The 126,695-nt window shown below is 42.2% G+C and overlaps 1 protein-coding gene across 11 annotated transcripts; it reads left to right on the top strand.

The window, feature by feature from the left end:
* Positions 1-23,104: 23,104 nt before the first annotated feature.
* On the top strand, positions 23,105-91,279 carry Emsy (EMSY transcriptional repressor, BRCA2 interacting). 11 transcript variants are annotated; one of them, XM_032892993.1, is made up of 22 exons: positions 23,105-23,203; positions 24,791-24,899; positions 31,181-31,280; positions 32,576-32,650; positions 33,845-33,886; positions 37,287-37,462; positions 38,721-38,873; positions 40,816-41,075; positions 47,946-48,222; positions 51,616-51,912; positions 56,882-57,031; positions 58,927-59,097; positions 65,595-65,731; positions 68,064-68,237; positions 70,201-70,399; positions 78,092-78,256; positions 80,020-80,175; positions 81,012-81,053; positions 83,535-83,686; positions 85,081-85,641; positions 86,582-87,061; positions 89,346-91,279. In XM_032892993.1, exons 2-22 carry the CDS (start codon positions 24,830-24,832, stop codon positions 89,538-89,540), a joined length of 4,032 nt encoding a protein of 1,343 aa, XP_032748884.1. In that variant the 5' UTR covers positions 23,105-23,203; positions 24,791-24,829; the 3' UTR covers positions 89,541-91,279. The 11 variants fall into 11 exon arrangements, with proteins under 11 accessions (XP_032748884.1, XP_032748894.1, XP_032748886.1 ...); XM_032893003.1 differs by lacking the exon at positions 86,582-87,061; XM_032892995.1 differs by lacking the exon at positions 33,845-33,886 and having other exon boundaries at positions 89,346-89,738.
* The last annotated feature ends 35,416 nt before the right edge of the window (positions 91,280-126,695 follow it).

Genomic DNA, 126,695 nt, shown 5'->3' with positions numbered 1-126,695 from the left:
CGGTCACCGTGTTGTTCTGTCAGAGGGCCAACTGTAATTGTAATTAAGTGTTATAATAAGAGAATGTGTGGTCCTCTGGGGACTCGCAGCAGAAACCCCTCACCCAGGGAGACAGGAAAGAGTGCATAATTGAAGAGTAGATGGAAACAATGTTTTCAGGCACTCCAGTTATCAAGGACCACTCTGAATGCTGAGAATACAGCACTTAGCAACACAAGGCAGCAAGCTGCCTGCTTTTTCCCAGCTTGCATTCTAGCGAGGGGAGAAGGAAAAGAAATATAGAAGATGATTTCCAATAGAAACAAAACGAGGAAAATCAACAGTGGTGTCGCCGGGAAGGGTGAGCAGGAAGTGCAGCGGGAGGCTATTTTAGGCATACTGGCAAGGTCAGGTCATGAAATGTCTTTCTGAGAAGAGAATGCTGAACATGTGATCTGGAACATGGAAGCAGCTAGCCCCGTGAAGAGAAAGGAACAAGGAGTGCAAGATCCTCTGGAGGCAGGGCACGGTGAAAAGGTAAGAACATCCAGGGCCAAGGTAAGTGGTAGTGGCTACCACTGAGGAGATGGACAGAAGCTCCAAGTTGCCTGTCCTACAGCGTCACGGATAAACCCCTCCGCTGTTGGCTATTTGCCCACTTATTGTAAGGTTCATTTCCCATCCTTCCCAGAGGAGCTACTGGCAATAATGATTGCTGGGGGTGGGTGGTGCAGAAGGGTCATTTCTCTAGTGGTGAAGCCGCTGGAAGTTTGCTTATGTTCACACAAGTAACCCTAGATGAACTCACGGGCCAGAGAGAGAGGGATGTAGGGAGAGGTTGGGAAGAAAAAGTTCATTGGAAGGGGGAGGGGAGTGTGAAAGGGTAATGGGGTGAATATGATAAAGATACACTGTATGCCTGAAGTTATCAAAGAATAAAAATACTGAAAACAAAAGAAAAGTTCCTTTCCACTCCCTTTATCCTTCTCTGTATCACAGGCAATGAGGAAAACTTGCAAATGATAATGTTCCTCCTCATCCTCTTGTAGACTATGCTTGGCAGGATACAAAAAGGTGTATGGACAGAGAGGCTCTTGTCTTGGCCTGTGTTTTGGTGGCATTTCTGGAAATAGCAGCAGCAGCAGCAGCCCTGGGTTTCTCCTAAGATAGTGTGTTAATAGTGGTGACCAGCGTTACTGGAGGCTGGCTGGAGAGATGGATGGGCAGGTGGGTGAATGATGGCTGCACCTGCCCCTTTCACTCTTTTCTAGCCCAGCTAAGCGCAACCCCCCTTTGGCTCCTCCTATACATCCAACATCTTTGCAAACTAGCTCCTGAACTAATTAATCTACAGCAGTGTTACCCAATAGAATGCTTTGTGGTGGTAGAAATAGCCTAACTGCTGACCAATACACTGCACCCTAGCCAGATGCAGACTGGGCTCTTGGGATACTGAGTTAGTATAAGGTACTAGCATTTTAGTTTCCTTTAGTAATTTCAAGGTGAGCAGCCACGATGGCTGCCATATTGGAAAACAGTCTACAGTGATTCGTTGAGACAGACACTGGGTAGATAAAGCACAGGTGATGATCTTACCCTCAGAGATAGGACTCTGAGAGCGTGCCTGGTTGGCCTGGTCTTCAGAGACGATCCCTGCCGCTGTAAGATGAAATGGTGTATTGGGGAGGAGTCTCCAGTCTGTGAAGACACCATGGGCCTCAGGACACTGACAGTTTGATGGAGAAACTCCTCTGCAGCACAGTAGCCAGCAGGGCCACAGCCCGGTGGAGCAGTTTCACTGCCTGAAAGTCTTAGGGGCCAAGTCAATGGCTGGGATGGCAGCTCCCCAGGCAGTGTGGGAGTGCTGAGGTGCCCGGGGCCAAGAGCTTAGAAGCTTTTATGATAAGCAATCAATTAGCCCGTTTCCTTCCTCTGTGGGAGTGAACTGTTGACATAGAAGCCATGCTATGGTGCCTTTGACCTGCCCCATTCCTTTATGACTAACTATAGAAGTGAGTCAGGCATAGCGAATGGCTAATTCCTACCCAGTTGGCATACCTGACAGGCCGCATACAGCAAACTTGGGACTCTTTTGGATGGCATCTCTCAACAGCTAATGCTCAAGCAACAGGAAAGACTTGCTTAACTACCTCTCCTGAGTACCTGGATGCTCACTGCAGACGAGCCTTTGGGAGACCAAGTGATGGCTGGAAGGGACTTTAAAGATGGGAATTGTAATTAATTATGGTGTATTGGGGGAGGAGTCTCCACTCTGTAAAGGATTTTAAGGTGGATTGACTTCTGACTGTTGAAGGTTTCACTAGGATAATATTAGAAGCTTATAGTTCTAAAATCCCACTTCTAGACACATTCTGAGAGCCAGAGTTTTATTAGTAGCTCTGAGCTCTTTCTCTTCTCTCTCTCTCTCTCTCTCTCTCTCTCTGTGTGTGTGTGTGTGTGTGTGTGTGTGTGTGTGTGTGAGAGAGAGAGAGAGAGAGAGAGAGAGAGAGAGAGAGAGAGAGAGAGAGACTGGGGTTGAACCCATGGCCCTTGTTCATAGTAGACAAGCTCTCTACCACTGAGCCACAAGCCTAACCCCAACCCAACTAGTAGTAGTATAATTAAACGCATACTAAACCTTGATCCTGTTGGCACAGAGTTATTAAGACCAGCAGAGCCACAGAGGCCTCAGGCTTCTCACGTGAAAGGACACGGGATGGAGAAGAATGGCACCCAACATTTTAAAAGGAAGGCATTTAGTTCAACTCAGCCAAACAAGCATCTGGAAAGTTTAAATCCTGGGGGGGGGGAGCATTTAATTCATTTTTGGGCTTTAGGAAGCATGAGAGTATGATCTTTTTTTTTTTTTTTTAAAGATTTATTTATGTATGTGAGTACACTGTAGCTGTATTCAAACACCAGAAGAGGGCATTGGATCCCCTTTACAGATGGTTGTGAGCCACCATGTGGCTGCTGGGAATTGAACTCAGGACCTACAGAAGAGCAGTCAGTGCTCTTAACTGCTGAGCCATCTCTCCAGCCCGAGGATGATCTTTTAAAAACATGTGGGCATACAGACATCCACAACGTGGGGTCTGCATGTATATAAAGAATGAATGCGAGTCCGAGAACGATGTCGGGTGTTGGTCCTCAGGTACCTTCTACCTTTTGTTTGAGACAATCTCTGGGATTTCACTGCAGTCACTATTTCCACCTATCTCTCCAGCTCCCGTCTCCCATGGCTAGGATTACAGGCACACACGACCATGCCAGGCTTTAGACATGGTTCTAGGGATGTAACAGGTCCTCAGACTTGCAAAGCAAGCCCTTTATCCACTGATCATCAAATGATGAATTCCTGCATATTGGGACGGGGCAGAGGTGGGGGATGGGGGCACGCGTACATTCTAGTAACTGCAACTCTAAAAGGTCCTTGGAATGCACAAACTCAGAATTCTTTCCAAGGAAAATGAATATAGGTGCCCTACTTCCTCCAAATCATTCTGGCACCGTGTCCTGTCCTGTCTGCTAACTGGTCCGGAGCAGGCAGGGCCATGTGGAAACAAAATTCCTGGTCATAAATCTCTGGCTTTGAATGTCTTTCGCTCAGCTTCTTGCCAAGTCGGATTCCATCCGTGCTCCTCCTGGGGCCCCACATTTCCCCTCCCATTTGTTCTACGCTTTTATTATTTGTTTATTGAAATGCTCCGTTTGCTGGGATGGTCTTTCCAGGAAGGAAGTCGTCATGCTATCTCGCTGTGGCTGGGATTCCAGGGATGACGCTTGGGGGCTCCACAAGCGTGCATGGCAACTTCACTAGCAATGCAGAGTCTCGATGTACTGAGACGATCTCACCGCAGCGACAGCACTTTGGTCACTCCTGACCCACCTGAGAGTGAAAAGGTGCCCATGTGTTGGAGGATGACCTTGTTCTCAGCTCAAGGTCTCACTATCTAGAGGTGAAGACAAGAGTTAGAAAGAGTCACAATCCTAGGAGACCATTGCGAAGTTAGAAACAAGTGCATGGTCTTTTAGGGTCCTTGTGCTGTAGAAAGGAGGTAACGGAAGAAGAGCTTAACCCAGGAGAGGATGGGGTGGGGTTGACACTGATCTTTCAAAAGGAGATGGACAGTTGTGCAGGAGTAACCTGTCATTCCAAGTCACCACAGGCTGGAGTATGAGAGAAAGCAAAGAAAGGTGAGGCTTCTTCCCATCTTGCAGGTATGGTAAAAGCTGTTTATAGACTAGTAAAATGCTTCGCCTAACGTCACCCAGATCATAAGCAGTGGAGATGGACCGGTCACAGGATCTTAACCCTGACATATTGGTGGCTGCTGCAGAGGAGCAAAGGAAACAAAAGATGCTTTCTGCCCTCCAAAAATGAGATCTCCTCCCAGGATGGTTGGAGTTACTGGCCTTGGGCTATCAGATGCTTCTGCAGGGGAAGAAAGATTGCTTTTCATGCTGTCTAGGGGCAAAGGCATCATGACACTGGAGCCCTATCACAAAGGGAAAACTATTGGGTATACAGGGTTGTGCTTACAGTATTACACACTGACAAATTAACATGCAGAATTGCAATTAGAGAATGCTAAGTATAGGGCTGGAGAGATGGCTCAGCCGTTAAAGGCTAGGCTCACAACCAAATATATAAGAGAATGCTAAGTATAAACTGTTTCTAGTGATCATTGAGTTTTGCAGACAGGGACCAACCCTAGGAACCTTTATAAGAGCCCTGTAGCTTAAGTATCCAGGCAATAATTAGATGCAACTATTAAGTAGGTCTTTATTAAGCACTGATGACTTTATATGTTATCTAATTTAATCTTTTTTATTTTATTTTTTATTTGTTTATTTGTTTTTTTTTTTCATGACAGGGTTCCTCTGTGTAGTCTTAGCTGTCTGGAACTTGCCCTATAAGCCAGGTTGACCTTGAATTCACAGAGACCCACCTACCTCTGCCTCCCTCATGCTGGGATTAAAGGCATGTGCTACCATCGTCCATCCCTGTTTTTTTTTTTTTTTTGAGGAAGGTCTCATGTAGTCCAGGCTGGCCTTTAACTTAATCTGTAGCTGGGGATAACCTTGAACTCCTGCCCCTCCTGTTTGCACGTTTTAAGTGCTGGGATTAAGGTGTGTTCCACTACTGCCAAACCAGATAATTACATCCCCATCTTTCAGGAGAAGAAACTGGGGCCTTGGATTTATCACCAATAAGTTCACGTAGTAAAAATGTATAATACATAGCAAAAATAATGTTTATCACACAACTACACATGTAACAGACACCGTTGGGTTCTTTCCCAATATCCACCCTACCCCTTCTCTGCTAAATGAATTCTGTTGTTCAGATATCTATCTCTTGGGCAATAAACTTGATCTCCACTATGATTAATCATGGAGATCCTAATCTCCCTTGTCAGCTGTTGGGTTAAAGCATGAGTTGTTACTCAGGTCTGGCCAAGGATGTGAGGGCAAGAATCAGCGAGGGGCTTCGAGGAAAGATTCTCTCACTCTCATAAATGAGACAGAGCGCGCTCTGTTCTGCTGCTGTGTAGTAGAGGTTGTGAATGTGATTCCTTGAACTGTGGGAATCCTGCCTAGCCAAGCTTCGTGCTGAGGATAGCAGAACATGGAAATAGCCTGGGTGCTTTAGGAACTCACCAATCCCAAAAACTCCTCTACTTCTGGACTTCTTGTTAGGTAAGCTTATAAAATTCCCACCATGGTGGTAGCCATTTTGGGTCCTTGTTTATCACTAGAAGCTGAAGACTCCCTACCCGATGCCTGTGCATTTTCTTATTTGTCATAAACCAGTGAGACCACTGGCATTCCTTCTTTTACATACTATAAAACGAAGCCTCAGAGAAGTTGGGTGTTTTAGCCAAAGTAACGAAGATAGGGAATTACAGAATGCCATTCAGAATCTGTTCTTAGCCAGACAATGGAAATTGCACTCCCCACCTGGCTGGCTCCAAAGACCATGAACTTTATTTACATTTCATCTTCTCCCCCTTTCTGGGGTAAAATGGCCAGATTCCTGGATCTTTATATGTGGTGCTTAGGATGCCCCTCCCTATGAGAATGAAAAGGGACAGACATAGGATGCAGTGTAGAATGGTGACAAGTGACACACAGTGTCTTGACCTTGGTCCCTTATTACCAGCAAGCTGAGCTTTTGTTACTTGGGCTTGAGAACACACTGGGCAGAAAGGAAAATCTGTGCCATAAAGAGAGAAGCTGTGAGCTGGAGAGATGGCTCAGTGGTTAAGAGCACTGACTATTCTTCCAGAGGTCCTGAGTTCAATTCCCAGCAGCCACATGGTGGCTCACAACCATCTGTAAAGAGATCTGATGCCCTCTTCTGGTATATCTGAAGACAGCTACAGTGTACTTATATATAATAAATGAATAAATCTTGAGAGAGAGAGAGAGAGAGAGAGAGAGAGAGAGAGAGAGAGAGAGAGAGAGAGAGAGAAGCTGTGGTGTCTTGGCATGGGAAATTCATCTCTTGGTATAGGCATTGACTTCAATCTGGATGAGCCTAGCTCTAGCCGCTTTCCCAGCTGTTCCTGTGGGAAATCACTTGGCATCATGTCCTCACCAGGGACACTCTAAAGAGATTCTTGTCATCAAACACAAGAATGGACAGAATGACACTTAAAAACCATTCCTATGCTGAAGAGTCTAAGATCGCAAGAGATACCAGGAAGATCTTTTTCTAAATCTACCAAATAATATGGCAGGATGGAGGGGACAATCATTCTTATAAGCATTTCTGAACATCTTTACCAGGCCTTGGTGTTTGTTATAGATGTTACTTGACTTCTGTGATCTAGTTTCTAAAGCACATGGCAAAATATTTAATAGATGATACCTAGGTATTATGTGTGTATATGTGTGTGTGTGTCTGCCTCTCCCTCTCGCTCTCCCTCTTCCTCCCCCCATCCCCCTCTGTATTGTTATATGTGCAAGTAGAAGCCATAGTTCAACATTAAGTATCTGTCTCTATCAATCTCTACATTATTTATTGGGGCAGAGTCTCTCACCAAACCTGGAGCCATGGATTCAGCTAGACTAGCTGGCCAGCTAGCCCAGAAATCCACCTGTCTCTTCCTCTCTAGCCCTGGAATTACAGACTCACAGGGTTATGCCTGGCAAGAGAGGAGAAAGGAGAGAGACAGGACAAGCTCCTTGTCTGAAAACCATAGCATGCACCATTCCAGATGGAGCATTTGTTGTTCATAGTGGTGGGAGTGGAGAAAGCCAATCAAAAGCATTTGGGGATTTTCTTGGGGAAGGTACCACAGGCTAACACAAATAGCTTGCTTTGAATTTTGTAGAAAAGGGGAAGCCACAGAAGGATTTTGAAACGTGACACACAGCATTGAGCTGTTATACATATTAATTCTGCAGGCATAAGCAGAATGGTTGTGGGAGACGATGTCGAGCAGGGATGTCAATCTGAAGGCTTAGGGGATCTCTTCTCCATGATCCCCCAGTGAAAGCACCATTTCTAAGACTAGTAGGTCCCAGGCGACTGGCTTTCTGCTGAAAGGCAGTCTGTGTGAGCTGGGAGGAAACTCACACTTCATTGAGGGTTGCCGCCCAGCTGGGGGCTCACACATGTCATAGTGTACACAGAAGAGGTGCTGACAGAACCAGAGGACTGGGATCAGTTACACAGGGAGAGGAGGCCAGACTGCCAGAGCTGCGCTGCGGAGAATCATCGCTGAAGACAGGAGTCCCCATGGGGCTGAGGCAGCCTCCTCTGCACAGCTGTTCAGAGCTCAAAAGCCGAATCTAAGACTCTAGGAGAACTGAAGGGTTCAGATACTTAGACGGGAAGGGCAGTGCTAGGATGTGAGGAGAGATGGCTAGCACATGAATGGCTGGATCTAGTGACCATCTTGCTGAACAGCTAGCTAGGCCAGCTTTCAAGCCCCTGCGTTTAAAGTGCACTTCAGTCTTTTGGCCCTAGATAGGGGTGTGGGCGGATCTGCTTTTACATCTCCCCTGTGACATTACTGGCTGCAGAGAACTCTGGCCATTAGCAGCCTTTGGGGTCCGGACAAACCCTTTCTCTGTGTCCTTTTGATTTCTTTCTATTTGATTCATTGCTTACTTGAGGCTCTTAGAGTCAGTGTTGGCCTCTCTTCCACCGGCCCTGGCCAGACATGTTTTCTACACCTTTAAAACTAGCCCACCCTGCACATTCCTTCCTGATGCCCTGTGAGCACTAAGAGATTTAATGAAAGTGAGGTGGCCCTATGAAGTCATCATGCTTTACACAGCAAACCCTGCGGATGACAAACAAGCAAAGGGAACAGGCTTAGGAGATGGTTTGACCTCTGTGTCAACCACAGTGAGACACTGATACTAGGAAATATATTTCTTTTTAACAACCTAGAACACGAGCACATGACAGAAGGGTGTGGTGAGTCTGTGGAGTCACAAAACACTTGTGCATAGCACGTAGGACAAACAGCCCTCAGTATAACCCGAATGAGAGCCTGAGGTGGCCAGGCCCGGATCTGAAACGTCAGCAAAACAAACCATTTAAAACCTGTTTGGGGGCAAGCAAAGAGCATACGCTGAAGTGAGGATAACCTACAGCCTCTGTCCTACTGGGTCAGTCTAAGCTCTTAGCTTGGAGCTGAAGGCTTTCACGTTCTGACTCTGACTGCTCGTATCTTTGCCCTCAGCATTGCTGGTCTCTGTAGTAGAGCCTGTCTGCCCAGGAACCTCCTGTACCATCTCATGGACCCAGGCCACACTCTTCCTTCTGGTACGTGCCCTGCCCTCTGCAAGGTTAGGTGCTCTTTATGCGTTCTCGGTTCATACAATACTCTGGATCTACTTCATCCAGACACCCTGGGCTCATCCTTAGCTTCTGTCACGAACCATTCACAATATTGAACCCATCTGGATGGTCCTGGCTCCAGGCCTGTCACTGGTAACTCATTAGCTGCCCTCACTCCTACTGCTTCAAATCCCCAAGCTCCATCTCTGCCTTATCGCCTGACTGTCTTGACCTGCCAGCTTCAGAAAAACGACATGGAGATCTTTTATTATTTATGAATGCTTAGGCCTTATAGTTCAGGCCAGTTCCCACTAGCTCCTATAACGTAATATCCTGCTTATACTAATTCATCTTAGCCATATGGCCTGTTACCTCTACTTCAGTCCCCATTCATCCGACTCTGACTTCCTCCATGTCTGGCTGGCAAATCCCCTGTGCTTGGTTCTTTCCCAGAGTTCCTATTTCTGCCTGGAAGTCCCGCCTTATCCTTTCCTGACTGGCTTTAGGCCATTGGCTCTTTGTTAAACCAAGCCAAGGTGTCTTAGGCAGGTGAGGAAGGACAGGGTCACACCTTCACACACTGTACGAGATTATTCCAACACTCTCTAGTCTGCATTCCCATTTTCCCCACTAATCACACTACTTTTACTTTGCTGGCATATTTCCTATCTATGTTTTCAGGACAGAGGCTATGAAAAGTCACTCCTCTCTGGGAGCCTCAGGTTGGTGAGTGAGAAGGAATTCACAAGTTTCAGATCTGTGAGAGAGGTGTGGCGCTTGCAGAAGGAAGGGCTTCTCCTGACCCACTGAGGCCCACAAATGACCCAAGTGATCACACATCTGGCTAAGAACAGAACCTGGGGTAGAACCTAGGCATTGCTCTGCTTAGGGGTGTCCCATCCCTGTAATCTTAGCTCTCAGGAGGCTGGGATGGATCGACCTGAGTCTGAGGCCGGCCTAGGCTACATAGTGAGACCCAGTCTTAACAAACAAAAAATAGCAGGGCTATATGGGGGCAGTCTTCTGATCATTAGTGGCTTTCAGACAGATGCCAGACATTTAGCTGTCAATCTACAGTGTTTTTTTTTTTAAGTCATCTCCACCAATTCGCCTATTGAGACCCCTTTTATGCAATGTGGGTACTCTTGAATTCCGCTGGTATGTCTGTCTGGGGGCTCCATTGATATGGGCTTCCCTCTACCTTTGGATCAGCATTTCCTTAGCTGTAACCACAACTGTGGATGTCTGGATTCTTTGTTGTTGCTAAAGTTTTACTCATTTTTAAAATGAATGTGTGTCTTTGTGTATAGGCTTGTTCATGTGAGAGCAGGTGCCTTGGAGGACGGAAGAGTGTCGGGTCCCCTAGAGTTGGAGTTATGGCAGTTGGGAGTCATCCAACTTGGGTGTTGGGGACAAAACTTGGGCCATCTATAAGAGCAGGACACATTCTTAACTGTTGAGCCTTCTCTTCTGAGCCTTCTCTCTAGCCCCAAAGTCCGAATTCTTTTTTTTTTTTTTTGGTTCTTTTTTTCGGAGCTGGGGATCGAACCCAGGGCCTTGCGCTTCCTAGGCAAGCGCTCTACCACTGAGCTAAATCCCCAACCCCAAAGTCCGAATTCTTAAAGTAATTCCATACATCTTAAGTCACAGTTGTTGTGTGTCCATAGCTGAACATTATGATTTTTCCCAATAACAGAGCTCAGAACGATAGACAAAAAGTCTGGTTTCACCAGTATCTCTGTAACCCCAGTGCCCTGAATTTGGATTTCAAAGAATGGTGGACGAATTGTATTGAGGTTTTAAATTACTTCCAATTCTGAACTGTTACAAAAGACACAGGCTATAGTGGCTTCTCAGATTTCCTTACATATATATATATATATATATATATATATATATATATATATATCAAGTGTGTGTGTGTGTGCTCATATGCACTTGAGTGTGTGTGTGTGTGTGTGTGTGTGTGTGTGTGTGTGTGTGTGTGTGTGTGTGTAAATCAGAGTGCATTCTCTGGTGCCAGTCCACCTTCCACCTTGTTTGAGGCAGAGTCTCCCTGTTGCTTGCCGTTGTGTATCTTTAGAAGATTCTCCTCTCTCTGCCTCTAATCTTGCCATAGGGTTGTTGGGATTACAGATGTGAGTGCAACTCTGTCCTGCTTTTATGTGGATTCTGGGAATTTGAACTCAGGTCCTCATGCTTGCACAGTAAATTTACCCACTGAGTCATCTATTTCCTTAGTCCTTTATCTATTTTCTTGGTTCTGTTTCTTTTCCAAAGATCAATTCAAGGATGTAGATAGTCTGTTATGGTGTAGGCTCTAAGGTTTTAAACCTAGGACATCTGTTATGTCGACTACATGTGTTCTTCATTGACTGCAGTACAACAGATTTTTTTCCTTCTGGCTTTGGTTTTTCTCACTTTCTAGAGCCTTCTATACTTGGGGGGGGCAGGGAAAAAGAGAGAAAAGAAAACTTCACTTGTGCATATTTTCCAAGGAAAGCATTTTACTCTGTAATCAGATCAGCAGAAAAAGATATATCAGGTTACACTTTGGGGAATAAGAATGTTCTCATGGGATTATATGAATGTTCTCTGGTCTGGCTAGGCTGGAAGTGGAACAAAGACATCTGGAATTAGAGGCTCTGAGCATTTGGGCTGGATGGACAGCGATCAACTGCGAACCACTTAATTGTAGGGAGGTTTATTCCTTGCTATTGCCATCATTCAGCACTATGCTGCAGGAAGATAAGACATGTTCGTCTGTCTCCTGGAAAGCAGGATTAAGTGTTATTTCAATTAGACAATCGATCAGGAGATGCCTTCCCTAAAACAATCCCTAGCTAGGCTTGTTTGAGATGATCCCTTGAGACATTTTCCTCTTACATAAGGGGATGAGTTAGAGGAGCAGTTGCCCTGGAGAAGTCTGAGGGGGTTCTGGATGACTCAGTGTTTGCTGCACAAACATGAGGACTCCAGTTCTGTCCCCAACATGCGCATTAAAAAGTGAATCATGGTGGCACATGTGTGTAATCCTGGAATGGGGGAGAGAGGCAGAGACAGGGGAATCTCTGGGGCTTGTGGACCAGTCAGTCTATCTGAATTGGTGGGCTCCAGGCTCAGTGAGAGTCAGTTTCAAATTAAGATGGGGAGTGGTACAGAAAGACAAGTGGTACCAACTCTGGCTTTCACCTGCCGGGGCACACACACGTCTAAAGACCTAGGGAAAAGGCACAAGGCTGTATGGAATTAAAGTAGCTAAAGCTATGGAATGAAGGAAAGAAATAAGAGAGACGAAGAATGGACAGGGAGGGAGATGGACACATACCAAACACTAAGCTGGATTTCATAGATCGGTGAATAAATCAACACTTCCCCACGAATAATCTACCTTGTACCAATTACTGAGGTAGGAACTTTACATGGTTTATCACGGGATATCGTTTTCTCCTTTTAAATCCCACATAGAGGTGTTATGCGACACCATTCCTGAGGAGACATGAACAAATGTTTACTTACCTCAGGTAAAGAGCTGATGGCAGACCAAAGTAAGGGTAACATCAAAGTCCAACGTCATGAACCATTAAGTTTTATTGGTTACTTACAAAAATCTTAGCTGAGGGTTAACTTACAGGGACAGAAGTGACGGTATCACCCATGCCCACCCATGCATGGGCAACAGTTTAAAAAGCTGGAGACCTGGAGTGTACTACACAACTACAGGCACTGTGAGCCTCTTCTAGATAGCTTGGTTGGATTTTGTTTCTTTTGTCAATTCTGTTGTTCTCTACTCTTTCAGGGTGTTAGTCCAGTCTCTGCTTCCTCTAGGTGGTTTGGACTTGGCTGAGAGTCCATTTGGAGCTTGGCCTATCTGAGAGTCCCTCTTAGCAGTCTTTACTGCTTATATACTCTTAGGGAAGGAGGGGCCTAGTGAATTTGGTCAGTTTCAGGGACTTCCTGAAGTTATTTTGAGTTGCTACATTTCATCTCTATAGGAAGGAATATTTTACCTCTTCTTAGAACATCCTGTTGTTTTACCTTCTTGGAAACATCTTGTCATAAAATATTTAACTTTCCTTTACATCCTATGTCAAGAAGTTGCCCTCTAAGATGGAATGTTTAAATTTCAGAAGAAACATCTACACATCAGGAGGGCAGGCACTGTGTAATTCAGTGGTCTAGTTTTAGCTTCAATGAATATAATCCCAGCACAGAAAATTTCATATAGAGGAAAGTAAGGCACAAGAGAGGTGATAGAACTTTAAAAAAGCCTTCAAAATGGAAGGATTTGGGTCCAAATTCAGATATCTCTTTTGATTTCCACAACCATTTCCTACTCCTCATTTGTGCTTAGAAAACTGTTCAGTGACTGGAGAGATGACTCAGTGTTTAAGAGTACTTGCTGTTCTTGCAGAGGACCTGAGTTTGGTTCTCAGTGCCCACACTGGGTGCCTCACAACCCTCTGGAATGCCAGTTTCAGGGGGATCTAATGTCCTCTTTTGACCTGTCGGTACTGCATGTACATGGTGCAAAAAGAATTTCAAAGTGAGCAGACCAGTGCATATCCAGGCTAGCAAGTACACTTGGACAGGAAGGTCACCCAGCTTTGAGTCTGATGCAGGTGATGACTCTGTCTTTTTCCCCACTGGCTGGGCTCTGACCTTGGAGTCTTTTGGTTCCTTTTAAAAGAACCAGTGCAAAGAAAATGAGGGAAGTGGGTAGGTCACTTACTTATTTCATATAAACGAAAGATTTATTGTGTGTGTGAGAAACATTTCCATGGAAGTCTTACAAGGTGGAAGAGATAAAATGATTTGAACACCTTGTCAGTACGTTTTACTCTGTAAGACGGGAAAGACTAATATGTGATGTTTCTTACACTTAGAAAGATAAGGACTTGGGAGGAGGGAAAGGACAAAGGTATTGCTGGTGGAGTAAGAACGAGCGGGAGGTGCAAGGCCTGCTGTAGAAAGCAGAGGCGGGTGCTGTGTCAAAATGCCCATGCTATGCTTTCTCAGATCCAACTTGCCCCTCATTAGTGCAACGATTCATTGTTCTGAACAGATTCCAAGCTCCCAAGGTCATAGGCTCCACTGTCAATCTCATTGTGATCTGCTGAATGAAAGAACTGCTTACCACTGATTGCCTCGTGATGTGTCAGGCCATGTGTGCACGCACATATGTGTGTGTTTGCACATACTCAATTGAACATTATGTGGTTCATTTCCTTCCCACAACCAAGTCTCAATACACATTCCCTGGGCTCACCATAAGCCTGTGTTCCTTTATTACCATAACCTTCAGTGAGGCATGGATTTGAACCACTGACCTTAAAGTGACAAGCTTAAAGCCCACGGTATCACAACAAAGCCCTTTCAACCCAAGTGGGGCCTGATCTGATCTTCACTAGTGCACTCAGGAAACAACGGTGTACTCTGGGATTTGCCAGGGAAAGACCTTAATTGGAACTGACAAGAAAAAGGACACCTTCTATATTTCTCTGCAGACTTCACAAGTTCTCAGCACTTCTTGAAAGAGAATATGCCTCAAGCCCTTCCTCCAGCTGGCTCCAGTGGAGTCTTTTTTTTTTTTTTTCATTTCATCTCTGGCAAGTCACAGCAGAACGCCATGAGCAGCTGGAAACTCTCTGAGGTGAAGACAAGCTGGATAGTATGTTTGGATTTATCGTCCCCTCCCCCATGGTAGCTGATTTCCACATCTGACAGGGTTATTATTTCCATCTTTAGGAACCACCTTGGACCTCGCCTTGGATAATTGCAGACTATCATCAGTCCCTCACCTGAGGCATTTTAGCACTTGTGAGAACCTCAAAAAATCCTTTTTCTTTTTTCCCCCTAAAATGAAGTAAGGTAAAAAAACTGAATGTGTGAGACTATGTCTTTGTTTCTATTTTCATTTGCAATCTTCCTAGGTTGTCGGATAATCGAGCCATTCATCAGTGTCAAGTCATGGTCTAGAGCACAGACAGTGCTTTGCCATGGCGTCCACTGTGGCTTAAATGGCAATGATTCGTGTTACTAAGTCTGGTACTCTGTCATGAGGTACAGTGGAGTCACAGACCTAGAAACTGTTAGGGCAGAGACAGCACCTTGGTGACCATCTAAGGCTTTCCTCCATGGTTGTTCATCTGCTTTCTGACATTCCAGAATGCTCTCATTGTTATTCTGACCAGCACTCCCAGCGAGGACTACTAAGATTTAGTGTCCCCAACTTTGCTTTTTGAGGTTGCTAATATTTATGTCCTTTTCCTCCAGACCTTGTGCATTTGGGGGCTGGTGTGTGGCTTAGTTAGTACAGTGCTTGCCTAGTATGCATGAAGTCCTGAGCTGGCTCTCCACTATCCCATAAAGCTGATGGCACTGTGGCACAAGTGTAATATCACTCAGGAAGTAGAAACAGGAAGACCAGTTCAAGGTCATCCTCACCTTTGTAGTAAGGCCAAAGCTAGATGGGCTAAATGAGACCCTATCTTAAAACTCAAACAAAATGAAACTGTATGACTGCAAGCCAAGGATGGTGGCCCAAGCCTGCAGTCAGTATTCAACAGGCAGGGCGACCAGGGGTTCAAGATTATTGATTATGTAGACCAGGCTGTCCTGGAACTCAGAGATCGATGTGCCTCAGCCTCCCGAGGATAAGGCGTAAACTCTTGTGCACAGCCTCAGCAGATTTTGTTTTTAATGGAGCTGTGGCCGCTCCATTATGTGGTTTGTTTTCATACTCGTCCCTTCTCCTTTAACTCTTCTGCACACCGATCACTGTGGGTTTTAAATTTAATACTCATCCATCTTGGACAACGGTATCATACTGATACAGTAAGAAAAGCATTTGTTTTAAGAGTTGGAACTGAGTTTAAATTTGGGTGTGATCATAACAATTTGTACTTTCCAACTATGGCTAATGTTCCTGCCAAGTCCTACTCACATTGCAGATTCATGAGTGAAAATAAATCTTACTGTTTTTAGCCAGAAGTTTTTGTGGTGATGTTATGTAGTAGTTGATCAGCAGGTCAAATTTTGGGATTCAGAGTAGGATGCTATACCAGAATTGTAAGTGTGTTTTGGGGACTGGTATTAGTGCTGATCTAACAGGCTTCAAAAGGGCTGTCAGCAGAAGCCTGAGGTTTCTACAGCAAGGCATCTGTGAGAGCATAAAGGAAATGAGGAAAATCTTACTGGAAGTGGGATGAATGTGAATCTTAAATACATAGCAGAAGAAATTTTAGTGGTTACCAGGGATGTCAGGGAAACTAAAAAGGTACCTCATATGTTCGCTAGTGTTTTCCAAGCAGCGTTACAAGCAAGACCTGGCTTTTTGAAAAAGTAAAGAACCACCCATCAAGACCAAGAGACCTGGACTAAGATAATTTTGAAAATAAAAAGGTTTTGTTTTTTCATCCCTAGTTTTTGCAGATGCCAAATAATGTTAAAATTAAACAGCTTGCAGATAGAGGTGAAACTTGGGCTCTATCAGGTAACAAAGTCTAAAGACAAAGTTAAAGGTGACTATAAAACCCTTTATAAAGAGCTCAGATTCACCATGGTGCTTCAACAGACAACAGTTCCTTTAAACATCCCAACAGTATACGTCAACATCTTTAAAAGCAATAGAAGCTCAGGGTGGTGGAGCATACCAGGAAATAGGGAGATGGAGCAGGCCGATCAGGAGTTCAAGGTCACGCTTGGCCACATCAACCAGCTGAAGGCTAGCCTGAATTAGATAGGACCCTTGTTCTCAATAAGTAAATATAAATCTGGGAGTATTAAGTTGATTATCCCACAGCAAACCTTTCTAACAGAAAGACTACAACAGGGAAGGGTTTCCTTGGATAAAGCTTGCTGATGTGGCTTTTAATTAATCAAACATATAAGGGAGAATACAATTCTTTAGAAACTTTTAAACATTTAAAAAAAATCACGGGGCTGGACAGATGTCTCTTAACCCAGGTTCAATTCCCAGCCCCCACATGATAGCTCACAACTGACTGTAACACCTGTTCCGGGGGATCTGACTTCCTCATACAGACAGACATGCAGTCAAAACACCAACACACACGAAATAGAAATAAATTAAGAATCATATATTACAAATTTAGATGAAAAGAAACAGAGGATGGTTAAAATGAAAATAGGCCTTTGGACTCCTGAGCTTTGATGAGTAGGAACCAAGTGAAAAATTATTTGGCTTGAAAATGACTTTGTTTTGTTTTAAACTAGAAAAGAATGGGCGGGAAAGCAGATTCAGAGTCCTGAGGGTGGGGTCAGGGGCTGTAGAGACTCACGCTAAGATCAAACACCCGAGCCTCGGTCAGAGAAATAATTGGAGGGCTGGTGCGTGGCAATCCTAATTTGGTTTTCCTCCGGTTGTATTATGGCTTGTGCCATTGGTCTTCATTTTTTCCCCAGTTTGGAATGGAAGTTTGTGGTTGCCATTCTACACCTGTTGCTGTCATTGACCATTAGACACACAGGGAGAACAATTTGCTACCTTGAGAGTAAATGTAGCTAGATCGGATTAGGATGACAAAATGTGGTCAAGAGTAAGGTTGGGCTGGCAAGATGGCTCAGAGGGTAACATGTTCTACATATGGCCAAGGAACTTTGTTTGACCCCCAGAACTCAGGGTGAAGAGTTACTCCCAAAAGTTGTGAGTATATCTCCACGTGCCAGTACATGTGTGTGAATATGGTGCTCATGTGTGCACACACAGGCAAACTCACACACACATACATGAAGTTCATTTATTTATTTAATTGAAAAGAGAGGGGGGGAGAAAAAAGGAACCAAACACAGAAACCTGTTTCTATAATGAAGCTGGAAATTTTGAGTGGAGGAATGGGGCGTGTGGGAGGGATGTGAGTTGTTTTGGCTGGTAACCAGGATGTAAATAGTTATGGACCATGGAAGTTGGTATTTTCAAAAATGGCCAGTGATCATCCAGCTGCCAGTTTTGTGCCTGTAATCAGGCCACTTGAGGCTGAAGTAGGAAGACTGCCAAAAGATCTAGGCCAGCCTGGCTGTGTAGTGGGTTCGAGGCAAGCCTACAGTATAAGAATGAGACCCTTTCTCAACCTTGCCCTTCCCCTCTCCCCCCAAAAATCACCCAGCTAAGTAACTTGTGACTCTTTACGAACTAAAAGTTGAATTAAAACAACATACTTATTGTTCAAGACTGGGCTTTGTGAGAATTCATTAAGCACTAATGGTTAACAAACTGGTGAAAGTATGTAAGGCTGTCTCTGGTGGACAGGACAGAGACAAATGGAAGCTGGCGAGAAGACTGAGCTTGAAATGAGTGATGTGTAGTTCAGGGTAGACAGTCAAAACAGGAGAAGGAAGCAGAATCAAACTGGAAGCCTGCAAATGTCACTGAAGTTGAACAGGTTTGGTGAGGGCGAAGGAATAAGAAACCCGAGAACGTGGAATAGCTTGGTCTCTGGTTTCAGTGAAATAGCTTGGAAGAATGAAGTGGAAGATATGGTCACAGAAGTGAGGACCTGGCCAGCAGCAATGACAAAAGGCTTTTACAATGGTGCAAGAGAAGAGGAGACAATGGGATGGATGAAGCCCATGACAGTAGACTGACCATCAAAGATCTTCCTCAGAGTGGCAGACTGGACAGGGCAGCTTTGCTTGACGGTTGAAGCTAGGGCCTGAGGAAGCTTCTGGACATGTGGATGAACGCTGGCTGTTACTTAGTTCCAGAGAAGGGAGAAGGACTTCAAGGGAGGCAGCACACTTGAGCTAAGGGCTGGACAGACATTAAGACAGGGCAAGAGGTGGCAGTGGTCTAGGAGATGTTAGAATTGTAACTTAGCTGGTCTGCTTGCAAGCAGTGGTAACTTCAACAAAATGTTGGCCACTCTAGATTGTTTGAAGATGTTGGATACTATTTGATCCCAGGAATGTTAATTATAATTATCAATTATCTTGTTTCCTTTCTTTTCAGTCCCCAAAGCCACTTACCTTGATCTATTATCCCATAGTTTACTTATTTTGTTTTGGTCTCAATAGTCCAGTTTTCAGTATATCTCTTGGCTGCATTAGAGTGGCAAACATCAAGGTAAGAATCTAAGGGCAGCGTTGCAGTGAAAAGTACAGTAAACAGAAGGCCCGGTCCTGGCATTACTTCTTTGGACTCTTTTCTCCTTAAATGCAGAAGTGAGCCATGTTGGGGTTGGAGAGATGGCTCAACATTTAAGTGTTTGCTCTTGAAGGGGACCAGAATTCAGTTTCCTTGCTCCTTGTCTGATAGTTTACAGCTACCTGTATCTCCAGCTCCAAGGGGCGCCGTGCCCTCTGCTGGTCCCCCCTCGTACCGCACTCATGTAAAAAACCCACAGAGACACACACACACACACACACACACACACACACACACACACACACACACACACACACACACACACACACACATAATTAAAAAGACAATCTCTCCCCATTTTAGATTAATTTATTTTGAGTTTGAGTGCTTTGCCTGCATGCATGTACATGAATCACGTGTGTCTGGTGCCTAGGGTCAGAAAAGGATATCAGATTTCCCAGATCTGGAGTTATAGATAGCTGTGAGCCACCACATGGGTACTGGGAATCAAACCGTGGTCCTCTACAAGAGTTGCAAGTGCTCTAAGCTTCTGAGCTCCATGTCTAGCCTCATGGTAGGCCTCTTACCTTGATGAAGTCAGCTTTGATACTTAGCTGCTTAGTTAAGCAAGGGATAGCGAAGGCAGATATTTTATCTACCCCTAGGCATTCTCCCAGACTAGGTCATTGTGATCACTAAGGTCTAGCAGGTCTTGTTTCTTCCTTGGAAGTTACTTCATCTGAAATCATAGCTTTGCTGCTTTACTAACCTGTTATCTTATGCATGGTATCGAACTTGTGCCTTGTTCTCTTCATCCACAAACATGGTTTCTTGATGGCTCTTCCTGGTTGTCAACTTCACTATGTCTGGAATTAACTAAAACCCAAGTGGCTCCGTACGCCTGTGAAGGATTTTTTTTCTTAACCAGATCACTGGAAGTGGGAAGAGTCACTTTTAATCTGGAGGTTAAATAATAGCTATATTAACTATATTAATACAATAGCTATATTTACTGAGGTGGGAAGTGCTACCTTTAACCTGGGCCACACCATCCGCTAGCAGCCATACAGAGGACAGAAAGAAGGAAGCTTGCTCCTTTCCCTGCTTGCTCTTCTAGCAAGTCTATTCCTTCACTGGCATTACAGCCTACTTCCTCAGGATTTTAAAGTATACTGAAGACATCCACATTTTAAAGTAGTCCAGCTGAGACATCCACACTGAACCATGACCGGATTCCTGGACCTTCTGTCGGAAGATAGCCATTGTTGGAGTAGTTGGACCACAAACTGTAAGCCACTCTCATAAATCCCATCTATATAAATATATACATTGATTTATTCATTCTATCAGTTCTGTTCCTCTAAAGAACAATGAGTAATAGTTACTACATACTATTGGTAATTGTATGGATTAAGGAAGCTGATACATGGAAAAGCAACTAGAATAGAAAAAGCCATGTGTATGTCTTAGCAATTATTTTTAATATAGCTATTATTTTGTGTACCAGACACACACAAAAAAATGAATATATCTGGTTGGCTCCTCTCCATAGAGAGCTTGTTTTCTAGTTTGGGAATTTTCAAATGACCGTAACTTGGGTTTTTTTTTTTTTTTTTTTGCTGTTTAACATGGTAAGTGTGGGAACAGACATGGGACTGGTAGGGCCAGGATTTCACGTGATATAGGGGAGAACTGTAGTTTGAGCTTGATCCTTAAGAGAGAGGTCATTAGGGACTTTGGTTCATACCTGTAATCCTCAGGAGGCTGAGGCAGTAGGATCTCAATTTTGAGGCTAGCCTAGGATACATGGTGAGACCTTGACTCCAAACAACAGCAACAAACAAAAACCCAACTAATGAAAATGGCAAGGAGAAAGGGGAAGTTGTAACATGGTATGTCATGCCAGCAGCAATGAGACTTGGGAGTTCCTTAGAAACAGGAACTGGTGCTATCCCTAAACTACAGAACCAAAAATTTGCATTCTACCAGGACCTCTCTCCATTTGTTCCTGCTAACATTAAAGCTTGTGAGGTACTGCTGGCTGAAGGTAGACTCTAGGACTGAGCTGCCCACATTTCTAGGAAGTAAAGAATTTCCTCATTGTGTGTGCATACAAGCTAGAGGTCAGAGGTCACTTTTGTGAAGCCAGTTCTCCCACTATCACTCCAGATTGAATTTAGGTCACAGGGCTTGCAAGACACCTGTCTTTACTTGCTGAACTCCAAGCTGCCAGAACTGAAATCCTTCTTTTATCATCTAGTTATGTGGGACCTTAGGGATGCTTTTTAACCTGTATCAGGGACTTATTTTTAACTAGGCTTATTCCTGACAGTTGTAAGGACTTACGTAAGAAATGGAGAATCAACTCCAACAATTTGTCACTTATTTTTGACTTACTGTAAAAGTCAAGTTTTTGTTGTCTTCTTTAAAAGATTTACTTTCTGTGTCTGGGTGTTTTGCCTGTGTGCATGTCTGTATACTACATATGTCCAGGGCTTAAGGTACTCCTGTAACTGAATTTATGGTTGTGAGCCACCATGTGGGTGCTGGGAATAGAACCCAGCTTTTCTGGAAGAGCAAGGCCAGTGCTCTTAACCACTGAGCCATTTCTTTTGAGACAGGGTTCTACTATGTGAACTCCTTTCACCAGTTCCTGAACAACTGTGCTTTTCCATCCCTAGAGTGGTAAAGCTTAGTTACACCTGTCTCATGGAGTTGCTGCAAGGGTCAAATCAAAGGCTGTCTGTTAAATTACAAAGTCTCCTATTGAGACTTAATTTACCAGTCAGGTGGTAGTGGTGCACACCTTTGATCCCTGTCTTGAGAAAACATAATTTACCACCTTATAAGGTATTCTTCAGAAACTGACCTTAAAATAGGGTGTCCAATAGGAGACATGTATAGGAAATGGTCTGTTTTATTTCTGACTAACCTACAGCTCCATTTAGGAGCACAAATAGACTCACAGTTATGCAGTGGTTCACAATTTATTAAATTTTTAAATTTTTATTTACTTATTTATTTTGTCACAGGGCCTCTTGCAGTCCAGTCTGACCTTGCATTCCTCATCTTCCTTTTTCCACTTCCCCACTGCTGGGATTATAAATGTAATTCATTGTGAACTAGGAAAAGAGCTTTCATCCACGCTATCAAAAAACAGGGTAGTTTTTTCGTGTGTCCATCCCACACTCCTTAGTGAATCAAATTCAGGGCTTCAGGTCTTGCCCGTATTGTACAAGCAATCTATCATTGAGCTAGATGTCCTTCCAGTGGTTACCCACGGGAATTTGCTAACAGCAGAATATATACTAACAATTCCTTTAGATTTGTACACTTTCATTGCATCTGATGCTACCAGAGTTCTTCATTTAGAGGGAGGACACCACAAAATTTGATGAGATTTACAATACTAGAAATTGGGTCCCTACCGATCTGTAAAATAGGGGCACAAGACCTCCACAACATTGTGTGGTTAAATAATAACAAAGGCCGAGCGTGAGCCTACCAAGTCGTAGTGCCTCAAGTAAATCCCTCTTCCCTTTGACAGATATAACACGAGACAGCACTACTTTCCTACTTCATACAGGCGTAACCCCAAGCCGAGGCCGCTCGGATTCCTTTCCTCGACTTGCAACTCCTAACACTGAGAAGGGTGTACCGGCCACTGTGAGGTCTTCTCTCTCCGTAGTGGAAAACCTCTCTTGAGTTGTCGTTTGGGTGGCTGAAGGACGTTGATGACTGCTTCCAAGCGTCTAAGGAACCAGATCTTAATCCTCAACCGGGCATCAGGTACCAAGCTGTGTTCTTTTCATCCCTTGATAAAGGTCGAAGCTCAGATCCTATTACTGACGCCATCTTGCCGGCTACGTGTGACGCTACACGTATAGCTGAAAGAGCAGCTGATTGGCTGAGAAAGGCCGGAGGATAGGCGCGCGAAGCTAGAGACTGGAGGGTAATGTAGAAGCCTAAAGGAACTACACTCCCAGACTTCTTTGCGCATGTGACCAGCAAGCAGTGAGAGAAAGAGGAGCGAGGTTGAACTAGGACTACAACTCCCAACAGGCCCCGCGCCATCCGCCCTTTCCTTTCAAAACGCGGAGCTGAAGAGACCGGACGAATGGAGGCTTTTGAGTGCTCGTTTCTCAAAAGGCGGGAAAGGCGAACTACACCTCCCGTCGAGCCGCGCGCGCTTGCGCCTGCGCTCTCGTATCTGTCGCCATCTTGCCCCTTCTGAGGCACCGCAAACAAACCTAATTCCTGGTGTCCCCTAGTCTTGGCGGAGGAGCCTTTTAGATGAGCCCCGAAAGGCCGGGCAGGTGGGTGTCTCTCAGGCAGGATCCTGGGAAAAGCTGGCAGGCTATCCAGGGTAGGGGAGCGCTTGGCCAGGCATGGGGAGCCTGGCTTGAGGCGGTCAGCCCCATCCTCCGTTGTTTCCTAACGGGATCGCCGGGCTCCCTCAAGTGGACTGAGGGGGACTCCGGCACGCCTGGTGATGGGACACCGGAGGTTGAGGTCTAGGAGCCCCGAGGCGACTCTGGACCGTCTGGCTATCTGTCCGCTCTCCTGTTTTTTCTCCGTTGTCCTCTCTGCTGAGGAGTGCGCGAGGCGCGGACGCTGGCCAGGGTTCCCGAGACCGGCTGCTGGCCGCGGGGGCGCGGGCTTGACATTGGAACCAGCTCTGAGCCGCGCGGGCGAGGAGCCGGGCGGGCTGCTCTTGTTGTGGTGCTGTGAGTGCGTGTTTAGAGAGGGGGCGGGGCGGGCTGCCTGCTGACACTTGAGCGGGGGACGTAGTCGGTGCGACCCCAGTTCCCGGAGCATGCTCCGGTTGCTGTCGCCCGGCTTTCCATTGCTGTGCGGCCCCGCCGTGGGCTTCCTTGGAGGGGATGCTTTGGGATGCCGTGACGTGGTGCCTGATTCGGGCAGTCGCCGGCCGCCTCCGAGATTCTACCGGGAGGCGGGGACTGGCTTGGGGAGCCAGCGGATTCCTTTGGCTCTGCCCCTTCCTCCTCTCCACCCCCTTTCTTTATGTCATCCTGCCAGCTGGGGCGCGCCGTCCTGTTCGGCTTGCTCAGGGTTGGTTCTGAGCTCAGAGGACGATGGGAAGTAGGGGGAAGGGGGCTCCACTTGAGGCCAAGAGTTGGAGTTAGCAACCCAGAGCCTGGAACTCAATAGAAGAGTTATGTCGGTTTAGTGTTTGACTCTTAGGCTGGCCCATTCATTCATTCATTCTACTCTCCTGCTGACCATCCATTTATCAGTTTAACAGATGTTAAGGAAAATCTACTGAGTTCTCAACCTGTAGTGTGAGAACTACAGGTTCTGTGTGACCAAGGAATTCACAGTGAGAAATTTCAGGCTTTTAGACTTTTGGTAACTGGTGGATATGCCAAAACTTGAGAAAAGAGTTATTGAGTTACTATTTATCCAAATAACATGCTCTACCCTTTGCTTATTTTATATTGTAACTTATTATTAAGGAAACTGTCAAGTCACTTGTCCAAGGTTGCATAGGTGGTAGAATCTGTTTGGCAAGTCATATGCCAGCCACTATGAAAGAACTTGGCATCCCCTGTTCTCGAGTACTTACAACAAACTGGGTGGGATTACTTTCTTTTTAAATAAAGGTATCAAATTGGGTTCAGACAGGCCAATTCACTAGGATGAAACAACTAAGTATGTTGAAAAGCTGGAACTGGAACCAAGAAGTGTTTGATTTTAAAACCCATTCTCCCCTGTTAATATGAGCTGGATCAGCGTGTTCTCAAGTTGTGGTTTGTTTCGTTTGTCAGGAGCTGGAGTGTGAAAATGCTAATGAGTTGTCTTTTCAATCCCTGTAGCCAAGCGAAGGATTTCCAGATCCTTGCATATATCATTGGCAATTCAATTTGTTTCTCTTCTCGCAGTGAGAACAAGCTCTTTGGGGCTACCAAACAGAAGCACCAATGCCTGTTGTGTGGCCAACCCTTTTGGATCTCAGCAGGGATGAATGCAAACGGATTCTTCGAAAATTGGGTATGGTTTTTGTTGCTTTTGTTCTGAGACAGGCTCTTACCATGTAGCCCAGGCTCTCCTTCCCTCAGCTTCCCAAGTGCTAGGACCACAGGTGTGTTTTGCCATGCCTGCCTGTTTTATTTTTGATGTTTTATATTTCTCTTTGACCCTTTTCTTCTGTGAGGGTCATGATTGTTGGTGGCATAGTCCTCATCTTTCCCACTGTGTCCCAGGACCTAGCACGATTTGTACATGACATGGAGGAATGATGACTCAAAGAGCCATGACGAATGAGAAGCCTTCTCTTATACTGCACACATGACATTCAGGCCCCAAAGCAATTGCTTTGCTTTGTTTTGCTTTGGTTTTGGTCCCCATTTTTCATATGAACTTTAAACCTAAGACAGTGCTCACAGTAAATCACATAGTCAGTATTTGACTTCTAGCATAGTGCTTCTCAACCTAATGCTGTGACCCTTAAATATAGCTCCTCACATTGTGGTGACCCCCCAACCATAAAATTATTTTGTTGCTGCTTCCTAACTAATTTTGCTTCTGTTATGAATCTTAATGTGAATATCTGTGTCTTAGGCAACCCCTGTAAAAGGTCATTTGACCTCTAAAGGGGTTGTGGTTACAGGTTGAAAACTGCTGCTCTACGCAATGTTGGGTTTGTTTTTGTTTTTTGTTTTTTGCATATGTTGGGATAGTACTAACTGGGTGTGTGTGAAACATGCCTTTTTTGGATTAAGTTAAGGCAAGCTACCTAGTTAGTTCTTATTGTAATTGGTAAGATACCCTTTATATTTAAGTTTGATTAATGATTCTTTTTCCACCCATAGCAGCTCTTGTCAACAAGCATTTAGAGAGAGAAGCAAGCCCTAATGCTAAGGCGTATTAGGAAGGAACTAATGTCTTCCCCATGTGTGTAGGGTGGTGTTAGCCACATCCATTCTTGGGAATATTGAGAAAAAGAGTTACTCTAATCATTTGAATCTTTGGTTTCAAATGAATATTCATGAATATGCGGTTTTAGACCATAAGGGTCCTGGCTTATTTATTACTGTAGCCTGAGGCTGCTGCACTAAATGAAAGAAGTGACAGATAATTTGGAAAGGATCATCAGTGTCTTGGTTATGAATATTAATTAAATAAAAAGCCTCTCGTTGTGGCTGATGTCTGATGATGCAGTGTTTAAAACAGTTTCTTCCAGACATATTTGTAGGCCACTAGTATTTTCCTTCAGAGGAAATCTTTGCAAATTCTTATATGTAGATCAGATAAAATTGTAGCTACTGTGGATCTGTTGCTAATAACCCATTGAGGATTTCAAACTATGTAAACTTGTCTTAGATATTTGAAGAGGGTTCTTTGAGGGGGATAATCTTTAAAGCTTACATGTAAACTTTTATCACTATTTTGAAGATGTCCACATGCACTAATGTAACTTGCTCTTGGTTATCAAGTTGAACTCCATTTCTCTCAGAGTTAAAAATATTAGATAAATAGATCACAAAAACAGTAGATTCGACTGAGGTTTCTGGGTTTTGGGAGCCTTGACTCAAGGGTTTATGTTTTAATATAAAGTTAGTAACTTTATCTCTAGCTTTTCCCATAAGTGATTTGAGGTGATGTATGAAAATGACTTGACCCTAAAATCCTATAAAATCACACACATCAAGAGGTTAAAGTTTTAGCGTTCAAGAATGAAAGCACATGAAACTGCCCAAGCCACCAAGGTTATATCTGAAGAGCTATCAGCTACCCAGAAGATGCCACTTTATAAAAGCAATGCGTGCCATTGTGTTGTTACCATGATGGGGCTAATATATTCTCAGGCCAAGCAGTGGGTCTGGTTGCAGCATCCATAGCTCAAAGAGTGCTAACATCATTTAAAATGTAGAGAGTAATTCTTAACCCTTGGATTTACATGCAGATTCTCAGTTACTGACTATATTCAGATAAACAGGTGAACTACCTAAGATGTGTTGGTGGACTTTCAGAACTCAGGGTCAGATTGACCTATATATTAGGGTTCCCCTTGCCCCAAACATGTGATTGACTCACTGAAGAGAATCAAATTGTTCTTAACTTAGAAGAGGAGGTTGCATAGAAAAAGATACCCTAGAAGAAACTGAAGAAATAAAGACTTAGGGTGTAGGGAAAAAAAGTAATAAATAACTAGCAATAAATGTGTCTGTAGTTTGAGGTAGACTGTGTGGGAGATGCTGGGTACTGCTTCTGTGCTAAAGAAAATAGCCACTGCCTGTGCCCTGCTTCTCCAGTAACACTTATGAAGGTGGACCTTGACAGCAATTTGACAAAAGATTTCTTTCACCCATTGGGTTACTATCATGACTTTGAGGTTCAAAGTCTAGAGAAGATGCCATCTTTAAGAATTGTTAGCTAGAACAGTGGTTCTCAACCTTCCTAATACTGTCACCCTTTAATACAGTTCTTCATGTTGTAGTGATCATTGTTACTTTATAGCTCTAAGTTTGCTACTGTTACAAATCATAATGTAAAATTGATGTTTAGGATATCTGATATTCTACCCCAAAGGGGTCTTGACCCACTAGCTTAAGGGCTCTCCAGAGCTCTGCAGTCAGGTCAGGCCAGTCACAACTACTTGTAACTCCAGTGCCAAGTATCTCATGCCTCTTCTGGCCTCTTTGGACATCTGCACTCACATGGCATTGGTACCTCATTCATATTCTCTCTCTCTCTCTCTCTCTCTCTCTCTCTCTCTCTCCCTCTCCTCCTCCCTCCTCCTCCTCCCTCTCCCCTCTCCTCTCTCCTTCTCCCCGCCCACATGCACATTCTTTTTAAAAAGTGTCATTAGCTTAAAACTTGGTTGCTCTAGAAACAGCTATAAATTGTTTCAATCTGAGATGTCAAACATTTCAATTATCAGGAAATTAGGGGACTAGAGAGATGGCCGCTCTTTTAGAGAACCCAGGTTCAGTTTCCAGCACCCACATGGCAGCTCTGGGGAATCCGTGCTCTCTTCTAGCACCAGGCACACACGTTGTGTATAAGGCATACATTCAAGCAAAATATTCACATATATTAAAAAAAAAAGAAATTGGTCTAGACAGTCTATAATATACTTATAGTACTAGTAGCAGGCAAGTGCTTGATACTTTTTGGCTGCCCCTTCCTTGCCTTATTTTTATGACTTTTGAGCTCTAACTTAACTGACTTGTGTGGGATTTATGGCTAAAGTATAATATGATTTGTTTAAATGGACCTGGTTTAGAGTTTTATAAAAGTAGTGTGATACATCTTTTGTTTTCTGTGGCATTCATGTGTATTTATCATTTTTTTATCCTTTTTTTAAAATTTTTTTTGTTTTTGAGACATAGTTTCTCTGTGTAGTCTTGGCTGTTTTGGAATTTGCACTAGCTTTTTAGTTTGGCTTCAAATAAAACTTGAAATGTCAGAAATATTTGTCATATTAAATTTTTTTACTGCATTTTAGCCAGGTGTGGTGATACCTGCCTTTAATCCCAGCATTCAAGAGGCAGGGGCAGGTGGTTCTCTTGAGTTCGAGGCCAGCCTTCTCTATGTAGGAAGTTCTAGGTCAGCCAGGGCTACATGGTAAGACCCTGTCTTAAAAAGAGAAAAAAAAGATGCGTTTTAAATAAATTTGTTTTATTTTATTTGCGTGTGTGCCTGTGCACGAAAGATCTTGCCCACATGCTCTGGGGCATGCGAGGAAGTCAGGCCACAGCTTTCAGGAGTCAAGTTTTCTCTTTCTTCTGCGTGGGTTCTTGGGATTGAGGCCAGACTACGGTGCTTGGTGGCAAGTTCCTTTACTTGCTGAGACTGCTTGTCCAGCTCTGTAATGTTTCCTCAGTTAATTATGTTTTCTTTGTAATTGTGTGTTTTTAAGTCAGGCATGGTAGCACATGTCATCTCAGCACTAAGGAGGTGGAGGCAAAAGGGTCAGGATTTAAACTAGTCTCAAAACAAGGTTCATGTCTCAGAAGCATACAGTAAAACTTGAAATGCAAATAGTGTCTTTTTCTCAAGCCACCCTTTCCCTCTGATCTTTTGTTTCTTTCTATGGCATTGGCATTCTCTTAAGCATTTTGCAGAATCTTTCTACAATCAATTACTGAGTTTTAGCAAATAACTCTTTAGGTTAGGGTTATGATTTCCTTAGTCTGACCCCAGACTGCTTCTGTCTCCCCTTTACTCAGTTCTCTTACATGTGTGAAGTAAAGCCTTCAGGATATAGCTGTCTACTCAATCATCTAGCTAACCTACACATATCCTTTGTAGACTTTGATTTTAATCATTTTGAGAATAGGGACTTTGTTTTATACCTACAAATATTTATATAGTTTCCTTGGTATTCTGTTAATTTGGTTTGAATTAGTGACTATTCAACTAAGGATAATTTTACTACCTTTAATATAAAACTCCTAAAAGTAGTTATTGTTACTGGAAGTTACTGAAGTACTGAGAGACGTTTTCAGTTCTCTTGCTCTCTATTCCTTTTGCAGGAGTTCATCCTCCACTGTCTATATAGACACTTCTTTTCCTGATTAAAGCTTGTTTTTCCAAACCAGATGATGTGTTTTTTCCTGTTCCTCTATCACTATATGCAAACCATCATAATTGCCTGAAGACATTTGCAGTTAAATACTTGAGGGCAGAACTTAACACTCTTCAGTGTATGTGTATTAGGATTCAACATTGATTTGTTGAATAGAATATTTCATAAATAGTTTATTGGGGCATAAGCATTTAATATACTGGATTCTTAGATGGATATTCCTAGTACCATTTTTGTAATCTTGGCTGATCATACTTGAAATGTATTTCTTGGAACTGAGTTTTTGCCTTTGGAGAATCAGAGCTTTGTCTTTTGAGATACTTTGCATGGTGTCCAGGGCATACACACTCGATACACAGGATGTTCACACTCAGGCTATTTCAGTGGAACTAGACATTTCTGCTTCATTTACTCAGCCTTCTGTATAAGGCTTCCTTAAAAAATAAGATCTCCTTATTTTTATTTTATATGTATGGATGTTTTGCCTGTGTGACATTTATGCACCATGTGTGCATGGTGGTCAGGGAAGCCAGAAGAGAATGTTGGTTTTCGGGAAACTGGAGTTACAGATACTTCTGGACCATTATGTATATATTGGTATTTAAGCCTAGGTCCTTTGGAAGAGCAGCAAGTACTCTTAACTGTTGAGCCATCTCTTTGTCGCCTAATGCCTCCCTTTAACAGGACACTATGAATCACATGGGACTACTGCTTATGTATTGGGTAGTTTGAAGTTTGCAGGCTTAACATCTCATTAGTTAGCCCACATTTACTGAGTTTCTGCTTGTATCTTTTTGCATTCATGTGTGTGTGTGTATTTGTACATTCCTTCACATGCATGCATAAAACAGAACAACGTCAAATGTTGTTCCTCTGGCATCATCTATTTAAAAAAAATCTGTTTTTTAGATAACTCTTTATTTGGGTAAGGTCTGTCACCTAGAGTTTATTCAGTTCAGTAGGCTGGGCTGGCTTAATGACTCGCAAGCCTAGGGGAGTCCTCTTGTCTGCCTCCTTCAACACTGGGGTGACAACTATATACTACCATATCTCTTTTTTTTCATCTTTTTTTCGTTTTTCAAGATAGGGCTTTACTGTATAGCCCTGGCTCTCCAGAACTTATTCTATAGACCAGGGTGACCTTGAACTCAAAAACCTGAGATTACTTCTGCTTCCTGAGTTCTGGGATTAATGAGTGTGCCACCACCTGCCAGCTTTCTCTTTTATTTTGTTAAGCAGATTTTGGGGATCAAACTCAGGTGCTGAGTCACCACTCCCACCTATGTTTCTTTGAGTCAGTTTCTTGCTCTGTGTCTCAGTCTGTCCTCGAACTCCCCATATTTCTGCTTCAGCCTTGTGTATGCTGGAATTATAGGCATGCACACTAGACTAATTAGTTATTTTGATGGCAGATTTTTGTGTTTTATTTGCTTGGGTGGTAGTTTTTGTAGATGTAAAGATCTACCATTCCTGGCTAGATTAAATGTTCTTCAGTAATATGTTAGAGATTTTCTTTCCTAAGCATTTTATACCCTTGACTTCCCAGAGACATTGTATAACGAAGCAATATAAATGATGAACTTGACACTTTAATCTTTTTAGTTGATAACATTTTTGAAAGGAATTTTAAATTTTGCATTTGGTTGATTTGGGATTTCTTACCCTAAAGCTTAATATTGCAGAGCCACATTATTCAAAATTAAAGGCTTATCTTGATAAAATAATTTTCTTTTTCTAGAATTGGAGGCATATGCTGGAGTTATCAGTGCACTTCGGGCACAAGGGGACCTCACCAAGGAAAAGAAAGATCTTCTTGGAGAACTCTCAAAAGTCCTTAGGTAATTTGTCATGAAAGTTTCGATGATGTGACTAGAAGTCTCAATTTGTGGGGTTTACTTCTTTTCACTCTCAAGTTGAAGACCAGTTTGTTGGGTACTAGAGGTTCTATTCCAGTTGTTCGATTGCTGCTGTAGGAAATGGGGAAACTTAGTCTCTGTCATACAAGCCAATCGAAGGGCTTGAGGCAGATGTTACCTGGTGGGAGGACCTTTGACATAGGAGAAAGAAAGAGGAGCGAGTGCAGCTGAAAAGCAGGATTTAGAGTGGCATTTAATGGAAGGAAAAGAGGAGTGGAGGCCAGATGCCTCAGCGTGCTAGAGGATGTAGTCACTGCCTGAAATCACTGACTCCTTTATCTGAGCGAGGGTGGAGCTTGAGTTCACCCAGCAACTCTAGAGAAAGGGGTTCCTCGGTGCTTTGTCTGGATCCATTTTTATATCTTGTGCTTTCTCAAAAAATGATCTGCTTAACTCAAGTTTGCTTTCTACATTTGAAGTAATTTTGTTTTATTTTTAGAAGTTAAAATAATGGAAGAGGCTCTTATTAATTAATATTAATATAGGAGTGTAACTAAGTAAATTCTCAGTCTTTTTTTTTTTTTTGTTATTTATGTTTCCTCATAAATTCTGCTTTTAGTTCGTAAATGTTGTGATCCATGCTATAAATTTAGCGTTAAGTACTAAAGAATGTAAGAAGAGTGGTTTTACTTTATTGGATATTTATAAATATAATGGATGTCTTTAAAATTGTTTCATTGATCAGTGTTTAAGATATGTACAGTTTTACCATTGGTAACCTAACGTAGAAGGCACGTAGCTAAGGTTGAGTCACGTTTCATTGCATGTACTCACAAGAAACATTATCTGGCCACTCTTACTGCTTTTATTATATTCATTGAACATAAAATTACTAGACTCTTCAGCCTTAGGAACAGACCTTAGAAGACTTTCTTCTAAGTGCTCATTCCTCCTGCTGCTGGCAGTCCTGAGATAAGGAGCTCCTTGAGCACCTGTTTCCATGCTAGTTAACAGGAAGTGTACAGTCTTACCTGTTCTTTCACAGACGGGAAAATCTGCATATCGGGCTGCGTTTGTCTTTCTGGGATTTGCAGATACATAATCCTCAGTTACACAGAATCAATATGAAATCTTTCCTATGAATTTGAAACATTTGAAGCTACACATTAGGCAAAGTAGTCCTCAGCCCCAAAAAGATGTTGACTTAAACATTAATAAAAGTGTAGAGAAGAGCTGCCTGCTTGGCAGAGTTCTATAATGGCTATTTTTTCTCATAGCATCTCAACAGAGCGCCACCGTGCTGAAGTTCGGAGAGCAGTAAACGATGAACGGTTAACAACAATTGCACATAAGTAAGCCATTAGTCTACCACCCCTGATTTTTTAAATGATGTAGTATAAAGTAGTTTTGAGACAGTCTTCCTTTTGTGTGGCAGGTCCCTGAGTCTTTTATCTTAATATCTCTACACTCAGAGACCCTGCCCATAGCAATTACTGTTTATTCTATTGATTACTTTTTGTTTTTGTTTTGCATTTTGTTAGGGAAGCTTAAAGTACTTAGGTCAAATCCTATTACAAGGTAATCTCTGTATAATCAAAGACTACAGGAAGCACAACTCAGTAATGAAGTTTACCTCTAAAATTGAAAGGTGCTTAGAGGTTTCTTGTAATGGTATTTGATATGGATATTGCTTTATAAATAGGCATTATAATTTTTATATGGCTCAGATATTTCAAGACTTAGAAAAATTATAAAATATGTTCTTTTAAAGAAATATAAATATAACTTAATGTACTTTAAAAAACAAACACAATAAAATATAAAGGCTTCTTATGAGATTGTTTTCAGATCATCGTAACTGGTAGATTGGGCACAGGGTGGTAGAGGACTTTGAGCAGAACGAGGCATTAGTTCTAGAGAGGGAGTGCCTGCCTCCTGAAGAACAGAAAGGACTAGGGAGGAATCCTTTCAGTGATAATAGAAATATTTCATGAAATGTTAAAGTATCCTCCATTTGTTTTAACTTTTACATTTTAATATGATATAAAACTAAAGGAAAAAGAACTTAGTGCATTACCATAATGTGATGGCATAAGGCATTTGACAGAATTTGAATTGATTACACAGTCTGTTGGCTTCTTGTACTTCACTGTTCCTCATTTTACTTAACACACAGAATGGGGTACTCACCTCTTTAACAGCGTAGTTTGAGATTCTTCAGTGGTAGACTTGTACGGTAGAAACCTAGACGTTCTCTATAGAGATGGCAAGTATTTCACTGTCAGTTAGCATAGATGAAACCTTCAAATTTAATTTGTCCCTTTTTGAATTTGCTTCAGACTTTTGAATCAGAATACTTTAAACTGGGTCCGCACTCTAACTTGGGGGCTGTCATAGGAAACTGCGATAGATGATAAAGTAGACAATGAATACCTTAGATGCATTCAAATTGTATTATGGGGCAATGAGTTGTAAGTTGATGCGTCAGTGTCATTCTTAAAGGATAACATTTATTTAGTCTCCTTTTCCTTTTTTCCCCTTTTAAGAATGAATTTATCCTTATATTTGGGTGAAAGACCAAGTTACAGGTATGCAAATAGGTTATTATTATTTCAGGCTTTTTCTTGTATTTATTTCCAAATTGACGCTCTCAATTATTCAGGGGCACATACTCCATTTATGAATTAACCATGCCCCTTGCTTCTTCTCTTCCCCCTCACCTTCCTAATACTGCCCAACCTTTAGCCATTTTTGCTGCTTGGGAGTATCTCTAGTCAGAGGGTGGGAAGGGAGAGGAGGTGAAAGTCCGTATAACTCATCTCACAACTTGTTAGTTGGCCTGAAAAAAAATGGGTACAAGAATTTACTAGTGTTTGCTAAAATATTTTTTGGATAATATGTGGATTTCTTTAATCTGTGTGACCTCTCCCTTTCCTTCCTCTCTCCATTAGCATGGATAATTGAGAGTTGGCTTCTATTCACCTATTTCTCTGCCCTCCCCTTTCTTTCTGATATCTTTAATATATTAATTGCCTTTTTTGAAAAGAATTTACTTCAGTATATAATTTTTAAAAAAGCTTCTTAGGTCTTTCTCTACTCCAATTTTAATATTTCATATTGTGGTTTTAGTTTGACTAGCTACTATATTTATTTGTTGAGCCAAAAGTCAGGGAATGGGGATTGGTGACACTTTCTTGCCCTAAGATATAGCAGTGGAGCCTAGACTTAAAGATGACCTATGGGGGGTTTAGTCTGTGAAAACAGCTAGAGGAATGCTTCTGAGTTGACTGCAGTCCCTCCTCCTGCCTCTCTCCCGCACTTGAGATTGCTTTGTGGCTTGGAAAGGGATATACCTGAAAGGTGGTGGGAAAGCTGAGAGGATGGAGCAGGAAAGAAGGGGAACAAGAGGAATAAGGGACTGGACCCAAGAGAACCATGCTAAAGGCCTTCCTCTCTAAGGCTTCATTGGGAGGGTGCTTGTCCTTTGTTACTCTAACCTGAGTTATTAGTTACATCAATATTAATGCTTCACATGCTTTGCTTAGCCCAGTCCTCATGTCTCCACAATTAGACTAAAATGGTGGTCTGGGATATCAGATCTTGGAACTTCTGCCAACTGTCAGGCATTCCCAGGATGCTGTGTTGCTGTGTGAGGATGCAACTTTTTCTTAACTGCTGCCTGTTGTAGCTCATTAGTATGTGGCTTTCTCAGAGCAGGGAGCAGAGTAGGGTCTGCACCTTCCATGTGGTCTTTGGATGACTAGAGAGCCAGGAAAGTGTGCAAACTGAGGGGACTTGTGAAACCGTCAGGTACAATACTTAATTTCTAAATTCACTTAGATGGCTTGTTCAGCTAACAGACATTTACAACCGTATCACTAAAGCAAAAGGAACTTTTGACCTAATTCTAACATGATACTTCATTTCTCATTCACTTAATATTTGAGCATGCTTGCATGAGTGGACATTTGGAAGACATAATTCTTCCTAAAAGTTGCAGTTGTATCTTTTTGCACTGCAAGCTTCATCTTTTCAGTAGCATATGTCCATGAGCTTCATATTTTTGATTTTATAATATCTGCCACCATTTAAACAGTACACCAGGTAAGTGTAGAAGTCACTTTAAGTGTGCGGTAAACTCATACCAAACAGGTTATCAGTGATAGTCCAATAAAATGATATCAGAATAGGGGTTTAACAAGAACATACTAGCTTTTGGGATGTTTTCATTTCAGTTAGTAATACTGCTTCTGTCTCTATCCTGTTTGTGCTGTTCCTTGTTTCTGAGCTAGTACTAAGATGGAGCTCATGTAACATTTGTGAGGTTACTGCTGCCTCAGGAAGGCCACCTTTCCTTCTCTTATGTAGGACTTGCTTTAAATTACAAAAGAATTTACAGATATTTTTATAGTAATCCAATTGGATTCTTCAACTTGAATCCTTTTTCTTCTTCCTTCTTTTATTTCTTTCTTTTTTGAGACAATATTTTGTTTCGACGTTTTGAGAAAGGGTTTCACTATGTAGCCTTAGCTGGCCTGGAATTAACTGTGTCATCCAGGCTGACCTTTAACTCACTGAGATTTACAAGATTGCTTGCTTTTGCCAAGGGGTGCTGGGATTAAAGGCTAAAGGCCTGTGCTATCATGCCTGTTTTAAATCCTTTTTAAAGTGTAATTGATTCTCTTCAGCAAAAATTGGCAGTAATTAGGCAATAATACTCAATTGCTATAAAGTAAACCTGCCCATAAAACCCACCAGGAAACTTTTATTCTTTCTGTTTATGTTATGACAGATAATTACAGAATCATGATGCATACTTGTTGAAGGAAACGTTTATTAAGCAAGTTACTTAACTTCTGTGTGATTCGGTTTCTCATTCTAGAAAATGGAGATGCTAATGCTATCAACTTCATAGGACTGTTGAGAGGACTGACTTAACACAGTGAGATGGGATCAGTGCCTAACGTTACCATGCCCACCGCAGTTGACTTTACTAGCACATCACTGTCAGCGTCAGAAGTACTTCACTGCCCTCTGAATCTGCACAGTCACAGGATACAGTCCTAAGCTCTAGGCTGGGCTATAGAATCTGTGGTTCCACAAAACTTGTATTTCCAATTTAGTGAAGAAAGTCAGTTGTTTTTAGATTAATTTTAAACCTTAACACGAAACATTAGGATATTTCATGAAGCCAAGTGAGAGATATGGCTGCTCTCTTTGGTATTTTAACCTCTGGTCTGATTTCTGAAACAAAATGTTCTCAAGAGGTTTAAGGAAGAGAGACTATTTAATAATGTCTTAGAGAGGGTTCAGTTGCCACAAGTGCCTTTTAGAGGGCAGGGTGAACCAGATAAATAAAGTGAAATAGTGGTAGATCTCTTTTAGCATCCTCAGATCTGCTCTTAGAAAACAAAAAACCCCAGGAAGGTAAGAATATAACACCACAGTGAATATTGTCAGTGACACCTGCTGCTGTATACAGCTGTTTTCCGTCTTACTAACTCCTCTCGTTTACTGCCTCAGTTTAACATGTTTGAAAGCCTTTAGAATCTCTGGCCATGCGGGCAGTTAGGAAAATTTCCAAAGATTCATTGAACTCCATCTTTTATTGTAAAGTGAAATCTGATTCTTAACATTCTTAATGCTTTTAGTTTCTTGAAATAATTACAAAATTAAGTTTTAATAGTAGAAATATTTGTTTCATTCATGAAACCCAACTTCATAAATCAATATCAGTTTTTATTTTTAAAGTAAGAAAAATTGTCTTCATTATAGGATTCAGGTTATGGAATAAAGTGTGTAAGCACTTTGGTGCTTTCAGTGTGTGGCATTCCTTGAATTTAAATGTTTCTAAGTTGATCTTGCTTGCTTAAAAGAGAAGCCTCTCCAGAATTCAGGATACTTCTGATCATTTAAAAAGCTGTGTTTGTTTGACTCATTTTTTTAGCAACTGTGAACCCTTGTAGCAGCATTTTTTCTTTTGTCTAGTATGTCTGGACCTAATAGTTCTTCAGAGTGGTCCATCGAAGGGCGTAGATTGGTACCACTGATGCCCAGGCTGGTTCCCCAGACTGCCTTCACTGTGACAGCGAACGCTGTGGCCAATGCAGCTGTGCAGCACAATGCATCTCTTCCCGTGCCTGCAGAGACAGCAAGCAAAGAAGGTGAGTAGGAGCACTGCTGTTAGAGGGGATTCCTCTCAGGGCTTTTCCTCTATGTAGAGTAAGTGCTTAAAATTATCAGATTGGTATGTTTTTGATTCTCAAACTAGAAACTGCCAGGCTTTCAGTAACCATCAAAATCAAATTTCTTTACTTAAAAGAGAAATTATTTTAATTACAGAATTGCAAAAAGCTTTGTCAGGCTGAATTTCTGACATTGGTATGTAACTTTTGTTTTATTTTGTTTTGTTACTTACTAGTAATTGACCTGTTTTAAAAGTCTTTGTGTTCTCTTACCAATGGTGATACTAAAGTGCTTTGTCTTGTCTAGTAGTGGGCTTGAGTAGAGTGAGACACTCTCCACGCTTGTCTAGGTTTGGCTTTATGCCTAAGGAACTACTTTTCAGGGGAGCAGTTATCTGTGCATACTTAGCCCCTACTGGATTCCTGCTTTCTTTGTTGTTAGCAGTTATATTTCTTTTCTCCCTGCTTTTACCTTTTCTTCTTGTTGGCTACTAGAATGGGAAGAAAGTCGGGTTTCTATTAGTGAAATCAGTGTTTGGATCTAAGTTTGTCATTTCCTACCCTTGTGACCTTTGCATGTCTTAGCATCTGTAATCTGTGGATTCCTTATCTTTAAAACAGGGTATAGTGTGAGCATTGGTGACAGTGGAAAAATTTAATGTAGTACCGGGTGTAACTAACTCTAGGCTATTCTTGGTGTTCCCAAGTTGTGTCCTTTCACTGAATGATAAGGAGGTTGGAATTTGATGTCATTTTTTTAGTTATTGTTGTACCACTTGGTTGGCAAATGACAGATGAATTAGTTTATTTAAACAGACTAGCTTGGTTCTCCTATATAAGCCCTTTGGAAATCACTGAAATTAAAAAGAGATTATATTCCCCCATGATTGTTGCTGCTGTTGTTATTAAAAATACTGCAGGTTTGTGCCTGGTGTCCAGTTCCTGCCATTATGAGAAATTATTTCCCTTTTTCTCAATAAAGTTTTAAACTTGAGTGCTTTGTACCTCCATTCTCCATTTGCCATTACCTCTTGAGAAGCCCGTAAATACTTGGGAAAGACAATTAAGTGATGATTTTCAAAATAGCCTTAACCTTTGAGTGTAGTACTTTGCATTAGCTTTTAGCTTCTGATCATATGAAAATGATAAAGTTGGCCTGCAATAAAAGTAATTTCTCTGTATGTCTGGACAGATGTGGTGAACGTTAACAGCAGACTTTTTTTTATCATTCCTTCAGTAGTGGTTTGCTATTCCTACACAAGTACCACGTCTACCCCAACCTCTACCCCTGTTCCAAGTGGCAGCATAGCAACGGTTAAGTCTCCAAGACCTGCCAGTCCTGCCTCCAGTGTAGTTGTCTTGCCAAGTGGAAGTACTGTATATGTCAAAAGTAAGTGATGTCTCAGTGTTACCAGGACCCTGTTGACCAAATGCTGCAGTCCGAGCTCTGAGTAGATCTGGTTTTCTGGAATAAATCATAGGGCCACAAGCTCTTTTCAGTGATTGGCTTTTGATGGTTCTGAAGACTTCTCATCTGTATATTTGACTAGGTACTTGCTTTTTCATCAGCTTTGGGATTTGAGAAATGCCATCATTTTTTGCTCTGTATGAGAAATCTGCCTTTGAACAGTGCTGTCCATTAGGCATTCACATCTTTGATTCCTGTGGAACACAGACATGAATAGGTACTGAAGGCATGTGCTTATTTGACATTTTCTCAGAATTCCAATCTTTGCAGTATTTTCTTGAATTACCCCACATATCCTCCAGCTCTTATGTATAGTGACTCGTTCTCGAGGCTACTTTTATATTTCTACTTGGTGATCTTCAAAAGTTTTTTATTTGCAGTTTTAAACTTCTGATTCTATTCTGCTCTATACAATAGTCTGTCTGTCTGTCTTTTGTCTGTTGAGACAATCTGTGTAGCCAAGGCTGGCCTCAGATTTGTGATCCTTCTGCTTTAGCCTCCCAAGTGCTCGGCTTATTGGTGTTACTGCCATACTTGGCTCTATAAAACAGTTTGATGTCCACTTTTTCTTATATTAATGTCTCTTAATTTTATTTTAAAAAATTATTTTAAAATTGTTTCATATTTTATTTTTGTTTGCTATGGTTTTAATCATTAGTATTTAATCTTAATTGGTCTTACTCTAGTAATAAGAGATTTTCATGTAGATTTTAAAGGTGGCATTTCCCTTTTTTAAGACAGGTTTCTAGGTCATTGCCAGTTCTTCATAGAGTCTAACAATTGAAGCTGTAAAGACTTATATTTTATTACCAATTTCATGAGTCATGCTATGTAATTTTTTTATATATGCTCTGAAGAAATTCCCCATCTACATTGCTGTATTTGTCATGTGAATTTTATAAAATCTATAAAAGAATTGAGTTTTAGACTACAAAAATGTTAAGAGTCATATGGACTGTTAAATTTATTTCAGGTTTCTGTAGATTTAACCAAAGTGGTCTTTAGAAATGACACTGAAGACCTGTTTTTTTACAATTATTTTTAAAACTGCTCTTAGTAAAGAAACTATTTCACAAGCTAATGCACTTTCAAATAACAAGAACTGTATCCGTTTGTTCAAAGACATTGCTAGTTTTATTAGTCATTCACCAACTTTGTGCAAGTCACCATACCAGGGAGACAAAACAGTTGGACTTAGTCCTTTTTTGTGTAAAGGCTTGCTGATATGGAGATGTGTAGACAGTTACACTGTCATGGGGTAAGTGGTACAGAAGAGGATGTACAACGTGCTTGCTCAGAGGAGAGGTGGACTAGCTTTGCAGCAAAGAAGAGAAGGCTTCACTGAGGAGTGGCTTGCAGGATGATAGCAGGGTGCAGAAGATAAGAGGGGGCTGAAGTATCTTTGGACAATGGTGAGAAATTCAGTTTGTCAAGATTTTAGAGGGGGACAGGGTGATGGTATTGTGTGCCTGGAAAGATAGGGGTCCTTGAGTTTTGGTCCAGTGAGGATTTTGGGAGGATAGCAAACTACAGACCTAGGGAATTTTAGGCTGTGCAGTTAAGAAATTTCCAGGCTTGCTGTAGTAGGAGTGTAGAGTAGATGGAGGTAGATGCAGGAGTATCTTCTCAGAAGTTATTGATAAAATGCAGGCAAGAGGCCAGGAGCCCCAACTAGAGAGTCATTTAAGAAAAGTTGGTGGGTATTCAGAGAGATAACTTTGCTGAGGGAAAATTGTCAGGGCTTAGTGACAGATTGGGTATAAAAGAAAAGTAAAGGCCAAGGATGACACAGGCATTTAAAAAAAGAAAGCAGAAGAGGCAATGCTAGTTTTGTGTAAGTAGAAATATTGTTGTTGTCTTTCAGGTGTTAGCTGCTCAGATGAAGATGAAAAACCCAGAAAACGCAGGCGAACAAACTCTTCTAGCTCCTCCCCTGTTGTCCTGAAGGAAGTTCCAAAGGCTGTTGTTCCGGTCTCAAAGACTATCACTGTGCCGGTGAGCGGAAGTCCCAAGATGAGCAACATTATGCAGAGCATTGCCAACTCCTTACCACCCCACATGTCACCTGTGAAAATAACTTTCACCAAGCCATCAACACAGACAACAAACACCACAACACAGAAGGTAGGTGGGGGAGGGAGTCTCAGTCATTCTGTCTTTGTCACATACACAGTGTGATTTAGAGTTGACAGTTGTGTGCTGAGGGCTTACTGTGTACTTGGCGTTATGCTGGGAATGCTCACATTTCTTGTATAATTCTGCATGTAAAATATCTGGGTAGATGTTATTATTTCCTTTTTAAAATGAGGCTCAGGTGCCAGATGATGTGCTCAAGATGACAGCTAGCAGATCTACGTCTAGACTTACATTGAGTTTGGTAATTGTAAGTCATTTTGAAACAATTTTAGTCTTTATTTATGTGGCCTTATGTTTAGGAAGTCACTTTTTGCTTTGCTAGTAGAGTTGAGTGTATTTTAGGAGAAAAAGGGAATATGGGTAAATGAATAATTGTTAAAATCTTCCTTTTTATTTTTTGTATGGTATTGTGCGTTCATTTTGACTTCAAGTTCTTGGTATTCTGTCAATTTTATGTTCTTGCAGCCCTCAGTCTTCACACTGATGGATTCTGATGACCTGAGGCTACGTTTACACCACATTTCTGGCATTTCCTCTTTAGAGTCTCTGTGCTCTTCCCTTGTCATTAGTTTATGTTGCTAGTGCATGCCCTTCGGTAGTTCCCCATGGATTACATTTCGAGACCGTGTGTGGACAAAGGAAATTTTTTCCTGTGAGTTTTAAAGACTTTCTTTTCTTGGCTTTCAGCTTTTGAGATACCCAGCTACATTCTCTTTTTAGTTTCTGGTTTTGTCTTAGGAAACTTTTTAGAGGACTGAAACAGCAAAGACTTCATGACCCTTAGGCTTCTGTCTTTAGAGGTTTTTATCCTGTACTTCTGTTCGCAGAAGTTCTTGCTTACCTCTCTGACATTCTGCATTTCCTTTATGATCCTTGAAAATTTGAAACTTGCTAAAGTGCTCTTTTAATTTTCCTATACCTTTTCATTTCTATTTTCCCAGTTCCCCTTCCTCTCCCTGTACCCTAATGGATTGGGATATGGACTTTGGAAATTGACTTTTAAATTTTGAATTCTAGCTTGCTGCTAGCCTTTTGACTATGAGGAAACTAAATTCTATACCCAGATGTTCTCTGTGAAATACAAGGGGTTGGGGGGATGACAACAACGATGACAACAGCCCAGTGTTTCTGTAAGATCTTTGGGTATTAGAAATAATGTATGTCAAGCTGTTAGAAGAGAGCCTGACATGGTTAAACGTGTCTCGCTGTTTTCGGAATCCTTAGTCAGTATCTTATGTTACTTGCATGGAATTGTTCATGTTTGCTGTCATACTTTATTTTTCTTGAAGGAAGGGTCTCACTATTTAGCTCCTCTGGCCTGGAACTTACTATGTATGTAGTCTTGGCTGACCTTGAGTGCTAAGGATCACAGGCATGTAGGTATGAGAATACTGGGCAACCATCATATTTTAAATTTCTAATAATTCTCCTGTAGATGGTCCTTATTTTTCTTTTTAAAAAAAGAAAAAAAATCATCTGGCTTTTGATAGAATGATTATATTCTTTTATTTGATTATATTTATAAGCCTTTTGGTCCGGCTTTCTTTTCTCATGCTCTGTTAGTTTTTCTTTTCAGACCTTAAGTGTCTGGCAGTCAGCCTACATATGAAATGGGCACATTCACTGCCCTGTGCTTCCGCCACTCGTCCTAGGGTTTTCCTGAACTGGTCAGCTTCATCAGGCAAGAATCTTTCTTCTGTTTTCTGTTTTGAGTACTGTGAACCTGCCTGCCAGTCAGTATTTTGGAATAAACTGTGGAAGGGTGCTGTGGTTCCTGAGACGATAAGTGCCTCTAAGTCTTCTCATCTCAGGGAAGAGTGATGTCTGCATCGAGGGTTAAGTGCAGCTGAGTGTTTAAGGTGTGCCATGGAGCATCCACTTAGAAGATGCCAGCTCTTTTGCTTTGCAGAGTATCTTTGGAAGTCAGCATTTTACTAATTTGCTGATAATAATGAACTGTTCCAAATATGTGAATCCTCTGGTTCACTAAAGCTTATCCATTAACATGTTGAAATTAACTGCTTTTGATGATTTTGCAGTTTATTAAGCAAAGTGTTTGCATTTTTACTTGATTTCAAGTAAACATTTTTTTTTTTTTTTTTTCCGGAGCTGAGGACTGAACCCAGGGCCTTGCGCTTGCTAGTCAAGCTCTCTACCACTGAGCTAAATCCCCAACCCCTCAAGTAAACATTTTTGAGTTATTTCTTTTTTTTGGTAGAAAGATTTTAGGTTTTGTTTGGTTTGGTTTTGGTTTTGATGTGTGAGTGATGCTGGGGATCGAACTCAGGACCTTGTATATACTGGGAAAGTGCTATACTACTGACCTGTACCATCCTTAGCTCTTAGTTTTGCTTTCTGAGCTGGCGTTGACACCAACTGACTAGTGTATAACTATGTTTCTGGTTGTTAAATCTCACTATAATAGTTTTAGCTGCTTTCCTTGCTAGATCTTATGGCTATTTCTCTTTTCTTCTTCTTTCATTTCCTTAAAAATGATTTTAGCATTCAAGAAATAGCATAGGAGAGCTGTAACTAAAATGTACCTACATGTCGGCCGTATTCTTTTGTTTCTGTTGTATGTTTCGTTTTTATTCATTATGCCTATAAGTATTGATGTTATAAATTACAAGTATCTGGTCATGTTAAACAAGCACTTTCCCATAGGACTGTGTCACTGGCCCTCTGATAACTGTCTGCTAATCATTTATTCCTTTTAAAGCAAAAGTAATACTAGTACTTTTAAAAAGTTACCAGAATCAGATGATGTTATTCATTGAGAATGATTATAGTCCATGCAATGTTTAGTAAGTGTCACCTAACATCATTAACTTTCTAATTTACTTTGGTAAACTTACATAAAAATGTTTAGGGTTTGTTGTAAGTGAAACTTGAATGCTTTGGTTTCTTTCTCTTTTTTCTTTTCCTTACCGACTCTTGTTTTTTTTTTTTACCTTTAGAATTTGAGGTGAGAATATTGGAAGCTGTCAGATTCATGCTTTTAAGAGGGCACATCTGTTTCCAAAGTCACATCATCCTTTTCAGATTCAGATTCAGAAATTTAGATTTACTTGTGTTTTAAAAATAAATATTTAAGGGAAATAAAAGGACTTATTTATTCCACAAATAATTACTGAGCATCTACTGTGTTCCAGTTGTGAAACTATCTTCTCTTTATCTCTCTTCTCTGCCATCTATTTTTAAAAGATTTTTTTGGACAACTAGATTATGGTTAGGACTAATAAATACATTTCTGTTTTCTTTTCCATTTGCTGGGTAATTGGATTAAAAATATTTTTATCCAAGGCCATTGTTATAATTGTATTTACCTTGGATTTCTCACAATTTGTATTTAAGTCAACTTAGCAATTAATTGTAGGTAAAGTGACTTTACATTAAGTATAATTGTTTCTGATTTTGTAAACGGTATTCACATATAAATAGGTTGTACATTTTTAGCCTGGATACATTTGCACCTATGTCAATATGCCTCATTTAAAATGACACTGGTACAGCACTCATACAAACAGAGCAACAGAATATAGCTTTATGCTTTCATGTGCTTGATTGATATTTTTCATTTTGTCCTTAGGGTGCAAGTCCCAGCACTCTTAAGGAGTTTTTGTGAATGCTAGAAGGTCAGTAATTTGAATTATGGCCTGAATAAACACTGTGGTTCACTTGGCTTCAAAACCTTTTTATCTCCCCTCTTGTTTTATTTTGTTTTAAAACAACTTAAAAGTGTTTCTTAATTGCTTTAAAGCAACTTCTCCAGGATAGATCTCTAGTTTGGGAATCCTTTTATAGATCAGAAAATCATTTGTGTACTGAAATCTCAAACTCTGTTTTATCATTTGTATCTGTAATCTAGAATGTGGTCCTAAAGACCTGAGATTTATTCATTTCGTAATATTAGAACCCCGCCTCCATACTCTCATTCCAGAATTTCAAATATTTGAACTGTGTACACTTCTCTTTCCCTTCTGTGCCCAACATTGCTTAGTAATTCTGGCTTGCTTTCCTGCCAAGCCTAGTGAATCCTCTGTTGTATGGCAGTCATCAGCATTGGGCCTCTTGGAAAGCTGTGGCTATTGGTTCAGGTTTGACAAAAGTCAAACCCAGTTGCCTTTAGTACACTAATTAGTTTGGGTGTGGTAGCCACAAATTCTTTGTACACTCAGTGATAACAGGAAGGAAAGAAAATGTCTCTAATGAAACAAACACAGTAGATTGAATATCTTTTCTGAATAGAAGTGGGATGCTTCACTCACATGCATCTAACAGTAAATTGGAAGAGTAAGCTGCTAGTAAGCACCATTTGCTAACTCTCAAATATTGACCACCTGCTATGTGCCTCATGGATGCTTCACATAATCATGCCATCTAATCCTTGTAATGATTTTGTATGGTCACAATTATTATCCCTATTTTATTGAAAAAATAAATTGGAGCCTTGAAATTTCAGCATGTCCAGGGTCTTGTCATTTGAAAGTGGCAGAGGCAAGATGATCTATGTGAGACTCACTTGACTCTGAAACTTAGGACCCTAATACCATATTGGTCCACCTATCAGTTTGTGTAATAGTTTCTTGTTGTTTTCAATAATACTGCATATTGTTGGCTAATCCAGCCTAGTTGTGATTGTACTGACCAACTCTGCACAAGTGTCTACTGGTCAAGGCATGTATTGATTGTTAAAACAACAGACTCCTTAAAGTAATGGGCAAGTACTAATTTTCAATTCTTTGTTACATTGAAAGTATGTACTAATAGCATAGTTAAAGTTTCCTTGATGTAGATACAGTATATAAAATCACTCAGAAAATTTTTGACTAATTTAACTTTAGACTTTCTTTAGGGGTAGTGTAAAAGGAAAAAGAATTTCTTTCTTAACTTGTTTGGATTTTTTTTTTTTTTCAAACCAATTTGTTCTGTCCTAGGTAGGCACAAGTAATTTTAGTGAAAGAACGGATATCACTCTAGCACTGTTTAGTCACCGCTCAGCAAAACTGGTAATACAGCAAGGCATAAGTAATGTTTATGTTCCCGACCGTGAAACGGGGGGATAATAGCGCTTGTGTTGTGGGATTCAGGACAATTAGATAACCCACTTACATGTCAGCTCCAGGAGCTCTAGGAACCCTACGGTTATCATTCTTTCTTCTTGTCAGAGTAATTAGAATCTGATTACTTCTCTTTCTTTTTGCAAACACCCCAGCCCAAGAAACTGCTGTCACTTCTTTTCTGGCTGCTGTAATAGCTTCCACTCTCACGATCTTTTAAAAATATTTATCACATCTTGTTTCTATGCTAAAGTCTTCCCATGGCTTCTTATTCTTCTTAATATGAGATCCATTTACTTTTGGTTGGCTTTCATATTTGATCCAGCTTCTGCTTTTAACCCTCTTTGCTGTAGGCTTTCTGTACTTTATTATTTTCAGGACATTGGGTGATGCTGGCTAGGGTTCTTTTATTCAGTGCTATTCTCTGAAATGCACGAAGCTAACTACAGTTTCTCAGCCTTACTGCATAAACCTTGGCTTCTCTTTTTTTATATCTGTTCTTTATATCAGGCTAGGAGCACATACTAGTTCCCTTATAAGGTGTAACTCACAGCTCCGTGAACACAGGAACCATTACGTTTCTACTGGCTTTTGAGAACTTCTTAATTGATCTTTATTTACTGTCACTGCCCTACTGTAGCTTCAGTGTCACACGTAGATACTTTAAAAAACAGATTTATATTTACAGGAAATTCATAAGAGTTACATACTTTACACCTCTTCCCTGGCTTTCCTTGGGTTTTACTTACTATCCTTTTCAGTTCCAGGATTCTCACTAGGATTCCACATTCTATTCTCTGTCCTCTCTCCTTAAACACCTTTCAGTGTGAAAGTTTCTCAGATTTTCCTGTTTTGGTTTTTTTTTGTTGTTGTTGTTGTTTGTTTTTTTTTAGGACTGACAGGTCAGGTGCTTTAGTAAGATACCCCATTCCTAGAATTTTCGCGATGGTTTTCTCCTCACTAGGTTAGGGTTATGAGTTTTATGGAGGAAGATCACAGAGAAGTGGTGCCACTTGTATCACGTCATATGAAAGGACACAAAATGTCAGGGCTTTACATCTGGTCCCCGATTACTTCAAAATAGTTGTGTGTCATGCCAATCTGTCCCTTAGCTCTTTAAAGCCTCTTGAGTGAAACAAGCCCCCATGCCACCGAGTGCCCTTCTAGGTGTTAACAGCACATGGTTTGTACCCTGTCCTCATTCTGGTTTCTACTCAAATATCCACTTTATAGAGAAATCTTCACTGAGTACTATATTTAAAAAAACAAAAACAAAACCAACACTATCATCATCCTTTTTATCTTTAGTCTGGTCTATTGTCTCTTCCGTTCGTTTCTACATGCTGTGTATTTTTATTGCTCTGTCCCCACTAAAATGCAAGCTCTGTGCAAGTAAGTTTTGTTTTTTCTTCTATTCTCAGTATCTACAACCATGCCTGGCACATAGTAGATGCTCAATAAGTATTTATAGGTGAACAGATAGATGTCCACAGTACTTTCTTGTGTAAGGCGAGTCATCCCCAGACTGCGTACAGTGTGCTGGGATGTACAGTGTGCTGGGATGCTTGCAGAGGAACATAATGCACACCGAACACCACTGCTTAAAATACTTGCTGGAAAATGCTGGTTTGCATACTTGCTGCTAAAGGAAGGAGTCCATAAACTTTTAGTTAATTATTTATTTTCTCTGTTAAATTGTTTTTCATATTGCAGAGCTTAGTTTTGAATTATATATGAACTTAAATGCACTAATAGTGTATAGTAGGTACATGGAAATAACTTACTTTTCCTTCTTTAGGTGATTATAGTGACCACATCACCGAGTTCAACATTTGTGCCCAACATTCTCTCCAAATCCCATAACTATGCAGCAGTCACTAAGCTTGTACCAACATCAGTCATTGCCTCCACCACTCAGAAGCCACCTGTTGTTATAACTGCATCCCAGGCCTCTCTGGTCACCAGTAGCAGCAATGGCAACAGCAATTCTGCGTCATCACCTATTTCTAGTACAGTTGCAGTAACAGCAGTGGTATCTTCCACACCATCCGTGGTCATGTCAACAGTAGCACAAGGTGAGTGGTGCGCCACCAGCCAATTCTGTCCATGTGTGGCAGAATTTTGAAGACAACTGAGAGAGGGAGTGTGGAGAGAGGGGAGAGAGAGAGAGAGAGAGAGAGAGAGTGTGTGTGTGTGTGTGTGTGTGTGTGTGTGTGTGTGTGTGTGTTCGTTGGTTCCTGTCTTGGGAACTCCCACATCTTGTCCTGCCCTTTGCTTCTCCAACCCCCATTACTTTCTAAGTTCTTCCATTGGTAAATGTGGAAGCAAATACATACATATTTAAACTTTTCCTTAGGTAAAAGCTAGCAGCATATTGTACACATTGTGCCCTTTAATGTTTGGAAAGGGGAATTTATAATTTGGTATTAAGTCTCATGCTGGTATCATAGAGGTGTAAATTGGTGTGTTTTGCATGTATGTGAAATTAGTTTATTTTTAAGTGACTGTTTCTTATTTGATTCTTTGCTCAAAATTGGAAGTTGTAAATAACTTTTGACTGTCTAGTTGTCTGTCCTTTTGATTAATCAAAGAACGGGACACTGCTAATTGCTTACATTGACTGCGTCTTTATTCTACTGCTTCTATTTCTTACTTAGTAAGAACCTTTTTCTTTAATTTATCCTCTTTCTATATTTTCTATGGATTTCGTGTATTCCTTTCACCATAGTATGACAGTCTTCTGCTGACTGTAGTTCTCCTAGACTGGCTTTGAAGACATCTCAATCTTCATGAGATGGTCTACATTTAGCATCTAAGCAGGTTTTTTGTTTGTTGTTTAAGTTTTTAAAGTCAGAAACCAGTGGATTCAGGAGTTTTAAAGAAAAAAAGTAAAACAAGTCCACCAGTTGCCCATAGCCCTATTATAATACCCTTCCTGTTTAACATATTGAGCCTTTATCCACACCAGCAGTGTTGTTTTTGTTTATGCAGTAAAAAACTCCTACTCTGTTTACTATGTTTTCTGAAAGTTCAACATCGTTGGCTTTCTTCTATTTTCTATAACTGTCTGTTATTATTTAATTCTGTTACTGTTAGACAATTAATTATTACTCATGTATTATTATTCAGATTATTTCCTGGTTTTGGTATTCTAGATTAATATCTGTGTGACTTTTACTAGGCCTCACCATCACTGCAGCAAGAGTTTTCAGTGGGAAAGGGAGCTTCTGGGAGTTGTCCGTGTGCACACTTTATTTTCTTGAACAATCGTGTTAGATTACTTCACATAGTCTGGCTAATATTAAGTCCTTGTTATTTTTGTTTATAAAACAATATAAAATAAAACACAATTATGGGGGATTCTTTCTTTCCTTTTTAAAAGGATTATTTATATTGTGTGTAAATGTGGCTTTGTGTTTATTTGTATGGGCATGCTCATTCATGGCACACATGTGAATGTCAGAGGGAATGGCTCTCTCCTCCTACCATGTGGGTCTTAGGAATTGAGTTCAGGTCCGTAGGCATGGAAGCAATCTTTTTATCTGTAAACCCATCACACCAGCCAGGAATAGCTAAGATTTTTTTAAAACTTTTAAACTGTTTAACTAGTATGTTGTCTTATTCCTGACCCCCCCCTTTGTTATCTTAAGTACACAAAATATGGCCAGTACTCTTTCATATATTATCTTTCTTTACGTACACTTTATTTTTAATATTGTGTGTGCGTGCAGGCGTATATGTGTCATGAAGTGTGTGGTGGCCAAGAAAAGACTTTGTAGCGTTAGTCCTCGTCCCCACATTCATGTGTATTGTTTTGAGGATCAGACTCTGATGGTCAGGCTTATACAGCAAATACTTACCATCTCTTTGCCCAAATTTATACTTTTTTATATAAAAAGGTATTTGAGCTTCCTTCTTTCTCTAAGGTTCATGTTACAACTTTTAGCTCTTTTATAGTGTAATCAGTCTATTTTTTATTTGGTACAATGAAGTATTTCATCCTGGTTAAATTTATAATGAAAAAATTTATTTTGGCTTATGGTTTGAAAATCTAAGATCAAGAACTGCATTTGGTCAGCCTTTCTCGTTTTCAGATCTTTAAGACAGTGTACAGCTGTTACATGGCAAGAGACAAGGAGCACATATGTATGCTCTCTCTGAGTTCCTTTCCACTTAAAAAGCCACTGATAATCATGGGCCTCCCTGATTTTTCTGCTGAGTTTTAATCTCCTAAAGGCTCTACTTTAAACCGTAATCATTAAGTCAGATGACGTTTCTAGTCTTCATTACATTGGGGACTAAATTTCAACACATGGGCTTTCTATAAACCATAGCACATATTTAATCAAAATTATCAATGTAGCTTCATCCCTAATGTTTTCAAAGGTGGACTTTGGAAAATATGTTTTGTTTAGTGGTGTTTCCTGTATTCTTTTGAGCATTCACATGTACAATAAGTTATTGTTCTAGAGTATGACTGTATTACTGTCTAAATCCATTTGAAAAATGTGACGATCGGGGGTTGGGGATTTAGCTCAGTGGTAGAGCGCTTGCCTAGGAAGCGGAAGGCCCTGGGTTCGGTCCCCAGCTCCGGAAAAAAAAGAACCAAAAAAAAAAAAAAAGTGACGATCGATACAATGAATGACTTTTCATAAATAAGCATTGAATGGCTGACTGGTTTGTAACTGTAAGAAAGTTTATTTTTTCAGAAATCTATCAGACAGAAAGAAGGCTTCAGTTCAGTTAGGTGAATCGTTGGACCATCAAGGAATTTTTTTCCCTCCTTGGGTAACTTCATCGTTGGTTAGATGAGTGCATTGTAAGTATCATAGCCAGCTATGAAAGTACCCAAAGAAAGAAGAGAAAATTCTGTTTTGTGTAGTGCCACCCCTAAAAAAGAGAAAACCTTATGTAGGTGTTCTCTAGGAAAAGATTCTTTCATAGCATGTTGGCTATAATTAGTTCTACTTTATTCCCAGAAAAAATAGTGGTGTGCCATGACAAGCTGGGTTAATTAGAATTGCCCTCTAAAGCTGGCATGGAGACCAGCCTCCACAGACGTGTACACCAGTGCCCAGGAATGAGGACTCTCAAGGGAACAAAAACTGGGTTTGTTAGAAAGGAAGGAAGGAAGGAAGGGAGGAAGGAAGAAAGGAAGGAAGGAAGGAAGGAAGAAAGGAAGGAAGGAAGGAAAGAGGAAGGAGGGAAGAAAGAAAGATTGGACTAGCAACCAACAATTCTAATAGAATTAAACAGCAATGAAAATAGCAAGATGGTTAAAGAAAAATTAGAACCTTGTTAATGAAGCAAGACTATAACAAGAGCTTTGTAGATTTTTTTTTACAATAGTTGACTTTTCATTTGACCTTTTGTATTTCTAAGAGAGTACACTGATGGAATGGTTCAAATCCTCCTTGTTTTGAGCTGCCCACCCTCCCCTTTCCTAAATCCTCTTTTCTTTTCTGTAGGTGTATCCACATCAGCAATCAAAGTGGCTTCAACAAGACTCCCTTCCCCCAAAAGCTTAGTGAGCGGCCCTACCCAGATCCTCGCGCAGTTTCCTAAGCAGCATCAGCAGTCTCCGAAGCAGCAGTTACAGCAAGTGCCACCGCAGACACCGCAGCCAGGGGCCCAGCCTTCCTCAGTGTCGCAGCAGCAGCAGCAGCAGCAGCAGCAGCAACAGCAGCAGCAGCAGCAGCAACAGCCTCAGCACTCACCACTGCCACCTGGTATCAAACCCACCATCCAGATCAAACAGGAGTCAGGTAACTGGACAGTGTGGGTGAGGTCTGCCGGGTATCCTCAGCCTGGTCCTGTGGTCGAGAGCAGAGTGTGTCTTCCCGTTTATTTACATCTTTTTACTTCTTTCTTCAGTTTCTAGTTGGAAATGTCTGTAAGTGTTTTTTTAAGCTATAGCCCTGAGTAAATTTTGTAAACATGTCCCTGAACTTGTATTCTTGTAGCTTGCTGGACTTTATTATTTCTGGGAGTCTCTACATAGAACATAGATTTCTTGAGATTCCTATGTATGTAGGATGTATTTCGTTATGTCATCTGTAAATAAGGACATGGCTTTTCTTCCTTTCCAATCAGTATTCTTGCCCAGCTCCTTCCTTCCTTCCTTCCCCCTTTGTCTTATTTCACTAGCTAGAATATATAGTAAGCAGGAGGAATTGAACAGACATTCTTGCCTTGATCCTGGTTTTGGGTAGAAAGCATTGGGTCTTTGAGTGTTGAGTGTGAAGCCTGTTACAGGATTTGTGTATATGCATTTTGAGTTGAAATGGGACATTTCTACTTTCCTAAGGTTTTTCATTATGACTTCATGTTAGGTTCTGTCAAATGTTCTTCTGTGTTCAAGTGATGTGGCCTAATCTTTTTTTTTTAATATTTAGCTGCTGATATGGTGAATGGCACGTGTTGTTTTCTATTGAGCCAGTTACATATATGAAATAAGCCCTACTTAGTTATGGTATATAATTCTTTTTTATACAACGATGGTTTCAGTTTTTATCTCTGTATGAGTTTTTTTAATGTATGTATGTGATAGGCATGTGTATGTGTGTTCACATGTAAGTACGTGTAGACATGCGTGAAGATTTTTGTGCACATGTGTACAAGTGCACATGGAGGCCAGAGGTTACTGCTGGTGTCCATGATCACTTTTTACCTTGTAGGCTGAGGCAGGGATTCTCACTTGAACTCAGTGCTTGCCAGTTTGCTTAGTTCAGTTGATTGGCTTCCTCAGGGATCCATTGTCTCTACCTCTCACCTCCTGGATGCTGGCATCCAGGCAAGACACCATACTGCCTGGCATTTGTGTAGATCTGGGATTTTGAACTTGGTTCCTCAGATTATCTGAGTTGATGTATACTTATTTTGTAGTGTCTTTGTCTAGTTTGGGTCTATCAAGATACTAGAGGCCTCAGAATGAGTTTGAAGTGTTCCACTTTCTAGAAAAGATGAGAGAGGATTGGTATTAATTCCTTAAAATCTTAGCTGACTTCTCCAGTGAATCAGCTGGGCCCAGAGATCTCTATTTTGGGAGCATGCACATTATGAACTCACTTTTTTTAATGGTTGGAAAACTGGATTAGCTATTTCATCTTTGTTGAACTTTGGTAGTTTATAGTTTTTAAGTTACTCATTTCTAAGTCGTCAAAATGGTTAGTTATCATTATCAGTTCCTTATTGTCCTGTAAATGGCTACAAAGTCTATACTAATGAGCTCTTTCTTTGTCAGGCTTTCTAGGGATTTTCAATTTTACCAAGTTTTTTTATTATAATTATTAAATAGAGTTTTGCTTTATTGTTCCAGGCCCAGCTGATTCACTGGAGAAGTAAACTAAATATTTAAGGAATTAATATCAACCCTAATCTCTTCTAGACAACAAAACACTTCAAACTCATTTTAGGCCCTAGCACCTTGATAACCAAACTAGACAAAGACACTACAGAATAAGATGAGTATACATCAACCCGAAAGTAATCTGAGGAAGTCAATTCAGAGGCCCAGACCATTTTCCAGTTTTAGTCTCATTTTTTCCTGTTTTCTTTGGCTTTCTTTTGCTTTTCTAGCTTCTTGAGAACTGGAATGTGGATTATTGATTAAAGACCTTTTCTTATTTCTGTGCATTTAGCATTTAGTTCTACACTTATAATTGCTTTGATAAATCCTTAGTACTATTTTGCCAGCATCATATGTACTTTGATATGTTGTCATTTTCCCTATAATTTTGTTCTGAAACCTCCCCTGGGACTTCCTCATTGACGAGATATATTTAGGATTATGCTGTTTTATTTCCATTATGTTTAGAGATTTTTGTTTTGTTTTGTTTTGTTTCAGTAGCCTTTTGGTATTGTTTTCTAGTTGGATTCTGTGGATTAGAAATATTCTCTGTGGTATTTCAGTTGGCACTAAGTAACTGTGAGGAGAGTAAGCTGAAGGCCTGTTTTTCCTGAAAAGAATGTCCTCTGGCTAGGAGCTATGCAGAAGAGTCCTTCCACTCTAGGACTAGCAGTCTGGAGTGGAATCACAACCTTACTGAACTGAAGGAGGGAAAGAAATGGTTTTGGTTCAGATATCACAGAACTTGACTTAGCTTGGGCACATGTTTCTTGGTTCGCTATTTACCTTAAGACCCCTTTCTAAAGGGTTCTTTTTTATTGCATTTTATTTATATTTTGTGTGGGAATGAATGTGTGTATGTGCACATGTGCTGTGTGAGAGTATGTTTGTGCTTGCATGTGTGCTGTGGTGTACATGTAGAAGTCAGGATGCACTTTACAAGAATAAGTTTTCTTTTCCACCATAAGTCTCTGGTATGGAACTCAGGTAATCAGACATGATGTCAGTAAGTTTCTTTACCCGTGGAGCCATTCTGTGGTACCCAGAGCCTTTTAATGATGCTTGCTTTAACTTTAATTAGTTCCATTGTGTGGTTTTGGAGATTTCTTCCTGCAGTCACACCAGGCTTGGCTCTCCAGAATGTTTTAGGGACATTGGAATGACAGTCCTTTTGAGGGCAACTCTCTGGGCCTGCCACCTGCTGAGAGGGTGTTTTAGAACTTTATTTGATTTGCTCTCTCTTTCATGGTCAGTTTTGAGAAATAATGTTTTCTCTTAATGTTATTTATTTGATCCAGATTATCACTTGATTTGCTTACGACTGAATAAAATTGTCTCTAGTGATTTTTTTTTTTTTCTCCCTGTGATGGATATTTCTTGGAGCTTTGTCTCCCCCCCTCCCCCCCGGAGCTGAGGATGAACCCAGGGCCTTGCACTTGCTAGGCAAGCGCTCTACCACTGAGCTAAATCCCCAACCCCTTAGAGCTTCTTTCTGCATGGGAATTATACAGGATCATGGCTCACTAGTAAGACACACTAGAAGTGAGCTTTCTTTGTATTACTTCACTGTTTATGGTTTATTATATCCAGAACTATTTCTACAATACTTATTGAATTCTTGACATGTGTTAGATACTTTAAAATTTTATTTAATCCTCAAGAACCCTATGAGGTATATACTAATTAATTTTTATTTTACAGATAAAAATTAGTCATATAAGTTATTTAAGTAATTATGCCCAAATACCATACTTTTAATTTCTTTCTTAGTTAATAGAAGCTTAGAATTATTTAAAGCTGTTAAATATGTAGATAGCTCTATTTCTTTCCTTAATATCTCAGCTCAAATCACTACCTGTATTAGTTACTTTCTCATTGCTGACAAAAGCCATTGGGAAAAGATGGGTTTCCTTTAACTTGATGTTAGAAGATCGTGTAGGGAAGTAATGGTGGCCGAGGCAGCTGGTTGAGTTGAGTCTTCAGTGAGGAAACAGAGAATAGGCAATGCTTCTATTCAATTCCTGTTGCCTTTCATTCAGTCTAGGATCAGAGCCCATGGAGCGTGTAGATCTTCCCTTCTTAACCTAATCTAGGAAATCCCTCCAGACATGCCCAGAGGTTTGTTTCCATGGTGATTCTAAATTCCGTCAACTTGATGATAGTCGAGGTATACCATCATGCCACATCAAAAAATTATAATTATTAATTTTCTCTAAGAAAATGTCTTCTTTTCTTTTGGGGATTTAGCTCAGTGGTAGAGCGCTTGCCTAGCAAGCACAAGGCCCGTGTTTGGTCCCCAGCTCCAAAAAAAAAGAACCAAAAAAAAAAAAAAAAAAAAAAAAATGTCTTCTTTTAAGTATTTTCTCTAAAGATCTGTGTGGGGAAATGACACTAAGTTTTTCTTCTTTAGTTGCTACTGTTTAAAAGTGTAGTTAAGATATTTGGAAGGTCAGTGTAAACATTGTAGCATTGTAAATAAATTAATTTTTAAAGTCCTAACATAACTTCCTTAACAATTTTTATTAGATCCTTTGTGAATTGCCTTTGTGTTCTTTTCACATGCATGTTTTATATAGGTGCAATACGATGTGGCCTTTTTGGCGTTCTGTATTTGATAAAGTGAGTTATTAAAATACTTTTATACAGAAAGCTATTTAAGGACTTTGGGATATAGCTTAGTGGTAGAGCCTTGCCTAGCATGAATGAATCCCTGGGTTCAACTATACCAACAACAGATAAAAACAAGAAAGTTTTTGGGTTTTTTTTTTTTGTTTGTTTGTTTTTTTGTTTTTTGTTTTTTTAAGCTGGGCATGGTGGTACACATCTGTAATTCTAGCACTCAGGAGGCATAGGCAGTAGAATCTGTAGTTCCAGGCCAACCTTGGCTACATAATGAGACCCTATCTCAATTCAAAACAATGAAAAATGAGGCAGTCATTAAAAAACCAAACAAAAACTGTTCTTGGGCTGTTAAGTTTTTACCAGTGTATGTCAGTTCACAGAGTCACGAGAAGTCTTTGTAGTTGAGTATCTGGAAGGACTGTGTGGACTGCTTTTGATGTCTTATGCTAGTCCTTTCTTCTCAAGTACTTATATGGAACAGATTATTTGCTTTTGCTAACTGGTTTGAAAGCTCATATGCATACCACCATAGATAAAAGTTTAGGTTTCGTTTTAAGAAATCAGTTAATGAAATATAGCTGCATTCTTGAATTGGTGGAATTTAGAAAGGAGGAATTTGAATAATGAAAACTTAGAGTTTCTTCAATATTAAAAAGACATTTCTAGGTTAAGACTCAGTAAATGTGTGTGACTGTTGCCCTATTGGGCTAAGTGACATTTCTTAAAAATTATTTGTACTGAGATTTATCTTTTTTCTTTCAAAGGTGTTAAAATCATCACACAGCAGGTTCAACCAAGTAAAATCTTACCCAAACCAGTGACTGCAACTCTACCCACCAGTAGCAATTCCCCAATTATGGTGGTTAGCAGTAATGGTGCAATTATGACAACTAAACTGGTAACTACTCCTACCGGTAAGTTCCACAAGCATCAGTCCATTCATTCATGCCATCAGTAACTTCCCACACCAGCCATGGGTGTCATGTTGCACATAGAGAGATGGAAACAGTTCTACAAAGAAGTCCTTTTTTAAATTTTGTTTAGAGACAGGGTCTGTGGCCTAGAACTCTGTGCAGCTGGGGATGACCTTGAACTCCTTCTTGATCCTCCTGCCCCTACCTCCTGAGAGCTGGGATTACAGGTGTGCTCCACCACACAGGTTTATACGGTGCTAGGGTCAAACCAAGGGCCTAGTGCATGTGAGGCAAGCACTCTACCGAGTAGTTTTCAAAAGATCTTTCTTAACTCCCTCTGCTCTGTCCTGACCCTGAAGTTATCACTTTTTTGATATATTTTTTCATAATCCTCTGCAATTTCTATTTATCTAGTTGTTTGTTGTTTTATTCATATTAGACAATAAACTTTATGGGATTAGGGAACAAATCTGTTTAGCCACCATATGTAGGTGCTTGGTTAGGGTTTGTTGAGTAACTGAAAACATGCCTAATACACAGGGTATTACTTACAAGGTTAAGAGTTCAGCTCATGTTACATTACAGTGTAGTAAGTGTTGCCTAGACTGGTAGAAGGGCAATTAGCCTGAGCTCGAGGTGGTATCAGTGTAGAGCATTTTAAGCTACCACCCTTTGTAAGTATTAAATGATATCAAGTTAGGAGCTAAGGTGATAGCTCAGTGAGGAAAAACACTTGTTAAGTTAGTGTAAAGACCTGAGTTCAAATCCCCATAACCTATATAAAAGCCAGACCCATGGTTATACTGGCTTATATGTCTTGAGTTTATAGTTCAGCAAGTGTTTCTTTTAAATAGTTATAATTCAAAGTATTCAAACTTTATACCCCTGTGGCATGTTTACTTTGTCCAGGCCTTTTTTTTTTTTTTTTCCTGGTTCAGATGTATGCTGTGACTAGTCTTAATTCTTCTTAATGTTTTTCTCATGATTGTAGTGGTTATGTTTTTAAAGTAAGTAACTTCCTAAAAGCATTTTTTTGCGAGGTGGGTATTTCAGAAATGTCTGTCATAGAGTCTCTGAATGTCATTTTAGTTTTGGCTAATGCCACCTTGTCCTTTCCATGTTTGCTCTTCATTTCACTGAGGCTCTTCCTCCTTTAGGAATGGAGGAGTCTTTCTGAATTTCTGGGTTTATAAGAAACTGTAAAAGACTCATCTGATTAGTTTTTAATATTTCTTTGGAAAAGAGAAAGGTCGTCGAAATAGTGGGAAAGGGTATAAAATCCTTTGAGAGAGACATAAAGATAGATTTTTCTATTGGGTCAGTTAAAGTTGAAGAAATATGCAAATAGATAATTTTAGACTAAAAACTGTTCCTGGCAATTCAACTGTATTGCTAGAAAAGCAATGGACTAATCCTTTAAAAGATGGAAGAAATCTCTTTAGAGAACAGTTGGGTACAGAACAGAAATGTTATAAAATTTTAGGTAAATGCCTTGGTGGTGATACTGGGTTTACCTTTGGGACAGCATCAGACAGGGGCCTTAATATTTGTAAGAGAAACACCTACAATGCTTTGGCAGGAGGATGATTACATTTAAGCTTTGGCATAAAACTAGTGGAGGAAAGATAATGGGAGCAGGGTGAGGGGTCTCCCTTTCCATAGGCTGGTAATTTGATGCAACACATCACAAAGTTTTATATCTAAATTTAATTTGAATTGACTTGGCATTGGTTCTTGCTATACACATTGAAAACTGGCTATAAAATTGTAAACGAATGCCTTGGCACCTTGCAATTTCATTTTCAAGTTAAAGTGGTATAAACTATTAAACTATAGTGAAATTGTATGATTTTAAGTGTTGACAATTTTTTCTTTTCACTACTTTCTTCTTGTAGGTACTCAGGCAACCTATACCCGGCCAACAGTGAGCCCATCTTTAGGTCGAGTAGCCACAACCCCTGGAGCTGCAACCTATGTGAAAACTACCAGCGGTAGCATCATTACTGTGGTGCCCAAATCATTAGCTACCTTGGGAGGCAAGATAATCAGCAGTAATATTGTTTCTGGTACGTATATCTAGATTATGTTAAAAGCATGGAGCTATCTGGTCAGAAGAAAAGCCATGTTTCTCTACAGCAGGACTCTACTGATATCAGTTTTTGTACCAACTTGAGAGATGTGGATTTAGAGGTCACATAAAGCTGCAAAGAGGGAAATGGAATCCAATTTGCATCCGAATATATTTTAGGAACATAATTGGGATTTTCAGTTGCTAATGTCACTTTAGCTTATTAAACATAAGATATTTGAATATCTATTTGCTTTTCACCATTTATGTTGTTTGCTTTTTTAAAAATATTTTACTGAGATAGTAAAGCTAACCGTCTGCCTGTTTATTAGTATGTTGGAACAGTACCTGGTTTTTATTGCCTCGTTAATCTTTACAGTATTTGGATTTTAGATTCTAAAGTGGAATGTTAATGAGGCATTTGTTTTCACTGATTATTATTTTTAATTAAAATTATGTAAATGATCTGATTAAGCGAGCCTTGTGGATTTGAGCTGCCTACTATGTTGTAGACAAGCCCTGTTTTGTCTGTCCCAGGTGAGCTGCTCTCACACTTTTAAAGTGAAAGGATAAAGTTCCTGGCAGTAATTTGATTTGCTGATAACTCAGAGTGGAAAAAGCAGGGCAGAGCATGGTGTTGGCATGAAACTCTGTATTCAAAGCTGTTAATTTTGGCTTCACTCTTACATATAAGTGAGAAAACCCAGTGTTTGCCAACCTGAGGAGGAAAGGGATCATTGTACCATAGCTTTTAAGTGGATATTTAAGTAACACAGTTAAAATTCTAATTTATTATTTGATAGTATCTTTAAATAGTATAAAGTGCCTGTTCAAACACAGTTCAGAAAGTTGACCTTCATTGGGAGGTAGTTGTTTTATGACCTTAAACAGATTTCTTACATGTATCTGAGTTCATAGTACTATATAGCTTGCAGGTGTGTCTAGATGTCATGAAGCCTTTTTGGGACCTTATTCATGGTGTAGCAGCTCTGAACTGCAGTAGAGTGATGTAAGTATGCACATCCTAGAAGCAGAGATTTGATCTGATACCTAACTATCAATGCACGTGCGCACGCACACACACACACACACACACACACACACACAAATGTACACGTACACACACACTATCACCTCATGGTTAGTTGCTATTTCACATGAGTGGGTGGTTCCAGCACTGTAGGATATATTGACTTAGAGTTAAAACAGTTTAATTTGGTGGCAAATATTTTTAGCTACTTTCTGCTCCATGCTTACCTAATATCTTTCTGGCTCCCGTTTCACAATCTTTACTTAAACAATATAACACTTTTATTTTAAATTCTTGCTGTCCTATGACATTGAGATTATGGTAGAGTAATTTAAAAAGTTTATTCATCATCAGCGTGTAGCAAATTTAGATAAGTTTTTGCTTTCATCTATGAGCAGATGATGGATTCTGATTTCTCTCTGCCATACAAAAAAGTATTTTTGCTAAAATATTCTCAAACATATGGCCGTAAGAATAGAAGACTTTAAGATAAAAGCAAAAAACAAAAAACAAATAAAACTTTGGGGTTGGGGATTTAGCTCAGTGGTAGAGCGCTTGCCTAGCAAGCGCAAGGCCCTGGGTTTGGTCCCCAGCTCTGGGGGGAAGGCAAAAAAAAAAAAAAAAATGCTCTCATTGTAGGGACTTTAGAAAGATGCAGGCAAAGCTAAGAATCTATAATGCATTGTGTAAATGTTTACGTGGATATTTTAAATTTTATTTTTTTATTAAGAACATATATATTTTCCCATATCAGTAAATGCATTTGACCATCATCTCATGGTTATGTAACATTCTCTTCTTTACAATAATTTAATCAGATTCTTACTGTTAGATTGTTTATAATATGGGGTTTTTGACTATTAGATTTTTTTCTTGTTTGGTTATTATAAATAATCCTGTTGTAAACATATATAAATTATTTGTGAAGCTCTTTGTATAACACCTTAGAAGGCAGATTAAATTTTCCATAGTACTTTCTAGAAAAGTTGAATTTTTATTTTTTTAGATGAAACTGTTATTTATGTGCATATATATTAGATAACTTTCAAATTTAAACTTTTTTTGGGAATGTTAGTGAGAATTGATTGTAGAAATATACTCATTTTATGCAGAAGTTTGGTTCCTTCAGAGATGAATTCATTGTCTTAACCCTAAAGGCATTTTGAGGATCTGGGGCAAAACTTGATTGTAACTCCTTTAGTTTTTGCAGTGTCTAGGCGAGGAGCTGTTGTTTGTGTGCTTTTTCCCTTATTTATTGCATCGTTCTTTGTACAAAGCAGCATAAATCCTTATTCAGAAAGCAAGACAGAGTGATTGAAGACCTGTGGATAGTAGGACCTAAGCCAATGAATTTGTTAAGTCAACATACCACAGTGTTCAAACCTTTGCCTTCTTGGGATGCTCAGCCACACTGTGCCACTGAGCAGTGCTCCTCAGAGCTCCTTTCCCCACCATTTAATGTTTTATTTTGAGGCAGGTTCTTGTTGACCTAGAATTTGTGATCCTCCTGCCTTAGTCACTAGAGCAGTATAAGCTTAGCCCACCAAGCCTGGTATAATCGTTTTGATTTGTTTTCATAGTTTGTTGTTACTGTTTGAGACAGAATCTCACTATGTATTCCAGTTTGGCCTCACACTAGCCATATAGCCCAAGCTGTCTTTGAACTTGTAGTTAGTTCTTTTGCTTCTGAAGTTTACACGCATCCGAAAAAAAGAAAGAAGAAAAGTCTGTGAAGTGGATTGTCATTATCAGAGCCCATTGTGATCCACACATGATTGTCATTTGGCCCCACTGAGTTTTCTTCACTCTTAAAGTATAGCATCTGTAGATAGGTTCTCTAAGTGCCAGATTCTGTGTGTGGTGCTGTGGTATCTAAGCATCACGATTCAGTGTGTACCCTAGAGAATGCAAAACGGACTGTGGATGAAGCTCAGAGTTGCAACACTTGCCTAGTATGAGCAAGGCCCTAGACTTGATTCTCAGAACTGCAAAAGGAACAACAAAAACCAGAAAATCACAGATGCTAATCAGCTTTTGCATGGTCTCTTGTATTATGCAAAATGTAGAGCAACTGCAGTGAAAGCTTAGCCAGCTTTTCTTCTTGTTTGAATATGTAGTACTTACTTGCATACATTTCTACCTAGGTGAAACATGTACATTAGAATTTCAGGCATTTAATAATGGTTGTTCTAGAACAATTTTTTCTATTTTAATATAATTTCTACTTATTTCCTGTTAGTCTTTTTTCCCCATTTCGTACTATTGAACACTCCCCTTTACCCCCATGACCTCAGGTGCCCTCCCTTTTGTTAAACTGGTAGACTTGGTCTTTGACTGTCTCCTAAATAAATAGTCCTTTATAGTGGAAAGGAGACATTTTAGATCATATAAATAAAGCCAGTTGTTAAGTTTTATCTAATAAAAAATGACCTTATATTTTGGTGTTAATTTAAAAGCATAGTTTTTATAGAAACACTTTCTCATCAAATATTTGATAACTTTCTAGTGTCTCTAAAGGCCTATATAGTCATATATAAGGGATTAGAATTACTCAGGTTAAAGTCGGCTTAAGCAAGTAATGAGCAGCTTGGCTCTTATGGTTTATAACAGCTCATCATTCACAGTGTAGTTGAAGGAGAAACCAGTTGTAAGGCTGGTTGTCAGGTTCAAGTGCTTTCTTAGGCACCTTGGACTGATGAGACATTGGGTAGTATTGAGTGTATTGTGAAGATTTATAATGGGATTGCCCCAGTTTAACAGAATTTCTTATTAGTTCTTTTAAAATATTCTCAGATTTATTTTACTTTATGTGTATGAGTGTTTTGCCTGAATATACATACATACATACATACATACATACATACATACATACATACATACATAATACATGTGACTGGTGCCTACAGAGGTCAGAAGATCCCTTAGAACTAGACTTATGAATGGTTATGAGTCACCATGTGGGTGCTGGGACGTAGCCTCATGTCCTCTGCAAAAGCAGTAAGCCCTTGACCTCAGAGCCATCTCCCTGTCCCCTTCTGAATGAGTCTTAGAACTAGACTCTTCTTATTCTCGATATAAGATTATTTCACATAATATGTTAATCTGGAATTCTAATAAGGAATATTATTATTATTCCAATGGAAGATAATACAACTTTATGTAATATTTTGAGACTATATTAGGCATGTTTTTTATTAAGTGCCCATTCTGTACTTAATCATTTGCAGGCCTATTAGAAAAATATGATCTGCCTGCTTTCTTAGGCACAGAAAATTATAGGAGCAAAAAATAGATCCAGGCCTAATCTGCTCAGTATGAAATCAGCACACTGATGGAACGGTGTGCATTGATGAATCTTAATCTGCAAGAACTTTGGAGGCTCCATTCAGGAGTTTGGGCTTTGTGGGGTAGGTAGTGGGAAGCCTCATAATTGCCTGCAGTTTTATGCTGTTTCCTGTGAACAGGAGGAACTAATATGGCAAATTGGTAGATTGAGGGCCTGAACCAGTATAAGCTGCTCTTTTTGTTTGATGGGTTTAATATTTGGGGGTTCGGTAGGGGTGCTGAAGTCGGAGACAATGTGTAGGAGTTGGTTCTCTCCTTCTACCGTGTCGGGGCCTACGGATTGAATTGAGTCACCAGGCATGGTGAGCAAGCAAATGTCTTTCCCGGCTGTGTCATCCTGTCAGCCCACATGTAGGGTTAGGACATTCAAAAGGGAAAGTTGAAACTAGGTACAGTGGAGATTAGGAGTACTCTTTAAAACCAGTTTAGCACATTTCAGATTCTTGGTGAGGAAGGTTTCATTTAGGCTGTTGGATTTAGTATGGAATATCAGAACTGTCAGAGACGCTTGAAATGGAGGGGATAGTAGGAAGCAGAGGAGAGTGGTGCTGACTCCGCTTTTGAGGATATTTCCCTTAAAGAAGATTTATTACTGATGAGCTGAGAGCACTGACATAAACAATTACAAAATAATTGCTACCTTCTGTGCTAAACATTGAGGAGTCAGTGACTTGAAAAGGTCATATTTTGTTGGCAAGAACAGGGAGTCAAGACAGGGCAGGAACCAAGGTTTGTACCAGGACTTCTAACTTGGATGATTAGAATATGGAACATGAATTTGATAGTAAGTAGATTTGACAGATGGGAGAGAAGCAAGTTATAGGGGAAAGGCCACAAAATGTTCCTGTCAGGGGATATGTACATTTAGAAAGTAGATCTTTTAACTAGCGTACAATAAATTAGGCTTTATTGTGCCACTTTTCAAACAAAGATTATTTTTGATTTTTTTCCCTTTACTTGTGCCCCATCCATCCTGTCCCTCCCTTTTCCCCTCCTACTCCCAGTAGCCCCCTTACCACTTACTTCCCATGTGACCTTTTGCTCTTTCTCCTCCCTTTCTTACATCTGCTGCACTCTCACAGACCTTGTTTTCATGTGTATAAACATTAAATGTGAAGATCCAGACACGAAGGAGAGCATAAGATGCTTGTTTTTCTGAAGCTGAACTATCTCATTTAATATAAGAAAGTAGATCTTAATTGTTAGCCAGTCTATCTCATCCTTGGAATCTGTAGAGTTCTGCACATTCAGCGGCATACATTGACAGTTACTTGATGTCTACATATCTGTGTTCACTTTGGTCCTTTTTTTTTTTTTCAACTTTTTAAATTCATTTTGGGTTTTTTAAAGACAGGGTGTCACTCTGTAGCATCAGCTGGTCTAGAGCTCACAGTCTTCCTGCCTTCACCTCTCAAGTGCTGGAATTACAGATACTCTTGACTTCACATGGCTGTGTATCATTTACAGCTTTTTGTACATTTATTTTCTACAATTTAGTGAATTTTGATATTTGCCTCTAATCTTTTTTGAAGAGTTTTCCCATCATGATGGCCACATAAATTTAATATTAGACTTCAAGGAAACAAATGTCACAAAGTAAGATTTTTTTTATTTAATTTTAAACTAGTCAGGAAAGACTGTTGATGGGGAAATGGATGGTAATATTTTTAGATTCGGAATTTGGTGTGTTAGATCTTTAGATTCTCAAAAATTGTTTCAAGACTCAATTCTTGCTGGACGTGGCAGCATATGCCTTTAATCCTAGCACTTGGAAGACAGAGATAGGCAGGCAGATCTCTGAGTTCTGTGTCAGGCTGGTGTGCATGGTGAATTCCAGGCCATGTAGAGCTATTTAGTGAGATCCTATCTCAAAAAATGTTTAAAAAAAAAAAAAAAACAACCAAAACAAAACAACAACAAAAAAAACAATCCAGTCAGTTCTTAAAATTTATCATTCTGTGATGATTTAGAAGCTACTATCCCAAGTCTTTAATTTTCATCCTTAGGATCACCTAAAGTTGACATTGTTTGGACATGTACTACTTGTATACAGCATAAAAGAAACAACCAAGTATCACCAATCCTGATTTTTGGCCTCCTTTTCTTCCCCCTTCTCTAAGGAACAACTACCAAAATCACTACAATCCCAATGACTTCCAAGCCCAATGTGATTGTTGTACAAAAGACTACAGGAAAAGGAACGACCATTCAAGGCCTCCCTGGCAAAAACGTTGTCACAACATTGCTAAATGCTGGAGTAAGTAAGACTGTAAACACACTCCGTAATCCACTAGGCAGTTTACAGGCCATGTATACAAACGTTTCCCTAAAGACATCAGAACCCCATAGTGGATGGAATGGCTTGACTCTGGACTGCTGTGATATCATCACACTGATGCCATTTTACACAGTAATCCAAAAGCACGTTGCTTATAGCTGCTCTTAAAGGTGGTTTGTTACTATGATTCAAGTGTTTAGTTTTCTTTAAATGCTGGCCTAGCTGCAGGAAGACTAAGAGGAATTCTATTCTTGCTTATGGTCAGTAACTAAGCGTTTGATTAGGCTGAGTAAAGAGAAATATTTGAATTTAAAATAAAATTCATAGATGGGGATTTGTTACTTAAGGTTTGTTGTTTATTTTTTATTTTCCCATTTTAGTTTCTGACGGCAATCGTTAAGAGGTTAGAAGTAGACACACTTAGACTTTGTATCTCACTTTTGTAGTTTGACCTCAGGTGACTTTTTAACCAGTGTAATATTTCTTCATGTCTACATTGGGTGATGATAGGTGTTTTGAAAGTGCTTAGAGCAGTGTCTACCACATGGGAAGTTCTCAGTCATTGGTTTCTTACTGTTCTTGGTATTTGGTACCCAGACATAGTAGTATCCTTACCTTCCTGACCTCACTAGAAGACAGAGAAAAGCTTATGTGAAACAGTCTTTCATAATGGGAAAGGCTTTTTCTGAATTCACATTAGTAAGTCAACAGCAAAGCTAGGATTCCATAGTATTTGGATTTATAAAAGGCTGTGATCTGCTATGGGAGATCTTAGATCATGTGTGAATTTTTTCTAGTAGATATTTAGCAGTAGTTTGGCAGGCAGTGCTAATAAAGTGAGCAGATCAGCCTATGGGACCATCATCTTCAGCACACAGAGCATGTGTTTATACCCCACCTGCATCCTGTGCAGGCCCACCACACTGTGCTTTCTCAGATGACACCCTGCAAGGTGGCTTTGTTTGGGTCACAGTGCTTGGACAGGCTGTCAAGCCATTTACGGATCAGCAGGATCATTCAGACCTCTTTCTGGGAATGCTGCTGCTACAAACAGTACGTGAGATTGGAGACGCTTTGGTTTGGTTTGCTTTTTTTTGGATAGTTGTAGTTGATAGTTAGGTTTGTAATTTTTGGACTTGGATTTAAAGCTGAATTCTCAATGGTTGGTTTTTAGACAACTCACTTGATTGCTCTCAGTTTACCAACTGCTAAGTTTCAAAGCTACAGATCTGTGATAATGATAGCTAACAATTAAGAAAATGATAACGTGAAAATTGCCAACTCTTAGTTTTATTGATTTTAATTTAAAAATTAATAATAAAATTAACTATATTTGAATAACTGTGTTGAGATTAAAAATATGACCAGAAAGTGATAGGTACTTAAGAATAAAACCTTGGACTAAAGTTATAGATTAGTGGTAGAGCACTTGCTTAGCATTTGTGAGGCCCTGGGTTCAATCTCCAACGACACACACACATGCATGCACATGCACGCACGCACAGAGGTAGAGAAAAGACAGATAGACAATAAATCAGGTAAAAATTCAGAAAATGGTGAAAGGTTAATGGGCTTGAATTTATAATAAGTAAAGTAGTATCGGTTAAATACTAGGAAAACATGAGAACTTTACGTTTTCTTCCCCCTTTCTCCCATATAACCTTAAAAAGAATGTTACTATCTCTACTCTTTCCATCTCTCCCATGTTTCTTTATACAAGTATCCTACTGTAGGTCTTTATAATATATGCCTGACTTATTTTGTATATGTATGTTTATCTGTTGATAAACTGCATAGTTTTTTTTTTATTACATACTCACTTCAGGTATATTAAAAAGAAAAAATGACCTACAATCTCAGACATAGCAATTGTTAACATTTTAGTGTATGTCCTTCCAGAAATTTCTGTTTTAATATAGGTGTTCTATGAATGGGATAGTATAAATTCTTAGATGTTCTTAAATATGGTGATTTTTCAAAACATATTCATAAGGAATAATTTCTTTTTTGACTAGAAAGTTGATTATATGACTTGTAATATTATTTCAACAAAGCCCAGGATTTTTTTTTTTTTTTTATTAAGCCTAGGATTTTTTTTTTTTTTTTTTTTAAGGGATTTTTTTTTTTTTAAGCCCAGGATTTTTTAATCACTTAGAAATCTTGTACTTTATTGCATAATCTACAGTCCTTTTCCCATCCTGGCAAATTTTTTCTTTGCTTTTTCAATGAAACAGTTATGTTTTTGTTTGTTCTGTTTGTTTTTAATCATTTAAATGCATGTAAGTCTCTTTAATAATTGACTTCAATTTAGGGAGAAAAGACTCTTCAGACAGTGCCAACTGGAGCAAAGCCAGCTATAATTACTGCTACACGACCCATCACCAAAATGATTGTAACACAGCCCAAAGGAATAGGCTCCACAGTTCAGCCAGCAGCTAAAATCATCCCGACAAAAATTGTCTATGGGCAACAAGGGAAAACACAGGTATGTGGTAAGATGTTTTGACTTTTGGCTAATTCCCAGGAAGAAATTACCTCCCCTCTCCTCCCCTCCCCTCTCCTCCCCTCCCCACCCGTCTCTTTCCCTCCCTGCTTGCCTTCCTATCTATCTTATCTGTCTGTTTGTCTGTCGGCAGAGTCTTTCTGTGTAGTCCTGGCTGTCTTGGAGTTTTGCTATGTAAACCAGGTTGGCCTCAAACTCAGAGATCAGCTTGCCTCTGATAGGACTAAAGGCTTGACCACTATGCCTAACCTGGTAGAAATGTCAAGGAAAAGATAATAGACTGATAAGAAAAAAACACGTTTTAAAAAAAAAAAAAAAAACTGGATTCATGTTATTCTGTTCTCAAAACTTGCCCTTTTTTTTTCAGTACTTTTTAAAGATATCTGCATATCTGTATGTAACATTATGAGGAAAGGTAGGGAAGAGAATTCCATTGGGATATAAGTTTCCTGAAGATATTTATGACTGTGAGAACTGGGTGGCTGAGGAAGGACAGAACACTGGAAACTAGTTTCTGAGGATAAGGGCATAGTTTCACCTTGGTAGGCGTTCACTTTGTAGGTGCTCTGACTACTTTTCTGATACTATCACAGGAAGCAATATCAGCTTTGGTTGAGAAACAGAATCCTAGAGGTTTTGTAACAGGCATTAATTTATTTAAACTCATAATTGGCTTTGGGAATCTGTTCTTTCAAAACTATAGCCATTGTTTATATATTTAAAAAATTAGTTTGGCTGTAAGCCAGGATTTAGCAGTAATGATTTCATTTATTTCACTATGGAAAGTGTAGCAGAAACCATTTTTTCAAAACTCGTGGAAATCAGTGACTTAATAAAGCCTCATATATGAGTCAATATTATTATTTTTTGTGGTAATGGTGGTAGTATTGGATATGAATCAGTATTTTTATTCCATGAATCCAATTAAAATTCTAGAATCCAAATTCTGAAGGGTAATGTTTCAGTATGAATTTTTTTTCCTGGTTTGTTTAATGTCTGAGCTTTTTGCAGGAGTTGACCTCTTGCTGCTGTGGAAAGCACTCTGTATCAGTTTTCTTCTGTGGCTCCTTGACTTAGATCTCCTGCAGTTTGCTTTGTGCAGGTGTGTCAGGAATTTCATTTGGTTTCTTATTAAAAGAGACTCAGAAAACAGTGGCTTGAACAAATTATGGTCTTGGTTTTATTCTGTTAATACAAGTTGAGAGAGAAAGCTCAGACAGATACTTTGGTTAAAAAACTTCTAATGAGTCTAGCTTATATGCATTTTTATTTTTTTTTTTAATTCTTTTTTCTAACACTCAGCTTGTGGTTGTTACTGTGATAGGTAGTACTGGAAAACAATTTCTGAAGTTTGATAAGGAAAACCATGAAAATACTTGTCAGAGTCATAGCTTTGGGAGACTAACGGATGGCCTGTGGTCCTGAGTGCTTGTTCTTGCAGAAGACCAGAGTATCATTCCATGCACACACATTGGGAGGCTCACAACTCTAGCTCCAGAAGATCTAAGACTCTTCTTTGTCCCTGAGGGCACCCACATACATGTGCACATATACATAAAGACACATACATTAAACAAAAAGAATTAGAGCTGTTGTGACCTGGTATATTTCACTTAACATATTGTACACACCTTAGCTCTTGTTCATCTAGTTCATCTTATGCAATTTTAGTTGTTGGTAGCAACTAAAGTACTGTGCCCAGAGCGTAATGCTTAAGTTTGCATGCTGGTAATTTGTGTGTCTGGAGAATGACCTGTAAGTTTAGAGTTTGTTTGTTTTTAAGACAGGATTTTATTCTAGCCAAAGTTGGCTTTGAATTAGTGACAGTCTTCCAGTCTGCCTCCCAAGTTCTGGGGTTATAGGTATAAACCACCATGCATGGCTTGTTTAGCATTTAAATGGGGCTATACAATTTCATCTGGGCATGTTTCTGCTTTTCTTCTAGGTTCTCATTAAACCCAAACCAGTGACATTTCAAGCTACAGTTGTTAGTGAACAAACAAGGCAGCTGGTAACAGAAACATTACAGCAAGCATCCAGGGTAGCAGAGGCCGGTAATTCATCTGCTCAGGAAGGAAAAGAAGAACCACAGGGCTACACAGACAGTAGTTCCTCTTCTACAGAGTCCTCCCAGAGTTCCCAAGGTAAGACTTACTGTACTTCTGCTTATGCAAGCAATGATGATGTCATCCCTCAGTTTCTAAACAGCTGTTCCTTCTAGGGATTTCAAATCAAACTCATCTACTGCCAGTTCTTTGGATTGGGTTGGATTGGAGGGTGCTGATTAGTGAGTGAGATGAAATCTTATTTTTGGCATAGCTTACCATTATTACCTTGTTCATGTGTTCATCAAATCATTGGTAGAATTTTTAAATGATCTTTTTTAATATGTAGACAATATCAAACAACTGTAATTTCTAGAAGGTAACTTTTATGTTTTTTCCTGTTTGGTGTGAGTAAGAAGAGGAAGAAATATACAAGAAAAAGGAATGTGTTTTTTAAAAAATGCTTATTGCTGAACCTTGAGGAAAAGTCAAGGTGGCCAGAAGTGAGCTGTAAGGGGGTGACTATACATCCCAGTTTGTAGGGATCTTAGTTTATGCCTGTTGTTCTGGCGTAATTATTAATAACATTTTCTTTAACTCTCAAAAAATATTCCAGATGCTAATCACAGATGTTATCTCACTTATTAGAAGCTAAAATACCACAGCAGAAGATAATCATCAGTATTGTTGTCAGTATGACATTTTTCTAGGATGTCTCTCAAAATAGAAACTCCCAGTCTAATCCGAAACTCTGAGACATATTGTTCATGTAACTCTGACTGCCTTTGTTGTTGGGTGCCATAAGCACTTGGGATGAGAACTGTCTTGGGTTTTAGATTTTGTATTTGTGTGTATGTGAAGGAAAGGGGGGCATCTTACAGATGGGATCCTAGTCTAAATGTGATATTCATGTATGTTCCATATAATAACCCGTATACACTTAGTCTGAGGGTGAGGTCACAGGTTTTGTTTTCCCCCTGCACCTGTATTTTGAATGACCATCATGTGAGGTTAGGTATGACTGTGACCTTTTGTTAGTAGTGCCACTTTGCTCAGAGAGGTTCAGATACGGAGTACTTTGGACTAGAGCTGTTCAGCCCGTGTGGGGTGTGTGTGTGTGTGTGTGTGTGTGTGTGTGTGTGTGTGTGTGTGTGTGTTTATGCTTATACAATCTGATGCATAATAAGCCAAACTGTTCTTTTTTCCTAGTCCTTGTTGCTCTCTTCCGTCTCCTGCCTCTGCATTAACCTTACTCATATGCCTGCTGCTTTTCTAAAAAGCACTGATAGCACATTTTTCCATATTACACAAACACTTCATTATTTTAATTAATGATGCTGTCACATTAATTTTATATGGTTTACATAGCTGTATGTTATTAACAATAAATTTGTTGGTTTGTAATATTTACTAAGAATTATGTTAGATCTTATTAAAGTTGAGTAAAATGCAGTTCTTGCTTTTTTTCCCCTTAAAGATAGGGTTCCATACAGCCCAGACGGGCTTCCAACTCTGTAGCTGAGAATGGTCTTGAACTTCTGATCCTCCTTCCTTCATCTCCCAGGTCCTGGGATTACAGGTGTAAACTACCTCACCTGGCTAATTCTTATATTGTGGGAGCTTAAAATCTAGTCTAGTATATTAGGAAAAAAATGCACATACAATTGCAGCATGCGAATTGTTATCAGTAGTGAACAAAATAAGGCTATAGGCTAAAAGTCCACACTCCAAGAAAAAGAAACATTAATTCACAGAACAAGTAGAAAATAGTCTTTGAAAGATTGTTAATTAAAAATAAATAAGCTGTTGATTTCAACAACAATTAGCACTTATTTTAGAAAGTAAATAGTTGTCCTCACCCTACTCTCAGGGATAGTAATAATTTGCAAGTCATTTTGTTAATATACATTCTATCTTTCTGCTGATTGCAAATCAGTATGTAAACCAGTTACAATGTGTGACTCTTACTGCTGGTCATTCCTACTTGTTTATATTTTGTTATACCCAGTTGGTGGTTTCCTTTTTTTCAACTTTTATTTATTTTTTATGTGTATGGGTGTGTACCAATATACATGCCTGGTTTTGGAAGCGGCCAGAGGAGGGCATCAGGTCCTTAGGGAGTAGAGTTACAGACAGTTGTGGGTTGCCATGTGGCTTCTTGGAATCAAACTTGGGTCCCCTGAAAAAGCAGCCAGTGTTCTTAACCATCGAGCTATCTCTCCAGCCCTAGTTTTATTTTTATATTTTAATTTTTGGTTCTGAGGATGAAACCTATATATAGCATTATACATGGCTAAACATACACACCGCCACTGAAATACTGAGAGCCTTGCTTTGTTGCTTTTGTCTCTAGTCTCTTTTCTGTTGTATCTATTGTATGTGTGTACAATTTTTAAGTCTTTTAACCAGTTAAAGGTAGTTGTAGGTATTTTGTGATTTTTATCTCTAAACAGTTATATTTTTTAGGTCTCTAATTTTGTTGGATTGTCCTTTTATAACTAAATTACCATTACCAAAGTCAAGAAATTTAATATATTAATACTGTTTTCTAATTTGTAATTCATCTAGATATACTACCAATCGATTATGATGTTCTTTATTGCTTTGTCTCCTAGTCACTTTCCAACTCAAGGCCACACATTACACTCAACTGTATTACAATGCAATTATCACATTATTGTAATCTCTTCTCTTTTCCCCTTCCTCCTTCCTCCTCTTACTGTGTAATCCTGACTAGCCTGGAGCTTGATATGTAGACTAGGCAGGCCAAAATTTAAAATATATATCTGCCTGCCTCTTCCTCACGAGTGCTGAGATTATAGGCCTGGCCCTCCCTTTTGGTTTTTTGAGACAGGATCTCATTTTGTAGTCCAGGCTAGGCTAAAAGTCATGGAGATCTTTCTGCCTTAGCCTCCCAAGAGCTAGGATTAAGTGTATGAGCTGTCACTTCTGATAGCATCAGCATTCTTTATTCTTTTTTGCCCTAGATAGCCTCTTAACCCTCCCCCCCCTTTCCCTTTGATTATGATATTTTGAAGAGTTGAGGTCAGTTACTTTAGAGATTCTTTGTGATTTAATTCAATAGGAAATGTGCAGGTAAGTGACTTTCAGTCTATTTACCACATTGATGAGATAAACGGTGGTCACTTGGTCAGGATGATTGCTGCTAGCTTTTTCCACTCTGGAGCTAACATATTCCTCTTTGAAATTAGTACCAGTTTTGGAGGAGGTGCTGAGACTGTAAACTTGTTATGTTCCTTGTAAGTCACTGATCCGTAAGTTCTAGATCTATAGATAGATGATTTTCTAAAGTCCATTATTCTTTGTTCTGTTCTAAGGAAGAATTGATCTTTTTTTGACCTAAGAGTTTTTTTTTTTAAGGGTTTTTCCTGCACATGCTGGATGCTTTATTTCAGAGGAATGCCTTGATTCCACTTGTGGTTTCTAAGTATACCCACCACAAGAAGGCCCCATATTTAATTCTGAGCAGGTAGAGTGGAGAGTCTTGGGCATCTTCCTGATGTGAATCTTGATCACCCTGGCAGGATTTGTCACAGCGTATTATGTTTCTCATACTGTTTTTTAATGTTAACCATTTTGGTTTTTACTTTTTGTTATTTTTTCTTCTCTGTTGGCATCCCAAGGATAACAATAACAGGGAGTGATTAAGCTTCATGTTTATAAACTCATTTTTATTGCCTTATTCTAAAACATTGTTTCCCCTCTTCATTTTCTCCTAACATTTCTAGGCTTTTGTTTGGATATCGATAGTGAGTTAGCCAAGACTATTGGATCGAGAACATTTTGCCTGGGTCACTCACTGAAAATCAGAAAATGTGTTTTCTGAAGCCGTTGTGCTTTTTATCTTCTCAAATAGTCTTCTGGTTTTTCTTTCTCATTTGCAAAGGGTATCCTTACTGGTGTTTAAAGTTTTTTTTGTTTTTTGTTTTTTTTAAAGATTTATTTATTATGTATTAGTACACTGTAGCTGTCTTCAGACACACCAGAAGAGGGCATCAGATCCCATTACAGATGGTTGTGAGCCTCTATGTGGTTGCTGGGATTTGAACTCAGGACCTCTGGAAGAGCAGTCTGTGCTCTTAACCACTGAGCCATCTCTCCAGCCCCAGCTCAGAATTTTTTAAGTATTATTATTTTTTCATTTATATCCAGCTTTATTTCTAAAAGATTGTGATTTGGTTGGTTGGTTGGTTGATTGGCTGCTTGGTTTTTTGAGACAGGATTTCTTTAGCTTTGGCTATCCTGGAGCTCACTCTGTAGATCAGGCTGGCCTCAATCTCATAGACCTGCCTGCCTCTGCCTCTCAAGTGCTGGAATCAAAGGTATGAGTCACCACTGCCCGTCTGAAAGGTTTAAGGTGGAGTGATTGCAAGATTACATTAAGCAAACGAGAAGAGAACAAGGAAATGAATTCCGAGTAGAGATGTAAAGGAACAGAACATGAGTCAAATTTGAAAATAAATGTCATAAAGATATAGTTTTAATTCAGAACTCAGTTTCTGGCATTATTTTTCCTAAAGAATCATGATCTTGGGAGGCCAGAGTGAAGATTTATTTAAAGGAAAAAAAAAAAAAAGCAAACATGGGTCATGCAAAATGTACTTTTCGCAGAATTTTATTAGCTAATTTTTTGGTAATTTATATTGTTAAAGGTGAAAACTAAGATATCTAATACATAATATAAAATGTTCTACAGTGGTTTTGACTTTTTTTCCCCCAGAAAATGTTGTGGAATTGATGTTGTCTAGAACACAGGATACTAGTTCAGAGGAAAGGTTTACATTGTAGCATAGAAGGAGTATAGACAGCTTGGCTTTCGCTGCAGGAGATGGCTTAGGGAGCTTAGACAGCTGGGAATCATTTCTGTGAGGAAGGAGTGGGGATGGATTGTGTGGTGGTTCTGGGACTGTTAGTCATGTTGCACTCTGATAGAGATGAAGTGAGTTGGTCTTTGTAGGTAAGTGGACAGACAATAGTATTGTTGTACAGATGACAGAAAGATCTATTTCTGTTTTATGTAAGAAAACTTTGTATATCACAGCTGTGCAGGCAATAATGAAAAGAAAGTATTAGAAAGTGGTGGGTTCTCTGATGATGATCCTGCATATGGGAGTGGTAGAAGGTGGGGGATGACATTGACCTTTTAAGATTCTGTAATTGAGAAGCCTTATGCCTATGAGAGGATGGCATAGACAGTTTATGATAAAGGCATTTCTTGCATGCCTGGGTTTGCCTTTGAATATAGCACTAAAGTATGTATTCCTGGTACCTAGCATGTAGCAGACATCCAGTACATAATTGTTAAAGAACCTGGAAGGAAAGTCTGCGGCAGGCCACTATCCTGAAGAAGTAGGTCTAGTTTAGACATGCATTGTCATGTTAAACATAAAACATGTTAGCTGGATACCTGAATGCTCACTACAGAAGCAGGAGATCAGTTTCCTGGAGTCCTGTGACACTGGGTTTGAGTGTAAACCCACAGAGTAGAAGAGGGGGAGACTGTGGAAAGAGTTTTCACAGTTCACACTGATTTTGTATCACAGCTGTCTGGATTGCTTGGTGATCATCATCTGCTCTGTGTGGACAGAAAGAGGTGGCAGTTCCTATGGAATGACTTTATTTGGAGAGACGTTATTTGGTTAGCACTCCCGTAGAGACATTTGCAGTTCCTACTCTGAATATTTAGTGTATCTCAGAGTTAGGTTGCAGAGACTCAATCTCTTTGAATTTGTTTTTGAGACAGAGGCCCAGACTGTGATCCTCTCAGGTGCTCAGAGTATAGGCTTGTGTTCATCATGAAAATTTATTTTTAAGTTACATAAAATAGTGCCTTTCTAGTATAATCATTTCTCAAATTAAAATTTTGCATATTAGGACATTGGGGGTGTATCTCAGTTGGAAAAACACTTGCATGGTGCACATGAAGACTTGGTTTCAGTCCTCAGCACTGAATAAATCAGACAAGGTGGCATATGCCTGCAGTCCCAGCACTTGGGAGGTGAAAGCAAGGAGGGGCGGGAGGTTAAGGTCATTTTGGCTACATAGCAAATTTGAAGCTAGCCTGAGTTACATGAGATTCTGTTCCTAAGCAAACAAAATTTTCTACATATCTTATTAGAATATGTAAAGAAAAACTTCAGTATTCTTCACATGGCACTTGGCATTGCAGGCAAACAGCCAGTCCTCCATGTGTGGTTGAAAGCTTAGTAGAAATTGAATGTCTCTGCCGTGATGGTTTCTATTCAGGGCTTTTGTTTGTTTATCTTTGCTTTGGGGGTAATGTGTTTTGTTTTGCTTTTTAAAGAGAGGATCTCATATAGTCCAATCTGGAATTATAGGCCTGTGCCACCATCACACCTGACCTGTTAGTTTATGATTATTAAATATTATGAACTTTTTGCATACTGATTTTTTTTCTTCCGGAAGATTGTTTCATTAGAATTGTTCCCTTTGCTTCAACATTTTTGGACATCCTCCTGGCTTTAAAAGATGTAATGTTCTTTGAGAGTGAACTTGATTTTTTTTTCCTGTATTTTGAGCCACCAGATGGTTTTTGTTCAGATGTTTCAGCTAAGCAGCATGAGTAGAAGCAGTCTCTTTTTCTTGTTCTCACCATTTGATATTCCAAAATGTGACGCTATCTATTGGTTATTGTTTCCTGTTACAATCTGGATCTTAACCTCAGGGATCGTGTCATTTTACCTCTCCATTTTCCTAAATAATGACTTAGACAAAGTGGGCCAACCTGCTTGCTCTGTAGAGAACTGTTAGTGAGTGTTGTTTAATCTGATGCATATTTTGTATTTACATGTACTGAAATTTATTTTCAAATCAACCAAAGATCTTAGAATTGAATTTTCAGCCAAATCCCCAACAGCCTCATTCCTACTGACTTTTATAGTTTATAAAGCTTAGTTATATATGATCACGTAGTTTATACTGATGTTTCAGTCAGTGTTGGACTGTATGTGTGCATATATATACATACACATATATGTATATATGGTAACAGTAAAAGGATGTGTGTCCCGTGTGGCCCAGCAAGCTATTTCCTCTGAGTGTGTATGGATACTGTGACAGCAACCACACTGCCCACCATACTTCTCAGAATGTGTTATTGTTGTTCAGCAGCCCAGACTATCTTTGCATTATACCTCCTTTGTTCCTGTTACAGCGTAGAGCTAAGACCAAAGAATCAACTTGCTAATAAACAACAGACAGGCTTCCACTTGGCTTTGACCGCAGTTATACTTGTCATATTACGTCTTTATGTTTCTAGACTGTCTCTCTTTTCTTACTGTCAATAATTCAGCGTGATATTTCCCCAAGTACTTAGGTTTTAGATAGAAACCTTTTCATGTGCATTGGAAAGCCAGTGTCCTACCTATAGTGTTTTGTTTTTAGTCAACACAAACAAGCACTCACCTATATAGATGCTTACCCATGTAGACTGCAGTTAGCATATTGAATTGTACTTTGTCCTTTTCTATGTTCGTCTCTTCAGACAGACTGTGTGCTTCTTGAGCCTTCTTGGATTGTTCTGTGAGTTCCTTATCTATGGGTCCAATGCACAGGTGTCTAGTGTAAAATAAATGAGTGAGTGAATAAATGAGTTCAGAAGTGAGAGACAGTGTGCCTTCTGGGACCTTACAGTCTTAGAAAAGTCAAGGTTGACGTTTACATTAAATACAGAGATAAACAAAAATATTGCTTTATTTTAAGAGAAACTTTGTTTATAGGGTTTGTTTTTTTTTAACTAATATAAAACAGATTCCCAGCCTGTAGTTCATGTAATTGCTTCCCGGCGTCAGGATTGGTCAGAACATGAGATTGCAATGGAGACTAGCCCCACCATAATATATCAGGATGTATCCAGTGAATCACAATCAGCTACTTCAACAATCAAAGCCCTGTTAGAACTCCAACAGACAACAGGTATGAACTCACATGCTCAGCTGAATGAAGCATGTTTTCTCTAGAGATGGGTTGCTAAAATACACCACTGTTACATAGTTTTTGTAAATTTCTCCCCCCTCTGGATGTATCTATAATTACTGGTACAGTTTATTGTTCTTTAAGATGTACATAAGAGTATGAAGCATAGATGGAGTGCGGTCATTAAAACAGAGATAGAGTAGACAGAGAAACTTCTCGTTCAAAATGGACAGTCCTCTTGCCAGCAGAAGGGAGTGGGTTGTCACTGGTAAGCACAAGTGTAGAACAAGCATAGGTACCGTTCAGTTGCTGGATCTATTTAGGTATGTTGGGGCACAGATCCAAGGCCCCGCTTTGCTCATAGATACCTCAGATCAATTCTGCACCATAAAACTCCGTTAGACTTGCTTGTAAACATTCTCATTTGTCCTCACCTTATTTTCAGATTTATTTATTTTTGTTTAGGTTATTTACTAGAGTGTCTGTGTTTAATAGGGTCCTGTCAGTGTTTCTAATTACTAAAAACTTCGATAGATTCTAGGACTACTCTATGTAAGTTATACCGAGTTTGCTGATAATAGGGCAACGATTATGCAAATATTTTATGGGTTGTAGTGATGATCTTATCTAACCCTTTCATGTTTTACGAAGTTAGCTGAGACTGAGAAAGGTTGACTAGTGGTCAGTGAGTGGCAGGATGGTGGCCAGGGCCATGTCTGCTAGATCCCAGCAGGACTCTTTTGGTTTGGTTTCTGTGTTTACAATGATTGTTTTGCTTTTGTCATAGTCTGCGCTTGGTGAGAGCAATCTTTAGGGGACTTAGTGACTTAATACTGTTTATCATAAGTTCTTACATTTGATATAAATGTAGATGATTCCTTCTACTAATATGTTTAGCCTTTGGCACTTTTCAGCTGCTTGTCTTTGAAAAATTCAACAATTTTTATCCATCATTCATGTAGATAGAAATGGTGAGTGAAGAGATTTTGTTGAAGAAGTAGTAAGAAGGTTAAAAACTGCATCTTAACATATACCATTATTTATTGCAGGCTGTTTTATCAGACATTTTAGACATACAGAAGCAGAGCACCCATTTTTTCCTAACAGTGAAAAGCTTTATGTTTTATTCTTTAAGGAGTCATTAAAGACTTGTAACAGGTATTTTATTTTATTTTTGGCCGAATCTTAAATTGCCAAGTGTGTATATACACATACCCTGACAGGCTCTCATTTTGGCCTGGATGTAGCCCACTGAACTCAGCACTCCTCCTCCCTCAGTGAAGGTTATGTGAATTTCCTCCCTTATGCTGGGGATCAAATTCAAGACCATGTGTATGCTGGACAAGCACCCAACATCTGTGTAGTATTCCCAGGCCATTGAACTTTTAGTAAGTCAAGTGAACTAATCAGTGGGAGTGATATTCTGGGATGTGCTCTAGAGCAGACCAAGCTGCTGTGAACTGAGTGTGTCAGGGATCACTTTGAATACCAAGGAAATAACATCCTAGGAGGAGTTCATAAAGAGAAACAGCTGGCTGGCCTGGAGTAATAGGGGCTGGAATGTGATTGCGTATGAGTTATTGTAGGCTGCTGCTACACATGTTGTAGTCTAGACAACCATACAGAGCAGTCTGCAGTTTCCAAGTCATTGTCTTCTTAGCCACTGATGATATGGCACCCCAGAGGTCTGGTTCCTTATTCCCATAGACAGCTCTGGTACTTGTTTATAATAAAAGTAATTTTTCCCCGACTTTTTTATGCAGTAAAGGAAAAATTGGAATCTAAACCAAGACAACCCACTATTGACTTGAGTCAAATGGCAGTACCTATTCAGATGACCCAGGAAAAGAGACATTCTCCTGAGAGTCCGTCCATTGCTGTGGTAGAGTCAGAACTAGTTGCTGAGTACATCACCACGGGTAGGTGCCCTCTTAAGACATAGTGTTAAGGTAGTGCTGCCTTTGCGGGTTTCATGGGTACTCATTTGGGGGAGAACATATCTTTATATTTCTAGCTCTTTTTCTGTTTGTTTTCAGAGCAGGTTGACATCACCTTTGGGGTTTCCCTAACTTTAATAACCCCCCCTCTTATTTCCCTGACTTTAATCTCAATCTCCCTCCCTCCCCCTCTCTCTCTCTCTCTCTCTCTCTCTCTCTCTCTCTCTCTCTCTCACACACACACACACACACACACACACACACACACACACACACACACACACAGCAGATTAGATATTTAAGTGTGGTCCAGCAACAAAATGTTAATGAGATTTTGGGGATGGTACTCATGGAGAAGTGAAATTCTTCCTCTTACATTCAAGTGAGGCCATACCTGGAATACTGCTTTCTCTTTGGATACTTTATTAATTTGATATCTTAAGGAGTTCAGGGGTAATGATGTGAATAATCCGGGGTGAGAGAGTTGATGTGTAAAGCAAGCCCCTGTCTTGTGTTTTATAAGCAGTGACTAAAGGATACTGTGAAGCTTCAGCTATCTGAGAGTTCCAGATGCCATGGAGAAAAAGATTTCTTTAGCATTACTTGAGGAGATACTAGGACTGGTGGGTTAAAATTTCCCAGAAAGAAAATCTGATGAAGATAGTAGAAAACAATCGACTTCACAGATATTAGCAGAAAAGCAACAGATGCAGAGGCCAGTCTGCTGAGGAAATGAATGTTAGTCTCCGTAACCTAGACTAGCAGATAGTAAACAGATGAAAAGACCTGTGATTTCTTCCCTTACTTATCCTTTTCAGAACGCACTGATGAGGGGACAGAGGTTGCTTTCCCCCTTCTAGGTAAGTGGTGTGCATCCATCGGTAGTCTAATGAGAGGTTGGTGCTGACTAGTTGTGGGGACCACTTAATGGATGCGCTCTGCTGCTCTGGTAGAGGGGAGGTAAGCTTCACTAGTGAAGGGAAGGAAAGGTTATTTTGCAAATAAAACGAAACACACACTTTGCTAGAAAAGTAAAAGAATTGTTTACAGAAATAAATGACTGCTTTGGGGGCTTATGTGGGCCAGCAGAGGTCACATCATCTGTTTCGTGGATATTTTTTCTGTGACCTCCTTCCATAGTCACCACCTCTTACACACCCAGCCGTACTGAGCGTCCGCTTTGACTCTAAAGCGAGCTGCTCTGGTCCCTGCTCTGTTCTGCAGTAGACAATAGTTTTCTTAGGTTTCGCTGTTAGTTGCCTACACTCTGGGCATTTGGTATGAAAAAATGTGTAGGATCTTGAATTATTTTTACATGGTGTTATTTGATCTTTTATTAAATACAATTTGTTTTTTTTTTGTTTGTTTTGTTTTGTTTTGTTTTTTAATTTAAAAAGTCTTACTGTTGGGGCAGGTAAGAGTGAGTGCTGCTTTTCCAGAGGTCCTGAGTTTGGTTCCCAGTACTCATATTGAGTGGCTCACAATCACCTGTAACTTAAACTCCAAGTTATAAAATTTTTTGGCCTCTATAGGCACCCAGATACATGTGGGGCACATGTGCACATACACCACACACACACAAAAGTAAATGTTAAAGGCTGGAGAGATGGCTCAGCGGTTAGGAGCACTGGCTGCTCTTCCAGAGGTCTTGAGTTCAATTCCTAGCAACCACACGGTGGCTCACAACCATCTGTAATGGGATCCGGTGCCTTCTTCTGTGTGTCTGAAGACAGCTATAGTGTGTTCATATAAATACAATAAATTTTTTAAAAGTAAATATTTAAAAAAAACTTATTGTAAAAATTATAAAAGCTAGTATGGGTATCAAAATGGTCTATATAATCTGATAATTATTATTTATCTTTCAGAAATCATTTATTTTTGATGATACTTTTAAAATTTCATTGATTTACTTGCTTGAGTTTAATGTCATAATTAATTTTTCTCCTATTTAGTCTTCTGTAAATGATTTCAGTAGATGTTAAAATGTAAATCCTGGCTCTTTATTTTCAGTTTCGGTGAGAATATATGGGAGATTTTATTAACTCATAATTTAAAATGCACATAGTAAAGGCATACTGTGAAATGCAGTGAGGTAGTATAGCGCAGAATCAAGGGAGTCCAGGTGATACTGACTGATCTTCTGGAGCGGTAGCTGTATTTGTAGTTAGAAGCACTGCATTTGTGAGTGTAAAGAAAATGGAATTGCAGTTAGAGCTGTAGTTTTATCCTTAGACCACCACATAGCTGCTTTGACCTGTAGACGTGGCTCAGTCTTGGGCAGTCAGCTGTTTCTAAGCATGGAGCAGTGCTACTTGAAATAAGTTAACCTTACGATTATGGGACATTGGAGGAGTTTTCAGAATCTCAAAGCCCTTAGCTCATTTACACATTTGGTTCTGTTTTTATCTATCTTTGATTGATGGGTTTTCTTCCCAGTAGCTAACGGCATTTGAGTGTTTCTGTAGGTTTGGATGTGGCAAGTGTTTATATTTCAAAGTTGAATTCAGAGCTGGTAAGAGAGGACACTGATTGGCACCTATGTGAATGGTTAGTTTGCATGAGTCTTGTGGCAGGAGAGGAGAATATAGGGTTGATTTCTAGAACTTCACTCTTGCTGGTCTCCTTGAGTTAAAACTGAGGTGACAGAACAACCATTTTTTCTGTTGACCATTTATTTATTTAAGGACCATTTTCAACCCTTTTCTTCATTTGCCTCTTGTAAGAAGAAACAAGTTTCTATTGTCCCATAAACACAGGCAAACAGAATGAGTCTCTGAGCTTTAGTGCTTTCGTAGGAAACAAGTAGCTTCACGTTCCCAGGAACAGTTGGAGCAGAGCAGGAGAGAATTCCTTCTGCACATCATTTTGTCCTGTCTCTGGATCCCTAAGGCCGTGGAGCAGTTTCTCTTCATGTGAACAAGCACTGCTAGTGTTGGCACTGCATTGTTTTTCCCACTTTCCTTAATGACATGTGTGGGGTTTGTGGAAATGCATTGTTTCCCTGTGACCTCAGTGAGCTAAAAGTCTAGGGAGAAAAGCCAACAGTTCACAAAAGGAGTGTGTCCCTCCTGGATGATGGGCATTTTTACAGTGCCTCTCCACATTTCTCTCATCATTACGATACCTCTGTGGCTCCCGTTTTGCAGATGAGGAAGCAGTTTCGTTAGAGACTTTCATTAGAGCCCCACAGTTTCTAGATGCAGGCTCTGGTCTTCTGCCTCTTAGTGTGTAGTACCATCCTGTAGATGCAAGCTCATACGGGTGCTTAAAATGACTGCCACTGGTTACAGTTGCTGGGCTGATTTCCGGAGAAACATCACCACCTCTTCTATTTTCAGTCAGCCATCGCTCCCAACCCCAACAGCCTTCCCAGCCCCAGCGAACCCTGCTCCAACATGTTGCTCAGTCACAGACTGCGACACAGACGTCAGTGGTAGTCAAGTCCATCCCAGCGTCTTCCCCTGGAGCCGTCACCCACATCATGCAGCAGGTTGTACCTCTTCTTATACTCATAATACTCTATCCCCAAAGTAAGGTTCAGTTTTATCTTCTGTCTGAAAAAGAAGATATCTGAATTGTCGAGTGTGTGTGTAACTCATCCATCTGTGAGGAGTGAATAGAGACTTAATTAGGGGATGAATAGAGATGAATAGAAACACCAGGAAAGCGGTATTTTTTCTTTTTTCTTTAACATTCTGGAAACAGCATTCAGAGTGGAGTTGTCTGGTTGAATCTCATCAGAATTGGTCACTGTTTGTTTGTCTCTTACTGTTAATACAGATTTACTAACAGAGTAAGATCTTCAAAACAAAATCATATTTGGTTTGTTTATTTGTTTGCTGCTGAGTTTGTTTTTGTCTTTATTTTATACTTTATAATAAATCATTATTACTATTATCATGAGAGCATTATGAACAAGAAGGGAAATAGTTTACTCCTTTAATTATATGTGATCAATAAAAGAAGACTCAACAGGAAGGGAATGAACAAATATCAGCTAGAAATGCCTGGTATGAAGACTAATGAGGAAGAAGAAAGCCTCGTTGTTAGGTTGATTTGCATAAGACTCCATGCTCTGAGCTGTGAGTACATTCAGTGGATTCTGAAGAGTGGGTGCATCATCCCTCTTACTTGCTAGAAAGCCATCTGTCTAAAGATTTCACTGGGTGACAGTCTGTCCTTTATTGGTAGGTCCTGACATTGATATTTCTCAAGACACATAGAGGTCAGACAGGCTGGCTCTTTAACAGTGTCACTTAGAATGATTTCTCCTCCCAGTGCTATCTCAGCTGACCCCAGGCAGTCAGTCTCTTCCCACAAAGAGGAATGACTTGTCCCTTGGCTCACTCCCTTCCAGGAACCAGGTCTTTGGGAAGCTGTGGTCTGGTGAGCCTGAGACTCACACACTGTGGTGACGCAACCTCTCCTCAGAGAGGCCTGCTGTGGGCATTGGGTTAGACACGTCTCCAGACAGCACATCTGGCCTTTGGGACTGAGGGCGTGCATGCAGCCCAGGTTCTTGGTTCTGCTCTAGATGCCTTACTTCTCAGTTGTTGCCTTCTGTCTTTACACTGGTGAGCATCCCTCAAGCACAGGCTCTAGAGTGCTCCTGAGTGGAGCCTTTCTGTTCTTTCTGAGCTGTAAGGTCACCTTATTCCTCTATTGGTAGGTTCTGGGTTCCCTACGACAGTGAGTAGACTGGATTTTGAAGTACTTACTGTCTGAGAGTTCAAATTACGAGTTTTGATTAAAAACCTGTGAGGCTCTGTGATCTTTTTAGATTCCTAAAATATTGGAATGAACCCCATGTTTTCCATTCAAGAAAGATGTGACTCTATAGGTGTTTTTTCTCATTTCATTCTTACCTGTCTCTCTCTTACCTAGGCATTAAGCAGTCACACTGCTTTTACCAAACACAGTGAGGAACTTGGAACTGAGGAGGGTGAGGTTGAGGAGATGGACACATTGGATCCTCAGACAGGTCTGTTTTACCGATCTGCCCTGACGCAGTCGCAGTCAACTAAACAGCAGAAACTTAGCCAGCCCCAGCTGGAACAGACTCAGCTGCAGGTGAAAACCCTGCAGTGCTTCCAGACCAAACAGAAGCAGACCATCCACCTGCAGGCTGACCAGCTCCAGCACAAACTCACACAGATGCCTCAGCTCTCCGTCAGGCATCAGAAACTGACTCCTCTCCAGGAACAAGCACAGCCCAAGCCAGATGCACAGCACACACAGCATACGGTGGTGGCCAAAGACAGGCAGCTTCCTACCTTAATGGCACAGCCCCCGCAGACTGTAGTACAGGTTCTTGCTGTAAAAACCACACAGCAGCTTCCTAAACTACAGCAAGCTCCGAACCAACCAAAAATCTACGTGCAACCCCAAGCTCCCCAGAGCCAAATGGCGCTCCCCACTTCATCAGAGAAACAGCCTGCAAGCCAGGTAACAGAATTTTGATAGCATGCAAAGTTAACTTCTGTGTTCTTGGATTGGGGGTGGGTGAGGTTCTTTTTTTTTAAAAGGTTTGTCACCACAGCTCTAACATGTCGGCAGTGCTTCTCCCGGCAAGAGGAACCCAAAAGCCTGATTGCACGGGTACTGGTGTCAGGAGAGAGGTACACTGCTGATGCAGAGGAAAGCACAGCTCTGAGCCTGCTTTCTAGGTAGTTTCTAAAGGATCACTTTCTGCAGTACCAGCAGTGCATGAACATGCCAGTTCCATACCTCCATGCTTATAAACTTACCTCTGGGCAGTGATGCTGAGTACACTGCAGTCTTTTAAGGAACATCATTGACCATCTGTCTCCCTTTCTAGTATACATCTTTACTGTAGTTGACGATCTTACCCTCTACACTTATCATCTAGATAACAGAGGAAGTATATGGGTAATCATAGGAAATTTTACTAACAAAAACTTATTAATCTGGATTGATTATACATGTGTGTGTATGTATATTGCAGATACATAGAGAATATGTTTGTACAGTTGTACTTTGAAGCAAAAGACTGAAGAAATCCAACTTACTTTAATTTAAAAAGGTTATATTGAAATCATTTGAGCGGGTTGAAGGTGTGCAGGGATGTAAATTGCAAAGGGAATCTAGGCTGCTGTGATTTTTGTTTTGTTTTGTTTTTGTTTTTCCTTTACTGCCTCATAGCTTGGCTGGCTGAACAAAGGTTCTTTCAACCCCTCCTCTTTCCCTAGGTTCCTTAAAAGAAAACAGAACCTTCCCATCCAGCCCTCTTACTAAAACATCGAGCTTCAAATGTCTTCCTAGTATACCGCACGAATGTTTCTTTTACCATATTTTCTGGAGTGTTTGATTAGTTTTTCCTCAAACAGATGTAGCTATAATACACACAACCCCAATTTGTTTTCAGGTGGAGCAGCCAATTATAACCCAAGGATCCTCTGTTACAAAGATAACATTTGAGGGGCGCCAGCCTCCCACAGTTACAAAGATAACTGGTGGCAGTTCTGTTCCTAAGCTGACGTCACCAGTTACAAGCATATCTCCCATTCAGGCCTCTGAGAAGACAGCAGTGTCAGACATTTTGCAAATGTCTTTGATGGAAGCTCAGATTGATACAAATGTAGAACATATGGTAGTGGATCCCCCAAAGAAGGCTCTAGCCACCAGTGTGCTCACTGGTGAGGCAGGAGCTCTACCCTCCACCCATGTGGTGGTGGCAGGGATGACGAAATGTAGAGAGTCCTGTTCAAGTCCATCTGCTGTTGGCCCTCCCCTAACGACCAGAAAAGTGGAAGCAGCAGGAGTGCCTACGACAGGCCAGTTCATGCGTATTCAGAATGTAGGCCAAAAGAAAGCTGAAGAGAGCCCAACAGAAATTATCATCCAGGTAAGAACTGGAAGGAAATGAGACATCTCGGGTAGATGGGGGGCTGTGGGCTTGATCCATTTTGGGATGTCACAGGACTAGTCACTTCAAAGTAGTAACAAAGGACAGAGATTTAAAAACTATTATAATACTCAAGTTTATACTTAGTTTTTGTTGGTGGTGGTCTTTTTGTTTTGAAATAATCATAGAAACTTGGTGGACAAGGTCAGACAGCATAGCATGTGACCATAAGGGCCATGCCTGTGTGTGTCAGCTTTGTTTGATGTCTGTACATACTCGCAGTGTGTTGATTTAGTGAGCTCATCCAAAAGATCAGGGATTTCGTAGGCTCATGTTTTGGACTCCTCAGTCTGACAGACTGGAACATAACTTCTGTTCAGCTGAATTTCAGGGACACATTGTAAACAGTTCTTGTTCCTCATCTCTAGAACAGTGGCACTTCAGTTGACTGGAATGTCTGCAGAAATACCTTCTTCATGTGTGTTTCTAAACTCTGCTGTGTCAGTCAGTTTTTGATCATCTTGTTAAGGTGTTGTCACGATAAAGGGACAGTTTGTCAGCAGCCCACCTTCTTGACCTTTAGCTTCTTTGTTCTAAAAGCCACCAGTCGTTCTGTGTTACAAATTAAGGTTGAAAACTAAAACTGAGTACAGACCAGCCCTTTAAAGTTGTGTTTCTTAATGAAAGACATTAAGGGTTTTTTCTTGGTAGTAGCCGTTTTATTTTCCCCAAACTAGTACATAGTTTGGAAGGGATTGGAGCGGCGCATTTAGTTCATTGAATGCCCACTGTGGCCTGGTGGAACTGTCAGAGAGCCACCGTTGTGTCCTGCAGAGGTCATAGAATAAGCTTTCCATTCGCAATGATTCCGAGCTATGAGAGAATACTAATTGACTGCTGTTAAACCAACTGGGACGTAATGAAAGTCAGAGTGGCCATTGACTTGTTCAAGTATTTTGTTTCCATCTGTAAAAGCGAATTTAGTGAATTTTGTTGTGATTGATGGTATTTTACCTCAAGGCTAGGCTGTTTTGGGATTTGCTATTCAGTACATTGGCTGGACTGCTGACTTCACTCTTCTCAGCCTCCTCATCAGTAGTGGGAGTGAGTTATGCCTGACTTACAGACTCTATGTAATGGTTAGTACAGATAAACGCTGCTTCCATGTTTGTCCAACATATGTAACTGTTACTGATTTTACTAAAATGGATTGTGCCAGCTGGAGGTTAGATTGCCATACTCATTTGGAGTGGCTTAGTTGAAAATTATCTTTCTGTGTTGGATTAGGAATGAAAATGTAGTTCATTCGTGTTGAGGATTAGGAGCGGAGGTGCCATTTGACTGATGTTCCCTCTTAAAAGGTAGCCATGGTAGTACATGTCGTAACCCCCACACTTGGGAGGTAGAAGAGGGGGAACCTGAAGTGTAAGGTCATCTCAGCTACATAGTCTGCTGAAGGGCCAGCTTGGGATACATGAAACCCTGTCTCTGTGACACACTCCCTCCCCAAAAAAACGTTTTGAGGAAAAAAGAATCTGATAGGACCATAAGTCTTAGCAAGAGGCACTAATATTCACCTAGTAATATTTTTTTGTTGTTTAAATGGCCGACTTTTGGCATTTTCTTACATATGAAAATCTTCACTGTTGCTATAAAGGTGATTGTGCTGTGACTAAAGAAATCATTTCTTCTTTAAACTACCAAAGGGGCTTAAAATACACTGTGTGTCAGCAACCAATCATTTATCTTAGAGATGAGGAACAAAAATATAGTACAGTTCAGGCTGGGTGTGATGGTGTGCGCTTTTATTCCCAGCAGTGGCAGGTGGATCTCTGCATTCAAGGCCAGCCTGTTGTACAGATGGAGTACCAGACAGCCACGGCTGTCTCTAACAAAAACAAAGCAAAACAAAACAAGAACCAAAGGGAAAAAGCCTACCTTCTGAATTTGGCCTTCTTTGTTAGAAGAGGCCTCCTAAGGGATTAGAAAGACACAGTTTGAGTTGTGTGGGATTTGAGGTTGAATCCAGCGTTAACCCTGACAGCTGTGTGACCTTGAGACTGTCCTGTACCTCCTGTCTCCTTACTTGTAACACGGAAGTGATAGTTTCCACCCAGCATTGTCACAGCTACAGTAGAATGTCATGTGACAGCTAGCACAGTGCTTGTCATGGAGGTTGTCCAGTACATGTCAGCTTTCTGTTTTCTGTGCTTGTGGTGGGAGGGATACCTTCTCCTGTTGCCTTTCCCACTGTAAGCATTGTCTTGTGCGTCTTCTCTTCCAGGCCATTCCCCAGTATGCTATTCCCTGTCACTCCAGCTCCAACGTGGTGGTGGAGCCCAGCGGGCTTCTTGAATTGAACAACTTCACCAGTCAGCAGCTAGACGACGATGAGACAGCTATGGAGCAAGATGTAGACAGCAGCACGGAGGATGGGACTGAGCCCAGCCCCTCTCAGAGCGCTGTAGAGCGGTCCTAGTGTGCAGATGCCACCAGAGTGCACTTTAGAGCCTGCTTGGTTACCTACCACGTGTCCAGGGAAACTTACAGTTTGTTATAGTAAAAGAAAAAAGCACTTTGCTCATACTTAGGCTGGGGACCTAGAAACAGTGTTTCACTGAGATGTTGCTGCAGGAGCAGCATTTTAACAGGATTAAACTCACAGAGGAATGTACTTAAAAAAAAAAATAGAAGAAAAAAAAAAGCAAAGGAAGAGATGCACCCCGTGGAGCCTGGCCCTTGTTGGTGCTGGTCAGTGGGCAGTTTGTCTGCACTGAGGAGACTTCCTGTGAGTGGCTCTCGGCTGCTTTCCCCTGAGCAAACGCCACCAGAGAATAGTAAGAGGAAGAGAAAGGAGACTGAAGAGTTTGTATTTTTGAAATGATGTATCTGAACAGTTTTTTAAAAATCGTGTTTTGTTTTTGCAAATCCCTGGAAATGTTGATTTGGCTAACATTTTACATTTGCTCAGTTCATGATTAGTTTATGAATACCTAGGAAAGTTCTGGCATCAAAGAGTCCTTGCTGGAGGGTAAACATGAGATTGTTGACCAGGAAGTGTTTGGGGTAGCTTGTACATGTGCTCCTTGGTTGTATACTAATTTATTGTGGAGTTCCACACTTGTCTATTTATTTAATGTAAATGTTTTCAAGCAGGCTAATTCCCTTCTCCTACATGTTCTGGGAAGCTGGATTGCCGGGTCTGGCCCCCTCCCCTTCCTCCCCTTTAAGACGACGGATTTGAGAAGGCTTGGTCAGGAAGCAGAGGGGAAGACATTTCTAGCCCAAAGGAAATGTTCAGTGGTGTTAATGAAAATGAACTCTGCTCGTTTGATGCTTTCTCAACACGGAAGTTGCACATCCATGTTGGACTAAGACTTTGAAAACAACTCTTACTTACTTTGGTCTAAATCCCTTTGAAATGTATGGAAGTGTTCACTTACAATTCTAAATGTAACGTTTTTAATCTTTACTTTTTTAGGGTGCAGTTTGTTTACATGCTGGTTTGGTCTTGTGATTGCTGTCACAAGTAGAGTGAAGGGTAAGGGATGGGAGGGTAAGAATTTTGACAAGCTGTGGCAAAGGAAACTATACTTTTCATTTTTAAAAAGTGTAAATAGAAAAAGTTTTTAACGGTTTTATATGAATTTCACTATAAATAAGCATTTTAAGACTGACAAATGTTGAACTGTATATACATTTATCAGCATAACTGCCCAATTTTTGGTGCTGAAGTACTGTAATTAGAATTTATCAATAGCGTCCTAATTTTGGCGACTACACATGGGGAGAAGATGCTGTAGTTAATAAACTCACACTAGCTAGTGTGACACTGAAAGTCTCAGCAGGAGCACCCCTGAGACACTTTGCTCCTGGTGGCCTCTCCATTTCTACTGGGTGAAAGTCACTCACCCATAGGTGGAGCTGTTGGATAGCATTTTACTGTACAAATATATTTCAACCACCTTGTGACTGTCCTAGCTAAGGAAAAAATTAACTTCTCTTGGGTCATAAACATCTTTAAGAATCTGATTAAACTATGAACTCTCTCACCAAAAAAAATACACATGCCAGTACCCGTGTTAAGATTTTTGCATACAATTTCAGGGACTTATGGGCTCCCAAGACCATCCATGTACCCCAGGTTAAGCCTTCTGTTATGGTCAATCCCTTACTTGCAGGTGTAAGTTTTATTAAATAAACTATCTTTTGAATACACATGGATCAGGAAACAGAACAAACTTGGGTAAGTTATGCTCCATATCCTCTGTCAGCATACCATGCTCTGTCTCTGAGAGTTTAGTCTTACTGTGCTTCAGCAGCTTAAATGACAAAGCAGTCTACTGTGGTGTGTGTGCGTGCGCGCGCGCGCGCACACACACACACACACACACACACACACACACGGATTATCAAGTAAGAGTTATTTTTTCCTTTGAATGATTCTAATGCTAATTAGAGCATGAATCTATGAGTAAATAATGCTCGTTCCTCTTTTATGGGCCAGGTAAGGCTCTGGCCACCAAGGATATTACAGTGAGGACATGGAAAATCCCACATAGATGGGGCTTACAGACAGGACTTTCTGTTGGGGAAGGAAGTGGGGAACAGCAATTCTGGACTTCTTTCTCCTTTTTAATTGGCACATATTCAGCATATGTAGTGGTTTTGTCTGTGTGTGTGTAGGATAGAGATCAACCCTGAGTTGGTGCATGGAAGCCATCTGCCTGGTTCCTGGGTGGTTTTTTAATTACATTTTTATATATTTTACTTATGTGTATTAATTATATCTAAATACGTGTGGAGGCTGGAGGCCAACTTACAGGAGTCGGCTCTTACCAGCTGGGTCATGAGAATTTGACTCAGCTGTCAGGCCTGGCAGCCGGTGGCTTTACCCACTGAGACATCTTGCTAGTCCGCACCTTGTTTGAAACAGGGATTTGGAGCTTGCTGACTAGTATAGACTTGCTACCTAGGTTAATTTGCTGACTGACCAGTAAGTTCCAGGAGCTGCCTGTGTCCACTTCCCCAGCGCTGGGGTTATAAGCACAAGTCATGGCCTGGCTTTTCATGTGAGTGCTGGGTTTTGTGTTTGTGTGGCAAGCACTTTGACATTTTTGTGTAGACCTGTAATGTTCTTTGACCACATTCCCCAGGTTCCCCCACAACCCTTGTTTTACATGTTTGAGTGTTGGACTATAATGTCTGGTGCACCATACACATTCAGTACCCATGGATTCCCTGGGTACAGACAATGTGAGATACCATGTGAGTGCTGGGAATTGAAACCAAGCCCTGTTAGAACAGCTACCATGGCTCTAGATAACTCTTAGTTACTGAACCATCTCTTCAGTCCCTGTATTAAGTGGATTGACAGTGACAGTGAGAACATATCTGCATCCATCCTTACACATGCTTTTGCGGAAGTTGATAGCATTATGTCTTTGTTTTATGTTTAAGTCCATAAATTAAAAGCAATGGTAAGCTTTCTCTGAAGAATATTTAGACATAATGATGCACTTCTACAAAGCCATTAGAATCCTGTTGATCATTGATGATTTGGTTTTGAGTTGGAGATGTGACTCAGTTAGAATGCTTGCCTACAATGCACAGACCCGAGTTTGATCCTTAGCACCACAGAAAAACTAGGCAAGGCGGTAGATGCTTATAATTCCAGTTCTTGGGAGGTAGAGGCAGGAGAATGTGAAGCCATAGTCATTCTCTACCATATTATCTCAAAAGAGATTTGGTTTAAAGTAAACTAATAAATACCTACTATTGCAGGTGTACCTTATGGTGAGTTTTAAAGTCTTTTATTTTTTTATTGTTTTTGAGACACATGTAGCTTTGGCTGACCTGGAAATCACTATGTAGACCAGGCTGGCCTTGAACTCACAGATATCCAGTTTTACTGAGTACTCATGCCATGTACTTACTTATACATGTAATGTCTGCGGCTCAATGGTTTCTAGGATTTTTCACAGATAGAGCACCTATTACCAAAATCAGTTTTAGAACATATTCATCAGTCAATAAAAGAAAGTACCTCAGACAGCATCACCACAGCCACTTCTCTAGCCCTAGGGTGTCATTCATGTTTTTGTCCCTCTGGACTTCCTGCTTTGGGTGCCTCGTATGAATGGAATACAGTAAATGGCCTTTTGTGATAGCTTTCACTTGGTGTCATGTCTCAAGACTCATCCTTGTTGGAGCAAGTATCAGTGCTTCCTTATGGCTGTTCTACGCATGGCTGCATCACTTTAAAAGTCATCAGCTGATGGACACGTGTTGTTTTACTTCTTGGGTACTATGAGCCTATGTTTCTGCAAATTCTGTGCACAGGTTATGCTTAGGTTTCAATTCTCCTGAATAAACTAATTACCTTTGACCTTTTAAGGAACTGCCAAGATTGTTGGCCACAGAGACCAGGTGTTTTGCATTCAGTGTAGCTGTGCATGAGGGCTTCTTGCTAACACTTCTTATTGGCTCTTTTAAAATAGCCCCCCTAGTATCTACAGAGGCACCTCATTGCGGTTATGACACATTTCCCTGATAGCTAGTGATGAGCATCTTGGTCATTGGTTTGTCTTTGGAGAAGTATCTCTTCAGTCCCTTTAGCGGTTTTAGACCTTCAAGTGAGAATTTGTGAAGTGTTAGGGGTATTACTATCATTAGAAGAAAAGTTATTCATCATTAAAGTTTTTTTGAGTCGGCTCTAGTTCTTCCTCTGATGCAGCATTGCTTGACGGTTTTGCTGCACAGTCTTAGAATCGAAAGCTTGCTCTTTGAATGCATTGCTCTCTATGGTTCCCATAGTAGGCTGCTTGGGTGGAAGGCAGCAAGAAACAGTAAGTACAAGGAAAACAGGGCTGCGTTTAACCCTTGGGTCTTCTGGTTATTGAACTTGAGTCAGTCACATTGTCTCTCCATTTCCATAACAGAAAGTCTAACCTCTGGACCCTTAAAGGCTGGGCAAACAGTAACATAAAAATGCCAGGGAAGGAGTTAGGTGTTGGATGTTTTGAGTAGTCATGCTGTTCCATTAGTGACCCAGATAACAGGTACTGAGGAGTTAAAGGTAAAAGGACTTACATTGAATGCAAATGGAAGTGTACTGCTTTCTCCGGAAGGGCATGTTTGTACCACCTAAGAGGACTGACCTATGGGAGGGCAGAGGATCACGGCCATGTAACTTTCAGCAGCCTTAGGCAGATTCCCACAGAGGTCCTTGATTCAGTGTTTTTTGTTGGTTTTCTGATTTTTTTTTATTTTTTTATGTTTTAAAAATCTGGAAGAGGAGGTATGTGCAAGACCTTGCCCAGAAAAGGCCAGTGAGAAGTTGGCTGCCTCTGCTTTGGTGGTTTGCAAGCTTCTGCGTTGAACCGTATATTGCAAAGAAAAGACACAGGCACAGATTTGGACTTGTGGGAAAGCTCACTGTCTTTGCATGGTTTTTCTTTAAGGCAGGCAAGCCTGGACTTGAGCCCTGATAAGCTGCAAAAGAATGAAGACTGCAGAGGTTAGAGTTCTTGCCCTATAGTACCTGATTCCTTCAAGAAGACTTTGCCATATATGCAAGTTGCCACCCATGGTCCTTTGTAGGATCCTCCATTTCTTTCTCTTCCGTGCTCCCTTGGAGATGTTGAGCTTCAACATATCAGCTGAGGGTGGGGGTGCTGCAGACTTCGGGAGTTTCGAGCTAGTAAAGGTTACGCGGGAACCAAAGAACTACAGCTTGATGCAGCGAGTGTAAGAATGATGATGGGGAAACATTGAGTGCCTGAGTGGGGCTGCTGCAGAAACTCCTGCAGAGCCAGGGAACCCGGCTAAAGGATAAGTAAGGAGTTAGGCAAAGAGGAGGAGCCATCCAGGAAAAAAGTAGAAGTGGGATTGTGTTAATGGCAGTGTGTGTGTGTGTGTGTGTGTGAGAGAGAGAGAGAGAGAGAGAGAGAGAGAGAGAGAGAGAGAGAGAGAGAGAGAGAGAGATTGGGAAATCAAAAGACTCCTAAGGTATCAGAGCTGGCAGTGAACTAATTTGGTCATAATATTGTGTTGGTGTGTAAGAAAATGACATTTCTTGCTCTCAGTTCCTTACATCATTTTAAAAACCTCTTCAGTGGTTCCCTAAAATAGTCATTTAAATCTGACCCTTGGGGGCTCTTAGCCAAAGCCACGACCAGCGTTGCAGATTTGTATGCCATTTTGCTACTTCTGTGTTGTGCAGTCTTTCTTCTGTCTCAGAGTTCAGCTGGATTCCTCCTCTTCTTCCATTCTTTTTGTCTGTGTCAGTAGCTTTTTGTTTGGTGTCTTTACCTGGCTTTGATAGTAGAATTGAGCTTCATCAAATGAGTTAGAAAGTTAGTTTTTGGAGCAGCTTGAGAAGAATTAGTGTGGATTTTTTTTTTTAAAGTATTTTGTAGAATCTACCAATGATGACATCTGGTCTTAAATTTTATTTATTTTTTTTTTTGGAGGGGGGTTTGATTAGTGAGTCAAACTCTATAGCTTCCTTAACCTCCCTTCCCCCCATCAATTTCAGTAGTTTGTGTGTTTCTAGAATTTTCCTGTTTGATCTGTAAGAGGTCTGTTGATTGTTCCTAGTATTGTTTTGGTCTTTTCAGCTTCTGCAGGATTACAGTAGTGTCTCTACTTTCATTCTTTAAGCTTGGCTTTTTCTGTATCACATAAAATTTGGTATTTTGTGATTTCATTGTCTGTAGGTATTTTTGAGTGTCTTTGTGATGTATTTGACTTGTTGGTTAAGAGGTTACCGTTGGTTACTGCTTCATCTCCTTATTTGCGTATTTTTTCAATTTTCCTGATAATGACCCCTAACTGAGGTTGTAAGTCTTAGAGAGAAGCACCTTTACCCATTGAGACATTTTTTCTAGAATATTTAAATGTTTCCTTTTTTATCACTATGGGAATTATGTTGAATGTTCTAAATATGTAGCAGTCCAGTTTGAATTATTACCAACGTAACTTCAGAAGCCTATGAAACTCCTGTTCCCATATAGCCTCCCCTCTCTATGTTGTCACAAAGTATATTTTTGTGTACCTAATAACAGATTTATAATCATTTTTATACATTTGTATAAATTTCTTAAGTCATATAAATCAAGTCATTGAAAATGACCTCGGGTTTCTCTGGGTAGTGGTGTTTGTTCACTTTGGGACTGGTTCTTACTATGTAGACTAGGCTGGCCTTGAGTACACCGAACTCAGGATTTTGGTTTTTGCTGGTTGGCTGTTGAAAGCTGTAGACAATCCATTTGTCTAGTTTCTTTTTCTGCGCTTCTCATGGTTTATTTTCTTCCTTGTGTTGTGGCTACTGAAGTCTTTGTTTCTAGCTGGTGTTCAACTGATATTTAACAGATTTTCTTGGGTCCCAGGAGCTAAACAAACTTCCACAGGACCTAGGGACCCACTCAGGGTGACAATTTGAGGTCTTCTGGGATGAGCGTTTTCAAGTTCCCTCTCCTGGGATGCACTTTGAATATCTGCCTCCCCAGGAAACTCCCCTGCCTTTTCTTCTGAGCTCAGATTGATCTTTGTTAATTCCTGAGCCAGTCTTCTTGGCATCTGTGGGCTGTCCACAGTGTGGTAGGACAGTCTCCTGACTGTAGGGCAAAGCAGACAAGTGTGCCTGCCTGGCACCTCTGTTCTGCTGCTTCTAGAGCTGAGACCAGGATCCCATGGTGAGGACATGTGCTAGGCAGTGTCCTAGGGGATGGGAGCATAGAACATTTAACGATGTCACTCAACAACAAAGTATTTGAAACAGCACCTTGGAAGAGTGGAATGACCATTGAAAGGGGAAAGACTGGCTGAGTTCAACATCCATTAAGCTTAAGATGCTTACTGGCCATCAAATAGAGATGCAAGTGGACAGAAGGACAGAGTCTCAGTGAATCAACTCTGGGACAGTGTAGCTCACAAGGTGAGGCAGAACCAGAAAGAAGATGGAAGGCATGACCAGAGGGTGGGAGGGGAGACTGGGCACTAGCGTCCTGAACATAGATAAAGATGCACTTCATTTCAAATTAGTTCATACTTAAACAGAACAGCTTTCAGGAGATGATCCTCTTCCTCTACCTTGTGGGTTCTGAGGATCAAACAGGCCATCAAGCTTGGTGACTTTAACCAGCAGCCAAGCCATCTCACCAGCCCTAGAGGAATTTCTGCAGCCACATCAAATGCAATGATCCTTGGAATTGACCCCGAGAAAGTCATTGGTGACCTTGGGGAAATTAGTTCTGATGAAATTGGGGGCAAAGTCTGTGAGAGAACGGAGAGCCTCGGGGAATGCAGACAATTCCATGGGTGCTGTAAACAAAATAGAGCTTAGAGTGAGGGGGAGGTGCAGTTAAGAGGTTTTGAACAAATTTAGTGACAGTTTCACTAGCCCAGGCTAATCTCAAATACATAATCCCATAGACCCTCTTGAGGGCTAGGGTTGGAGGTGTGTGTCATACTGTACATAGCTGTTTTAGAGGTGATTGCTTATTCTGAGATACGACCTCACTCTGTTGCCCAGCCTGGTTTTGAACTCTTGGGCTCAATTGATTCTCCTGCCTCAGCCTCAGACTACTGAAACTGTCCCTGGTTCTATTGTTTTTCTCAGTCTTGTTTTGGTGTGAGGAATTGTTCCTGGCAGTCCCCATTCAAGGAGCATTTCTGATGTGAGAGAGGATCTGGGTGGTACTGGGCTTTCAAAGATGATTGCTGTATGGGGTTAGTAAATTGCTCAGTAGATGGATTGGGTTCAGTTTTCTGGTAAGATCAACACAACACAGGATGATTTCTGGGAGCAAACCCATTGCCTTGGGGTATTCACAGCTGATATCCTAAAAGTCTTTCTGCCTTAAGCTGTCTTGATCAACTTTCCTTCTAACTTCTTGTTAGTCTCTTACCATAACATCCCATCTGTGCTCAGGTGAAGGGTGGGTATTTGGGGGGGGAGTCGAGAAGAAGAACCCCCCGAGCTGAGGCAACAGATGCTGTTTCCTGTGTGAACAGAGGTGTGCTAGAGCCAGGGCATGTAAAGGTAAGATGTGAAACTGGGCTTAGATAGGTCCTAGGGAGAGTGGCTTAGAGCAGTCACCTAGAAGCTGTCACACTCCCACCTGCCCACAAAGCATTATAGGAATCTGGATTTAGCAACATGGTGGATGGACTGCTTGTCTGGGGTTCTAATTTCATCATGCTGGTGTTATCTTGCTTGAAGAATCTGACAGGACCTTTTCCTCACTTTTCTTCTTCATCTGATGCATCCTTGTTTCGTGAGGTGAGAACTGGCTTGGCTCTCTGACTAAGCTAAGCTGGCAGGCCAGTGAACTCCAAGGGTCCTCCTTTCTCTGTACCCCATTCCTAGGGTTACAGATGCAGGCCACCACACTGGGCTTTTTCACATGGGTGCTGGGGGTCCAATAGGTTCTCAGCTTGCATGCCAAGCTCTTGGCACCCTCTCCCCAACTCGGCCTCTGCTTGTTGATGGAATCCTCTTTAATCTGCAAGTCACCTCCCAAGACAATTCCTACTCTTACCCCTTAGCCTTCTCATCCACATCTCCTTTCTGGCTGCTTTCTTCCGGGACCACAGCTTTCACCATGAGAATTGAGTTCACTCTCCTGTCCTGAGAGGAGGGCCTGCATAAAGGAAGCACCAACAAGTTTATCAATTGACGATACAAAACCCCACAAATCATCTTGGATTTTGGATTTTTTACAGATGCACCCGCGCTTCCTAACTGAGGGGCACAAGCAAATGGCAGAAATAACATCCTTATTTCAGGTTGTTTTTAGATGAGGATGTTATTGTTGTGAGATGTTTATGTAGCATCCACTGCGGACTGGGGGACAGTGCCCATCTCTGCTGTCATTTGTTCTGTCACTTCAAAGGACAGGAAGAACATGGGTGGTGATTTTAGGATCATATTCAGAACCTCAGGGAATGAGTCATTTGGGGTTTGACGACTTTTCCGGTGACTACAGCACAAATAAACGAAGCAGCAGAACGTTGTTGATGTTGTTGTTGTTGTTCATTTTCACCACAGCCCATAACCTTCAGAAATGCATTCTCATGCTCTCCTGACTGTGAGTCCATCATCTGGTATTTCTTCAGAACTGTTGTGCTGAGCACAGTTCTAATAACATCCTAACTCAGCGATGAGAGCACAGCCTTGTGGGAGGAGGAAGAGGGATGAGAGGGAGGCAGGATTCAAAGCCATCCCCAGAAAAAAAACCTGGACTATAGTCGACCTAAAGCAGAGGCAGCTGACCCGCCTAGGGACTGGAGGAGTGGGGGGGGGGGGCTGACCCTAACCCTGCTTCAATGTGCTGTGCCTGCTTTTCTTTTTTGCAGACAGGGAATCATACAGTAGCTCAGGCTGGCGTCAGTCTCACTGTTTAGTTCAGGCTTGCCTCACATTGGAGGTAGTCCTTCAGCTTCAGCCTCATGATGCTTACAGGCACGCGCCACCGTGAGTAGCTCTCCATATGCCTTTGAGTCACACAGTATCTTAGTTTACTCATTGTTAGGACAAAATACTTGACATGAGGGACTTGAAGAAGTACCCTTGGTGCTCAGCCGGCTCAGACTTTCTCAAGCACATCAGGCTTCAGGTATGTAACTCCTGGAAACGTTTCCTTAGCTCGTGCCTCCTCTCTGCTGTGCTTTGCATCTTTCATAAGAGTGTTTCCCAGGCGCTCTTCTTGAATGAACAACACACTAGCTTGTCTGGACTTGTCTGGAGGTCTGCTGGGTCACTCCCGTCATCCTGTTGTCTCTCTGACCTCCTTACAGCTGAATGGAAGAAGAGCATCTGCAAAGATCACACTCTCCACCACACATTCCTTCAGCCTGCTCAAGGACTTTTCTCCCAAAAGTGTCCCTTTTAAGAAAAATGTATCACTTTTACGTGTATCAGTGTTTCCATGCATGTCGGCCTGTGTACCATGTGCATGCAGTGCCCACACAAGCCAGAAGGCATCAAAATCACCAGGACCTGGAGCTAAGGATGGTTGTGAGTTGCTGTTTGGATGCTGGAAACTGAACCAAGGTCTTCTGAAGGTACTTGTAACCACTGAGCCACCTCTTTACCACCAAGTGGTCCCTTTTCAATTTAGCATTGATCACCCCTTTATTCTCCTCCTCCTCTCTCTCTTTGATGTCTGCCCCACTCCTTTTTCCTCTCCATCTTCTTTCAAGACCACCGTACCTTATAAACATGTCTCAGTATAATCCCCCAGACCCTTCTCCTTTATTTCCGATGAACGCAGAGCAATGGGCAGAGTAGATTTTCTCTTCTGCCCATGCTAACAATGAGTGGCCCAGTGGTTTCCAAGACATTGGACATCAAGGAATAGAGGTTTAGAATTAGAATTCTTGACACCTATAATTGCACCAGCATAGGAGAAAGCTTCACTCCACTGTACAAGAAGCAGAACCTAGGCAAAGCCTAACAGACCCCATTAATGAAACAGAGAACTGAGTGCAGAGAAATCCAAGGGACCCAGAGCTCCTAAGATTGGTAGACTCCTTAAAAGCTAAGAAGGAAGAAACACCACAAAGGGTAAGAGAAAATCATAACTGGCCAGGATAGAATGCTTCTTCCTGCCAGTCAGCCAGGAAGCTTCGTGTTTCAGAAGGCATAGGGCTAAAGTGCCAAACAGATCTCAAAAGAATTGAACTGTTTCCAAGTAACCATCCCAGACCAAATTTCTAGTGTGTGTGTGTGTGTGTGTGTGTGTGTGTGTACATGTGTAACACACAGTAAGATGCTATTTATAATTGTTAGCATTAAATTTTAAAATTGTCAATAGTTGGAAAGATGGCTTGGTGGTTAAGGGGATGGGCTGCTCTTCCAAAGAACCGTGGTTTGACTCCCAGCTCCCACAGGTCAGATCATAATTGTCTATTTCTCCAGGTGTAAGGGATCTGGTGCCCTTTTCTGATAGACCATGCAGGCACGACAATCAGACACATAAAATAAAAATTTAATATCCGTTTTTCAAAGAAGCAAGAAAATACAACACACAATGAGAAAAATATATCAAAGCTGACTGCACTGACATGGAAAGCTGCAGGCAACAGGACGGGAACTGTCACCATAACTGCCTTAGCTATGTCGAAAGTCAAGTAGAGGCGTGGTCAGAATAAAAGGAAGATCCAAATTACACATCAGAGAAGACCTCAACATACAAGCCACATTTGTGTATAAAAATAACAGCAGATGCAGGTTTCAGACTAGTAGGCAAAATAGCATAACAAGAACTATCCAAAATGAGGTAAGAGTATTCTTTGTTATTTAAATGAACAAAGCATTTGTTAACTAGGTGACAAAATCAAGCACCTGGCAGGAGTTTCATTGGATATGTTAGGTAAGTAAAAGATTTGATAAATTATACCAAGATACTTCATAGTCAGCTCAAGGCCAACCATAAAGAGGAAATCTTAAAAGCACTTGAGTTTTCTCTTGGCTGATGTTTTATGAGATACTGTTCATATTTTACTTTCTGTTTGTTAGTTTGAGACAGGGTCTCCTGTTGCTCAGGCTGGCCTTGAATTTGGTATAGCCCAGGATGACCCCGAATTCCTTATTCTTCCTGGTTGCTGGAATTCAGGATACATGCACCCCCACCAGCACACCCAGTCTATGGGGTGCTAGGAATGGAACCCAGGGCACTGTGTATGGCAGGCAAGCACTACCAACTGAGCTACCTCCCCAGCCTTCTGTCTATGTCTTGCTATGTCTAAAGTGTGTTTCTTGCACACAATACATGCTTGCATCTTGCTTTTTCATCCAATACGACAACCTCTGTATTGGTTATATATTTAAACTACCCATATATAATGCAGTTATTGATAAGAGTGAATTTAAGTCTCCCCTTCTTATTTTTGTTTTCATTTGTCAATCCGAAGTCCATGGCTGGCTAGGTCACAAGTCCTGAGAGAGAGCTAAATGGACACAGTATTGAATTGCCACCTAAGTTCTTTATACATACAGATCACTGCATCTCTAGGTCCTCATCAGAGAAGCTTCTCTTTGCTGTAGATGGTCATTAATACTGAGACCTTCGACTGGTCATAAGAGACTTCAGAGTGCTCAGCTCTAAATGGGACCTCTATATCACACCTCTTCCTCCTCAGCCTCAAGCCTCGTTAAGGAAGAGGAGTACAGAAGGACACAGTGACTGAAGCAAAACAATATTTACCTGAAGTAACAAAGCCATTGCACACATGGACTTGCATTAACTGTGACTGCAGGGACAAGATCTTCACAAGGTCAACCAGCCCAAATCCAAGCAGGAATTAGGCAGGGGCTTGTAAAGTTTCACTCCTAACTGGAAAGTTATTGGCAATTGTCTTTTTGGAAAATATCAGCTGGGTGGTGGTGGCACATACCTTTATTCCTAGCACTTGGGAAGCATAGGCAGGTGGATCTGAGTTCTAGGCCAGCATGACCCAAAGACTGAGTTCTGAGACACAGAGAAACCCTGTCTCAACACACACACAAACACACACACACACACACACAGACACACACATACACACACACACGTATGAGTATTTTGCCTACATGTATACATGTGCCTGCAGTGTTTGTGAAGGTCAGAAAGGGTGTAGGGCCCCCTGGAACTGGGGTTACAGGGGTTACAAGTAGTTGTGAACCCAACATCCAATGTCCTACTCCCTCTAACTTGGCTTCATTTCCTTCAGACTCAATTGCCTCCCAGGGGCACCATTAGCCAGGAGGCCAACCTCTTACCACATGAGCTCTGGGGAGACATTTCAGGTTCAGACAGTAGCACTGTGTAGCACTGACCCTTCCTTAAGGGCAGCTGTCTACTTCCTGAGCGGTAGCTAACCCCTTCCTGTGTTCTTAGAAAACCATCTACCCTCTTTGCCAGGTCCTTCCTTCTCCTGCCTCACTATGTTCTGGCTCCACTCTGTCCTCTCTCCCTTTCAGTTCTCCATCCTCAAAGTGAAAGATGCCCTGGCCTGGCATTGCAATACCTGCCGTAAAGGAAAGTTATTCACACAACTAAGAAGAAAGAGTTGGTGAAGCCAAGACACCTCCTCTTTGGATAATTTCGTTAGGTCAAATTGTGTCCCTTAGGAGGATGGAGGGATGGCTCAGTGGTTAAGAGTGCTTACTGCTCTTCCAGAGAGCCTAGGTTCGGCTCCCAGAACCCACATCAGAAGTCTCACAACTACCTACTTCCAGGATCCCCAAGACCCTCTTTTGGCCTCCTTGGACACCCATGTGCGTGTGCTCACATAAAACCTTAAAACTATGTCTTTTAATTAATAGAAACAACTGGGATAAGACGTGGCTGCTGATGCAGGGCTGTTGGCCCCCATCTTGCTGCTTCCTGTCTACTTTCCTCACTGCTAGAGGAAAGGCCAAGCTGTCCACAGCATAGCCTACTGCGGGAGAGAGGAACTGGGAGAGACGATGCCAAGGGGTTGGATAGTGTGGGGATGGAATTTTCCAGGGGATTGAGAAAGAAACCAAATCAAAGAGCAGAAGTAGGTGGGAGGAGTGGGTTTTGGAGTGTTGCACGGGCCGTGAGCTCAAATGCATTCAGAAGAATGGACTGTTTTAATGGCTTCCAAAGGCCAGCTGGGGCCCCTGAGAGCTAAAAGGGTGTACTTTTAAGTTCATGGCTGTTATGAGGCCTATGCGTGTCATCCTGGTCTCAGGAGGGTTACACCACTAGTTTCCTATGAAGTACTGAGGCCAGACAGGGCAGTGACTTGTCCCCACACCACATAGCTAATACATGACAAAGCTTATATTAAAACCCCAGTCAAGTCTGACTTTAGTTCAAGAATTCTTAGTATTCCTGTTCAACAACTGACCCCTGGTCAACCAGTGAACCTAAGTTCACCCTGACCCCTCTCTTCCACCCTGCCCGAGTAGGAGGTAGGAGGCCCTTGTCTTAGGGTCTGGATTTCCACCCTGATGAACTCTTCCACTTAAGTTTCTCTTGGCCCCATCAATGACGTGATAGGGCTTCTAGCTTTCTGATAGTCCCCAGACAGCCAGGCCTCAGGGCTCATAGCCAAGCACATCGCTCTGGGTACCCCCATCCTGGTCCCCCAGTGTATACTCCATCACAATCCTGGAAGGTGGGCATCCAAGGGCCAGCAGCCAGCCAAGCTGGGGCCTTGAGAGCTAACAGAAGCTAACAAAACCATTAAAGAGGAAGGCTGGGCTTAGTGCAGATCACAACCTGGGGTTTTTAGTCACTACCTGACAGGTTTTGCCATCCCCATCTGTGAAACAGGGTTATCCCATCTGCTGGCCTCACCGGGCTTCTGTGAGAAAACTAACATTGACTTCCTAATGGTATTACACTACCTCACCCCACCTCAGAGGAATCTGGGGCTCGGGGAACTCACATTGTACATCAAGTTGGTCAGAGCACCACCACCGGGCTCCAGACCCTTTTCTGGAGTGAACAACCCCATGGAGGGAGGAGGACTTCCTGCATGGGGGACACCAGGATGTAGCTATGCTAGCTCAAGGACCCCTGGATGGGGCTGCCAGGCTCAGGGCTGTCACTAACACAGTGACAAGCAGGAAAGAGGATTCTCTTTTCTCTGCCTCAAGTACCAAGATAGAGTGAGCTTCACTAACCATAAAGCACTGTGATCTCACAGACCCTGTCAATGTGCAGATTCTCCCTGGCAGGCTGGGGTGAGGTTGAGCCTATGTTCCTAACAAGCTCCAAGACTGCTGCTGCTGCTGGCCCTGATACCTTGCTTTATGAACCAGCTGCTAGATGAGGCATTTGGTGGCTTATGCGGCTCTGAGGCGCCTCCCTTCCTTATTCCAGGCTCCATTGTTGTTCTCAAAACTCACTACTGGGAGCCATGGCCTTCATTCTCTGGGGATCTCTCTCCCTCCTGCCTCACTCTCAGGATTGGGGAGTCTATCAAAACTCCTTGATTCAAGGGGGCCACCCTTCTGCTTGGATCATTTTTATTGTTGGTGTTAAAATTGTGTGCATGTGTACATGTGGGTGCACATATGTAAGTGTGTACGTGGAGGGCAGAGATAACCCTTGGGTATTGTTCCTCAGGAGCCATCCAACATTTTTTTTTTTTGAGACAGAATCTCTCATTGGCTGGCTGGCCATGATGTCCCCCAAATCCACCTGTCCCCTTCTCACTGACATTGGGATTATAAACACTGTCCTCCATGCCTGGCTTTTAAATATGGGTCTTGGGGATTGAACTCACATCCTCAAACTTGCACTTTACTGACTGAGCGATCCTCCCCATCCCCTGCAGCTCCCTTCCCAAACTGCTTCTAGTAGGAGCCAGCCCCCGCTGCTGAGCATCTGGGAGCCCAGCATACAGCTTCCTGCTTCGTATGCTGATAGGCTGGCGAGAGAGTGGCGCTCACAGCCTTTGGTATCTCCATCTCATAGCCCAGCTCTCTCTGCTTCCTGCTCCTCCCACCATGCCTGTCCACATCAGCAGCTGCCACAGTGAGATTTGTGTGTGTGCCATTGGAGTTCTGTAAAGAAAAGAGGGCGTGTGTTCATAAGGAAGGAAGAAACTAGCATTAAGGGTCCATTGTGTGACAGGCACATTGGAAAACATCACTTCCGGCCAGCCCTGGGCCCTGGGAGGTGCTCTTGAAGCACCCGCATGCAGTGGGGGTGGGGCAGATGAGCATGTGATGCTCCAAGGTGACCTGACTCATCAGCAGTCTGCGGAGTGGACAGAGCCCAAAGAAGGAAACCTGGGCGGGGGTCTGGCTCAAGAAGAGCCCACAGACTGGCTTGAGCCGGGACTGTAGCGGGTGGGGTTGATAGGGTGTGTGTGTGGGGGCGTATACAGATTGGCACACGTAGGGGGAGCTTTGAGGGGGGAGCTTGACTTTTTTCTGAGAGCATCGGGAAGCAGCTAAAGAATCAGGTGAGTCTGGAATCAGGCCAGGGTAGCTGCGGCCAGAAGGGCAATGTGTCCATTGAGTGGAGAAGAGGCTCCCATTGGGGAGACAGAGGGACGCCGGTGAGATTCCTTCCACCTCCGGGGGTCTTAGACTGCGCAGGCTGTGAGGCAGGCCTCTTGTCTTCACACAGAGTTCATGCGAACATTCATACTGCCAGCTTCCCTCAGGAGGGGGAAACAGAAGCCCCTGTCTCCCTTTTGGAAGATCAAGTCTAGGGAGCATCAGAGGCTTCCCCAAGATCACCCCAGAATGAGCCACTGGTTTGATCAGGAACCTACAGTCCTGCATGCTGTGTAGCTGTCAGAACTCTGGGAGAGAAAGGCCATAAGGCAAGGAAGGGCCCAGCCTGGGTCAGCCCGGGTTCATCACCAGGAGCGCCGCCCAGCTGGCCTGGCTCAAAATAGCTTTCCAGATGCAGGGACATATTTTATCTTGTTCTGTTTTCCCACATGCACGCACACACACAAATAAACATCCCTGCATCTCAATGGGGCCAGGCTCTGGAGACAGGGAAGAGGGACTGGGGCCTGACAGACCGCCTACTGAGAAGCCCAGGTTTTATCCTTCAGTTCCTTTCTTGGGGTCAAGACTTTGCTTCCTGACATGAGTATGGAAACTCATGCTGGTTTCCCAGAGGCCACTGGCTTGCTCTTGGGGTCAAGCTGCCCTTTCCCTCAGGGTCATACTCCTCAGACATCATGACGCTGACAGGACAAAGCATGGGGATTGAAGGGACGGAGCATGGGAGAATTAGGTCTGCCTTGGGCTGGGGCTGTGGGCTTCCCAGCCACGGGAGACCCCACTGGGCTTCCTCTCTCCCCCAAGAAGGTTCAGGAACCCTGGGGAGTGAGAGGTCTCCCTTCCTTGAGAGCCTGCTATACACCAGCCACCTCCACAGATATCGTCCCCTTGGCCTTCACTTCTGAGCCCGGGGTCTCTGGGTTGATTTTGTTCAGATTTTGTCATCAGGACCCATTTCCCACCCTTAGCTCCAAGACCATGATGTGGCCATGCTGGCTTACTAATGTCCACTTGGAGACTGGTAAGTCGAGTCACTGAGTTCAGGGCCACTTGTGCAGTGTCGCTAAGGTAAGAATAAGCTAGAGGTGCAGGTTAACGTGGATATTCCCCAAAAGCACTGGCACCCGTGCATGTGATCTTACCTGGAAACAAGGCCTTTTCAGAGGTAAGTGAGTTAAGCTAACGAGGATGGGCCCCAGCTTCATATAAGTAGTACTGTTTTTGTTTGTGCACGTGTTCCGCCTCTGTCACTTTGTCTAACTTGGTTGTTTGTTTGCGTTTGAGACAAGTCTTCTTATTGGCCTAGAGCTTGTCAAGTAGGCAGACTTCCAGGCATCGCTCTGCCGGTCTCTGCCTCCCCTGCTCTGGCATTATGAGCACAGCCCTCTGTGCACCCTTGGCACTTCTATGAAGGCTCTGGGGAACTGAATTCAGATCCTAAAGTTTTAAGGCAAGAGCTTTACTAATTCAGATCCTTGTAGTCAAGATAAAAACTTTTGAAACTAAGTCATTCCCACCCCTCACCCCACGCCATTCCACCAAACCCGATCCCATCCCTCCCCTCCCCAGGCCCAGCATCTTGTGCTCTTGTTAGGAGAGGGAAGTCTGGTGTGTGAGCAGCAAGGACCGGGATTCCAGCATTCAGGCTGCAGTGGATGGAGCTGTGTAAGTTTGAGGACAGCCTGGGCGGTTACAGCGAAAGTCTGTCTCCAAATCACCGAGAGTAAAGAGAAGATACCACACATTTTGTTGCTCTAGGCTTCCAGTGTGTGCCACTCTGTTACTGCGACTAGGGAACCCACAGAGCACAGTGCCACATGCTGTCTCTGGCCTCTCTGGAAGCAGGCAGAGCTGGACCCACAGAGGCACAGGCAGCAGACTCAGCTCAGCTCAGCTCAGTCTGTCTGCTCTGCCTCTGAGTGAGTGCAGAGCACTTCCAGAGGTGTATGCACGCTGTGAACTCTTGGGGTGTATGCACACTGTGAACTCTTGGGGTGTATGCATGCTGTGAACTCTTGGGGTGTATGCATGCTGTGAACTCTTGGGGTGTATGCACACTGTGAACTCCTGGGGTGTATGCACGCTGTGAACTCTTGGGGTGTATGCATGCTGTGAACTCCTGGGGTGTATGCACACTGTGAACTCTTGGGGTGTATGCATGCTGTGAACTCTTGGGGTGTATGCATGCTGTGAACTCCTGGTTTTGTTTTGAAAATTATTCTTTTTTAACCCCAGCACTGAAAGAAAGGCGCCTATCTTTTTGTTTAAAAAAATGAATACTACTGTTTGCAAATGTCTTATTCAGCTGGAATGAATTTTTGTGTAAGTTTGGGTCTGTTTACTGTGGTAAGCTGTCTTCAGGGCTGGCCTGGAATTTTCCATCCTCCTGCCTCATCCCAAGAGCTGGATCCCAGATGACCACCACACCGCAGCCTTGAAGTCTAGATGGCTGGGGGTTCAGTCGCTTTCCCAAGTCCCACTTTAGTAGCTGGAAGAACAAAGCCCTCTCACTTCATCTTGCTATTCTGTGTTGTCATTCATACACACATACACACACACATATATATATATTTATATGTACATATTTATATATGTGTGTATTATATATTATATACATATATCTAGATGAGTGTATATATGGTCATTTTCTCCCTCCCTCTTTTCTTCATTTTAAGGACCACACCCAGGGCCTCCCACACCCTAAGCAAGTGCTCTACCACTGACAACTACATTCCCAACCCTAAAAAAATTCTTAACAGTTTCCTTACATAAAATTTATCACAAAATAATATTAATATCACTTTTTTTTCAAAACAGGATTTCTCTGTGTTGCCCTGGCTATCCTGAAACTCAGACTGTAGATCAGGCTGGCCCCAGACTCAGATCCTCCCAAGTGCTAGACGAAAGGTGTGTACCACCTTACTATCACTGTTAATTTGAAATTTGTAAGCTATAACAAAGAGATTGCTAGTTCAGTATGTATTTTTGTGAAGAGCTTCCATTCAATGTAGACAGCAATGTATGCACAATGTATTTATAATTAGCTATGATGCCTTGCTTCACATACTGTTTCAATGTTTTCCATTTGTGATACATTTTAAAGTATGCAAACCCACACACCCAGCACTCAGGAGGCAAAGGCAAGAGGATCTGGAGTTCAAGACCATAGCAAGTTCAAGGCCAGCTTGCATTACTTGGCAAACAGAAAAATATCTATTTGCATGGTGGGAAAAATAACTGCCTTATCTTTTAAAGACGATATTTGCAAAGATTCATACTTTAGAAAAATACTCTCACACACTCAACCAATTCCTGATGGGCTGCTTTGGTGTGTTTCTAGTGGCTCATTTTAAAAATAAATTTTGTTTTCAATGCCCTCTGCGTTGTTGAATAAAAATGGCCCCTATAAATAAATTAAAAAAAAAAAGGGGGGGGGGCTGGAGAGATGGCTCGGTGGTTAAGAGCACTGACTGTTTTTCCAGAGGTCCTGAGTTTAAATCCCAGCAACCACATGGTGGCTCACAACCATCTGTAATGAAATCTGATGCCCTCTTCTGGTGTGTCTGAAGACAGCTACAGTGTACTCATATATGATAAATAACTAAATCTTAAAAAAAAAATGGCCCCCATAGATCTCTGGGGAGTGGCACTACTAGGAGGTGTGGCCTTGTGGAGTAGTGGTGTGGCCTTATCTGAGGAAGTGTGTCACTGGGTGTGGGCTTTGAGTTTTCAGAAGTTCAAGCCAGGTCTAATGGTTTACTGTCTCTTCCTGCTGTGGATCCAAATGTTGGTCTCCTCGTTACCTCACAGAACCATGTCTGCCTGCATGCCACCATGATTCCCACCATGATGACAATTGACTAGACCCCTTTACTGTAAGTCAGCCCCAATTAAATGTTTTCCTCTATAAAAGTTGCTGTGGTCATGGTGTCTCTTCACAGCAATAGAAACCCTAAAACATCCTCCAAAAAGATTGTGCACATTAGTCCAACCACTGGCATCATATCACACTGACAACACTAACACAGACGCCAACTTTTGACTTACAGACAATTCCACTAGGCTTCTCCCAGGGACCTAGCAACAGAGGACCACTCATTGCCCCAACGTTTTCCCTCTCTCTCTCTCTCTCCCTCTCTCTCTCTCTCTCTCTCTCTCTCTCTCTCTCTCTCTCGCTCGCTCGCTCTGTTCCCACCTATTCCCAACTAGACTCTCTTTCTGTCCTCTGCCCTATGTCTGTCTGTCTCCCTCTACCCCTCCTCTAGATCCTCATGCCCCTCCCTTTCTAATAAACCTCTCTTTAGCAGGTCTGTCATATGGGAAGATTTCTCAGGGGGACACCTAGGCATGGGCCTTCCAGGTACCCCCTTACCCTGGCCACCGCTACGTTATATTTCACGACACCAACCATCATGCATTTAATGAATTAGCTGAACGGTTCAGTTAAAAGCATAGCAAAGGGTGAAACAAGCACGTTTTCCCACAGTCTTGCTATGTTTGCTCTCTTTCTATGCTAACCCTTAATCTGTTGCTAAAAATGATTCATTTTCAGATTCTCCTGCTGTTGATTTCTCGTGTCCGAGATGATGGCTTATGGGACACTGTGTCACTGAGTTTGTTCACACCCTAAGTGGGTCTGTGTGTGCTTTGGAGACCTAGTGGGATGAACAGCACAGGGAATGGTGCTGTACCGCTCATTTAACCTCAGCAACCATTGGCCCACTTCACCAACTCTCTCCAAAAGACAAAGGCTCTTACATCCCTCCAGGCAGATAAATAGTGGTTATGTGATAGAACTGCAAATCCAATATATCAAATTTCCTTGGCTGCCTTTTCAAAATATTCTTGGTAGGATTGGGCAGATGTCAGAAAAAGTTTCAAGAACTCAGATTAGGCAAGAACAGGTCTTTCTCCTCAGCTCTTCAAAGCATTCCTTTGTTTTTACGGCGTCGACTGTTTTCTGCCTTACTGGGGCGTTGTAATCTCTTGCTGTTATTTCTCGTGCTGCTTTGAGCATCCTCAGCTTGGCGGGGCTTGGGAGGGGCTTCGATCTGGCTTCTGCATCCCTTTAAGAAAGTCCACCCCTCCCTGAGAATGGCCTTGCATTGCTGTTCTAAACTGGCTTTGTACTTTCTCTGTCGGCATCCTGTAACCAGACGTTTCTAAGGAAACATAAAGATGGTGACATTCCGATTCTACTATTCTTTATTTATTAACTACAGTTCCTTTTTTTTTTTTTTATAAAGAAAACAACAACTTCCTTTCCACAACTATGAGTGAGTGAGTTCGTTTCCTCCAGGTTTACTTTAAATAGCGAGACAGCAAGTGAATGGGCCTTTGTCCTGACCCATCGGTTTGTCAAGAGGAGTTTCTGGCCTTCTCCAAAGATGGTCGGTAAAGGTTTTCTTGTCTGTATTATGATGCAATCGTTCATACACCAATCTGTTAGCTGCCGTGCCTATGGATGTGCAGATTGCTGGTCCTTGGCTGGGGAAGCCTGCTTTGGACATTTTCTCTTCTACCCAGATCCTGAAGAAACAAACACACATTCAGTTTTTCTCCCAATGTGAGATTTATGGGGAACCTCATGTGGTTTGCATAGACTCCACAGGTCTCTGTAGGGAGAAAGGCTGCCTTTGGTAGCATAAGGCAAACTCCATGAATGTGGTATACATCCTACTTATTTAGGATGGCTTCTGTGTCTCCCTCCAGTGACGCTTTGCTCAGGGTCTGAGACTTTTCATTGGATTTATTCCAAGGGGTGTATTTTCATTGATAGTGAGAATCATATCTTCTTCTTAAAGTACCTTTTATAGTAAAACAAAACAAACAAGACAAAGAGCCCTGGTATTGTCTAAGAACACAATTGACTTTTATGTATTGATTTTTTACCTCAAATAAATTGTTAAACTCTCTTATTAAGTCTGATAACTGACTTCAAATTATTTTCCTTTTCTGTGTAGAAAATCATATCATCTGGAAAATGACTGTTAGCTTCTTTCTGGTTTTCAACATGTATACTTTTTTTCCTTCTTCCCTAATTATTCTCTGGAGCTTCTGATAAGATGTTGATAGACATGACATTCTTAGTTTTCTGATTGCTACATTTAATTACATTTATTTATTATCTGTTTGTGTGCATGTATGTGGATGTGCCTGTCACCACACATGTGGAAGCCAGAGGACATCAGGTACCGGTTCCCTCCTCCACCTGTGGGTCCTGGGGAGCAAGCACCTCTCGCCCCAGATGCATCTTCCCAGCTCTGATTCGTGTTTTAGAAAAACAGTACTATAAGCAGGCATGGTGATTCACACCTGTAATCTCATTACAGGGCAGAGTAACACAGGAGGCTCCCGTGTTCAAGGCCTGCCTGGGCTACATGGGGAGAATTGAGTTAAGTGTTTGCTACGGGTTTTGGAGGTTGTGTGGGAATATCAAATTTTAAGTTTCTAAAGTTACTTGCTGGGAATTATAACTCCTCATGGACAGATATTAATTTTTAATCAAGTCTGAAAATATATGTTTGGACATAGGTCACAGTTTTTCCCCTTACTTTCCTAATTTTAAAAATATCGTTTTCCAGTTTTCCCACTCATGATTCTTTTTATCAGTGAGCATGATTCGCACCACCCTGGATCTTTGGGATTCCTTAGCTTTGTGGTGCAGCTTAGTTCCTCATCAGTGTGTGGAGGAGATCTTCATGTGTTTTATTTAAGTGGCTACGTGGGCTGGAGCCACTGCTCAGGTGTTAAAAGCGTGAACTGTTCGTGCTTTCAACTGAAGGGAGGATCAGGAGCCTTCCAGGTCTGACGTCCTCTTCTGGATTGTGTGGAACTGGTACTCTTGTGCGCATAAACACACACACACACACGCATGCACTCACACACGCACGCACACACACTTATTTCCCAGGCATTGCAGTCTGTTTCTGTATCTCTATATTTATGCATTTGGATCTTTCTTTCTGCAGTTGCTAAAATCTTACAGATGCTACTTTGTTTACTTGGTCCCTCAAACCTTGTTGCCACTGTCTTATAGGAATGCAACAGTTTTGTTTCTTCATGGTTGACTGAAACGTTAATGGGGCCCACATTTTGTAAACATTCTAGCAATGACTGCACCTGTTCTACTTAGTAACAACCTTCCGATTAGTTTCTATCTGGAAGGCTTTGCTTTATTCTTTGACTTTGAGCTGTCCTATGTTCTTTAAGTTGATTTTTTTTAAAGCTTACTTTGACAGTTTTACTCTTGCTATTGCAGTGAGTAATGGACCCAAGTTTTTTCTGCCACACAGCACATAGTAGGGGCTCAGACAAAGAGCCGTTGTTACCCTGGGCCTTATAGAAGTTTGTCTGGGGTGTGCTGTGTGAGAAAGTTCTCTGTTGGGTTGGGGATGTGTGTCACTGTTACCCACTGTCTGGAGGACCTACAGGACATGTTTTTGTTTTTTTTCCCCCCAAGAAAAGGCTGGTGTTTTCAGAAAGATTTGGCTGAGAAAAACCTACCTTGTCTGAGGCCACATGTCTGTTTCCTAGAAACAAGATGTGAGTGAGGCCCGGCCGGTGCCCGAGTCACAGCGTACATTTCCTGTTTTTCACCCACTAACTAATAAAGTTATTTCCTTAGTGTGCTGTGTGACTGAGCAGGAAGGCCCCACGGCCTCAAGGCCTGAGGACAGCTGTTATCCACCACCCAGCTCCAAGTGGAGGGCGGAAGTGGCCTGGGCTCCCCTGAGGAGGAACTTCCTCTCCATCAACACTGTCAGCTCTGTACTCTCCTTTCTGTTCTGCCCTCCACTTCCCAGCAGTCACAGTGGCCTTGGGACATCACCACACTCTACTCTGACACCTCTCAGACTCTGTCCTTGGCCTGGAGTCTCCTGGAAGTCTGACCAGCACTTCAGGCCCCACAGGTCTTAGATGGACTTTCTTTTCTGTAAATCAAATTACATCATATCGGTTAATTGGTTAGAGGTAGGGTCTTAAGTTGAGGCCTGCCTCAAACTAGCTATGTCGCCAAGGATGACTTTGAACTGCCCCTGTCTCCTTAGGGCTAGAACTACAGTTGTGTGATGTCTTGTCCAGTTTATGGGGTGCTGAGGATGGAACCCAAGTTTCATTCACGCTAGGCAGCCACTCTACCAACCGAGCTATACTCCCAGGCCTCCAGATGAATGCGAATGTCTCTTTGTCTGTGTTCCTCACTGTATTCCTGGAGGCCATAGGTCTCTGTGTTGGCTCTAGGTGCCCAGCTGCTCCGCCATAATCAGGGAAGGCATGTCTCTGCAACTGTTCCCAGACTCTTTGCTCTGCCCACCCAGCCCCACCTCAGCTTCCACTCACAGACAGCACTATGGCCTGGCACCAGTCCTGCCCTCTATTTCTGGGAGCTACTCTGAGGCAGGTGCAGGCAGGTCAGATTCAGCACTGCACCCTGGAGCTCTGCCCTAGGTGTGACCTGGGAAGACTTTTCAGAGAGTTTGTTGAATAGATGAATTTTGAATGAATGAAAGGAATAAGTGAATTGTGAATGAATAATGAATGAATAAAAGAAGGAAGACATACATAGAGCCTCTGTGTTTTCTCCAGATGTTGATCTGTATTCCAGCTTCCCAACCGCTCTCCCTGGTTATGGTTTCCAGAACCTTTTGCTTCCTTCCCCCAGTAGTCAGAGTAAGTTGGCCTTGAGGGCAGGACCCCTGGTGGTCAGAGAGCAAGAGACTTGGGCACTAGGCCCAAGTGGCTGTGTGCCTTGGCCAGTCCGTTCCCAACCACTTCTTTCTGGTGTATAGAAAGTATTCAAAGGAGACTTTCTTCCATTGTCTCCAGGTGGTCTCTATCACTGACTGGACTCCTGAACTCAGCCAGCCAGAGGCTGGTGCTTCTGGGACTGCTGCCCAAGGCATGATATTGTGTACTTACCTACCAGCTTCTCTGCCTTGAGGACTGGGGTTCGGGCTTGCTTTCACACACTTGTGAGTTCTCTCAGCATGGCCTCACTCACTCATACACTTAACCAAAGCATTGTCTGTGCCAGGCTTTGTACAGGACCAGGTGGGATAGGGGAATCACAGGAATGCATGGAACTTGGTGCCTACCTGCCAAAGTTGCCCTGTCTGAGGGAGATCAGAACCCGACACAGCGTGAGCACTTCCTAGCACCTGTTGGAACAAAGCATGCTCCGCTGTGCGAGGGACTTCTCGAGAACCCCTGAGATACTTATCTTTGCCCAGCAGTGCTTCTCAGAAGGGGCCTACAGCTGGAGACTGTACAAACCCTGGAGTCTGGGCCCCAGGCCCCTCCCTCCAGCTCCTCTGTCTAGAGGACAGAAGACCGGTGCAAAACTATGTACAGGTGGTCTGGTCTGGGGCAGGAGTGTGGCGTGTGCAGCCCCAGTAAGGGATGAAGGAGATGTGGAACGAACTGATCTCACCTCATGTGGATGGATGGATGGAAACGGAAGGAAGGATGGTGCCATGCTGGCCAGCCCTGATGTGGCTTCTCACAGGCCACCCATCACACCACCACATATACAAATATGCACAGGCACACAATATGGTGTTGGCTCTACAATTCCCATTTCGCAGATGTGGAAAGTGAGGTTTAGAGAAGTTATATCACTTGCCTACGAACACGTCACTGACAGGTGACAGGTTGGGATGTGTTTTTCCTCCCATGCCCCCGTTCCCAGAAATAACGACTCAGAGACCCAAATTTGTTTACAAATACCTACACCATAGCTTTGGCTGGCCCCCCAGTAAGATCATAAATAAATATCCCATTTATTCTAATCTAAGTTTTACCACGTGGTAGATTACCTCAGCTCAGGTTCCACATGTGTCCTCCTTCCTATTCCCTTGACGCAATCTTCCCACACACTGCTCTATCCCAGAACTCTCTCTGCCTATCAGATGTCCCATCTTCTATTTCCTGTCTCAGCTATAGGCCAATCAGCTTTGATTGACAGGTGTGACATCCATACAGTAGGAAGAGATTTCTCTACCAACAGGGGCTGCTCTTCCTTGGTTGGCAACCTTGCTTCCTTCTGACTACCTGCCCTGTCCTTCCTTGAGACATCTTATTCTTTGACCTCTTTCAGATTTACCTTAGGATCGTGGGGCTGGGACCGAGATGGCTCAGCAGTTAAGAGAACTTACTGCTCTCACCCATGATTGAGGTTCAGTTCCCAGCGCCCATACCACAGCCGCTAACTCCAGTTCTCCAGTGCTAGGTACTTACACTCTCTTCTGACCCCTGGGCTCTCATCCACATGGTGCCCATAAAACCGACAAAGGCGCACACATGTGCACATAAATAAAAAAGCAATAGATGCTTTTAAAGATTGCAATGAAAGAATCCCAAGGCTCAAACGCTCATCTCTTCCGTGTGACAGACTGATCTGTGAGGACTTCCTGATGCGACCCTGGGAAAGGTGCCTGGGAAATTCCCACAGCCCTTCCCTGTCCACGACCAGCCCAGGCCTACAGGCTCCACCTCTGGGTGGAGGCTCAGGGACAATGATCCTTTGTTACCTCGTCTGCCTTCACCTGGCTGGTAGCAGTCTGGATCTGGGCAGATGCTGGCAGCTTTGCCAGTCAGGCTAGGACTTGCTGATGAGGCAACAAAATGAAGTACCCACAGACTGGGCACACAGACGGTCGTCTCTGCCTGCAGGACAGATTCACCAGAGTTTACCAAAATCCCCAGTGCCTGTGCCGCCCAGCCTGGTTAAACCGGAGTATGGAGGTGGGAGCATCTTCACTCTGTATCTTAGTGTAGCTCATTACAGGACTAGTGTGCAGCCAGGCCCACCCCAGTGGAGCTAGGGTGTCCCTTGAGTCACCAGAGCAGGCCTGGGCATGGACTATAGCTTACGTGGACCCTCAGTGGTCCTGACACTACAAATTCATGCTGAAGTCCTGGTTCCTTGTATCTCAGGACATGGGATGAGTGTCTTTTTGTTTGGTGATGTATTTTTTTGGTTTTTGTTTTGTTTGTTGTTTTTGTTTTTGTTTTGAGACAGGGTCTCACAACCTAACTCAGACTGGATGGGAATGTGTCACCCTCCTGTCTAACCAAGTTAAAGTGAAGTCATTAGGAAGGACCTAACCCTGTAAGACTGGTGGTGTCCTTATTAGAAGGAGAGATTTGGGGGAAAGGCAGACATCTGTGAAAAGACAGGTCTCTGGCCCTCCATAGAACTTCTTCCAAAGGTACTGGTTTGCCATCAGGAGCCCTGGGGAAGATGATCCTTAAAGTCTCATGTAATGGCTGTTTCTGGCTGTGCCTCTTTCCCTGAGGTGAAACAACACATTTCTGTGACTGGAGCTGCCCAGTCTGTGAACTTTGATGCATCGGTTCTAGGAAAGCAATCACCTCCTTTCTATGAAAGAGGAGCACTGAGGCTGGGGTGCCACTTCCCTGAAGGGACAGATGCCCTCAGAGGCTGTCACCTTCTCCTCATGGCTGTGGCCTACATCGGCACACACCCAGGCCTCTCAGCCTCATACCTACGTCAGTATGTGCACTCCCGAGGTAAGCCGTATTCTAAGCTACACAGCCTAGAGAAAAGTCAAGCCAACAACGGACACAACCCCAAGTCAGGGAGCTGCCTGTGGGTAAGGCCAGTGAGCTGGAGGCTAAGATCACGTTGCAGAGTGGGTGTTCTGTGGAGAAAACAAGGCAGGCAATGGGGTTAAACTCTCCTTAGGGACAGTGGACCTGGTGACCACTGCTCTTCCCAGGCTCTCTCCAGCTCCTACAGTTCTCAACCTAGGTTCACCCTGCCCAGCCACACTCAGCCTTTCCTGATGCCCTACCAGCCCTGCTCACACTCCAGCGAGTGACATCACCATCCTGCCACAGCCACTCAAACCAGCAACCCCAGAAAAAGCCAAATGTTCACCAGTCCTCTCATTACCCCACCATACCCCCATCCTCCCTGCACCAGCCCCAAAGGCTCTGGCTCATCCCCCCTCATGACTGGAAGATGCCCAGACCTGTCTACCAACTGTGGATCCACTTCTCACCAACTGTGTAGACCGTGCTCTTGCTATTTGTGACTTCAGGTCTCTCCAGGAACATGGCTGACCCGTGAGCTTTGTGGCTGACAAATGCTGTGGCTCTCCAGGGGCATTGCCCTGACTCGTCCCTGACAGCAAGAAGGAAGCTAGACACATTTCCATGGCCAATGCCCAGACAGTGACCTGAGGGCCACGTCTCATCCCCTCCTGGACCCCAGCGCCCCATCTGAGTCACAGACATAAGGGTCTGCCATGTGAACCTCTCAGGTTTGACCGAATCCATGGGTAGATGGATTCAGGGCTGGGAGGGGATTGATGAAGTGGCCCAATAGGAGAGTGTGTTTGTCCCTGGGAGGAGGAACAGAACACACAGATCTCCCAGAGCCCTCTTGCCCAGGATCCTACCCAGGCCTTCCTCCTGCAGTCGGGGGCAGGTTCCAGCCAACACTTTGGCCTCTCAGGAAGTCATGCTTTCATGTAGTCCTTCCATTCCATCACTGAGCTTGGACTTCTGCTATGCCAGAGTCATCATGGTGGTGGCTTTGGGATGTGGGAGTCTTGGTGGGGGTGATAAGGAGGAGCATTGCCTAGCCTCTCTGTTCCTACTTACCCTCGTGTCTGGAAGAAGTGAGAAACGCCCCGTAGTGGCAACACTCAAGGCAAGACAGGGCAGCACCAGACACTGCCTGTAGAAGCCTTTGACAGGGGAAGGGGAAGGGGAAGGGGAAGGGGAAGGAGAAGGGGAAGGGGAAGGGGCAGTTTGCCTCCGAGCACTACCAGCCCACCTCCTCTCTGTCTCCCACTCCTCTGTGGAGGAAAGGTGGATGAAAACCCCTCCCTGAGTGTGCCATTCCTGGCTTAGTGTGTCTGGACATCCATGAGACAGTAAGCTCCGCTATGTTGGGTAGAATGGGCTGGGTGCTGGAGGCATGTGACAAGCCCTCATCATGTGCCATGATTTTGGGAGAGTTACTCAGCCTCTCAGAACTGACTTACTTGTCTTCCCAAAAGAGAGAACGTTTGCCTCTAGAGCTTGTTGGGAGACTGGCTGTCTCTGGCTCTCCAGGAAGCTCATGGTACCTGGTGCATCTTTTGGAATCTTCCTGGGAAGCCAGAATCCCCTAGTCAACTTGGGGTTGTGATAGTCATGCCGTCCAGTGCAATGGCCACAAGTGACTGGTGTGACTTTGAAAAATGGCCAGTCCGACGGACAAGTCCTGAAATTATGAGATGTATACTGTATGGCCACTCAATACAAAAGAAGAAAGGAATTTGTCACACTTTGCTTTTAATATTGACGACATGATGACGTGATTTCTGTAGGATGAAGTCATTATACAGCAAGGCGGGTCCAGGATAAGGTGAAGCCTATCATTGGATGAGAAGGAACAGTAGGTGGAGAAAAGTTGAGGAAGGAGTAAGGAGGAGGAGCGAGGGAGGAAGATGGAGACAGAGGAGGGTGACTCCCATCCAGGTGGTCTAGGTCAATGTTATCTTGTCGAGGTGGGCCGTTGCTATCTTTACTAATTGGCAGTGAATTTATTCTGTGGGTGTCTTGTAGATTGAGAAATTAACATATAAATCTGATTGTTGGGTTATGGTTTGTTGACACTTGATTTCACCGGGTAGTTGGGAGTTTATACTTTAACTACCAGGGGACGGTTGCTGGAAGTGTGGGCAGAGTCTGTGGCAGGGAGCCGCAATTGGCCAGCCGCTGCGGGACTTACTTTTACCAGGTAGCTGGAACCAGAGAGTTTGCAGCTAGCGGAGAGCTGCCGGGAGGGATGCTAATCTGAGATAAGTTAGCGCTAGTTCTAATGGCCCTCTGGAGTCAGAACTAGTGAGAGAGCGTGACCACCAGTGCACACATGGAACCGTTCTGCCGCTTTTTCTATTTTTACCGCAACAGATTTCTTTATGTATCAAGCTACGTAAATTTAAATGAATTCGGTTAGGTTTGCCTTTTTCTTGTTTATTGGACTATGGCTCCTGGAGAAATGGATGTGAGGGTGAACCTAGACAGAGTGGTGTGGATGAGGGGTCATCTTCAGGGCACTGGCTGTCCCAGGGAGAGCAGCTTTGGGGCTTGCTGCAGCTGGGGTATCTGCTCCCTGTGGCTTCCCTCCCTCCCTAGCCCCCACTCTCCCTCTCCCAGAGCTTCAGACTCAGCCCGGTCTGGTCAGGGGGAACTGCCCTCCTCCCAAGATGAGTATAAAGCCAGCTCCCAGCTGGTGGGGATCTCAAAGCTGTGTGGGAATTTCCCTGGCCTCACTTTCTCCCTCCCAGCCACCCCAAGGGATGTGGCTTCCTGGCCCCAGGGTCTGAGTCAGATGCAAGGAATCCTGTCTCCTCCAGGAGGGTCTGGGTGACAGGCAGGCTCTGGACACTAAGCATCAGACGTGCAGGATGGATCTAGGCTCAGCAGTGGAATTGGAAGTTCAGCCTCTCACTAGCAGAAAGGCCGGGAAGCCCACCTCACTGCACCACAATACTTGGACTTGTGAATATGGCATAATCTTCACTTAGTTTGTGTCAGATTCCAGGGGACAAGGTGACATGGAGGTGTGTCCTCTGTACAGCTCTTGTGCAGAGGGCGACAGTGGTTGAGACCCCAGTAGGGCTGTGGCTATGGTTGTCAGTCAGTCTTGTACGAGAAGCAGATGTGGGGGACACAAGCCAGGCTGGCTTGCAGTTCTCCTTCAGGCCTTGGACTGTATGTGGCCTCTTTGTAACCTGATGGCCCTTTTCATATGGGGACACTGAGATGGCATAGGGTGAAGTGGCTTGTTGGAGGCCAGAGCCAGGGCTTGACATCCACCCTGAGCCTGTGCTCTCTCTACCTCTAAGAGAGCTTCGGGGAGAAATGGAGCCAAAATGGTGACTCAGAACTGTGTAGTCCTGAGCCTTCAAAAGCAAAGTGTGCCCAGCCAGGCATGGTGGCTCACGCCTGTAATCCCAGCATTTAGAAGGCGGAGGCAAAGGGATTGTCAAGCGTTCAAGGCCAACCTCAGCCTCGTAGTGAGACTCTATCTCAAGAGGAAAGAAAGAAGGAAATCAGGGCAGCTTGAGCCTGCTCTCCCCAAGAAGACCCTGAGCCAAGGACATGGCTATGGTTAGCTCACTTAGAAGGAGATGCTAGGAAACTGTTAGAGACAGACAGGTGAGCTTGGGAGAGAGAGATACCATGGGTAAGGAGTGGAATTTTCTGAGTGTGTTTCTGCTGTGGCATCTGGGCCCCATCCTGCTGGGTATCCTGTGAGTTGTGTGTAGACACATTTCATCATTCCACCTTGAGGACCTATGAGTGGGTAATGACCAACTGCTGTCGCTCTTGCTTGAGGACTGCCAGAGGAGTTAAAGTTCTGGTCCTTCCTTGCACAAGACAGACAAAGTCTCCTGATGCCGGGAGAGCCCTTGGGCAGAGTGGGTGGATGCTAGAGCTGCTGAGGCAGGGTTCTATGGAGACAGCCTCGGCTTGACTCCTGGGGAGTGCTCTTGAGAAAGGGTGTGCATCCACCAGGGCCTACCGTGTCTAAAGTTAGAAGTCGCCTAAAGGTACAGTGAGAGGGAATTAGCTTAGTAAATTATGGTGCATCAAGACACGGAACAGTCTCCAGCCCTCAGTGATGGCCCTTGACACCAGAAACTGTGAGACATGGCCTGGGCACACACGCTCCACCATGACCATTGCCTCCCTCTCCCCCTGAGCAGAGCATGTGTTGGGGGATGTGCTGACACACAGGCCAGGTGTGCCTGATGGGAACAGGTGTGTGGCAGCAAGACAGGCAGGCAGGCACCCTCAGGAGTCTGGAAACGGCTGTCTGTAGGCGGTGACAGGATGTCCTCTCTGAAGAGGCTTTAGGTCTGCTCTTACGGTTATTTAAGCGTGCATGCATATGTGCTTGAATGCTGGGGGGAATGCACGTGCATATGTGTGTGTGTACATGCCCATGTGTGTACACAGGCATGCCCGTGTCTATACATAGACATGTACTGTGGGATCTGTGTGTGTGTACATGGACATGCCTATGCGTGTGTGTTGGGGGGGAGCGCCTGCACTCGCTCACAGGTGTGGGGGCAGGAAATGGGGTGGTGAATGCAGTGTGTGTGAGTGCAGAGGTCCACACTGGGTGTGTTCTTTAGTCACTCTCCTTTTTGGCTTGTTCATTTTTGTTTTTTGTTTTTGTTTGTTTGGGGTTTTTTGAGACAAGGTTTCCTCTGTGTAACCCTGGCTGTCCTGGAACTTGCTCTGTAGACCAGTCTGGCCGATCACTCAGACCCACCTCTGCGCTCCCGGTGCTGGGATTAAAGGTGTGTGTGTGCCCCAGCTTCTCTCTCTCTCTCTCTCTCTCTCTCTCTCTCTCTCTCTCTCTCTTTCCTTCTTTAATACAGATGAGACAGTGTCTCTCATTGAACTCAGAGCTCTTGGATTTAACCAGCCTGGTTGGCCAGCAAGGTCCAGAGCTCTCCCTCTCTGTGCCCCACACCCTACTTGCCAGTGTCAGGATTACAGGCACATGCGGTGTCCAAGCTTTTACCATGGGTATGAGGCATCTGAGCTCACGTTTCCATGTTTGCACAGCAAACACTTGGTTAGCTGAGCCTGCTCCCCAGTCCCTCAGTTCTACTCCTACGTCAGCCTGCTCTGTAGTAGCCAAGCCCACCTCGAGTGTCAGGAAGTCTCCTTGGATTCTATATCAGCCCAATGCTGCCACAGCAGTACCTGGCCAGTGTTTGAGTGATAACTGAGGACTGTGGCAGAAGGGAGCTGACACAGAGTTGATCATTCTGCATTGTCTATGAGGATCGTGTCTGGATGCGGAAAGCTCCTTCTGCTACAGAGTATGTGCTTGCCCCAGGCCACAAGGCTGAGCTTCTGTTTCCAGTAGTCGCTAGCTGGTGCCTCATACTCTGAGGCCCACCTTTTCTGGAGCTCCCCTGCAGCTTCCAGAGGTAAATGACCTGGGTAAAGGCCACTCCTGCCCTACAGCCTCTTCATCCCTGGGCATGGAGCTCGGATAGACACAGCACAGCCCCACCCTTCCCTTGTCCTCACTCTCCTGGGTCTGGGACAAGGCTGGGCACATGGAATCCATCAGTGACCAAATTCAGACTGGCCATCTACCAGACCCTCCCTCGCTTGGCTGGATCACTTCATTGTGTGAGATTTACACAGCCTCAGTCCACCCCAGTACTGACAGACCTGTGCTACTCCAGGCAAGACCCTGCTCGTCTCTGAGCCTCTGGCTTCTACTAGCCCTGGCATGGCACCTCTGTGACCATGTTCTAACACAGTACCAGAATCTGGGTGGTTTGCAAACAAGTTTCCTTCTCATAGTCTTGGGGTCGGCAGTCTCAGATCAAGGTGTAGGCAGGTGTCTGGGGAAAGTCTGCCTTCGCACAGGTGACGGTGGGAATGCTACTAGCTCTGGGATTTTTAAAAATAAGAACACACACACAATAGCGTCTCATCACCCTCTAAAGGTCACACCTTCCACAAATTACTCATCTCCTCGAGGGCTGGGGTTTCAGCATGGGAAACAGATGCAGGCCATATTCTTATTGCGAATTCTCTGGCTGGTGAGGCCAAGGGATGCAGCCCAGAGGTTGAGTAGACAAGGAGCCAAGTGGACAGTGGTCAGCCAGTCTCCTGTGAGGCCTGCTTCTGGCGCTGACCCAGGGCATGCTGGGCAGCCAGGGCAGGCCTCGGTGATCTCCAGTCCAGCTCTGTTGCAGACCCAGAACCTGCCTTGGGGAGAGCAGAGAGCGCAAAGCTACAGGGAGAACAGAGGTAGACAGGACCAAGGCTGGTTGTCCTAGCTCATGGTTCAGTGCCGTTTCCCTCGAAGCCTGGTTTCCTAGAGCCAGGTTGTATGGTAGCTGGAAGCCACACAATGCCAAGAAAGAGGCCAGGGACCCCAGGAGAGGAGGGACGTCAGGCTGCTGTACTCTAAAGATGGCATCTGAACCTGAGCTGGGCCAGTGGACAACGCCACTTCTTGTGTTATGGCTGTACCTGCCTAGGTCTGCCAGCTCTGATGGGGACCTTCTGAACAAGGCTTGCCCTGGTCTGCACATGCCACTTTGATATCTCTGTAGCCAGTCTTCCTCTCCTGGCTGACATTTTTCGGTTCGTGTTTCTTTTTCCTCTTCCTTTCTCTTTGCTGTCTCTCAGTTCTGGGATGACCTTGAACTTGTTACTTAGCCAAGAATAACCCTGAAGCTTTGGTCCACTTACCCCTACATCCTGAGTGCTGGGATTACATACAATGCACCATCCGACCCCGTTTCTGTCCCTATCTTGCTCTCGTGGATGTCACTCAGTCTGATGGGGCCTCCTGGGCCAGCTTCAGTCCTTACATTGTAGGTGTCTCCTCACTTGTTCTATTGAGTCTCCTGGTCTTTGCTAGTCTCTTGGCTGCTGTATCACCCCATCCTACCCCCTTCCATCCTTCTAAAGTCATGGGGCCAGTTGGTTTCTCTCTTCCCTCCCCCTCATATTTATCTAGGCCAACCTCTGGTAGCAATTACTCTGGGTTAGAATGGAATCCTTTAGGGCCTAAACAGACCATGATCATCAGCATACTGGAACCAGATCTCAACAAAGTTTTCAAGAAACTAGACACCTTTGTTTGTGTGTGTGTGTGTGTGTGTGTGTGTGTGTGTGTGTGTGTGTGTGTGTCCATACATGCTCATGTATAGGAGGGGTGGGCACCCGGAGAGGGTGCAGCCTGCTCAAGAGGACAGACCCACATCCTGTGGTTGCTCTAGTGCTCTGGCCCACCAGGCTGCTCTATCAATAGAGCCAAGACTCAGAATTGGTTCAGACTCTAAGGTCCAGCTGGGGATGGTTAGAGACAGAGGAGAAGGCTCGCTGGAAATCAAGACTTCAGGACCTAGTTCCCAGACTTCAGCATCACCAGACCCCACCCATGACCTACTCAAGGTCATTGATGACTGGGAAATCAGCCAGAAGGCTTGAGTCTGCGTCCAGGCTCTGACCTTATAAGTAGGAGGCAGCAGCATGGGTTCCAGACCAGTTCTGCTTCTGACTATGCAACCTGTGTGACCTTGGGTTAGTCGCCCAACTTGGAAATCAGAAATAACAGTAGCACCTCCCTTGGGGATAATGGGGAAGATTCACTTATAGTCATCTGTGAAGCTGGCATAGCACCTGACAGAGAGTGTTCAAGCAATGATAAAGAAATAATAAATAATTTTTTATCAACTCCTTTTAACGTGCTGCTTACCTCAAGATAGTCCTCAGGCGTGTCCATGGCTCTCCATGGCCTGATGGGTAAAGGTCTAAGATGTTCAAGGGATACTTTACTGTCCTTACCCAACTTAGCAGAGCAGTGCTCCTTGAACCACAGGATTTAGCAGAACTGTGCTCCCTCTGTGTGACAACTGTCCACCTGGCCTCCTGGCCCCCGGGGTCTCCGCCTACTCCACCCACAGGCTTCTTACTCTCCTGCTGACCCTTCCAAGCTCACATCCCTGTATACTTATTTATTTAGTTTTTTAAGTACTAGGATTGAATTCAGACCTGTGCACATTAGGCAGGCTCTTGACCACTGAAACGCATCCACAGTCCTTAAGAAGTGTTTGTTTTTAATCGACATAGGGTCTCGCCGAGCAGTTCAGGGTGACTTTGAACTGTGTACATCTTCCTGCTTCAGCCTCCTGAGAAACTTGAATTGCAGAGCTGTGGCACCTATCGTGGTTGTCACCCACCTTTCAAATAAGTCTGTGTCCTTGGGTACCTAAGCTTGGATTCTCAGGCAGGTTCTTAGCTCTGAAGCTCACAGACACCCTGAATCCATGTTTAAATCTCTAACTTAGCCCTGGCTTCTTCTGCTGCCAAGCCAACTCTTCAGTGTCAGAGTTAACTGGCCCAAACTAGAACTCGTGATTTTTCTCCTACAAGTCTCTCCAGCCCTCCCACTGTCCAGAGCGAGAACTTGGCAGCTACTCACTCTGCAGTTGTCTCTCACACATCCACATCAAAAAACATGTCAGCAAATCCTGTCAGCTCCAGCCTCAGAAATACACCCAAGGCCTCTCAGGGCAATGGTGCTGTTAACCGGCCACTGTAGCAGCTGTGGCCTTTGCAGACACCTTTGGAAACGTGTGTGCTGTGGACGCTGCTGGCCTCGGTAGAGTGACTGTCTAGCACACACAAGACCCTGGGGTCAGTCCCCAGCACAGCGTCAGTCAGGTGTGATGGTGCAGGTCTGTTACCTAGAACTCAGAGGCGGAGACAGGAGGATCAGAAGTTCAAAGTCTTGCTTGATACATGGTAAGTTTGAGGCTAGCCTGGGCTGCAGGAAATTCTGTCTGCAAAACAAAGAGGCAAGACCCTCAACACCAAAGCAAAATGTAATATTTCCAGGACTAAATACAGTTGTCAGAACACACTAGAAATGTGTTTTATTTTACACACACACACACACACACACACACACACACACACACACACACACTACCACTCCTTCTCACAATCCTGCATGGTGGCCTCTCCTTCTATACTCCTCAAACTGACCCTTCAGTGGGCCAGGAAAAAACTCGGAAATCAGAGCCAACATCATTTTGTTTTATTTTACCATCGCAACAGAGT

The sequence above is a fragment of the Rattus rattus genome, chromosome 2 (genome assembly GCF_011064425.1).
Source record: "Rattus rattus isolate New Zealand chromosome 2, Rrattus_CSIRO_v1, whole genome shotgun sequence".
In the NCBI taxonomy this organism is placed as follows: domain Eukaryota; kingdom Metazoa; phylum Chordata; class Mammalia; order Rodentia; family Muridae; genus Rattus; species Rattus rattus.
This window is presented reverse-complemented; position numbering and strand designations above follow the sequence as displayed.

What these genes read in the sequence shown, in the direction of transcription:
- Emsy (XM_032892993.1), top strand. Translation starts at nt 24,830, where the DNA reads ATGCCTGTTGTGTGGCCAACCCTTTTGGATCTCAGCAGGGATGAATGC. An exon ending in CAAACACCACAACACAGAAG is followed by an intron (nt 41,076 to 47,945) that starts GTAGGTGGGGGA and finishes TTCCTTCTTTAG; the next exon opens with GTGATTATAGTGACCACATC. An exon ending in TGCTGAGTACATCACCACGG is followed by an intron (nt 80,176 to 81,011) that starts GTAGGTGCCCTC and finishes TATCCTTTTCAG; the next exon opens with AACGCACTGATGAGGGGACA.